The sequence below is a fragment of the Ovis canadensis genome, chromosome 12, assembly GCF_042477335.2.
Source record: "Ovis canadensis isolate MfBH-ARS-UI-01 breed Bighorn chromosome 12, ARS-UI_OviCan_v2, whole genome shotgun sequence".
Classification (NCBI taxonomy): Eukaryota; Metazoa; Chordata; class Mammalia; order Artiodactyla; family Bovidae; genus Ovis; species Ovis canadensis.
The window spans coordinates 13865240-14009418 of NC_091256.1; the positions used below are offsets into that span (position 1 = coordinate 13865240).

The following is a 144179-nucleotide window of genomic DNA, read 5'->3' on the forward strand; positions in this document are numbered from 1 at the left end:
GACTCACAGGATGTCATCTGATCCTCACAGTCATGCACTTCAAAGGTGAGGACTGCGAAGGGTCAGTTAGCTTGCTCCGTTACACAGAAAGAGGACCAACCCAGGTCTTCTGAGTAACATCCCATCTGAGGTAGAGATTGGGAGAAAGGGTGTGTGGAGATTTTAAGGTCTTTTCAAAATAAGAGCAATAGTTAAAGACTCCCTATGCATGACTGTAGGCCAGTGGTTGAGAACAACCTTTGCTATATACCAGAATTATCTAGAAAACTTCCGAAAAACAAAGATGCTTTTGAACACATGATTTATATGGACATAGGACACACAAATGGCCTAGAAGCAGTGACCTTCCAGTGGCAATAAGCACATCCAGCACCGACGCCGTGGTTTCTAAATACTACTTCCCACACTAAAAGGAACCAGAGCCCCTTGGAGATTCCGGTTTGGAGTGCATCTGATGCATCCTGCTGTCAACGTTTGACTTTGACATGCTCAAAGGGAACCACACCGAAAGGACAAAAGAGCTGGCTTGAAGGGACTCCTGGCCCAAAGTGGGAATAACTTGAACATCAAAAATATGACAACAGTAATGGGTTATATACAATACACTGAATAAAAAGGAGAATCCATTGAAATCTCAAAAGAATAAAAACAACAGCGCTGAAGAGAAAAACGCAGTGAGATACAAAAATGAATTTAAAACTCCATCATTTTGCAATCCCTAACGTGTAATAAGGCAAAGATCATGGATTCCAAAACACCTGTGAGTATTTTTTAGAAACCAGATAATCACAAGGCATCACCCCACAGATTACAAAGGAACACATATACAGGTATACCACTGCAGAGATCCGGCAATCACCACCTTAACCGAATGATCGAGCTCAGCCAACAGCGGGTCACCCTGACACTGGGCCTCCCGAGGTCATGCAGTAAGTACATACCATTTTTGTTGGGCTCTTGTCAAAAATGTTTGAGATTCATTCCTCAGGAATCGAATCACGAGGAAATAATTGTGGGACATGTATGCAAGAGGTTCAAAATACCTCTTCAATATGAATGTCATGAAAAAAAATGTAGGGATCTGTTGTAAAATAAGACTTCAGAGAAATAATCAAATATAATACCTGAACCTTCACTTGACCCTGGATCAAACTTTAAAAGTTCCAAGATTTTAGAAGTTGGGAGGAATGATGTATCCACTATACATAAGATTAGGGAATTGTTAAGTGTGATAGTCACTGTAGTTACGCAGATGAATGTCCTTACTGAGAGATACATAAATGATTAAAGGGTAAAAGGTCACTCTGTCCATGACTCACTTTCGAGTCTTTCATGTAAAGTCAGTATGTATTTAGAGAGGAAGAGAATTGGAGCAAAATGTTTGCAGTCAGTGAATCCAGTTAAAGGGTCTATGGGTGCCATCAAAACTTTCAACTTTTTTATGGGCTTGAGTTTTTTACTTAAAATAGAAGAAATAACAGAGATCCATTGGTCATAATTTAAACTGAGTTAGCATCCTCAGAATGGGACTCAGGAATCTTATTTTTCAAAAGCTTATCTGAGTGACTCAGACGTATGGCCAGAGACGATAACCACTGGTCCCAGTCTTACTGCGGCTACTTCGTCTGTACTGACAGCAAAATGAAGAGAAGAAATGCTAATTCTCTCAAACAGAATCAGCTCAGCTGGTGACCCAAGAGCCATTTCCCTGAGGGTTCCACAAGCCAAGCCAACTATCTCAGACACAGTCTGACTGACCTCTTAAGACCGGATGCCCTGTTGAGGGAGGGAGGTACTAGCCCTCCCTCAGGGGCCCTGATTGCTCTAAGAAACCAACCTGACCTCTCCAGCAACATAAACTTCAGGGCACTGAAGTTGCTAGAAGGATAGGATCAGGAAGCAAGCCAAGAAACCGTTCAGGGGAAATCTACCAGCAGAAAAATCCAACATTCCGCCAGGAATTCAATTTAGCCCTGAGCACGGAGGCTTCACCTGGGAGGTGTAAGGGCGTCAAATTAACATTCAGCGACTGTCTCTTACACACTCGAAGCTGCAGTCGTCATCACCCTCAGCTCTGCCACAAATGGGCATATGCTGCGAACAAAGCAGTTTGTTCAATGTCTGTTCTAAAAACTCTGGTGTGAGTTTAACCCAAAACCAGACTGACTATGGTCGGACAATTTTAACAACTGACAAGAAATTTTACACTAAAGAGCAGAAAAGGTTAGGTCTCCGTATAGTTATTGTGAATTATTTTATTGAAGAGGAAAAAGCTGCTTTCACTAGACAAGCTCTCATACCCTTCTATACACGATTATACTGCTCAGAAGGGGGATCACAGTAGGAGGCACCCAAGCTGTAAAGGGCAGAAAATTAACGCACCTGTGGAAGACACCACTCGTCCCAGGAGCAGGGAGATGCCTGCAGTCAGGCTTACCGGCTACCTGGTGGGCAGGGAAGGGCTGGAAGAGGTCCACCCAGGACACAGTTAGAGACTGGCCCACAGCCACCTTCATGTTGCCTGTCCCACACGCTCCGCTCAGCTCTTTGATAACGGAAGCTCCCTCTTAGCCAGCCCATAGGCTGGCAGCCAGAACACGGCCCTGAAAGCCTACTCTGGCTTCCTGAGCACCCCGCCCTTTGGCAGCAAGGCTTGTAACGTCTCGAGGCTGGCACTGCCGTGGATCACCCTCAGCCTGCCGCACAGCGCGATGCTCACCAACACACCGCCAGTCACGCCACTGGCAACTCCTATTCCCACAGCTATGGCCACCTTCTTTTTCCACGGTGGGTGCTGAGGCCTGGAGTAGTTGCCCAGACTCACTTCCAGGCCCTCGTCCACTAACTTCTGATCCTCAGTAAGGGACTGATAGAAATCCAGGTTCACCAGATTAGGAGGAAGGACCCTCAGCCCAAAATAGAGCCTCTTGACAAGTCTCAAGTTTTTCAACAGCTGCACATCGCAGCGGTAGGTCCCAGAGTCATACTCTTGAATGGACTGAAACTTTATAAAGTAGGAACTGGCTCGGAAGGGTCTGAAGACTTCATCATCAGTTGAGATGATTCCCCGAGCAAGTCTCCAGGTGAATCGGAAAGCTTCCTGCCCGATCTCCAGGATGTCTGGACTCAGACAGCTCAGCTTAAATTCCTTCCCTATGAGAAGGGTGAAATGGAGCATTCCACAGAGCCAGTTGGTCAGACATTCCAGGCGCTGAGACTTACACTTCCTTCTCACTCCATCAGGGCCCACCTCACAGACAGTCTCTTCCTTAAAGCCGAGGCCACAGGTGACAGTACAGGTCGTGGCATTGACAATAACTTTCCCCACAGCTTCTTGCAGTTTCTCAGGGATGGCCAGCGTTTTAGGTGAAGTCACCAGCAAAGGTAGACAGAAGGCCAACACCAGGCTCCCAAGGATGAAACTAGTGGCCAAAGTCTTCATGTCTTAGCAGGCATTTCACTACCCTCAGCCAACACCTGAGGTTTCCAGCTAAATCCACCACCACGTCATAACTCAATTCCTTTGACATAAGATAGCCTTCAAAGTCAAAAGATATGATGCATGCATTGTCAATAAAAACATTACAATTAAAGTCCAGTCCTTATTAACAGGTGAGGTCACGGGCAGACAAGGCACAATACTGCTGCTTTACTGTTTGCTAACGACCACCTTCCCAAAGTCTTCACTCTTTCCACATCTTTTTAATGAATTTAAATCCCTCTCTTGGGAAGACAGATGAAAAGGCTTCAGAGGCTGAAGTGAATTTCCAAATAACCTCAATGCCCACTGAGGCTATACTGTTCCTCACCCTTCCCAAATTGTGGGATCTGAATTCAAATGTTCCAAAATCCCCGTTAAATCTGACCAAATAAGAAATCAAATACTAACTCTAAAAAAGAGAGGATTAATTTGAATTAAGCTATCATCACTTTTAAATGCTCCTAAACCTTCTATTAAAAGGATTAAGGACTCTGGACTAAGATGCAAGTGACTTCCTCTTCCTGAATTTGTTTCCTCCTTTGTAAATTAAGAACTCCTTGCCTATTTCAGGAAGGTCACTTTGAGCATCATATGATAAACTGTACCTGAAAACACTCTGTAAAGTGTGAAACACTCATGTGTAAGGAATTTTAAAGAGAAATGAAAATTCATGAAGGCAAGGGCCACGAGGTCTTCTAGAATCAATGCTTAGCAAGATAGGCAATATTAAATGCAGTTTCTCACTTGTAGGTACTCTTCCTTCCCAAGGTAACGAAAGATATATTTTGGGGGAGAGGATACCTAAATCTCCCTGCCTCTCAGTCTAGTCCGTCCACCTCACAAAACACGGAAGGAGTTCATAATTCACTTGGGTCAAGGTTGCTAGGAAACAGCTGTGATGTCAAAAAGATTCTCAGTCACCTAACAAGGAAGATTCGTAAATAGACACTCAGATTTAGAGACGATTAAAATCAAAGACTTAAATATTCTTATTCTTTAGGAGACAGTTAAGTATTCAGTGGATTTCAAAGCTATTTAATTTAGGCAGAAAAAGTGCTCATGAAGAGGAATTTATCTGTAGTTACACTTTAAGAAAGATCCCTGGGAGGCAGGAGGCACCTCACAAGTGTTTCTGTAAGCTCTGGAACGTCTCCCAGCACTGCAGCCTCTGCAGTGTAGTCACACGCTTACTGAGCAAAAGAATTTGAAGAGAGGTCACTCCTAAATAATCTAACATTAATTTGCTTTGTTTATTTAATATAATATTGTCCAGAGGCAGATATCTAGACTACCAGGCCACCTCTCAGCCCTTCCAGCTCTGTATTTCCATATAGAAAAGATCAATTAATAACATTAACCAAGTAAGCTGTATTTTCTGTTGCACAGAGTGAAGAGGCTGGTGACTTTCAGAAGTGATTGGTTGTCTACAAGCAAACACCTACACCTGTTCTTTAATAAACATCCAATTTTATTTACAAAGCATTAAAGCTTCAGCAAGAAGTACCCGAGGCTAAGTCTCCTCTCATACAAAACTACAGGACATTAAAAAACACTGAGAAGACGGGCGTGGGGGTGGGGGTGACAGAAGGGAAAAAAGAATATGCATATATTGTACAAACCTAGAGAATCAAACTGAAATGGACACAAGGTTTCAGGAGCTGAAAACAATTCCAGAAGCATAAATAATTATTAGGAGCTGCTACCAGACACTCTGGCAGGGCCGACGTTGGTCTTCTCAGGAGCCAGTTTAGGAGGCGGACAGAGCCTGAACATCCGAACGCTCAGGCAGAGGACACCCAGCTACTTTGCAGAAATAAGGCAAAGGGCGCCTGTATCACACAGTTTGTATACTACTAGAGTGCACAGTAGAGACAGAAATGAAGTGGAAATAATGTCCGCAAAACAAAAAACATGCCTAGCGACCCACCTACCAATCTCAACCACTGGCCTGACATGAAATAGGAAATGGGATTCACAAAAGGAGCATCTGAGGGAAAGGCAGTGGCATCTAAAAATATAGACATCTGGCCACTGGTTCAGGGAGAGCTCTTCAACTACTAACATTTTGGTTCTAGAGACGGAATGGAAGAGACTCTTGCTGATGTGTTCTACTTTGATTTCTATGCTAAAATCCAAAAAGCAATCAACTTGTTTGGCTACCTATTGAAGCAACCACCAACCGACAGAGATTCCCCAATAAGCACAGAGTTTAACTCTCCTTTGAAAATACCGTGAAAATGATGATCCAAACTGAGCACTTCCACTCAGCTCAAGCTCTGCTCAGAGGGGCTAGAGCGCCTTCTGCACACCTGCTTTCTTCACTCTGGATTTTCGGAGAATTTCAAACACCTGGGGGACACAGCCATTCAATCTGCTACTTTTTATACAAAGAACAGCAAAAGCAAAAATTAAAAATTTTTAAAAGCTGAGCAACCTTTCACAGAAAGGAAATGACTGGAAACACATAGGAAGGAAAAGGAGCATGGATATAAAGAGGGGAAATGCAATGACTGATGGGAAGGGCAGATGTCCACAAGCAATGATAAAAAAAAAGATTCCTTGATTTTTTTATTTGAATTGTGCTGTTGCTGCCTTGATTATGGACGGTTTTATTTTAGTCCTTGCATAGATTCCCCCACCCCAGTATAAAATAAGCTTGTTCAGAGACACCCCAGTTTGTTTTTGTCTCTGGAAGCCAATACAGGTAAAGCAATATAAACTACTAATGATTCTTTGCTGGAGACAAATGAAACTAGCTATCTTCATAAACCATGATTGAATGAACCAATACTGGAGAGAAACATGCAATGAAAAGAAAACCAAGAAAAATCCTGACCCTCTTACAGCCCAGCTTCTTGAGCAAAATGTTACAGAATGTTCAAAAGAGGGGGCCTTTCTTATCTCTCTCTCAGAAAATCTGAACTCTTTCAAGCACTTTCTTTTCTGCCCATCCTTTGTAACAGATCATGGAAACATAGGAGGCATCTGGTGAGTAGGTAACTTTAAAAATGAAGGGAAGAATGTGCAAACCAAAGTTTTTTCTAGGATACAGGCAGCAAAATTTCAGGTAAAAATAAGTCCCTCAAGGACATGCACTGAGGAGTGAAGGCCAGTAGGAGATAGGAAGTGAGGAGCCGAAACGGTGCTGGGCACAGGGGAGGCAGGCGAGCAGACCAGCAGTCTCCTCCAGCAACACAACGAGCATTTAAATGCAAAGAGTCAAAACTCCTGTTTGATGTCTTCACAAATCCTCATTCCTGAGAGTCTATTTGGACTTATGCTTGAAAGGGAAGGGACATATACTCTTCTTCCATAATTCACTTCTTCATTCAAACATAAAATTCACTCCTTCCACCTCCTGGGTGGAAGACAGAGGCCTTTGTTTTACATTAAAGCCAATCTCAGATGACTGACCACAGTGTCCAGAGGCCACATGATGGCAAAGTAGGGAAGAATGAAGAACTTCAAGGGTCTTCATAACAGTTCTGAGATTGCTCCTCCTGCTAAAGAGATCAGAAATAAAAAGATTTCTTTAGTATCAACTTAGACCAGTTACTTTCAAGAACAGAAATACTGATGGATGCTAAAAGATGCATTCCAAGCAAACATAAGCTAAGAACATCCCACCCCTCCACTTTACCCTGAAACCAACTCCAACTCCCAATTACCCCTTAGCGAAGCAACAAATGATTCAAATCCCAAACCATGCCCCCAGGACTTTTCTGTGTTGACCCCAAAGGGAGAAAAAGGGCAAAATGATCAGACTTCTACACATTTCAAGCTGCTAACCATTCTCCAAGGTGTTAATAATGCTTCATATTTCAAAAAGAGAAGTAAGCAAAGGATAGGAAATTCTAGGCTAATGCATCTTTTAATCTTTCATACATTAGACTAATTTACCACTAAATGATTAACGACGAGCAAAACACCCTTTTTCGAACACCCCTGTTCCTTAAGTGATACCCTCAACTCCTCAGAATGCAGAATGTGGTGAAATGTTAATGAAAACCACTGCTGGCATTGCTGTGCACCAACAACGGATTAATAAATAAAACCCTAAATAGTGAAATGAACACTTCCCTGGCCACTCCACAGAAGCTGTTCGATCTCTGAAGGACATCCTGAAATGGGCTGCTGTGAGATACTAACCAAGAGGTGGAAAGAGAGAACAAGGTGAAGCAAAGTCCTCCCAGTGCTGTCTGGAGTGGGTAAGAACGTGCTACTTGAAGGGAAAATGGTTTAAAATGATTGCCCAAGCTAGTAAAAAAAAAAAAAAAGAGTACCCACTTATAATTTGCTTTTAACCTGATTTTTAAAGTGCAGCACAGATGAAAACTGGCAATAAAAATAAATTCCCATTTGCCTGAGAACAGACTGAAGCTCTCCTGGGTACTACATGTTAAGAATATTTCCAGGCAGGAATACTGGAGTAGGTCGCCATTTCCTTCTCCAAGGGGTCTTTCCACATCTGGGACTGAACCCATGTCTTCTGCAATGGCAAGCTGATGGTTAGCACTGAGCCACCTGGGAAGCCCCAGAGGTATATTTAAGCTTTTCAGATCTTTCAACATAAAATGTAATGATTAACCTCTTGATTTTTAAGATAATCTGAGCTAAAAGAGTCCACTCCACAGGACTTTGAATTCTTTAAGGCTGCTTTTATGATCATCCCCACAGGTACTCTGACCAATCTAATTTCAAGTTTAAAAACAAGACACAACATTGACATTTTAAGCCTGAATCGTAAGAGGAGAAAGTGGTGTGTATTTTATAATGGGCACTCAAGACGATTAATAAGCTACATTATACTGCTTATCTGAGGTCAGTTAGTGTTTTTTTCTTATTGCCCTCTTTCCTGTGAACAGACCAAAAACAAAGTTTGTTGAGGCATCAGGCAACAAACCAAAACCAGAGCAGCACATGTCGGAGGAAAACAAGACACACAGAACAGCAACAAAGCAGGTCTCCAGGTGAATTAAAATTCGCTCCGAGTGTTATTTAGCTGCAACATAACAGAAACCTCCAGTGATAAAAAATTAAGAAAAATTCAGCTCATAGTGAACAACTGCTATTGTTACCTCCCCAAAACAGCTAAGCCAGAAAACACCGGATATTAATTTTCAAGCGTTACCTTAGTCAGATAATAAGACCACAAAGAATGACAATACCCAACTAGCCATCTAAAAATCTGATCTTAGCAGGAATTCATAGACTAGTCTTTGAGAGAATGATCATGTTTTTAAAGGAAAGCGGCTGGAGGAAAGCCCCTACCAATCACTTAAAATCATCAGACTCACTAAATGAACAGGATATGGTTCAGAGGCCCAGGGCATGGGGCCAGAACCAGGAGCGCGGCAGCGTACCACAGGCAGAGGAGTCTGAGGGGGCCTGTGGGCCTCAGAGGTGACAGCGCCACTCAGCCTGGCCTAGGCCGCCCTCAGAGAGAGAGCACCATCCCGCGCCCTTCAGGCCCGCAGTCCCACAAGGCCTTCAGACCCCATGCGTGACAAACCACAGCTTCGTCACCCTTACTACTGATGGTGCTCACTGCCAAGGAGCCCTACTTCTCGGGCAACCCTTGAGTGGTCACGGGCAACAGGGACTCTGGTGGTTCTGCTCTCACCTCAAGTTTTGATCCTGAAGACTGTCCTCTGGAGAGTGTAAGGTAACTAGGGGGAATCTGGCAGATGGAACAATGCTGACACAGACTTTCTGAGAAGTCCCCAGTTCAGTTTCCCTCAGGCTTCACTGACAGGCCCTACCACAGAAAGTGTGTCGTCATGGATGTGGGTCCACTGGCCGCATCCAATACTGATGAGCTGTTTGACAGGGAACAGTTTTCGAGCCCCAGATTCCAGACGGCTAAAGTGCTTCTATTGGTGCTCTATTAGTCTTCCGAGTGTCCCCTGAAATGCAGTCTCCTGCTGCAACATGGAACAGACTACAGCAGCTTTGTCAGGACTAATTGGTGCTCACTGAACAGTTTCTTCAGTTAACTGATCAATTATTCATAGTAACAAACAGCTGGCATTTATCCAACTTGAGCGGTAGCCTACACCTATAATCCTGCCTTCAAACAATTTGGCTCTAATGCAAAACTAGGACATTTGTGGGGAAGCAAAGTCCACAAAGCACTGAATATACAAATACTGTACACCCATCAGACTGAACTGATCTTTGAGGATGGTTCAGCCTCAGCCACCATTCATTTCTTAATATCTGGTGGAAAATCCACAATGACAGCATGCTGCTGCTTCACTGAAAACCTCCACGATGTGGAAGAATGTGAGACGTGAGTTTTTATTACCTCAAAGGCCCTGGGGAGCCACGCGAAAATCAGCAGCATGTGTTAGCCAGCCTCTGGGCCCTCCAAAATGGTACGGGATGAAGCCCCACCCAAAGAAATCCACACAAAAGATGACAGGTTGTCTTGAAACGGACACCTCTGATGGCCCACTATGATACTCAGTGTCAGCACTCTCCCCCAGAGTCACAGTTTTCACAAAGACCCACACGGCAGCTAGTGGCTAAGGCCCTCTAAGGAAGGGCTGGCAATAAACCACAAAGCCCCTGTGGGGCTTTTTAACAATCCTGCTCAGCATACTCTGGGGTTTCATCTGGCCATTTCGGAGATTTCCATGTAGGAAAAGGCCAAGGAACCAAGGCAAGAGAAGATGGGAAGAAGGAAGTGCAGACCACACAGGCAAGCATGCAATGCACACAATCCTGCCGTCCTCCGGTTGCCCAGTCCTGTGCGACTCTTTACCCCCCACGGGCTGCAGCACGCCAGGCTTCCTTGTCCTTCTCTATCTCCCAGAGTTTGTTCTTGTCCATTGCGTCAATGATGCCATCCGACCATCGCATCCTGTCGTCCCCTTTTTCTCTCGCCCTCAATCGTTCCCACATCAGGTTCTTTCCGAATGAGTCGGCTCTTCACACCAGGTGGCAAAAGTATTGGAGCTTCAGCATCAGTCCTTCCAATGAATATTCAGGGCTGATTTCCTTTAGCACTGACTGGTTTGATCTCCTTGCCATCCAAGGGACTCTCAAGAGTCTTCTCCAGCACCACAGTTTGAAAGCATCAATTCTTTGGCGCTCAGCCTTCTTTATGGTTCAAATCTATATATGCCTACTGGAAAAACCATAGCTTTGACTATAGAGACCTTTGTCTGCAAAGTGATGTCTCTGCTTTTTAATACACTGCCTAGGTTTGTCACAGTTTTTCTTCCAAGGACCAAGTGTCTTTTAATTTCATGGCTGCAGTCACTGTCTGCAGTGATTCTGGAGCCCAAAAAATAAAGTCTGTCACTGTTCCCATTGTTTTCCATCTGTTTGCCATGAAGTGATAGCACCAGATGCCATGCTCTCAGTTTTTTGAATGTTGAGCTTTAAAAGCCAGTTTTCTCACTCTCAAGTGCCCACCAGAGCAAGAAGCAGCTTCCCCCCAAATCAGTCCCTCCCATCAGGAATCCTGCACAAGTCTCTTATCCTCATTCATCAGAGGGCAGACAGAAGAAATAAGAACTTTAACACATGGCCCACAGAATGAGAACCACCATCACAGGAAACTAGCCGAAATGATCACATGGACCACAGCCTTGTGTAACTCAGTGAAGCTGTGTGCCACGCCGTGCAGGGCCACCCAAGACAGGTGGGTAGGGTGCAGAGTTCTGACCAAAACTGGCCCACTGGAGAAGGGAATGGCAAACCACTTCGGCATTCTTCCCTTGAGAACCCCAGACAGTATGATCATGAAAAGCTGGTGAAATGCTTGCAGTAATTTGGGCAGTTCTTCTGTCTGTGTTCTAGGAAAGCACATCCTCACTCTGGCCTTGTTATGTACAAGTCTCCCCTAGTCCTTTTAAAGGATGAAGTCATTAAAATAGCTGCCTCTATTTAAGGTTGACCAACTGAAGTGCCTAACAACAATAATGTAGAAAAGAAAAATCCAGTCTGAAGCACCCTGCTATTTCAAGACACAAGTTTTAGCCTTTAAGGAGGTTTTAACCCTCTTTTAACCTTGTCAGCTAAATGAGTGGGAATAAACTCCTATAGGCCCTTGATGATGATAACCACTCTTGCTAAAAGGAGCTCTGAAATGCTGACATGTACAAACACTATGTATTTTACACCTACCTCAAAATTTCAATGCAGTATTTTGAGAACTTACGGGAATAAAAGAACCCGTTCATTTAGGGCTAACTTAACTTTGCAACATTCTGATTTTTAGTGTTATTTAGATGTTTTTGAAGCATAGTTGAAAAACATCACTGCTCTTATACGCTGAGCCATAAAACACAGAGTACTTCATGGGACCTCTGACAAAAGCCCAATGTGGAAAATGCCAAAAATATTTAGTTACTATTAATGGCCATAAGAAAAATCTGGTTTTTAAAAACTTTAAGTGGTTTATTTACCATATACTTAGTATTAAAAGAGCAATGGTTAATTACATACAGATTCTGAAGATGCTGGGAAACTATGTCAGAGTATTTAAATTAATTCAACATGTTTGCCAATATTTTAAATCATCCTGAAGCAATTTAGCTTTTGGGGCCAGGGAAATTGATTTAAACTTTAAACAGTTTCTTCTGTAGTAGCATCAGCTTATGCAAGAAATGGGTTATGGAAGGATCACTTTTATTTACATTAGTCAAATTACTGACCTGAAGTCTTTGTTAGCAATACCCATATAACTTGTTCTAGGGTATTTTTTAAAATATATAGACAAGGCCCTAAATGAACTGAATGTGGAGGTGATAAATCAGTGGAGTACCATAAATACTGTTACTGGGGAAAAAATGCTAGTGCTCTAGGGGTACGGTGTAGGACTATGAAACTCTAGTGAATTTGAGGGGGAATACTCAAAATGATGAGTCACTGAGTCTGTTCCAGCTTCTCTGTAGAAGAGAATTCATGTTCACAATGATAAACTGGCTTAAGGAATTCTGGTTTGCATTCTAGCGCATATCATCACATTTGGATTAACCCAATTAAAATTTTTAATATGGTGGGAAAACCCCCTCAAATACAACCACTGACACAGTTAGTCCTGCCTCTGAACTTATAGTCGTAGCCACAGAAAACTGAGACTGCCGTGTTAACTAAAGCAGCGCCTAAAAAAGTTTCCAAACCCACGTTTGAGCAGAATTAAATCCTAGATTGATCACTACTTTCCAAACAAAAGACCCTTCAGCCTAGATTCACAAGTATTTGATAGGAAACTGAAACTGTTCTCCCTCCTCCAATAAAAATCCCTCAAACCTAGAAAAGTGAGAAAAACTCCGTAAGTATCAAGAAGCTTAGGTATTAAGAAGCTACAAAGTTTGTCTTTTGGATAATCTCGTTTTGTTTTTTTTTTTTTAGATAAAACCTCATCCTCTTCCTTAATATGACAGTACTACTAATAATTCCATCATTCTTTCTAGAATACTGAAAGAGAGAAAAACACCACCTCTGGGATTTGAACAATTTGAAGAGAGAGAAAAAAGATGGTACAGTTAAACAGTCAGGGGCTGTATAAAGAAGCTCATATTTCTGGTTACCTGCCTGGATCTTTGAGACAAAACAAAACAAAAAACATAGGAGCAAATACAGATGAAAATATTAACTAAATGAGGGGTTCTTACCCTTTTTGGGGTCATGGATTCCTAAAGGAATCCTGTGAAATGTATAAGCATCTTCCCCACAAAAATATTCACACAATATTTTGCACATAAGATAAAGGGAATGGAGAGCCCCTGAAATACAGTTGCAGACCCAAGGTTAAGAGCCACTGAATTAAGCCAAATCTGATTTAGCCTGCCCTTGGCAGCAGCTTAAAAGTCAAAGATCTTCTGCCACTGGAGAAAAGGAGGGAAGATGTTTGGGAAGTAAGTTAGGCACAGTAGGACTTTGGAATATTAAGAGAGAGCTAGACCAGGCATCAACATTTAGAAATTATTCAAGTGTAGCAGGTAGTTAATGCTGTTAAAAAGAATTTTTGAGGGATTAAAAAAAAGATCAAGGGAATGCAGATCCCTGAAACCAAGTTATGGACCCAAGGTTAACAGCCACTGAATGAAGCCAAATCTGGTTGAGCTGCCCTTGGCAGCAGCTTAAAACTTGGAGAATTATCTGCCACTGGGGAAAAGGAGGGAAAGAAGGAAAAAATGTTGCAGTTAAACGGAGTCAGAGGCTGTACAAAGCAAGGCCACGAAGAAAGCCAGACAGTGCTCCCAATGTGTCCTTACCTGTCAAGGGCTGGCTGAGCTCCGCCTGCACTTTACCCTTCGCTGATCCTTCCAGAGGTAAACCTCTGTCCCCTTTGTAGAGTTTCGGTTTAAATGGAGAATCTTTCTCTTTACCTTTTGATCCTTTAGGCCGGCCTGCTTGCTTCTTCTTGGATTTGCCATCCCCCTTCACACCCAGTAGTGGATGGACTTCTGTAAAAGGACACATAGGCATGGAAAGGAATCCACACGTCACCTCAACCAAGCACAGGCATGCTGCCTACCCATGAGCAAAGAGTTTTGCTCTTGTGTCCCAAGTCCACTAACACAAGAAGAAAAGTTTGTTTTGTTTTTTAATTATAATACTACAAAACAGCCATAACATGAGAAACAGTTGCTTGGCCAAAAGGCACACATAGCCTATATGGTTCACACCAAACTACAGCAGCTCTCTTAAAGCTCAACATGCAGAAAACTAAGATCATGGCATGTGGTCCCATCACTTCATGGGAAATAGATGGGGAAACAGTGGAAACAGGGTCAGACTTTATTTTGGGGGTCTCCAAAATCACTGCAGATGGTGATTGCAGCCATGAAATTAAAGGACACTTACTCCTTGGAAGAAAAGTTATGACCAACCTAGATAGCATATTAAAAAGCAGAGATATTCCTTTGCCAACAAAGGTCCGTCTAGTCAAGGCTACGGTTTTTCCACTGGTCATGGGGATGTGAGAGTTGGACTGTGAAGAAAGCTGAGCGCCGAAGAATTGATGCTTTTGAACTATGGTGTTAGAGAAGACTCTTGAGAGTCCCCTGGACTGCAAGGAGATCCCACCAGTCCATCGTAAAGGAGACCAGTTCTGGGGGTTCATTGGAAGGACTGATGCTGAGGCTGAAACTCCAATACTTTGGCCACCTGACTCGAAGAGCTGACTCACTGGAAAAGACCCTGATGCTGGGGGGGATTGGGGGCAGGAGGAGAAGGGGACGACACAGAATGAGATGGCTGGATGGCATCACCGACTCGATGCACATAAGTCTGGGTGAACTCTGGGAGTTGGTGATGGACAGGGAGGCCTGGCATGCTGCGATTCACGGGGTCGCAAAGAGTCGGACACGACTGAGCGACTGAACTGACTGGCAGCAGCTCTAAATAGCAAAGGGAGATCAAAGACCCCCTGATACTTTATCACACAAGTCAGAACAGGAATGCACATGTACACGCTGGCACATGAAAGCAGAAAGTGAATAGGCTTTGGAACTCAGGAGACCAGGGCAAGAATCCACACTCTACTATGTGATGAAATAGGCTTCTAGAATTAAGACTGTCCAGGTCTGACCAGTATTGATACTTTACCACTTAATGAGTATTTGGAAGGAGAGGCAGAGGAAGCCTGATATTTAAACAAACCGATCCAGATGTCAGAAGACTTAAAGCATGTTATCTTAGTAAAAGTACTGAGGGCAGAATCTCCCCATTTTAAAAGAGAAGTGAAAGCAGATAAAATTGTAACAAAGCTGTAAAACACTACAAAAAAACACTCACGGAAAAATTCCTTTACGGGAATATCACCCAGAAAGGAAATTACAGGTTGTGCTGGAGAGTGGGTCTATCGTATGAGAGAGAGGAAGTGAGGCCCTTACCATCATTTGGTACTCCTTGCAGTTCAATATTGGTTGTTTTGGGTTTCTTCTTGGGTGGCTGGGACCCATCTGCTGAAGACTGCCTCTTCTTCTCTGAACTAGCCCCTTCGTCCATCAAGGAGGTTTGGACTGCATCCGGTGGGGGGCCGTAAGGATTTTCTTCTGGGTCTTCTACCTCAGGGGCAATGGGTAAATATAATAGAGCCTTTGAATCTTCCAGTTCTTCATCACTATTTGGAACAGGATCAGAAAAGGGATAGGGAAAAAGAGGAGAAAGTTGCTTAAACCATGAACCCTTCCTCTAGGGCAGAATCATCTAACCATAAGCAACAGGTACGGACCTTAAATTTCACGAAAGCCAAGGTGGATAAAAGAAAATCAGACACTATGATAAAATCAGTAGTAAAAATAAATGGCATAAAATTAATCACTTCACTTCCTTAAGACTTTCTATCAAGGGAGAATGGAAGGGACCTCCTGCACATCACAGGAGTTAACTCTTTGAGCCTGAAGGCAGACGGGACTGAGGAACAGGGGGACTGAGCAGCACCCCCAGAGACTGAAGAGGTGGCGCACCCTGAGGCCTGGCCTCCGGCTCACCTGCTGCAGAAGGCTGCGATAGGGTCCACGCTGGTGACGTCCACTTCCTCGTCCTCTGCAGCGTCAGCCCCTGCAGGGCAGGAACACAGTAGAGCTGGGAGAAGAAGTGCAAGACTGCTGCCTACGTGCAGCTTATGATTTTCATAAACTGCAGTCCAGGAGAAACAGGAGGAAAATCAGGCATTCCATCTAACTTTGCCGCCTGGCAAAAACGTGCTGAACTTCCACCATATGCTAGGCCCTGGGAATACAGCACTGCTCCAGAAAGCTGGGAACAGTTTTTTTGTGAAAGCCCCAGCAGTCTAACTGGGGAGACAGACAGAAACGGATAATTTCAGTTCCACAACATGAGTGCTACAATAAAGGCATGTGCAATGTGCTAAGGAGATGGGAAGAAGAAACAACTTTTGCAGAAGTTTGCGAAGCTTTCCATGCAACACAGTCCGATAACACCAATACAATCCAAAATATCCTATAGTCCTGACAGTCTTCCTAAGACTCCTGAGGCATACAAGTTAAGTGAGGACCGGCACCTTCAGGCTGGAGAGAACTAACTTCAACGCCAATTCCTTGATTCCTGACACCATCAAGAAGCCCAGCAGTCAGTGACAGTGCCAACAGGGCCCATTACGCATCCATACACACAAAGCCCGCCAGATGCAAAGCCCTGTGCTGTACGCTGCTGCTGCTGCTGCTAAGTGAGATATTTATTCTCAAGGGGTTTCCTATTTAGAAGCTCAGAAGCCAAGAGATGAAAATAACAACAATCACGATCCATTCGAAGAGAACATCTGAATGCTCACTATGATCCAGCTCACTATCGTGAGCCCTCTACACAAACTGTTTATTTCCCACAACCGTAAAAGGCAGTTTTTACAGATAAGGAAGCTCAAGTTTAAAGAATAAGTACTCTGCCCAAGGCAGTCTGACTCAAGTCCATGCTCTTTACCTTTGTGCTACTGACAAAGGAATGGCAATACCCAACAGCAGCTCAGCACCTAGCCTGTGTGGGTGGCTTTGCTAGGTGCTGTATGCAAATCCTCATTCGAGAGCTGTTCAAGCCCTAGTAATGCCCATATAAGCTTTGAGTCAATGCCTTACAAATAAAGATTCTAAAAGCACTATTAAAAGCGCAAGCTTAGAAAAAAAAAATTAGACTAAGTGCTGAAATGAATTTTCAGCACAAATTAAGAATGAGTACTGAGTTAAAACAATCATTTTTCCTTTGGGAAATACTATCTGCAATTGAGAAATATTACCTGTCTGTTCAGGCTCACTCTTATCTTCATCTTCAATATCAAACTCTGATTCCCTTTCTTCATATTCTACATTTTCATCCAATTCTTTGAAGTCTGGCGCAAATGCACTCCAGTTTTCCTATGCCACAAACGAAATACACTACTTAACCATAGGAGAAAGCAACAGTCTGTAATCTAGACATTAATGACATAAATGAAAGGCTTGGGCATAAGAGACTCAAAATTCTGAGATCAAATTTGGCAGGTAATAAAAATTAGGTATCTATAGGTTTTACTGTCATAAGGCATTTCCTATCTTAAACATGCCATATTATTAACTGCAATTCTTTCATGAACAACTGTCTCCTTTAACACATTTTTAAGGATTTTAAAGATGATTTCACTTCTTCATCTGGCTGTGCGGACCCTCACTGCGGCACCTGGGCTTTCTCTAGTTGTGGCAAGTGGGGGCCCCTCTTCACTGCTGTGCGTGGCCTCCGCAGCATGCTGGCTTCCCCTGCTGCGGAGCACTGGCTCTAGAGCTCGGGCTCAGCGTTGTGGCACAGCGGCTTAGCTGTCCCACAGCATGGGGGATCTTCCCGGACCAGGGATCGAATCGGTGGCCCCTGCATTAGCAGGTGGATTCTTAATCACTGGACCACCAGGGACGTCCTTAATCTTTCAAAGATGGAATTCTGAGGTAAAATGTTAAGTTTTCTTATGACTACACGGATTAAAAATATAATTAAAGTTTTCAAAATAAAACCAAATGCAAAACAGAATCTAACTGAGCTGAAAATAGAAGGCACAAGAAAGCTCTATCTCAGATAAGCAACAGAAAAATATACCAGGAAATACCCTAGACTTTCTCCCTGAAAACAGAGCTAGTAAACTGGCTTTGGACCGAGACCCTCCTAGTAAAGTAAAACTAGATGCACAGAACCATTTAATCAGGTTACAAGAATCATGTGGAAAAGAAAGTCCATTAAGTAACTTTTGTCTTACTATTTGCAAGGGTCATTGATAAAGAACGAGTATCTAGTTTCAAAGCAGTTAAACCAGAAACATACTTACTACTTGATTTTGTGCCCAGATAGATACCACTCCACTAGAAATGGACGCTATGATGGGTCGAACAGGATGCCACTAAATTTTAATGAAGCAAAGAAAAGTCAGTTCTGAGGATGAATCCAAGATTTTCCGTGCTCCGTAAGTAACAGCAGCAGCCTCTCGCCCTACTTACAGCTACATCCAGGAGGAGTTCGCCTCTGGTCCCATGGAGGATCTTCACCAGGTTGCCAATGCTCTTCTCCCAGATGTACAGGGCATGCTGCCGGGCTGACCCTGCCACTATGTACTCCCCATCCCCAGAGAAACAACATTTCTTCCATGGGGTCCTACAGACAAAGTAAGTGCCCAAGGAGAACCAGAACCGGATGCCAGGTAATGAATGAGCTCATATGCATCCAGGTTATGGCACGTACCTATTCACCAAGTCCTGCAATTTCTGCATGGGTTCAGGCTCTCCATCTCTTCCACAGGTTAAGATTTCTCTACCGTCATAAACTCTGATTATTCGATCTGCTGTGTTAATTAAAAAGCAACTACAGAAACGATAAAAATATCAACACCGGAGGTCAGAAATCCGTTCCCGTTAACATTTTCCATGACTACCAGTTACTAAGAAGAATACCACAAGACAGCTAACAAATAAGGAAGAGAATGAGTAAAAATCTAAGTAATGGACTAGCCTACTTATGTATCTACTTGTCACCTTTCAAGCTAAAATATAATCTGAAGTGGAAAATGCTTTATATCAGTACTTCCTGTGTAATCACTGAACCCTATATATACCAGTATTTGACTAAAATCCAAAACCTATACATTGAAACCAGTTTCCCAAATTTACAAGCTTACAGTTAAATATATATAAATACTTCATTTCTCTGGCTTGTTTTAGTTAAGGTACAATATATTCTTCTTAATGAGTTAATAAATATATCATTTGGATTACCCAAATTGTTAACATTAGAAGTGTTGGAAATCTGTCTAAAATACAACTTATTTTACCACTTTCTTCCAGACTTCACAAACTTTTTATGAATTCAAGAGAAATTGAACATGAATGTCTTCTAAGTGTGAACAGTGATTTCTATACAAACTAAAGTGACCATCACTTCTCTTACTGACAAATTCTCTTATTGACAACCTATTTTCTTCTTGTTTCTGTTGATATCTACTTCTAGTTAGGTAACCAAACTTATTAGAAAAACATCTGAAAGTAAGAGGATAAATAAGTTTCACGTAAGTAAACTGCGTATGCAATTATTATGTGAATTCTGTGGTATCAATTCTGATTACAACATAATAAATAGTTCATCTCTGCCCAGTGCTTACCATGCGCCAGGCATTTTGGTTCTATGCACAGACCACTCAGACGTCTTTTCTGTAAAGGATGTGAACCTTTTCTGTAAAGGATGTTTACCTGTGAACCTCCGGTAAGATGTGACTGTTGGCTCAATGCAGTAAATTTTATAAACTTAAGAACCAGACAATAACAGTTTCTATAAATATTTTTTTAAATAAACTCTAAAAAAATTTAAGTATAATATACACAAAAACTATGACTCTCAACGTATTTTTGCGCTTTGCCCACTTTTAACACTGTCTCTAAAGAGGCAGGCCCCACTCACCTCCCCTTCCGGGCAAACTCTATTGACTTAATGGCTGTGGTATTGCTTGTTCCAGTTGTTACTCTGAAGGAAGCAACAAGATCCTGAGAATCGGTTTTTAGGACCAAAATCTAAAGTTTAACGGAGAAAAAAGGTAAGTAAGTATTCTGATAATTTACAGTAATTAGATATGGCTTCTGTTTTTACAACTGGGCAAAAGACTGGGTGAAAACCTAAGTATCTCTATTCAACTTGCCTTTACCCCTTCAATTGAAGACAATGTCTTAACCTATGTTTAAAAGATGGTGTTTAACATTATCCACAAGAGACAGAAAGTGGAAGCAACCCAAGCATCCATCAACAGATAAACAGAACGTGACATATACATACAACGGAACATTACTTGGATTTGAAAAGGAAAGAAATTTTGACGACATGTGCTACGACATGAATGAATCTTCAAGGACACTATGCCAAGTGAAATAAGCAGTCACACACAAAAAATACTGGATGAGTTCCAAATTCACAGAAGTAGAAAGCAGAAAGACGGTTTCCAGGGGCTGAAAGGGAGTAAGGAATAGCAAGTCATTTAATAAGCACAAGGTAAGTGCGAGACGAAAAGAGCTCTGGAGCTAAATGATGGTGATGACTGCACAATGTCGATGTCCTTTATACTCCTGAGCTGCACGCTTAAGAACGGTTAAGACAGTCAACTGTAAGTGCATTTTACCACAAAAATACCCAAAACACTGCCACTCTCTTAAGTAGCCATACTAACCCATACGACCCAGTCAAAAAGGAAAAAAAAATAAAAATAAAAATGCAGTGGAACTCAAACTCCAAAAAGTTTGAAAAGGATCCCAAAACTTACTTAACCTTTTTTTTAACCCAACTTCTTACTACACAAAACAGATTAAAGTGGCCTAAATTATACAGTATTTTCAGACCAAGACATCAGACATCTTGTTAGCAATGTTCCAGTGATGATTTTTAAATTTTATAATTTAGTAATGGCCCTTTATTACTAGCACCCACAAAAGGCCCTCCATCCTCTTCTAGATCAAATACTCTCTGACCACTCTAATTCCAGAGAACAGAAATTATTAAGGCATGTGAGAACAGGCTGTATTTGCCACAGGCAGGAAGCACACTCAGTCCAGGGAAAAAAGAAATTTCAAAGAAAAGAGAACAAGTAAACACGAAACGAGCCAACACACAGGATGATGGATGCTTACTTATTTCACCAGCTCCTAAGCTTCCAGGCTTACCTTGCCTTTTGCATTTCCTGTATAGATATATTCTCCTCGCCTATCAAAAGATGCAACCACGTTCAGATCGGAGTCATCGTCTACAGGCAGAACGACATGTTTGGAATCTGAAAGGGTCAACATGACAGGAGCAGATTTCATGGGACACACGAGAACCTTGTTCCTGTTTAAAAACATGAATAGCACATTGGCAGTTGCTATGGTATCAGAAAGCTGACTCTCTGCCCTTTTTCCCTAATTCCTATCCACTACCCTCATCAACCTATCCAGCCCAAGGATATTTAAAATAGTTGAAGACTAAACTCTTAAATTTCTAATAATAGGGAAATGACTGAGTAAAGTTATGGGATCCTACCTTGACAAAACAAAACGTAATCATTAAAAATAAATATGAAGATGTACCAAACTGGTAAAATACGTATGAAAATGAAAAAGCAAAACATCAATTAAAACTATGCAAAAATACATATTTGTGTACACCTAACATAGACAAATGCTTTGTGAGCTAGTAAGTGCTTTGTGAACTATGAAGCACTATATAATAAGCTTTAAACTTAATGAGAACTTAACTAAAAGAGAACCTAGAGAAATGAAAAATAGCTGTATCTCAGTAACTGAATGGTGGGTAACTACATAAACAGGAGAAGGCAATGGCAACCCACTCCAGTACTCTTGCCTGGAAAATCCCATGGACGGATGGCCCTGGTAGGCTGCAGTCCATGGGGTCGCGAAGAGTCGGACACGACTGAAGCGACTTAGCAGCAGCAGCAGCAGCTAAATAAACATAGTTTTTAAAAATATTTTATTTATTTGGCTGTGCTGGGTCTTAGCTGCTGCATATGGGATCCAGCTCCCCAAACCCAGGACCCCTGGCATTGGGAGGGCACAGTACTCGCCACTGGATTTCCAGGGAAGTTTCTTAAATGTAGCTTTCATAATGAACTGTTTCTGGTACTAAAGAAACTCAAATAATTGGGAGAAAACCCTAGGTCAAGAACAGTTATTATTATACTTAGTTCTGTCTTTGCCCATTTCAAAGCTTTAATTACTACAGGCCAGGTTTTAATTGTAAACTACTACAACAGTATCTTTAAAATCTATTCAGAACCAACCGAGACAGAAAAATTCATTCGTGTAGAAGAGGTTTGGAGACGCATGCTTTTGCCTCCTGAAACCTTAAACTGAAATCACCATGAGCTTAGAGATAATTTAGACAGAATCAGACCCACCCCAGGAAAGAATAGCTCAGATTAAACATACTGATCTCGCGGATGATACTGGACTTTTAAGATGGGTGAAGGGAATCGGAACCTCTGGTCGCAGTCGCCTGAAAGGACATCCCACTGTGACACTATGTTATCAGTGGAAGCACTCACGAGCTTATGACCATCTCGACTCCAGCTGAGAAGGGAAAAAGGGTAACTTAGCACATATTCTAAGTTAAAAATACCATATCACCCTTACAGATAAAAATGCACGAGTCATACTTATTGCCCTAACTGTTTGGGTCACCAATGTTTCTTCTTCATTTTTTAAACATATACTCAAATCTGTTTAAGCTTTCCTAACACTAAGCAATAAATAAGAATGTTTTCATGACATCTTCGTATCTAGCAACAGAAGCTCTCAAGATAGCAATTCAAGTGGCTCAGTGAAAAAACAGACTCAAACATTTTGGAAGAGTGTAAAAATCAGCAGGCCCTGAAGTGCTGATTTAACAAAAACAGGTTTTCTTCCCCTTGAAGGCAGAAGAAGGAGCAGCTGAATTTTCTGAATTTGGCCCTGCAGCAGCACCATCACAGTATAAGCTAAACCATACAGATAGGTCTCTGTTATTTATAAGAATTAAGAAAGAGATCAATTCCTCCTAAGTACAGTTAAACATCCTGGACATTATACAGAAAGCTAAAAGGTGAAGAAGAGCCAGACTGGCTAGGTACTGTAGGATCTGAGGAACAACACAGCAGTGAGGTCCTCAGGTCTTCTTTTTGCCTCATATCTCCTGGACCAGGTGATGGCGATGTCAACAGCCAAGCAGCGCCAATGGGCACTCACAGTGGGCATACACCCTCCCAGAGAGCCAGAGGACAAGCAACAGGCACTGCCATAGCGCTGACACAGCTATTAGAGCCTAACAGACATTCCAACGCAGCCATCATTAAAGTGCTTCATCAAGCAATCACAAACATGCTTGGAACAAAAGGGGGAAAGAGAAATCTCAGCAAAGAAACAGAAGATGACCAAATGGGAATCTCAGAACTGAAAAATATAAAAACTGAAATTTAAAAAAAAACTCAAAAGATGGGTTCAGCAGCCAGTGGAAAAGAGGAAAGAATCAGTAAACTGGAAGACAGAATATATTGGGGAATCTGAACAAAACGGGAAAAAAATGCCATGAAAAAAATGAACAGAGCCTCTGGGACCTGTGGGACCATAACAAAAGATCTAATATCTAATATCCATGGCGTCAGAGTTCTGGAGGGAGAAAATAGAGTAAGGCTTAAAAGTATCTGAAGAAATAATGACTGAAACTTTTTCAAATTTGACAAAAGATATAAAATATACAGATTCAAGAAGCTAAGCAAACCTCAAAGAAGATGAATTCAAAGAAATCCAGAAATATTTCTGGATCAAGAAATATTTCTTGAGAAAGAAATATCTTTTCTCAAGGTCTGATGTTTGAAACAAAAATCCTAACTATCTTAGGTAGGTATCAATATACATACAGGAAATGTTTAAGACAATTATATCATAAACAAGGAAGGGAAAGAGAGGTAAAGGGAAAGTTTCCATATTTCAACTAGTGAAACATCAACGTGAGTAGACTGCGATTAGTTATGTATATATATAGCAATATCTAGCAACCATTAAAAAGCTATACAAGCTATACAAAGAAATAAACTCAGAAATAATACAGATAAGTCAAGATGAAATTCTAAAAATAGTTCAGTAACCTACAGAAAGCCAAAAAAAAAAGAAAGAAAGAAAACACAGAAACAAAAAACAGAACAAACAAACAGAAAAAGAAACCCTAAATGAGTCTTTATTCAAATTTTGCAATGAATAGGATTTGCTACTTATAGGAGGCAACACAGTTCCATGGTTAAGAACATAGGCTCAAGTCAGATTTATACTCAAGCCTAGACATTATGACCTTCTAGCTGGGCAAGTTATATAATCTTTCTGACTTTCTCATTTATAACATGGAAATAATAACAGTATCTGCAGATGAGAGAATTAAAATTAATGCACATAAAACTGTGAGTCCAGAACAGTAAGTGCTCAAAAACCACTACTTACATCAGAGACAAGATAAATATATTCCCAGACTTGATGCTCAATGCAGAGAAAGGCAGGAGGAAGCTGAGGAAGTGCGCGTGGCGGGACTGAGCTCAAGTCTGCACACAAAGGACTCAGGCGCCTCTCCCACCACCTCTACAACACTCCCAGTCAACGCGACGACCTTTCTGGGGAACGCAAACCTAAAAAGGAAGGTGCCTACAAACGCTATAACTTGAGGGTGGATAACAAAAAGGCCGGGTGAAGAGAGGGTAAGAGGGTGAGCCAAGACTCACATACACTGTAGTAAGAAGTCATGAGTAAGTTCTCGAAATTGAACCAAGAGTATGCGTAAGTACTTTAGAAATATTAAGACAAGTATCAAGAGAAACAAACCGGAAGAATGGAAGTACACGGGGAATAGGAGAAAGCTGGAAAACTGGGAAAGGGAAGAAACAAGGACCCGCCTCTGCAGCGCTTCCAGCACCTCACCACACAACAGACAATCTCACCACACAACAGAATGCTAGGATGACTCCACTTTTCCTTTAGACCCTCCGCAGTTTAGTAACTTTCTGTTTTACAGCAGGCTTGTATTTCTGTTATAATAGAGGGAATTAACAATACATTCTTCAGTTCCAAATTCCGTAAGTTCAAGAACGAGGGATTCTCATACATGCTCACATCTGACAATACTGTTTCTTTCCAAAAGACAGATAGGTCTTAGACTCTTAAATATCATTTTTTCTACCTATCCAGTGCTTGAAAGTCTTCTGCAGCGACTGTACGAAGAGACAGCAAGCCCAAGAAGGGCCAGTCCCACTGGTAAGTTCTTCCCTGGGCAGCCCACCCCATCCACAGGCACTCTGCTTTGGAGCTCTTCTCTATTCTAAGCTAACATTTGTTTCCCCATAAATTCCATTCGCTATCTACAAGTCCTGCTGCTTGCTCTTAGGTCAATTTTTCTGTGTTGCATACGTCAGTTCTTTAATAGTTGAAGACAGCTATTATACCTATCCAAAACTCCTCTTGGTGAAATTTCCTTAGTCCTTAATATGTTCAAATATTATACAACAATTAATACATAAAGCATATTCTAAATGAGACTGGATCAAAGAAAAATGCAAAATGTGTACAATTACTGACCTTAACTCTCATCTATCAATATATTTAACAAAAACCAGGGAACAGTTACGATGCACACATACCAAGTAACACTATACATATGTACACACGCACACATATATATCAGCACAGAAAATCATCTACCATACAGTAAGCGGAAGAGGAAGCTATAAAACAATGTTTCCATTAAAAAATACACATTTACTTGTGTGTGTATATTTTTATACATGTGAGAGATACAGACAGATCTTACAGCTAAAAGATACATTTCTTTCTCTAATTTGGGCTTCCCTGGGGGCTCAGATGGTAAAGAATCTGCCTGCAGTGCGGGACACCTGGGTTCGATTCCTGGGCTGGGACAACGCCCTGGAGGACAGTGTGGCAACCCACTCCAGTATTCTTGCCTGTGGAAACCTCAAGGAGTAGACAAGGGGCTTTCATTTTTTACTCTATATACTCATATATTGTTTGAATGGTTTAAAGTTCTTAATAATCAAGTTTTGTGACAAAGAATCTTCACTAAGATATCCCACTCACCAAACAAGTACCCATGCGTCTACTGTATGCCAGGCATAAAGCTAGAAGCTGGGACATGGCAGACAAGGAGCACGTATCCACACCCCTTACCACATTCCAGGGCAGACACTCATGAAATAACCATGTGCAGTACAGTGCAACAGGAGACACAGAACTCTGGCTCACTGCGTCTGCCTCAAATCCTACACTAACGCCTCCATCCCAGCAGCAAACCTAAGGGTCATCAGCTTACCTTCTCTCCTTCACTCACACCCCTCCTCTCATCAACGCCTATGCCCTCTAATTTCTACCATCTCTCACATCTGTGCCGTTCAGCTGTATTCCTGGTGCATCCATCCTCGTCCTCTCTAACCCAGACCACGGCACTCCTCTTTTCGTTTGCCATCCTCTTTGCCACATGCTGCTCTAGAGATCCTTCTAAAATGAAAAGCTCTTCGTGTCACCTTTCCTCCTACAGAGCTTTAATGGCTGCACAGTACCACCAGGATAAGACCTACGTGCTCCTCGGAGCGCAGCTCACCTTGGCAGCTGCCCTACCACATCGTCCGCAGCACAATCCAGCGATCTGAGCCACTGCGGTTCCTCCTGTTACCATGCTCGTACCGAGTGACGTGCTTTTGTCTGTGCAGAGCTGTCTGCCTGGAATACAACTGGGAAACACCCACTCATCTGACAAGTCTGAGGTTGGACATCACCTTATCTTTGAAGCCTTTTCTGACCACTATTCTTCCCCAATACAACTGATTATTTCCTCCTTTGCACTTTTGCCTCCACTAAATTTCAAACGTAGTTCTTATGTAGGACCTACAAACCTTTAGTACTTGTTTTTGTCTCCCCCAAACCCTAACTTTTACCCTAAATGCTTAAAACAATATCTGGCACATAATTCACGTTCAATGTTTGCGGAAGAAATGATTGTATGAGAGAAAGACTTCTATGTGCAAAGACACTGACTAAATACTACATAGCAGAGAAACAAAAAATGGTTAAGCAAATCATGGTTGATCTACCAGAAGATACATAGCCATTAAAAAAAGTTTTTAAAGGCTACACAAGCAGGAAAACGTCTGGTGTTAACAAGGAAAAAAGCAAAATGTAAAACATGGCACACAAACTTTGCTTTTAAAAAATATATAGTAACAAATCAAAATATTTATAGTAGTTATATCTGGGTGGTAAGACTATGGAAGATAAGTCTTTCTCCTTTGTACTGCATTTGTATTTTCTTTAATTTTCTAATTATTATTTTATAATAAAAATATGAATAATTTAAGTGGCAGCACTTTTAAAATTAGATTGTGATGATAGCTGCACAACTCTGAAAATATAAAAAAATGAAATGTACATTTTAGTTGGATGGATGTTACAGCATGTGAATTATACATATCTTAATAAAGCTGATAAAAATATACGTATCTACTTAAATCTTTATTGCAAAAGCACAATAATAAAAAAGAAATAAAATGCAAAAGAACTAGAAAGGGCTTAAGAAATTATACAGGCCAGTTCTCTCATTTTACATTTTTTTTTTTTTTTCATTTTACATTTTAGAGAAAGTTCTGGCCAAAGCTGCTAGTTCATTAGTGGCCAATCCTAGACTGGGATTCATGCCTCCTCCCAAACCAGCGCTTTACAATACCACTGCCACTTATATTTAGGCCAAAGGAAGTATGTTAGCTTAATAACTCTAGACCAGATAGGGTGTTTTTGATCCCAAGCTCATTTAAAAGAAGTGTTGCCCCAAAATAAAATTTTCGGAAAGAAATAGTCCCTGAGAATAAGAATAAAATCAAAGGGAATTTATTTAATACCAGATTTCAGCTCAATATTTTTGATAGAAAGCCTTAATAACTACAATTCAATGAAGGAACAGGCATGTTTGTGACCACTACAACTGCTGTAATTCAAGGACAGGACAAGCTGGACACCTGAACTTTCAAGCTTCCCTCCTAACCAAGATTTTCCTATTCTAAATGAAAAGGTCCGTATCACAAATAAGACCACAGCTGCAATCTGCAAATGTCTCACTTCAGTGCTGCAGTATTCTCAGACAGAGCCTGGCGCTGATCCACAGTGCAATGGATTTCTCCCCACAGAAGTGTTCAACATCAGCATGAGTTCAACCTTTCTACAAGCTATGAGAAATTATGCTACTAATGGCCAAATACTCGGAACTTTAAATATTAAAATTCATCTAATGAGACTGGCAATTACACAGTTACAATTCACCCCAATTCAATCCATATTTAATACTCAAACTTTAAACTCCTTACCATAAAGAGCAGACTGGGTGAATGTGTGCGCTGATTATCTTAGCAATGCCTCTCGTCAGGAAATCCCAGATGACGATTCGACCGTCATTACAGCCAACTGCGAGCAGGGTGCCCCACCTGTTAAAGGTGCAAGTCAGGGCCATGCTGATACAATCCAAAGTCCCATCAGCCTCCTAAAAATTAAAGCGAAGGCAAGAAACAGACAGTGATTCCCAGATATCCAAACCATTTCTTAAAAGCTTCTCCAACATCTATAATACTTCTTTTGAATTTAAACTATGATATATACCAAAATAATCTATGTGTGTTCTTTTATTTATTAAATTAACCAAAATGGAGAAATACTTATAAAAACTAAAAGAGAATTGTTAGAAACAGATGTGACCAATCCTTTATATTACTACTATGACTTTATACAAATTCTCCAGGAGGCAATTAGGCAAAATAAACCAGGATTCACTAAGAGTCATCTTACTGATCAAGCAATCAGAGTTCTTGAAATTTATTCCAAGAAAGACAATCTATTAATAAAACAAAACCCCTAGGAAAATCAAATAAATTTATAATATCAAGCCATTTAAAAAATCCAAGTATTACAAAATATTTTTACATTTTAAAAAGTAAAGCACACTTACAGTATACATATTAATATGTAAAAACACTGATCAAAACTATAAAAACACACAAAAAACACATTTTCATACAGGTGACAGGTTTGTGAAAAATGCTTTAATCAAAGTCTTTTTTAAATTTAAAGGGAAATGAACTATAAGATTTACAACATTGAGATTTCCAACCAATATGGACTGTCCACTTTCCACCCTGTTCAAAATTAAACTTTAGTTATTTTTTCAGCAAAAGATCATCACACTTAATGCTTCTATTATCAAAGAAAAAGAAGATGAAAATGTAGTCTTCACTCTACTTAAACATAAAAGCTAGCAAGTTACCATGTTTCTAAAATCACAATATTATGCTCTTACCTCTGGATAATTCTGCCCAAAGGACTCTGCAACAAAAGAAAGAAAGAGCTGATGGAACATGTGCAACGTCCAGGAACCCTACAGCTCCCCGTGTACAGAGCGGCCTGCAGAGTGCGGGTGGGGACCTGGGGCTTGTGCAGGGGCTCCCTGAGGTCACACTGATTTTCATTATCATACCAGCATGGCACTTGCCTTTTTACTCTCATTATCTCATAAGTTTACAGATAAGTTCTACTGATGCTATTCAAGCTGTGAAACACTGTGAATACAGAATCCAGACAACTTCTATCCAGGCAAACATTAAACAGGATTGTAAGAATGCAAAACAATACCTCTCTTCTCACTGAATATTTTGTTTGAAAATAGTTATTTTTCATTAAAATGTTTTTAATGTAAACATTTAATGGTGTGTTTTACAGTTACTTTTATATAACAAACTTTAAAAGCTCAAATCAGTCAAGTTATCTTAAATCTCAACTACTCTCTTAAACCCTTCACTAACAGCAGTCAACCAACAGGATTCATCTCCAGTCCAAACAATAGCACTTAGGCTATAACATAATTTGGTAGTTGGTTAAACACAAAATTCTCTATATTGATTTCTTCAGCAAATAACATTTTGATACACACATCTCTGAATGTCTTTCCTATATTAAATTTGGCATTTACACATTAGTGTATTTTTTCTAAAAACTGTTTATTACTCATGTGTAAATGGCAAAATTACATTTGCTGTGGTTTTTCCAGTAGTCATGAATGGATGTGAGAGTTGCATTAAAAAGAGAGGTGAGTGTCCAAGAACTGATGCTTTTGAACTGTGGTGCTGGAGAAGACCCTTGAGAGTCCCCTGGACTGAAACGAGATCTAACTAGTCAGTCCTAAAGGAAATCAACCCTGAATATTCACTGGAAGGACTGATGCTGAAGCTGAAACTCCAATACTTTGGACACCTGATGCGAAGAGCTGACTCATCTGAAAAGACCCTGATGCTGGGAAAGATTGAAGGTGGGAGGAGAAGGGGACGACAGAGGATGGTTGGATGGCATCACAGACTCAATGGACATAAGTCTGAGTAAACTCTGGGAGTTGGTGATGGACAGGGAGGCTTGACGTGCTGCAGTCCATGGGGTCGCAAAGAGCGGGACGCAACTGAGCGACTGAACTGAACTGAATAAACTCAACTGAATAACATTTTGAGCTACAGTACGATGATACTGCTTGTCAGAAGTTTAATGCAGCAACATCTTTATCAATATTTACTTATGTTATTACCTAAATATTTTATTACAGTGATATTTAAACTATACTCTTAGAACTATAGCTCCAAGAAAGCAGTTTACATTTAGGATATCCAAGTAAGATTCCATTAAAAAAAAAAAAAAGACTACTATTTTTAGTTTTTGACCATATGATCCAGCAATTTCACTCCTGAGTATATATTTGAAGAAAATGAAAACACTAACTCAAAAAGATTCATGCAACCTAATGTTCATAGCAGCATTATTTATAATAGTCAAGATAACAGAAGCAACCTATCTGCCCATCAACAGATGAACGTGTAAAGCAGCTACGGCAAGTGTGCATATATATGGATGTGTGTGTATGTATATACATATATATTTACATAACTGATAATATACTTCTCAGGCATAAAAAAGAATGAGATGCTGCCATTTGTTACCAGTGGAGAGAGAGAGGGACAGAGGACAGGGAGAGAGGTACAGACTATTATGCATAAAATAAACAAACTCTAAAGATATATTGTACAGCATGGGGAATATAACCAACACTTTATAATAACTTTAAATGGAGTATAATCTATAAAAACATTGAATCACTATGTCGTATACCTGAAACTAACTCATGTTTTAAATCAACTGTACTTCAATTTTTTAAAAAAGACGTCTGATTTTTAAACATCTGAAAATAAATTTTACTACATTTTATCCTTTATAAAAATTAATAGAAATCCAAACAATGAAAACATTAAAACTAGTCAAAAGAAATCAGGCCTTAAAATTAAGAAAACTAAAAGACAAGTATGAAGCTGAACAACTGCCCCCCGCCAAGAAAGGCGATCATTTTGATTTATCTAATACTTTAGTGTGATTGCATTCAAATATTAAAGACAACAATGAAATGAAAAGCTGAAACCAGATCAAGATAGGCTTTTTTTGAAAAAATCTTTTTAAAATTACTGAAGTAATACATGTAAGTAATACAAATATGTGTAATTAAAAAATGATGGTTTCCTCCTTGCAACCCCCCAATTCAATTCCTGGGTCAGGGAGATCTGCTGGAGAAGGGATAGGCTACCCACTCCAGTATTCCTGGGCTTCCCTTGTGGCTCAGCTGGCAAAGAATCCACCTGCAATGCGGGAGACATGGGTTTGATCTCTGGGTTGGGAAGATCCCCGGGAGAAGGGAATGGGTACCACTCCAGTATTCTGGCCTGGAGAATTCCATGGAGTCACAAAGAGTCGGACACGACTGAGCGACTTTCACTCCCACTCACCAAGGTAAAAGCTTCCATATATTTCTGTATGCTTATAGAAATATTAACATATTTAAGGTTTCCTAAATAAAATACTATTAGGTTGGTGCAAAAGTAACTGCAGTTTAGAATTGCTGAACCTTGCATTTGGTACTGGAATACATTCTTAAATATGGTTATGGTATACATCATTTTAATGCACACTTCTTGTTTTGTTTGTTGCTAATGACTTATCACTTGCTATTTTATATTTATTTTAAACTTGGGAAATGATGCTAGACAAAAAGTAAATTCTAGCAATTTTCTCATTCAAGTTCATAAAGCAGCAAAGACAACTCACAACATCAACAGTCCATTTGGCCCAGGAACTACTGGCGGACATACAATGCCAGCGGTGCTTTAAGAAGTTTTGCAAAGGAAGATGAGAGCCTTGAAGATGAGGAGCACAGTGGCGGGCCACTGGAAGCTGACAAGCACCGATTCAGAGGATCATCGAAGCTGAAGTTGCCAAAGAGCTTGACAATGAGTCGTCCAGCATTTGAAGTGAACAGGAAAGATAAAACGGCTTGACAAGATTCTTGCAGCCTCATAAGAGGACTGCAAATAAAATACAATCACTTTGCTGTCTTCTCTTACTCTACACAACAAACCATTTCTCGAACTGTGATGTGCAATAAAAAGTGGATTTCACAGGACGACGGGCAACGGTCAGGCTGGACTGAGAAGCAGCTCCAAAGCACTTCCCAAGGCCAACCTGCACCCAAAGAGGTCATGGCCGCTGTCTGGTTGTCTCCTGCCCCTCTGATCCACTGCAGCTTTCTGAATCCTGGGGAAGCCATCACATCTGAGAAGTGTGCTCAGCAAATCCACGAGACGCACCAGACACTCCAAGCTGGAAGCTGGCACTGGTCAACAGAAAGGACCCAATTCTTCTCCATGACAAGGCTTGATCGCACATCACACAACCAACGCTTCAAAAGCTGAATGAATTGGGCTACAAAGCTTTGCCTCATCAGTCATATTCACCAACTTCCCACCAACCCACTACCACTTCTGCAAGTATCTGAACAACTTTTTGCAGGGAAAACACTTCCACAACCAGCAGGAGGCAGAAAAAGCTTTCCAAGAGTCCATCAAATACCAAAGCATGGATTTTTACGCCACAGGAATAAACAATCTTATTTCTCATTGGCAAAACTGTGATTGTAATGGTTCCTATTTTGATTAATAAAGATGTATTTGAGCCTAGTTATAATGATTTAAACTTCACGGTCTGAAATCGCAATTACATTTGTACCAACCTAATACACATAATATATGTATTATATTAATATGCATTATGAACAAGAGAAGACTTTATACATGGACATCACCAGATGGCCAACACCGAAATCAGATTAATTATATTCTTTGCAGCCAAAGATGGAGAAGCTCTATACATTCAGTAAAAACAAGACCAGGAACTAACTGTGTCTCAGATCATGAACTCCTTATTGCCAAATTCAGGCTTAAACTGGATAAAGTGGGGAAAACCACTACACCATTCAGGTTTGACCTAAATCAAATCCCTTATGATTATACAATGGAAGTGAGAAATAGATTTAAGGGACTAGATCTGATAGAGTGCCTGATGAACTATGGACAGAGGTTCGTGACATTGTACAGGAGACAGGGATCAAGACCTTCCCCATGGAAAAGAAATGCAAAAAAGCAAAATGGCTGTCTGAGGAGGGCTTACAAATAGCTGTGAAAAGAAGAGAAGCAAAAAAACAAAGGAGAAAAGGAAACATATACCACTTTGAATGCACAGTTCCAAAGAATAGCAAGGAGAGATAAGAAAGCCTTCCTCAGCGATCAATGCGAAGAAATAGAGGAAAACAGTAGAATGGGAAAGACTAGAGATCTCTTCAAGAAAATCAGAGCTACCAAGGGAACATTTCATGCACAGATGGGCTCAATAAAGGACAGAAATGGTCTGGACCTAACAGAAGCAGAAGATATTAAGAAGAGGTAGCAAGAATACACAGAAGAACTGTACAAAAAAGATCTTCACGACTCAGATAATCACGATAGTGTCATCACTACCTAGAGCCAGACATCCTGGAATGTGAAGTCAAGTGGGCCTTAGAAAGCATCACTGCGAACAAAGCTAGTGGAGGTGATGGAATTCCAGTGGAGCTATTTCAAATCCTGGAAGATGATGCTGTGAAAGTGCTGCACTCAATAGGCCAGCAAATTTGGAAAACTCAGCAGTGGCCACAGGACTGGAAAAGGTCAGGTTTCATTCCAATCCCAAAGAAAGGCAATGCCAAAGAATGCTCAAACTACCACACAATTGCACTCATCTCACATGCTAGTAAAGTAATGCTCAAAATTCTCCAAGCCAGGCTTCAGCAATACGTGAACTATGAACTTCCAGATGTTCAAGCTGGTTTTAGAAAAGGCAGACGAACCAGAGATCAAATTGCCAACATCTGCTGGATCATGGAAAAAGCAAGAGAGTTCCAGAAAAACATCTATTTCTGCTTTATTGACTATGCCAAAGCCTTTGACTGTGTGGATCACAATAAACTGGAAAATTCTGAAAGAGATGGGAATATCAGACCACCTGACCTGCCTCCTGAAAAACCTGTATGCAGGTCAGGTAGCAACAGTTAGAACTGGACACGGAACAATAGACTGGTTCCAAATAGGAAAAGGAGTCCGTCAAGGCTGTATATTGTCACCCTGCTTATTAAACTTACATGCAGGGTACATCATGAGAAACGCTGGGCTGGAAGAAGCACAAGCTGGAATCAAGACTGCCGGGAGAAATATCAATAACCTCAGATATGCAGATGACACCACCCTTATGGCAGAAAGTGAAGAGGAACTCAAAATCCTCTTGATGAAAGCGAAACAGAGAGTGAAAAAGTGGGCTTAAAGCTCAACATTCAGAAAATGAAGATCATGGCATCCAGTCCCATCACTTCATGGGAAATAGATGGGGAAACAGTGGGAACAGTGTCAGACTTTATTTTGGGGGGCTCCAAAATCACTGCAGATGGTGATTGCAGCCATGAAATTAAAAGAACCTGACTCCTTGGAAGAAAAGTTATGACCAACCTAGATAGCATATTGAAAAGCAGAGACCTTACTTTGCCAACAAAGGTCCATCTAGTCAAGGCTATGGTTTTCCAGTGGTCATGTGTGGATGTGAGAGTTGGACTGTGAAGAAAGCTGAGCGCCGAAGAATTGATGCTTTTGAACTGTGGTGTTGGACAGGACTCTTGAGAGTCCCTTGGACTGTAAGGAGATCCAACCAGATCATCCTAAAGGTAATCAGTCCTGGGTGTCCATTGGAAGGTCTAATGTTGAAGCTGAAACTCCAATACTTTGCCCACCTCACGCGAAGAGTTGACTCACTGGAAAAGACCCTGATGCTTAGAAAGATTGAAGGCAGGAGGAGAAGGGGATGACAGAAGATAAGATGGTTGGATGGCAAAACTGACTTGATGGAAATGAGTCTGAACAAGCTCTAGGAGTTGGTGATGGACAGGGAGGCCTGGCGTGCTGCAGCTCATGGAGTTGCAAAGAATCCAACAAGACTGAGCGACTGAACTGAACCGATGAACAAAATATCCTATGTATCTTTCCAAAGCAATAATAGAGATCTATATTTACATGATTAAGAGAAAAAAGGAATAGTCATTTAAAAATTAAAAATAACACAGAAAACCACAATCTTCAAATATGAAGCCCTCAGGAAGGAGCAGAGCATAACTGGCTGTGTTCAGAGAAAGGAAAGCCATATTCAAGATTCTGAAAGGACTTCCCTTGGGGTCCCGTGATGCTGACTCAGCGCTTCCACTGCAGGGGGCATAGGTCCCTCCCCTGGTCCTGGAACTGACATCCTGAAAGCCACGCAGCGTGGTCAGAAACAACAACAAAAAAGACTCCGAGAGAATCCAGAACCCTCGGGCCATCTTAACGTATGATCATGCTTCAGATGACTCCTGATTTCCTACTTCTGTTTCATGCACCGGATGGCTTTTCCCCCCTTTTAGAATGTCTGTGCGCTAAGTCACTTCAGTCATATCCAACTCTTTGCGACTCTATGGACTGCAGCCCGCGATGCTCCTCTCATCCATGGGATTCTCCAGGCAAGAAGACTGGATCCGTCTCCAGGGGATCTTCCCAGCCCAGGGATACACTGCATTGGCAGGCAGGCTCTTCACTACTAGCGCTACCTGGGAAGCCTTTTTGAGGGTCATCCTAGTTAACAGGATGATAACGAGGCATCTAAAGGAACACAAAGAGAAAGTGACATATAAAAACACCAAGTTCATCTGGGCCATTCTGGGTGAGGAGCCTGAGCAAGAATTTGTCAAGCAGCGTTATGGCAGCACAAAGCCACTTCCCCAGAGGTTTAAGGCCATTTTTACATTCTCCATCTCCCACCATCTAACATTTAACATTCTGTTCTGATCAGATTCTTGGGCTTGGTTTTAAAAACTATGGAGCTCAGGAAAAAAGATGCCCAAATATAGCTGCCAAGGAGAAATAAACCCTAGTCGGATTTAACTTCATAATATACTTGATAATTCAGAAAACATGAATGACTCTTACAACAAAAGACATATTTCCAAAACTGATTACAGAAGAAAAATTCTTGACTGGATCAATGAGGAAAGAACACACTTAAATGTTGTTAAAGACCTGTCATTAAAATAAAAAGTTTTTCAATGTTTGATATTAAGAAAAGGACAGCAGGCCCATATGTTTAGGAGCCATATGGTTTTTTCTAATGGTTTATTCCTCCTAAATCTCAAGGCACAAATAATTATAATGTTATTCAAGCTATCTCTAAGCAGAAAAAATACAGAGTAGTGTCTTACAAAACCAACACAACTAATAACAAAATCTGATACAGACAGGTGGAAAAGAAAACAAGTTGCCGGGGGGCCAGCATGAGGAATTCCGCCCATGGCAAAGGTCATGAGGAAGGAGGCTTGGCATACGCAAAGGCGTGATCAAGCCTCAGGAAACCCCCTGTTCCCGATCATCTAACCCCAAAGCCAGAGTCTGTTTTATGCTCTCACCTACACCTCTGACTTTACGGGGGGCTCTCCCCCATAACCGTTTCTCTCGGAGAAGGAGTAGACGTGCAGCTCCAAGGCAATAAAAATTCTTGGGCGTGACAAGAGTGTTTCAGCTTACGGACTCCTCTGAAGGTTATCTAGCCCACCTGTATAGGTTTGTCCGGCCACATGTGATTGTTGAGATGTTTTAGACTTATTAAAGGCGAATTATTTTGGGGAGTTAGAAATTATTACTATAATGGGTTGGTTAGGAATTATTTGGTGAAGGGTTCTTCATTTGTTGTGTCAATAATTGCTGCTAATTCCCTGCTCTGGGTGGGACAAGGATGTCTCAGGTCAAACCTCTCTGCTGACAGACTAGCTTGTGTGACAGGATTATCCATACTGCTGCCACTAGGCACAAGATTGTTTACTACCTCTCAACTGTAAACAGCACAGAGAGTTTTGGAGTATTTTGAGAGTCTTAATTAGCATAGGACTTTTTCTTCTTGTTGAGTCAATGATTGCCGCCAGGCCTCCATATCCTTAGGCACCTGGGAATATATTAATCAATGTATTTGGAATATAGCAAAGGAAATATAGTAGTTTTTGATGTTAGCAATACTAGACTTTTTGAGTTAATGGATTTTCTCTTTTGTAATAGATCACTGTACTTTGTTATATATCACTGTGTCCTTGCTATGTAAAAATGTAACTTTATCATATCTTAAGACTAAATAGATCTTAAGAGGAGCATTGGTGAAAGGATTTTCATTTGTTGGGCTGATGTTTGCTGCTAAATCTCCATGTTCCCTACCCTTATAATGAATATAACTAGCATATAGGAAGAAATAAGTATTAACCTTTAAGCATATAGGAGAAATAAGTATTAACCTTTAAGACTAATCATGTTAACCTTGGGTTAAATAAACTCCTTTCTTGATTGTAACTCACTACACCCTCACCCTATAGGAATGTAACTTTATTTGGAGGGTGGTGCCTGGTTTAAGAACAAACACCCTTGGAAGAAATAAGTTTTTTGGTTATCAGAAAGAAAGGATCATAAAATGTCAGCAGGTCTCACTCATGGCCAGAAGATGATGTAATATCCCTAAGACCTTTTTTATACATTTATGTGAAGCACCTGATTTTGATAAAGGTCAGGACTGCTGACCCCCACGTGACTCTGTATTCATCCCTATGTGTAACAAAAGGTATATAAGCAAACCCCAAAATAAAGACATCGGATCAGTTTCCGGAAAGACTGATTCCCCCATGTCGCTTCTTTCTTGCTCCCGTTTTTCTGGCTGAATTCCCATCTGGAGCATGGATGCTATTCCACGTAATCCAAGTTATTCAGCCTCCTTTTCTCCACTAATCTTCCTACTACACTATCCATTTCTAATCTCTCTATATCTGTGATTAAATATGTATTTTTCCAAAGACGCCGACTCCTTCCCCCCACCTTCGAATCACCCTGGATCCACCGGGGCTGGACCCCGGCAACAAGTCTCTTTCACTTAAGAACATAAATGGTACAAGGTTTATGAATCACCTATAAATTCCACAGAAAAGTAATTTCTAGCAATGTAAATAACTATAATCAAATTCTAAACACAAAAAATCTGGAGTTTATTATTCTACCATATAGGAAGGCATAATGGTACACAGCAAGGGGAGCGGGGCCGGGGAGGAACAGGCCCATCAAACTCACTCCAAAGGAACAGCAGCAGCACAACGTGGTCGAATGTATGTCTTAGACATACATAATGTCTAAGTCATACAGTCCTATGAGTAGATATTGAAAAACAAATTTGCTAAAACTCAGTAGCTCATTCTAATAATAGCCAATGGAATAAGAAAATGAAACAATTGGTTTAAACATTAATATAGGAAATAACACTATTTCTCTTTTCTGGCATCACTATCTAAAAAACAGAAGAAATGTTAATTTAAAAAACCACCACCAAATTAGTAAGAAAATAAGGCAAAGTGGTTTTATATCCGGAAAACATTCAAACGTTAATAGCTTTTCTCTACATTGGCAATTAATATCCAGAAATGAAAATGAAGGGGAAAATTCCATTCACAGTGGTTACAAACATACATATTTAAGGGAAAATGTAATAAGACATACCATGTATAAAGAAGAAAACTATAAAATCTTAGTTAAGACTGTAAAATATGAATAAGTGAAAAGGCAATCTACAATGCATTCTGGGATAGAAAAGCTTTGGCTTTCTCCAAAAACTAATAAATTTTATGCAATTCCAGATGGATTAAAGACAAATGTAGAAGCAATTCTAAATGAACTGCAAGGCTGCTGGTATATGATAAAAATGACATTTCAATTTAGTGGAGAATTTATTTTATATGGATGGACAACTAACTATCCATCTGAGAGAAAAAACAGCTCCGATTCCTCTCTCATATCACATATAAAAATAAATTTCAGAAATTAAAATCAGAAATCTTAGAAAAAAATTTGAGAGATTCCATGTATAATATAGGGTGGAGAAGACCTTAACAAAATTAGAAAACCAAAAGAGAGAGAGAAATACATCTGATTATATAAAAACTGGAACGTTTTACATGGAACAAGTTTCCATAAACAAAAGATTTACAAAAACTGGCAATGTAGATGACGGACAAGAGTTGGTATCTATACTATAAAGCAAGTCTATACAACAATAAGGAAAAACAATCAGAAAAAAGGCTAAAGGATATGAATAAACAAGAAGAAATAAGAGGGCCTCTAAACAAAGGAAAACATCAAGTTCAGAGAAGTGTAAATCAAGTGAAAAATGAGGTGCCACTTTCATCCATCAGACGGGAAAATTTAGAGACAGAGCACTTGCTGGGGGCGGAAATGTGAATAAAGGAATACTTTCAGTCACCGTCTATATAAAAATGGGAATTGTTACAGCCATTTGGAAAAGGACTCTGACAGCATCTATTAAAAGCAAAAATATCCCTCATCTCAATAATCCTACAACTGGAAACCGAAACACAACAATGGTACATAAGGACAAGGGTTTTTAAAGTATTGCTCTTGATTGCAAAAAAAAAACAAACCCCAAAACCAACTCCTGCCCGCCAACTGGAAACAAGGTAAACGCCTGTTATCATTAGTGGAATGAATGAGCTGCTGTACTCAAAGACGGACTGCTGTCGCGCTGTCACTAAGTCGTGTCCAACTCTTTTGTGAACCGCCAGGCTCCTCGGTCCATGGGACTTCCCAGGGAAATATGGATAAATTACACTAATTCTCTTGAAAACTTTGATTTGTGCTACTGAAGGGAAAAAAGACACAAAGTATATATAATTCAATCTCATTTTCCTGGTAACGTGTATATACACACAACAGGCAGAGAGAAAAACATGGAAGGAGATACATGGGATTATCAACAAAGGAAGGAGGAGGCAGGGGGAAAAAAGACCACCTATAAAAAAATAAACATTTATCGTGCATTCTCTGGTGGCTCAGCAGTTAGGACTCCACACCTCACGCTTAGGACATAAACTTGATCCCTGGCCGGGAATGAAGATCCCACATGCCACGGCAAATAAAGACATGAGCAAATAAATAAGCACTTATAGTTAAAATTCTGTACCATGAGCATGTATCTAACACGAATGCATTAAAAATCATTAGCTCTGTCATCTCCTAACGTGTAGGAACAGGCTTCCCCGGGTCAGTGTTAAAGAGTCTGCCTGCAAATGCAGGGGACGTGCGTTTGATCGCTGGGTTGGAAAGATCCCCCAGAGAAGGAAATGGCAACCCCTTCCAGTATCCTGGCCTGGAGAATTCCATGGACGGAGGAGCCTGGTGGGCTACAGTCGATGGGGTCACAGAGGCAGAAATGATTTAGCGACTAAACACTACAACTGTTTGCACTGCTGTGATAAATATTTACAGTATATGTTAATTTGAAAAGCATAAAGAAATTTAATGAGTTTTCTAGACGTGAACTCATGCTGGCTTATCATTTCTTTCAAGTGCTCAAACTTGCATTTATCATTAGCAGCTACCCTTACTAAATGCTTGTGTTTGTCAAACTCTACTAAGATTTTCAGTATGCTGTCTCATTCAATCCTCTCCATTCACTATTAAGTGAGTACTATCATAATCCATTTCACAGCTAAATTAAAACTGGCAAAACTGGAACCTGGCCAAGAAACCTGGTGCACTATAATCTAGAAACTTGCCCAAATTTGACCTCAAGGTTACTAGTCTATGATTTAGAAACCTCACCTGTCCTTTATTACAAAGTCAGAATTTTGCCCATCTCCTTTATTTCTGCATGTCTTTTCTCTCCCCAAGACACAAAGATCCTCAACATTATTTCACATGCAAGTTCCTTCAAGGCCAAGGAATGTAATTCAACCAAGAGAAGTGAGCTAAGTGACCTACCGAAATCTCTCCCTGTGAAGGACTTTCCTTTGCAATGTCCAGTAATCACTTCATTTGCCCTGCTGCCCCCCATCCTCCTTGCCTTCACACTCCACATAATGAAGCCGCCTCATCTGTACAGTATTGGCCTTTGATCACATTAGCTTTCCTGAAACTTTTCTTTTTAATTATTACCTACAATTTTTCTTTTTTTGATGTGGACCATTGTTTCTGTTTGGTTTTTCGGGTCAGAGGCATGTGGACTCTCAGCTCCCTGACCAGGGATTGAACCTGTAACCCCTGCACTGGAAGGTCAAGTCTTAACCACCGGATCACCAAGGAAGTCCCTCCTGGCACGAGTCTTAAAAGCTGGTGCCAAGCAACTGTATGCCAATAATTAAGAATAAAGCTGGTGTCACCCTCATACACTCACTTCCAGCAACACACCCTTCTCTTTCTGAGAATCTGAGTTCAGACTGCTTGCAGTGTGAGCGCACCAGTCCCCCCAGGGACCGCCTCTTTTTCCCTAGTTACAATCCTTCCTCCAGACTGCCTTTTTGCTTTCTAGGTCTTTAGAGACTTCTTTCTCCCAGTCTGATGACACGGAATAATACCTACTCCCTAAACAGCTGAACAGCTTGCTCTTTAGAAAATCTGGTAGTAGGAACTCTAAAATTTCATGGTCCTTTTGCCCCACTGGAAGTATTTTTGACTTGCCACCTAATTCTTTCCTACTCTAAGTTAGGCCCAGAGTAGCAGTTTCTATTCCACTTCCTCAATCTAACAGGTGATGACAAGAGTCAGCACCATTTCTTTCTAGAGAAATGCAACTTGCAGGTGGCTAAATAACTGATACCTCGAGCTAATCTGGCGCCACGGCTGCTGTAATTACATTTCCCTGGCTCCAGTCTGGCCTCCATTATCAATCCTTAACACAGCTGCTACAGGCAGCCTGTTTTCTAAGCCCCAAATCTCACCACATCACTTACCTGCTCAAAAATCTCCCCTGCTAAAATAAACAATATACTAAAATCCTAAGCACAATTTTAGAAGGCAATAATCTGGCCCCTACCAGTATTTACCATTTTATCTGTGACTAACTCCCCATTAGCACCTGGGCAGAATATTACATAATCCACCCTAAGCACCAGCTGTAAGCTACCAGCACGTGAGTATTCACCACACGTCCATGCCTCAAGCTTGCCCCCACTGTTCTCTGCACCGGTCATCACCTTCATCATCTTTTCCCTTTGGAAAAATCCTAGTCCATCCTTACTGTGACTTAAATAACGCTTCTGCTATAAAATCATCCCAAAATTCCACTGCCGCCCCAACAACGCAGAATTAACTGCTCTTTCAGCTGGTTTCCATAATGGATTCCTACCTTTAATTGTGGTTCCTTATCATGCTGCTAACTGCTAAGTCACTTCAGTCGTGTCCGACTCTGTGTGACCCCATAGACGGCAGCCCACCAGGCTCCCCCGTCCCTGGGATTCTCCAGGCAAGAACACTGGAGTGGGTTGCCATTTCCTTCTCCAATGCATGAAAGTGAAAAGTGAAAGTGAAGTTGCTCAGTCGTGTCCGACTCTTAGCGACCCCATGGACTATAGCCCACCGGGCTCCTCCGCCCATGGGATTTTCCAGGCAAGAGCACCGGAGTGGGGGGCCACTGCCTTCTCCTTCCTTATCACGGTCATTTGTTTACATCCCTCTCCTCCTGCGTCTGCCTTAGTCGCTCAGTCGTGTCCAGCTGTTTGCGATCCTATGGCCTGCAGCCCGCCAGGCTTCTCTGTCCATGGACTTCTCCAGGCAAGAACACTGAAGTGGAGTGCCGTTCCCGTCTCCACAGAATCTCCCTAACCCAGGGACTGAACCCTGGTCTCCTGCACCACAGGCTGACTCTACACCGTGAGCTACAAGGAAGTCCTCTCCTCCCAGTTCTACGTACCTATCCAGGGCAGAAACTGTACCTTACTTCAGGGTTTATCAAACATTAGGACCCAATCCACCACAAATGGATAAATTACTCAGTGAGCCACACAAGTTCTTAGTTACATGTATATATAATGGGTTATGACAAAATATATTTCTTACTGTGAGTTGACTTAAGTTTGAAAAACTCTTACTTAAATTTTATCTCCAGCGCATACTGCCTAATACACTGTAAGGCCTCAGTGGCTAAGACTCAGTGCACCCAATGCAGGGAGGCTGGGTCTGAACCCTGCCCAGGAAACTAGATCCCACACGCTGCCACTAAGACCCAGCAGAGCCCAATAAATAAATAAATTCTTTTTAAAGAAAGAAAGTGGTTGCAGAGGTGAAAGTGTTTTGAGAGTCCGTATTAAGAACACACTATCATCCCCTTCCTTTACCTGGCCAGACATGCTCTAGTATGCTCCCTCAGTCACATCACTGCTGTTCCTTTCTCCTTTTTATCTGCAATAATTAACTTTCTCACTGTAAAAAATTCAGTCATTCCCATAGAGAATTATATCTTTTGAGTCCAGTCAGTCTTTTAAACTAACTATCCAATGCTAACGTTCCTTGCTAAGTTTTACCTGCATGAAACTTCTGTACCATACATGAAAACTCCGTCCTATGACTCTGCTCTCTTTCAAGGTATGCGCCTATTACTTCTCCTCCATCCCCAAGTTTTTAAAAACAAGAATCAACTCTGCCTCCAGTCCATCTCCCACATCTTCCTAAATTGTAATCAGTTTCTGTTCAAGTTGCTAAGGAGTCCCAAGTTGCCCAAAAAGTGAGTAGCCCTTTCTCAGCTCTGAGCCTCAATTGCTCCACAATTGCTTCTGTGGAAGATGCCACACTAACCCATATTCTTTTACCTCTAATGAATACATTTATGAAAAGCACTTGAAATGAGGCCGAGCTCACAGTAAGCAGTATGTATGTAACTGTTAGCTGATATAGTATCATTTATTCCTCCTCTTATCCTTGAGATATTGATTACCATCCAAGAATCTGTCCTCCGCAGTTTCCTTTTCTTCCCCTCCCACTTTTTCCCTGGGTCTTATCATCTACCCACAAGGTTTTGATTGGCTTATCTGTAGGAGTATTGACACCACCCTTATGGCACAAAGTGAAGAGGAACTAAAAAGGCTCTTGATGAAAGTGGAGGAGAGTGAAAAAGTTGGCTTAAAGCTCAACATTCAGAAAACGAAGATCATGGCATCTGGTCCCATCACTTCATGGGAAATAGATGGGGAAACAGTGGAAACAGTACCAGACTTTATTTTGGGGGGCTCCAAAATCACTGTGGATGGTGACTGCAGCCATGAAATTAAAAAATGCTTACTCCTTGGAAGGAAAGTTATGACCAACTTGGATAGCATATTTAAAAACAGAGACATTACTGTGCCAACAAAGGTCCGTCTAGTCAAGGCTATGGTTTTTCCTGTGGTCATGTATGGATGTACAAGTTGGACTGTGAAGAAAGCTGAGCGCCAAAGAATTGATGCTTTTGAACTTTGGTGTTGGAGAAGACTCTTGAGAGGCCCTTGGACTGCAAGGAGATCCAACCAGTCCATTCTAAAGGAGATCAGCCCTGGGTGTTCTTTGGAAGGACTGATGCTAAAGCTGAAACTCCAATACTGTGGCCACCTCATGCGAAGAGTTGACTCATTGGAAAAGACTGATGCTGGGGGGGATTGGGGGCAGGAGAAGGGGACGACCGAGAATGAGATGGCTGGATGGCATCACTGACTCGACGGATATGAGTTTGGGTGAACTCTGGGAGTTGGTGATGGACAGGGAGGCCTGGCGTGCTGCGATTCATGGAGTCGCAAAGAGTTGGACACGACTGAGCGACTGAACTGAACTGAACTGAGGAGTATTATAAATCTGTCTCATAAATACAAACCTCTCTCCTAAATCCCAGGTCAACACTTGACATACCCAATGTTAATTGTCTTTTCCAGACATTCTTAAATGTTTATGAATAGCACCACTACCGATTCCCATTATTTTTCACTTCACTCCTTCTCATCACCAGCACCACCACCAGCACCACCACCACCACGATATGCAATCAATTTTCAAGCTGTCAACTCTACATTCTCTAAGTCTTTTCTTCCCATTTTCTAGTTCAGATCTTCTATATCCCTGATCTACTCTAGCCCTCCAAGCTGGTTTCACAACTTCCAAGACTTCCACCCCATACTGTTGTCAGATAAATCCTTTGAAAAAAAAAAAAAAAATCACAGGTCTGACTAAGTTACTTAGCAGGTCAAAACTTTTTAATGCATCTGCTCTACTTTCCTTGAAAAGCAACACTTCTCAGCTGGGCATTCAAAAGCCTCCAAAGACCAGACAGCAACAACCCTGTCTCTTCACCTTTTCACGTTATTCACAGTCCCCACAACCTGGCCAAGCAGGAAAATACCTTTAGGATTCATTTCACTGACACCTTAGCTCAAACATATTCCTAAGAAGCATTCCTCCCAATATTTTCAACATTTTGCCAGTCTTAAATATCCACTCAAAACTCCAACTCCTCCACAGGTTTTGTTTTCCTTTCTGGATTACCTTTCTTGCTCTGCCCCAGAGATACTCACTCCCCTCTTTTAGATGTTCTTAGCCCTTTGCTGCTGTTGTTTAGTGGCCAGTCATGTCTGACTCTTTCATGATCCCATGGATTGGCATTTCCCAGGCAAGAATACTGAAGTGAGTTGTGATTTCCTTCTCCAGGGGATCTGCCCTACCCAGGGATGGAACCTGAGTCTTCTGCACTGCAGGCGGATTCTTTACCACTCAGCCACCAGGGAAGCCCTTAAAAGCAAAAACCATTCCTTAAAAAGTTTTACAGTCCTTAGGACTGTCAGTGTACCTTCTGAATTTAATTTTTCAAAAAACAGAAACAAACATAGCAAATCACTTAGAAGTTCCTAAAACCTGACATCCTTAGGCTATGATGCTAAACGTTACCTGATGAAAACCCAGAAAGACCTACAGTTTATAAACAGATTGAGGGAAGAAATAAATCAGAGAGTGTGACAAAAGAAAACGGACTTCCAGCTCACTGCTCAGTGTTTTACACAGCGTCCCTGGTAAGTAACATAAACAGAAAGTCAAGACAGCTGGACTTCAGTGCCAACTGTGCGACTTACTTGCTTACCGCCTTCAGGTCAGCAGCCTCTGAGAGCTTTTCATTTACTCAACGAGGCACTGCTACTGGAAGACACACAAGTTCCCCTCCTTAAGCACCTATGTTTCACCAAACCCTGGCAAGTGCTCAGAGCCTCACCTCCCTTCCCAGGTTCCCGCCCCAACGTACTCTGGTCCTGCTCTGGGCTCCTGCAGCACCTGGGATCCCTGTATTCGAAAGTAACTCGCAAACTACCTGTCCCTGTCGTTCCACCACTGAACTGCAAAGCGCGCTCGAGGAGAGCGACGCACTCCGCTCGGGCAGAAGCCCCGCTTCCCGCTCCAGTCGCCGGTCCAGACCGAGGCGCCCACAGGTCCGTCCGGAGCCGGGTCCCTGAGGCTGCAGGCGCGTCCCCTCCGCCTGGGCCCCTCCTTTCCAGGACCGAAGCTTCCCCAGGACCCAGCCACAGCCCTCCTCACCCAGCAACTCGAGGTTCATGCCTGAGGACTCCGGCCGCCCGGCCTCGGCTCAGCGACGACACCCACGCCCACGCCCGCCCGCGAAGCCCGCGTCCGAGTGGGGGGCGCCGCAGAGCGCCGGCGCAGGCCCCGGAGACTCCCTGCCTCAGAAGACCCCGCGGCTTCCGCCGCTTGCCCTCGCTTCCGCCTTTGTTTCCGGCGGGCTGTCCACGAATATGCCTAACCAAAAAGAAGACGGACCGCCCTCGGAACCACTTGACTGTGGTATTTTTTAAGGAACGAAAATGTTGTCGTCACTCGGTTTTTCCCACGTGTCAGACTTTGGGGCTGTCCCCCCGAGGCTCGAGGTGAGTTAGAGGGTTCAGGCACTGACTTAGACGACTCACCCGCCCTTGCTGTGTGCTCCGCGCGCCGTCCCGGCGGGGTGCCTCGGCCGCGGCTGAAAGGTTCCGGCTGGGCGCCGCTGAAGTAAAGGAGCCCTCGGGACAGGTCGGTTCCAGAGCTTGCTGTGGGTCTCTCGGCGGTCAGGGCGGTACTCAGTCCTTGCGCGCGCTGCTTGTCGGGTACCTGTCTCAGTCTGGGAAAGTTATTTTACGCTTGTAAAGGTATGTCGTCGATCCCACGGAAACGTCCAATGGCATTTATCCAAGGATCTACAGTGTACCCAGCGTTCTCCAGGACGCCGAAAGTGAGTGGGAATGAGAGGTGACTGCGTTCTCTGGAGCTCAACCGGGCAAGGCTGTGATGAGATACCCGAAGCAACGACAGAACAGTTGATGTAACTAGCGAAGGGGCCAATTCTATATAAACGAACTTTGACTGTGGGTGCTGTGGGCAATCATAAAAAAAAAAAAAAAAAAAGCAAAGATGGGCATAAGTTGGCAGCAAAAAAAAAAAAAAAGGACTGAAGCTAGATTTAAAACCAGTCATCCCAGCTTCACTCTTAGTACTAACTTCACCCTGTGGGCAGTATTTTGCCCTCTGTGCATCAGTCTTGTTATATGTAAAATGGGGATGGTGCTTACAGGGTTATTGTGAAGATTAAATGAGTTAACACATATGAAATACTTAGAACAGCAAATGCTTCCTAATGTTAACTATTACTACTTTCCCCTAAATTATCTTACTTCCTTGAGACCGTTAAGGTAGCTAGTAGTCCGATTTAACCAAGTGCAGTAATTGAGGCCGAGAAATTAGGCATGTTAAAGCAAAAACCATGAACCCTAAACGGCTTCACTAGAGCCGCAGATAACCAAATCTAGATCTAATACCTAACCTAAGAGCTGGCTCAGCCTTCCCCAGAAAGTCTTGATCGGCTTATCTGAAGTTTTCTGGTTAGCACCAACGAGGTTATTCTCTCCTGGGCCCTCTCCACTCCGGTCTCCACCCCAAACTCCCCCTGAAGGAGCAATCTGCATGATAAAACCCCTGCCACTTCCTTCCTCCCGGAAAGAAGGTTTCTTGGCCTAAAAATAATCCTTTCTTTTCTTCTGCTAATAGCTCCCTTACCCCACCCTTCTTCCTATAAGAAGCTTCTGAAATGGCCACCCACTCCAGTACTCTTGTCTGGAAAATCCCATTGGTGGAGGAGCCTGATGGGCTACAGTCCATGGGGTTGCAAAGAGTAGGACACGACTGAGCGACCTCCCTTTCTTTCTGTTCTGTACCTTCTTCCAGAGTGCCCTTCTGTTTACTAGAGGGGATGGTAACCCATCTAGTTTAATAATGCCAATTAGATCTTCACATTTAGTGGGGTGGATTTTGGTTTTTAACAGGCAGATTGCATTCCTCCACATATCCAAAACATTGCCAAAATGTCATCCAAAATGCTTTACTATTAACGATGACTGTAGCAGTATTTCTGCACACCCTTGTAATCATTTGTTATTAATCAATCCTCTGAAACTCTGCCAACTGGCGATAGGTGAAAAAATGTCTTGGTTACATTTATATCTTAATGAGGATGATCTTCAGTTTTTCACATGTACAAATGTGTGTTTTCCTCTTCTGTGAGGTGACCTGTGCATATCCTTCACCCATTTTTTGGATGGAGTATTCATTCTGTAGGATTTTTAGGCAAGGGATAATCTGATCAGGTTGATGTTTAAGAAAGAAAATAAGGACAGTGTGGAGTAGGGATTGATTAGAGGGGTGGAGAGTAGTCAGGAGATTACTGTAGTAATTTTGCAGAAATGAGGAAGGCTTAAACTCAGAGTCACAGTGGAGGAGAGAGAAGGCAATGCATTCAAGAGCGAGGTACCAGACAGAACAGCCAGTGAAGGTGTAGCCAAGTGGCCTGATCCATCAGTTACCTACAGTGCTGTAATTATGTAACTTAGGGATTTTCAGTGGGGATCCAAATGGAATCATCCCAGTGACTTATAATCCCTGCTGTTCTTAAAAGACCGCAGATACTGAGAACACATCGACAATCATTGTTCTGTTCAGCCCTTTCACCCTATATGTACGTTTCTAGGATCTGTCTTAAGAAATTAATGAGGATTGGTAACAAAAATACATGGGCAAAGATATTCAGTGCAGTCATACAGCTGTGTTTTGAAAATATTAAAAACAAAACCTGAGTGATTGGTAGAAAAATAGATTTCCTGATGGAATATTATATACATATTTTAAAATTATGATTTAAAATATCTTTAATAAGAAAGAAAATGCTTATTATTAAGCAAAAAAAAAAGCCCCAGAAGTACAAAATTTATGTACAGTGGGGTCTCAACTATGGTTTAAAAAAAAAATGTACACAAAGTCCTGGGTAGTGTTAAGAGAGTGGTTTTTCCCAGGGTGGTGGGCTGGTGAATAATTATACAATTATATTCTTAACACTTTTCTTTTCCTGCAGTAGGTACTGACATACAATAGCAATTACTAATTTCTTTCAAACCTCCTCACCCCCCTTCACCTTTTTTTGTTTGTTTTATTGAAGGGAGGGAGAGTGTTGATTTTGGTGTGTGGTAATGCTAAGTTTGGAGAAGGCAATGGCACCCCACTCCAGTACTCTTGCCTGGAAAATCCCATGGACAGAGGAGCCTGGTGGGCTGCAGTCCATGGGGTCGCCAAGAGTCGTACACGACTGAGCAACTTCACTTTCACTTTTCACCTTCATACATTGGAGAAGGAAATGGCACCCCACTCCAGTGTTTTTGCCTGGAGAATCCCAGGGACGAGGGAGCCTGGTGGGCTGCCGTCTATGGGGTCGCACAGAGTCGGACACGACTGAAGCGACTTAGCAGCAGCGGGCTGGTGTTGCTGTAGGAGATATATGGGTTCCAGGTTAGGCATTTACAACTGGCCTCCTGCTTACATTTCATGGGGCATGAAGAAGTGGGCTCCAGGCTGGATACTTAAAACTGTTAGCATTTCTTGAGCTGAAAGATAGGCGGGCTCCAGTTAAGGCATTTACAGTCAGCTTCCTGTTTGCCCTCCGAAATGGAAGCAACAACAGAAACAAGGTAAATAGCCAGTGTTTGTCTCTTGTAAACACCTTAAGGTAATAGTCACGGTAAGGACCCAGAGGGGCGAAACCCTGTTAGAGTAAAGAATTAAGGATCTCCACTCCCCGCTCTTTTTGGACAAGGGTCCAAAGTCAAGAGATACTGCCAGGCCATAATGAACCTTGCTCCTCTCAGAAGCCTGCACTTGGAGACCCACATTGGCTGAGGGGTGCGTGTGTACCCAGGGGAGGGTCCCGGGTAGGTCAGGGTGGGAAGAGGAACCAGATGATTGCCCAGAAGAAAGAAAAAGACCTGACAGAACTGCCCTGTGTAGAGGACTTCACCGTCTCTTTACCGTGCCCCTCCTCACCAGGGGAGACGCCCACACCCTTTCTCTCTGGGTGTGCATCTCTGCCTTGCTTCTGTCTTAACTGTCCTGGGCTGGGCTTGGGGAGGAAAAGAATTTCCAGACATGAGACAGAAGGAGAGGGAAAGTTTATCAGAGTGGGAGACGCTGTTAGAACAGCGGGCCAGCTCCAGGGAGAACCGGCGTTGAGCGGGGTCCTTAGTTGAGCAGGGTCCTCAGTCCACTTTTGCAGCCAAGGTGCAGCGAGTGGGACAGGGGTCTTGTGGGGCACTTGCTGATTGGATGAGGCTTGTATACTGGGTGGGGGTCAAGTAGGGCAGATGCCTCCTCCCTGTGGGGTTGAGGGGAGACAGGTTATATTGCTCAGGAGGACCTGAAATCCATTAATAGTCACAGTATAGGGGAGGGAAAGAGATAAGGGTCTGGTTTTTCCGTTCCTGCATTCCAAGCCCCTCCTCAGTCTCATCTGCTCCTTCGTCCTTGGGCCACCACGTTAAAACATCTCTCTGCGTGCTGTCCCACCTGTGCTATGTCTCCAATGACAAATTTGTACCTGCATTTGTACCTTACAGTTTCGGCCTCCATAATAAATGCATTTTTCACTGGTGGCTAGGATTCCTGAGCTAGCTTCACGGGCCCGCTTGCCGCTGCCTTGCCAAGATCAGTATGACTGACATGTTTCTGATTTGGCGGTTCGCTTTGCCAAAATAGAGAAGGTAGGGAAAGGAATAGCTTTGGTAACGTAGGTGAAGGGTACACCAATGCGGCCTGTTAGGCTTGAGGAGCCTGTGAAAAATTCAGATGATCCTGTAGGCGTGAAGTTCAGAGAAGTCTAAGCTAAAGGTCTGTATTTCATGAATTCTAATGTGTATACTTTCCCACATTTATATATCTCTGAAATAGAGAGATTTCTTACATTTGATTGCATCTCATCCCTGGTGGCTCAGACGGTAAAGCGTCTGTCTACAATGCGGGAGACCTGGGTTCGATCCCTGGGTCGGGAAGATTCCCTGGAGAAGGAAATGGCAACCCACTCCAGTACTCTTACCTAGAAAATCCCATGGACAGAGGAGCCTGGTGCAGGCTACTGTCCGTGGGGTCGCAAAGAGTTGGACACGACTGAGCGACTTCACTTTCACTTTAATAACTATTCAGCAGTGGGTTTGTTTCTTGACACCAAGAATAACTAAGATAGGATAATCAGGTGTATTATACTTGTAGTATCCTTGATTTGATGGAAAAGTGTTATGGATAGACTTTTGCTTTACAAAATCTTTTTTTTTTTTTCCCCCAGACAAGTTGTGCAGCATGCGAAGTCCTCATTCCCCTACCAGGAACCATGCCTCTGCCTCCCTGCAGTGCAAGTGCAGAGCCCCGACCACTAGACTGCCAGGAAAGTCCCCACAAAGTCTTACTAACACTACCAACTGCAAAGGAAGGGACCCAGATTTGTGTGTCGAAGGAGAGAAAAGGAAGTTCAACATTCTTCCTTCTCACCCTGAAGCAGCTTGTACCAGTCATTCAGATTGTATGTAAGAAAGAACTTTTTTTTTAGCTAGGCCCTCATTAAAGGCTTTGACAGATCCTCTTGAAATTAAGCCAGCAGGTATTTACCTCTTTTCCAGGTAAAAATTGGGAATTCTCTTGAGTGGAGCACCTCCTGATCATTCTGCAGCTGGCGCAAATCACAGGGAGTACGGTGAGGGTCAGGAGAGTGTTGTAACATTTCGAGGATATAACCAGTGGTTCTCAACTTCAGCCACACACTGGAATTTCTTGTGCACTGCAAAATAATGTAGGTGCCTGAGTCCCACTCCAGAGATCTTGCATTCATTACAGAATCTACCTAGAGCATTCCCAGGCATGTTATATAAAAAAACTCCTGCTGCTGCTGCTGCTAAGTTGCTTCAGTAGTGTCCGACTCTGTGCAACCCCAGAGACAGCAACCCACCAGGCTCCCCCATCCCTGGGATTCTCCAGGCAAGAACACTGGAGTGGGTTGCTATTTCTTTCTCTAATGCATGAAAGTGAAAGTGAAGTTGCTCAGTCATATCCGACTCCTAGCGACCCCACGGACTGCAGCCTACCAAGCTCCTCCGTCCATGGGATTTTCCAGGCAAGAGTACTGGAGTGGGGTGCCATTGCCTTCTCCAGGGATTTTAATGTTCAGACAAAGTTGAGAACCACTACTGTAGAACAAGGCTGGGGGTGCCACCCAAATTATTGACTGAGACAAAGAGTGAAGACTTTCTCAGAAAGTCTCAGAAAATACTCCTGATCACAATCTATACTTATTGTCAGAGATTACAGACTTAAAAGGGAGAGCTAAGAAAGAAGACATTTTATGGACAGCAACATCAGCACAGCTCCCAATTCCTAAAGAAAGGGAGGGTTGGAAGAGGAGAATGATCTGTGACAATCGCTTGAATATATACCTCTGACAATGGAAAAATACACATACACATACTATGTGTAATTGCAAAATATTGGAAACCACCTAAGTCTTCATGGGCTTCCCTGATAACGCAGATGGCAAAGAATCCACCTGCAGTACAGGAGACCTGGCTTTGATCCCTGGGTCAAGAAGATCCCCTTGGAGGAGGAAATGGCAACCCACTCCGGGGTATTCTTGCCTGGAGAATGCCATGGACAGAGGAGCCTGGTGGGCTACAGTCCATGAGTTGCAAAGAAGTGGACACGGTTGAGTCACTAAGCACATAAGTGCTCATACGTTTGTGGCATACGGTGCAGTGACATACTCAGCGGCTGCTGCTAAGTCGCTTCAGTCGTGTCCGACTCTGTGTGACCCCATAGACGGCAGCCCACCAGGCTCCCCCGTCCCTGGCATACTCCAGGCAAGAACACTGGCGTGGGATACTCAGCAGCTGCTTCTAAAAATGAGGAGGGGACTTCCTGGCGGTCCAATGGCTAAGACTCTGCACTTCCAGGGGGCACAGTTTCAATCCTTGGTTGGGGAACTAAGATTCTACATACTTGACGGTGTGGATAAAATTTTAAAAAATGAGGCTTCCCTGGTGACTCGGTGAAGAATCCACCTGCCAATACAGGAGACACGGGTCCCATCCCTGATCCGGGAAGATCCCGCATGCCGTGGAGCAGCTGAGCCTGTGCACCGCAGCTACTGAGCCCACATGCAGCGCTGAGGCCCCAGCGCCCTGGAGAGGGCACAGGGAAGCCCCCAATTGCCACACCCAGGGGAAAGCCCACACAGTCGTGAAGACCCAGCAGAGACAAAAAGAAGTAAATATCACACTTTAATTTAAAAAATGAGAACTCTGTGAATCGATATTAAAATAGTTGCCAAAATGGGCTAACCTGGTAGCTCAGCTGGTAAAGAATTTGCCTGCTATGCAGGAAACCTGGGTTGGGAAGATCCCTTGGAGGAGGGCACGGCAGCCCACTCCAGTATTCTTGCCTGGAGAATCCCCATGGACAGAGGAGCCTGGCGAGCTACAGTCCATGGGATCTCAAAGAGTCAGACACGACTGAGCAACTAACACACACACGTACACGACACAGTTGCCAGAACATACTGCTAAAAGAAAAGCACAAAGCACGAGAGATTTGCCTTCAGGATGCTGCCCTAAGAAAGAAAGGAATTCGGGAGAACATACTGCATCTGCCCATTTGTGTAAAAGAAACACAGAAAAGAGAAACCAGAATCTAAAGAGACTGGCTACCTACAGGGAGCAGGTGTGAAGAGAATGGAAGACGTTGGGGGGAGGTAAACGTGGATGGAGTAAGGGATGTGAGGAAGCAGTGATAGTGTACTTTTTGAATGAGTCCAGCCCTTAGAACCACAGTGGTACATCACATGCCCCCAAAATAAACAAACTAAAACCAACTAGGAGGTGTAGAGAACCCAAGTGGAATAGAAGTACTAACAATGGCCCTATCATAAAGCAGTAACATAGCCACATTAAAAAGGATGGGAAGAAAAGAACTAACGTGAATTCTGGGAAACAGCATCTTGACTGGATACCATAAGCCTGGAGACAAAAAGAACCATAGAACTCCCCTGGTGATCCAGTGGTGAAGAATCCACCTGCCAATGCGGGGGACATGGGTTCGATCCCTGGCCCTGGCCTGGGAAGGTCCCACGTGCCTGGGGGCAACTGGGCACAGGTACCATAACTACTGAGCGCCGGCTCCTCGACGAGAGAAGCTGCCTAAATAAGAGGCCCGAGCACCACAGCTGGAGCGAGGCCCCTGCTCGCCACACCTAGGGAAAGCCCACGAAGCAGCAGAGACCCAGTGCAGCCAATAAATAAATACAGTTTTAAAAAGAACTAAAGAAACTATCACCATTAGGTAGGCAGTGGTAGTTGGTGCAAACAAGTTCCTTTAATGAGTGATATGGGCAGAAGTTTAAGAAGAAACAGCATTTGCATACTCTCAAAAAGTCTACCAAAAGATAACTTTAACAATGAAGGAGTAATTTTACAGTGAGAAGCTCAGTAGAAATCACCTTAAGTGATAAATGTCCACATCACCAGTAATAAGCCACATAACATCAGGAGCCTGGGATATAATTCACTGAGGGTGCACATCGTACCTGTAATATTCAGTCTGCTTATGCTAAAACATCAAACTCAAATTGAGGAGCCTTTGACAAAAGAACTAACTAGTATTCTTCGAAAAAGTCAATCACGAGAAATCAGGAAAGACTAAGGAGCTTTTCCAGACTGCACAAGACTGCATAGGGAGAAAGAACCAAGTGCAGTGTGGGGTCCTGGACAGGATCCTAAAATAAGAAAAAGGCATTAGGGACAGCGTGTCATACTGAGTGAAGTGAGTCATGACGTACTTTAATATGTGGAACCTAAAAAGAAATGATACAAATGGACCTTCTTACAAAACAGAAACATGCTCACAGACTTAGAAAACAAACTCATGGTTGCAGGGTGTGTGGGGGGGTAGGGATAGTTAAGGATTGGGGGAAGGTCATGTACACACTGCTATATTTAAAGTGGATAACCTACAAAAATCTATTATATAGCACAGGGAACTCTGCTCAAAGTTAGGTTCCAGCCTGGATGGGAGGCAGGGGTTTGGGGGAGAATGGATACATGTATATGTTTGGCTGAGTCCCTTCACTGTTCATTCCCTGTTAGGTCTTTAGTTAGTAGTATTGCAACAATGTTAATTTTGGGGGTTCTGATACTTGTACTGGAGTTATGGTACAGATGGTAACATTAGGGGGAAATGGAGGAGGGATACATGGAAACTGGTGGCATCCGGTCCCATCACTTCATGGCAAATAGATGGGGAAACAGTGGAAACAGTGTCAGACTTTATTTTGGGGGGCTCAAAAATCACTGCAGATGGTGATTGCAGCCATGAAATTAAAAGACACTTACTTCTTGGAAGCAAAGTTATAACCAACCTGCTGCTGCTGCTGCTAAGTCGCTTCAGTCGTGTCCGACCCCATAGACGGCAGCCCACCAGTCTCCCCCATCCTTGAGATTCTCCAGGCAAGAACACTGGAGTGAATTGCCATTTCCTTCTCCAATGCGTGAAAGTGAAGTTGCTCAGTCGTGTCCGACTCTTAGCGACCCCATGGACTGTAACCTGCCAGGCTCCTCTGCCCATGAGATTTTCCAGGCAAGAGTACTGGAGTGGGTTGCCATTGCCTTAAGCAGAGACATTACTTTGCCGACTAAGGTCCATCTAGTCAAGGCTATGGTTTTTCCAGTGGTCATATATGGATATGAGAGTTTGACTGTGAAGAAAGCTGAGTGCCGAAGAATTGATGCTTTTGAACTGTGGTGTTGGAGAAGACTCTTGAGAGTCCCTTGGACTGCAAGGAGGTCCAACCAGTCCATCCTAAAGGAAATCAGTCCTGGGTGTTCTTTGGAAGGAATGATGCTGAAGCTCAAACTCCAGTCCTTTGGCCACCTCATGCAAAGAGTTGACTCATTGGAAAAGACTCTGATGCTGGGAGGGATTGGGGGTAGGAGGAGAAGGGGACGACAGAGGATGAGATGGCTGGATGGCATCACTGACTTGATGGATGTGAGTCTGAGTGAACTCCGGGAGTTGGTGATGGACAGGGAGGCCTGGCGTGCTGCGATTCACGGGGTCGCAAAGAGTCAGACACGACTGAGCGACTGAACTGAACTGAACTGAAGTCTATCTTTGCAACTTTTCTGTAAGTCTAAAATTAATTCAAATTAAAAAGAAAAAGGACAGGGGCTTCCCTGGTGGTTCAGTGACCGTCGTTTGTGAACAGTGATAGTTTCATATCACAACATTGTTGACTGGCTGTACATCAGTACAGAGTGGGCTTCCCTGATGGCTCAGATCTGCCTACAGTGCAGGAGATCCGGGTTCAACACCTGAGTTGGGAAGATCCCCTGCAGAAGGGAATGGTGACCCACTCCAGTATTCTTGCCTGGAGAATCCCAAGGACAGAGGAGCCTGGCAGGTTACAGTCCATGGGGTTGCATAGAGTCGGACACAATTCAGCAGGCATATTGTGCTTGTGTGTGCAATACAAAATGTTTTAGCTGTTAAAAGAATTCTTAAATGAAAAAGATATTAGTAGAAAAAACTGGTGAAATTCACATTTAGTTAGTAGTATTGCAACAATGTTAATTTTGGGGGTCCTGATAATTGTACTGGAGTTATGGTACAGATGGTAACAATAGGGGAAAATGGAAGAGAGATATATGGAAACTGGTAAGCCTACCTACCTTTGCAACTTTTCTCTTAGTCTAAAATTAATCCAAGTTAAAAAGGAAAAGGACAGGGGCTCCCCTGGTTCAGTGATCAAGAATCAGCCTTCCAGGGCAGGGGAGATGGGTTCCATCCCTGGTCCAGGAACTAAGATCCCACATGCCGTGGGGCAACTAAACCCAAGCACCACAACCGAAGAGAAGCCCATGCGCCTTAAAGAAGGTCTCATGTGCCAAAGCTAAAAACTGATGCAGCCAAGAATAAACACTCCATGCTTCTACCGCAGGGGACATGGGTTCGATCCCTGGTGGGGAAACTAAGGTCCTGCATGGGGCTCGGTGCCACCAAAAAAGAAAAAGACATTATCTTCAGCTCTTCTCATGAGAGTGGTTCATACAAATCGGTTGTGCCTAACAATAAAATGAAGGCACAAAAACTTTTAAAAATAAATGGGTGGTCCAGTGATAATTAATGTAAATAATTCAAGTAATTCCACATAAATTACTGGATCTGATAAGAAAGTCCATTAATGGTGGAAAACATGTCAATGTGAAGTTATAAATTCAAAAAGAACAGGAAACACTGGTTCCAATTCCGACACACAGAGTCTAGAAACTCCTTTTGGAGGTTCTTCATCCAGGTCCACAGAGTGAAGCAGCTTCAGGGCGTGAGACCTGTGTAGTCACATGAGACCCCACACTAAGAAGGGCCACATGTTTGGTTTAATGTTCTGCTGTTGCCATCTTGAAAGTCTTAATTTTTGAACAAGGAAGCCCTGCATTTTCATTTTGCACAGTCAGTCAGTTCAGTCGCTCAGTCGTGTCCAACTCTTTGTGACCCCATGAATCTCAGCACACCAGGCCTCCCTGTCCATCACCAACTCCGAGAGTTCACCCAAACCCAAGTCCATCGAGTCAGTGATGCCATCCAGCCATCTCATCCTCTGTCGTCCCCTTCTCCTCCCGCCTTCAATCTTTCCCAGCATCAGAGTCTTTTCCAATGAGTCAACTCTTCGCAAGAGGTGGCTGAAGTATTGGAGTTTCAGCTTTAGCATCAGTCCTTCCCAAGAACACCCAGGACTGATCTTTAGAATGGACTGGTTGGATCTCCTTGCAGTCCAAGAGTCTTCTCCAACACCAGAGTTCAAAAGCATCAGTTCTTTGGCGCTCAGCTTTCTTCACAGTCCAACTCTCACATCCATACATGACTACTGGAAAAACCATAGCCTTGACTAGACGGACCTTTGTTAGCAAAGTAACGTCTCTGCTTTTCAATATGCTATCTAGGTTGGTCATAACTTTCCTTCCAAGGAGCAAGTGTCTTTTAATTTCATGGCTGCAATCACCATCTGCAGTGATTTTGGAGCCCAAAAAATAAAGTCTGACACTGTTTCCACATCTATTTCCCATGAAGTGACGGGACCGGATGCCATGATCTTCGTTTTCTGAGTGTTGAGCTTTAAGCCAACTTTTTCACTCTCCTCTTTCACTTTCATCAAGAGGCTTTTTAGTTCCTCTTCACTTTCTGCCATAAGGGTGGTGTCATCTGCACATCTGAGGTTACTGATATTTCTCCCGGCAGTCTTGATTCCAGCTTGTGCTTCTTCCAGCCCAGCGTTTCTCATGATGTACTCTGCATAGAAGTTAAATAAGCAGGGTGACAATATACAGCCTTGACATACTCCTTTTCCTATTTGGAACCAGTCTGTTGTTCCATGTCCGGTTCTAACTGTTGCTTCCTGACCTGCCTATAGGTTTCTCAAGAGGCAGGTCAGGTGGTCTAGTATTCCCATCTCTTTCAGAATTTTGCACAGGGCCCCACAAATCACATAGCTTGTCCAGTCTGTCTCCACGTGTCGACCACAAGTGTGCAGAAAGAGGGCCTTGAGCACATGGTGCATAGTATCCCCTGCCACAGTTGATTGCTCTGTGGGTTAAGACCCTAGTTCAAGCTGTACTCAAGGAGACTTCTTACCCAAGAATTTGAAGTAGGAACTAATTGGCCTCCGGGCTTCCCTGGTGGCTCAGTGGGTTCGTCTGCCTGCCACATGGGAGACCTGGGTTTGATCCCCAGGTCGGGAAGTTCCCCTGGAGAAGGAAATGGCAACCCACTCCAGGACTCTTGCCTGGAAAATTTCATGGATGGAGGAGGCTGGTAAGCTACAGTCTATGGGATTGCAGAGTCGCACACAACTGAGCAACTTCACTTCTCACTTCTACATGTGTATATTTTTAATTCTACTTTTAGTGAAGTCGCTTAGTCGTGTCCGACTCTTTGCGACCCATAGACTGTAGCCTACAAGGCTCCTCCCTCCATGGGATTCTCCAGGCAAGAGTACTGGAGTGGGTTGCCATTTCCTTCTCCAACACTTCTCACTTCTAATTGGCCTCCATAGTCTGACGCATCTAGTGAAGAGAATAGATGTATTAGAGGGCCATTTGCTCCTAAACCATGATAGTCGGCCGCAGATTGAATAATAAAAGAGCTTCAGAAACAAGTCAAAGATGGTACTTTCTGCCCCCAATTTGTTTCCAAGAAGATACTGTTAATTTCCTGTCATTCTGGTAGATATCCTTGGACCTTTGTAAAAGATAACCTTTTGGTATTTTTTTGAGGGGGTGAGGGGCAGGCACACTGCATGGCATTCAGGATCTTATTTTCCCAACTAGGCCCCCTGCATTGGAAGGTATGAGTCTTAACCATTAAACTATCAGAGAAGCCCCAAAGACAGCCTTTTGGTTTGTGCTACCCCAAAACATTTTTATTGATTACAAGAGTCCTAACTAATTCCACTCCTCAGCAATGAAGAGTGTTCAAACCCCATGTTGTGTTGGAAAGCTTTTAAGGAAGGATCATTTCAAACTGCAGAGACTTACAAAACTGTTTCCAAAACCAAACCCAGACATTCAAAATCACTTTACTAGAGAAAATCCACAGTTGCTCCTCTTCAAAGACAGGAAAACATTGCATAAAGGAAAAAGCAACACATGAAACCTTGGTTGGTTTCCCCTCAGCTCTCTGACTCCCCAGTTCACTGTGATTATTTCCGTCATCTTTTGTGGACTGGATGCTAGTATACTTGAAGTTCAAATTAAAGCCCTTCAAGAACATTAGACAAAACCTGATGGGATTTTCAATTTTTCCCCCATTTTGGGGGGAAAATTTGAGGGAAAAATTTCCCTCAATTTTGCAGTTTTTCCCCCATTTACCTTTGTACCCCTTAGTCTACTAGGGCCTTTTTTTTTTTTTCAAGGAAAGTTATATAACTTGTTATAGAAATCAGAGTTCAAGCTATGGGTGCTCCAAAAAAATAGAAAAAATTGCTCTGTTTGGCAATAAATCTTTATAGAAGGAAAAAGAAACTTATTTTCCAGTATCTTTGCCCTCATTTCTCTGTAAATGGAATCAAGTCCACCTCATGCCAGAACCTAGTCTCTTTCTAAGTTAGAAGTGAATATCTTTATTAATTTTTAATACACTTTTTAAAAAGCAGTTTTACGTTCACAGCAATACTGAACAAAAGGTTCAGCAACTTCCCATATACCTCTTGCCCCCAAGCATACATCGCCTCCCCCATTATCAGCATCCCTACCAGAGTGATAATTTTTTTACAACTGGTAGACACACAATGATACATCATTATCACTCAAAGTCCGTAGTTTACCTAGGGTTTACTCCTAGATTATATATCCTGTGGGTTTTGACAAATCTATAATGTCATATACCCGTCATTATAATATCGGAGTAGTTTCACTGCTTTAAAAATCCTATGTGCGCCCTTCATCTTGCCTTCCCCTCAGCTCCTGGCAAACACTGATCTTTGAACTGTCTCTATAGCTGTGCCTTTTCCAGAATGTCATAGAGTTGAAATTGTACAGTGCTTTTCACACTGGCTTCTTTTATTTAGAGGTATGTGTTTAGGTTCCTTCCATGTCTTTTTATGGCTTGACAGCTGATTTCATTTTAGCACTGAATAGTGTTCCATTGTCTGAATGTATCAGACAGTGTTTATTTGTCCACTTACCTGCTGAAGGACCTCTTGGTTGCTTTCAAGTTTTGGCAGTTATCAGTGAGTCATCTATAAAATCTGTGTGCAGGTTTCTGTGTGAACATAAGTTCTCAGTTCCTTTGGATAAAAACTAAGGGCATGTTACTGGTCTGTATGTAAGAATATGTTTAGTTTTGTAAGAAACCGCCAGACTGCTTTCCCAAGTGACTGTACCGTTTTTCATTCCCACAAGCAATGAATAAGAGTTCTTGTTGCTCCATAGCCTCATTAGCATTTAGCATCGTCAGTCTCCTGGTGTGCAGTGGAATCTCATTGTTCTAATTTGCACTTCCCTGATGACATGTGATGTGGTGTGTCATTTCATACGCTTATTTGCTATCTGTATATCTTCTTCAGTGAGGTCTGTTCAGAACTTTGCCCATTTTTAAAGCAGATTGAGTTTTAAGAGTTCTTTTCCGTTTTTCTTTTGGTATTATATCTAAAAGCCGTCACCATACACAAAGTCATCTAAATTTTTCGCTGCCGTTATTTAGTCACTAAGTCGTGTCTGACTCTTTGTGACCCCATGGACTGAAGTACTCCAGGCTCCCCTGTCCTTCACTATCTCCCGGAGTTTGCTCAGATACATGTCCATTGAGTCAGTGATACTATCCAACCATCTCATCCTCTGTCACCCCCTTCTCCTTTGGCCTTCAGTCTTTCCCAGCATCAAGGTCTTTTCCAACGAGTTGGCTCTTCACATCATATGGCCAAAGTACTGGGGTTGCAGCTTCAGCATCAGTCCTTCCAATGAATATTCAGAACAGATTTCCTTTAGGATGGACTGGTTGGGTCTCCTGGGTTGATGATTTCCTTTAGGATTGACTGGTTTGATCTCCTTGCTGTCCAAGGAACTCTCAAGAGTGATCTCCAGCACCACAATTCAAAAACATCAATTCTTCAGTCCCAGCCTTCTTTATGGTCCAACTCTCACATCCATACATGACTACTGGAAAAAACATAGCTTTGACTATAACCTTTGTTGGCAAAGTGATGTCTTTGCTTTTTAATATGCTGTCTAGGTTTGTCACAGCTTTCCTTCCAAGTAGCAAGCATCTTTTAATTTCATGGCTGCAGTCACCATCCACAGTGATTTTGGAGCCCAAGGAAATAAAATCTGTCACTGCTTCTACTTTTCCCCTTTTTATTTGCCATGAAGTGATGGGATTGGAAGCCGTGATCTTAGGTTTTTGAATGTTGAGTTTTAAGCCAGCTTTTTCTCCTAGGGAATTGTTATATTCCAGGAATTTTATAATTCTGCATTTTACAGTTTAGTTCTGTGATCCATTTTGAGTTAAATGTTATGAAGGTATAATGTCCGAATCTAAGTTCATTTCTTTGCATGTGGATATCTAGCTGTTCCAGTACCATTTGTTGAAAAGACTATCTTTTCTCCATTGCATTGCCTTTACTCCGTTTCAAAGATCAGGTGACTATATTCATATGGTTCTATTTATCTATTCTTTCACTAATATTGAAACGGAGCAGGATCCTATGGTCCTTGCCCTGCTGTGTCTGTGGAAAACCGTTAGCCAAAGAATAAATTTAATCAGAGAAGTGAGCAAATGCAGAAACAAAGGAGAAGTCAAGTGAGACCAAGTGATGATAATGTACACATTAAGCGTAGTCAGGAACCTTAATTCCTTCTCAAGGGTTATAGATAATATTCTGAGCCATGTCCTGTGAGTTGTCTCATAGATACTGAAACGCCCACCAGGTAGAAGTTAACTACCGATGACTAGACTGTACCCATGACTTAAGCTGCCACAATTCCGAGAATTGGCCTCAAAGCAATGGAAACAAACTGCCCCTGGAACTGAAGAGTAACTGTATTTAAAGTAACCAAGATGACGCTGGTCAGACCCCTGATGCCCAATCTGAGGATGACTGTCAGAGCTGACTATATTGTTTCTGCGTGTAGCCCTCTCCCCTCATCTATAAAAGCTCTTATCCCCTGATTGTCAGCAGGGGGAGTCAGCCTTTGACAGACGTCCACTTCTATCCGTCTCCCTTGCCGACCCCCACCCCAACCCCTAGCATTGCTGGCATCCAAAATAATGCAGACTTTCCTTTCCATCAACCTGGACTCTTTAATGACTTTGAGCAATGAGCAGCTGGACCCCACTTTGGGTAACAGTATCACACTGTCTTGATTAGTCTACCCTTACAGTATGTCTTGAAATCAGTTAGTGTCAGTCCTCTGACTTGGATCTTTTCCTTCAGTATTGTGTTGGCTGTTCTGGGCGTTTGCTTCTCTATATAAACTTTAGAATCAGTTGGTCCATATCCACAAAATACGTTGCTGGGATTTTAACTGGACATGCACTGACTTTGAGAAATTATGTTGGGAAGAACTGACATCTTGATAGTATTGAGTCTTCCTACTGGGCTTCCCTGCTGGCTCAGACGGTAAAGAATCCGCCTGCAAAGCAGAAGACCTGGGTCCGATCCCTGGGTCGGGAAGATCCCCTGGAGGAGGGCATGGCAACCCACTCCAGTGTTCTTGCCTGGAGAATCCTCGTAGACAGAGGGGCCTGGCGGGCTACAGTCCATGGGGTCGCAGAGAGTCTGACATGACTGAGCAGCTAAGCATAGCACTGCACCCAACAATATGGAGTATCTTTCCATTTATTTAGTTCTGCTTTGATTTCTTTCATCAGAGTTTCGTAGTTTCTCTCATATAGAATTGATACATATTTTGTTAGATATATATATTTCATTTTCCACTTGTTCATTGCCAATGTTTAGGAAAGCATTTGATTTTTGTGTATTAACCTTGTAGCCTGCAGCCTTGCTACAATCACTTACCAGTTCCAGGAGGTCTTTGGAAACAGGTTTACTTCTTCCTTCCCATTCTTCTCTTACTGCATTAGCTAGGACTTCCAGTATGACGTTGCAAAGGAATGGCGAGATGGCGCTTCCTTGCCTTGCTCCTGATCTTAATGAGAAATCTTCTATTTTATCGCCACTAAGAATGACGTTGAATGTAGGATTTTTGTCGATATTCTGTATCAAGTTGAGCAAGTTCCTCTCTATTTTCAGTCTCAGAGTTTTCATCAGAAATGGATGTTGGGTTTTGTCAAATGTTTTTCCTATATCTGTTGATATGATCATGTGATTTTTCTTCATTAGCCTGTTGATGTGATAGACTGCAGTTGACCCCTGAACAACCTGGGTTCAAATTGCCTGGGTCCACTTGTACGCAGATTTTTTTTTCAATAAATATGTAGTTGGCCCTTCATATCTGTGGGTTCTGCATTTGAGGCAGATCGAAAACTTAATACAACCATGTGTGGTTGATGGATTCCATAGATGCGAGCCTGTGGATACAGAGGGTTGACTGTGGGACTTGAGAAACCAAGGGTTCTTGTGCCAGTGGAGGTCCTGGGACCAGTACCTGATGGATTCCAAGGGATGACTGTACAGTAACTGATTTTTGAATGTTGAACCAGCCTTGAATATCTGGGATGTGCTGTGTGCTCAGTCGTGCCTGACTCTCCAATCCCACGGACCGTAGCCCACCAGTCTCCACTGTCCATGAAATTCTCCAAGGCAAGAATACTGGAGGAATGTCTGGGATAAATCCCACTAAATCATGGTATAATTCTATAATTCTTCATAGACATTGTTGGTGCTAATATTTCATTGACAATTTTTTGCGTCTTTGTTCATGAGAAATACTGATCTGTGCTCTTATTCTCTTGTATCATCCTTGTCTGGTTTTGGTATCAGGGAAATGCCCTGGTAGAATGAGTTGAGAAGCACTCCGTCTGCTTCTGTCTCTTGGAAAAGATGGTAGAGAACTGATGCAATATCTTCCTTACATGTTTAGCAGAATTCATCAGGGAATGCTGTGAATGGCAGCATCACGGACCCGTTACCGAAGCCAAAAGCTGGGAATCCTTCTCAGTGCTCCCTTCCTCAGCAGATCCATATCCGAATTACAAGCAACCTGTGTTAGCCCAGTCTCGGCACTCCAGCCAGAGCGCATTCGTCCTGCTCCACCTCTGTTATGTCGCTGCCATCCTCCAGTACACCCCTCTGCTTCTCCCGTGGCTTCTCTGTTACCCGCTGTCTGCCCAGCAGACACGGCCTCAGTGTCTCCTCACTGCACTAACGGTCTACAGTCCTAACCCTGGCCGTCACAGCAGATCACGAATTAGTCCTAACTGCCTCTCCTAAATAACCCCAACCTCTCTCGCTCGCTTTCTGGGCCTCTCCCACCTCGGCTGTCTTATTTCATAGACACACCAAGTTTGTCACCATTCGGAGGTTTTCTGCTCCTACTGCCCAGGACATCCAATCCCCCTCGCCTTCCCTCTAGCCCTCCAACATTGTATGCAGCCTACCAATCTGTATGATTCATTTTTCTTCTCAAATGTCCCTGAGTCATTCTTCATAGAGTTACTTCCTGACCACCTGATTTAAAATGCCGCCTCTCGTTGATTGCCTTCCGTCTTGTTTTTCATGCACTGACCTCTTTCTGGCATGAACTTATGCTCTTATGTTCTCATATGTTATTTTACATCAAGTGCCATTGGAAAATCAGTTCCAAGAGAGACTGTCTTATTCACCATTGTATCCCCCAGCATAAAGAACAGGGCCTGACAGTAGCAGCAACTCACTGATATAGGAGAAAAGAAGGAGAAAGGAAGGAAGGAAAGAAGAGAGGTGGGGTGGGATGGGGAGAGGGAGAGAAAGAGGGAGGGGAGGAAGGAAAGGGGAGGGAGCAGAGGTCACAGTAAGACTTCAACTGTGAAGATGCTATAGAAACCTGGAAATCTGTTAATATGGTGATACGAAGAAAACAAAAGCCACAAGACATAAATAAAATAAATGAAAAAGAATCCAAATTACAAATGAGCCCAGTGTGGGCACAAATACTGAGAGCTGCCCCAGATATACTTTTTTTTGGTGCCTTTTCTCTTTTCCCTGTGCTATGTAGTTGTTGTTTAGTCACTAAGTTGTGTCCAACTCTTGTGGCCCCCTGGACTGCAGCCCGCCAGGCTCCTCTGTCCATGGGATTTCCCAGGAAAGGACACTGGAGTGGGTTGCCATTTCCTTCCTCAGGGACTCTGCCCCAGCCAGGGATCGATCCCACGCCTCCTGCACTGGCAGGAGGATTCTTTACCACTGGGCCACCAGGGAAGCCCTGTGCTGTACAGTAAGTTCTCACTAGTTAGCTGTCGGGAGCCGCGTTAGGCATTACTGACAAGATAGAGGCACGGCCCTAAACCCCCGCCCTTTGTTCCGTAGGCACGGACCCGGAATGAAGGAGTTAGGCTTTGTGATTCTGACTTGTTTTCTCCTTTCCTCGGCTGAGTTGACTGAAGAGAATATTCAGGTGCTTATTGTTTTTGAGAGAAGGATGAGAAGGCATAAAGCCTTCTGCAGCTGTGCTCAAAAAATAATTCATAAAGTTAATCACTGACCTTTGTTCAAGGACTTTTACAAAAACGTGTTCCAGGGTGAGCACGCAGGCCGCAGCTTGAGGCCGTGGGAGGGATTGCTATCCGAAGTCCATTTGTGAGAAAAGTGTTTATGGCAAAGGAGTTTGCTAAATTTAGGACTTAGGAATAATTAAAATAGTTAGAAGCTAAAGATTTAAGGATTGCTGTAATGTTACAATATTCTACTACAGCTTATAGAAATTAGGGACTTTAGAGATATTATTAGCTAGAAGCCCTTTCTAAGAAATAGTGAGCTTAGGATACTAGGGGCAAACAGGACTCAGAAAAATAAGAAATAAACTGAGGAATGTGGTATGCAGCCCAGACATCAGCATGAGTTAGTGTATTCACAAGGACACATGAGAAAAAGTAGATAAGAGAATCGCTGAGGAAGGAACTCCTTTTGAGGGGCAACAATGATTTTTGGAAAAAAATAAATCTGGGTCAGTGGGAACTAAAAATATCAAACCTCTGACCTAATGCTTTTGTAAAAGTATAAAAGAGAATCATAAGCTTGAAATAAGCAGGCAGTCCAGAAAAACTGAGAGGCTGCCTCAGTTTCTCGCCGACACCGCTCACCCCTTCAGGTTGACTCCCTGCCTGCTGGAGCTGGACTCCGGCAGCTACCTGTTGTATATGGTAGTGTATCTATATCAGTCCCAGTCTCCCAGTGCATCCCAGCCCCGCTTCCCTCTTGGCGTCTTTACATTTGTCCTCTACATCTGTGTCTCTGTTTCTGCTTTGCAAATAGGTTCATCAGTACCATTTTTCTAGATTCCACATGTGTCAACATGCAATGTTTGTCTTTCTCTTTCTGGCTCATCTCTACCATGCCTGACAGTTTCTAGCCCACCCATGCCTCTGCAGATGGCACAGTGCTGAGCAGTAGCCCACTGTGTATGAACCGCATCTTCCTTATCCGTTCACCCGTCAGTGGACATCTAGGTTGCTTCCATGTCCTGCCTATTGTATATACTGCCACAGTGAACACTGGGCTACATGTATTTTTTGGAGTGACGGTTTTCTCTGGGTATATGTCCAAGAGTAGGATTGCTGGATTATATAGAGTTCTATTTTTAGTTTTTTAAGGAATCTCCATACTGTTTTCCAAAGTGGCTGTACCAATTTACATTCCCTCCAACAATGTAAGAGGGTTCTCTTTTTTCCATAACCTCTCTAGCACTTATTGTTTGTGGATTTTTTGATGGTGGCCATTCTGACTGGTGTGAGGTAGTACCTTATTGTAGTTTTGATTTGCATTTCTCTAATAATTAGCGATGTTGAGCATCTTTTCATGTGCCTCCTGGCCATCTGTATGTCTTCTTTGAAGAAATGTCTATTTAGATCTTCTGCCCACTTTTTGATTGGGTTGCTTTTTTTTTGAGCTACATGAACTGTTTGTATATTGTGGAGATTGCAGGTATGCTTTGGAACAAAGCTTCTAGCTGTCAGTGTTCCAACCCATGTCCAGCGCAGTCTCCAGCCATTGTCTTTGAGCTGCAGCAGCTGCTGTAGCCTGCAGGCCTTTCCCAACAGTCCCTGCAGCTCTGGCTCCTCTTCAGCTCTGTTGAAGTAGGAAGATTTGCTCCAGGGCTGCACACAGGACTGAGGGAGTGGCCTGTTAACAGGGGGTGCCTGTTAACACCCCTCCGGCACACACTGCCTTTAGCTCCCTCCTCCCATCTCTTCAGCTGCCCTCACTGGTTTCCTCCAGCCCTGCTCCCTGTTTTTAAACACTCATGGTCTCTGTGAAGCAAACTTCTGATGGGAGGAAGGCAGAGCTGAGGAGGAGGCTCCTTTTCTTCCTCATGGGGACTTCTCTTTAGCCCAAAGAACTCACCGATGTCCCCAGCCTCAGGGTGAGGGACAGAGACCTCCCCAGGAAACCTGCCACCCCTCAACAGATATAGTCCTCAAATCTACCTGAATGGGGCCTGACAAAGATTCTTTGCTTGACCAAACAATAGTCAGGCTCCTGAACCTTTTCCTGGGCTCATCTGTACACTTCCTTGTAAAATCTAGTTTTAACAAGAACCCTGCTGAGTTAGTTGAACCAGAATCCCCATTCTTGATATCTGACCACCCTTGATATCTGATCAGATTCCTCACCCCCCAGGTGATATCTGATCACGTTGGCCTTGTCTTCAGAAAGAACCGTGTTAGGTCAGTTTAGCCAGGATTCCTCTTACCTCCTCGTTTCCTGTTGGTAATTTTCCGCCCACTTTGTTCCCTGGCTGTGCTCCTACTTGGCCATGCTGTATCTGGAGCTGAACCTGACCTCTCTCCCCTGCTGTAAAGATTCCACTGCGGGTGTTCCTGGGCCTATCACAGTGGTCCTGAATAAGATCTTTAACAAGTGTCACTGAATAGTTTTTTCTGTAACAGGCCCATTTTCATCCCAGTGGCTTCTGCTCCTTGGAGCCAACCACTGCTTGACTGTAGTCATCAAAATGCAGCAGGTTGTCAGTCTAGATCACCTTTCTTTCTCCTGGTGATTTTTCTTTTCCTACTTTGGCTTCTTGAAGGATCACTTGAAGTAGAAGGAGAGAAGAGAAAAGAGTGAAGAAAGAAAAGATGAGGCGGGTAAAAGAAGATGAGCAGGGCCAGCTACAGGTTTGCTTGATCTCTCTCTGGCTTTTTCTCTATCAGTTCAGTTCAGTTCACTTCAGTCGCTCAGTCGTGTCCGACTCTTTTTGACCCCATGAATCGCAGCACGCCAGGCCTCCCTGTCCATCACCAACTCCCGGAGTTCACTCAGACTCAGGTCCATCAAGTCAGTGATGCCATCCAGCCATCTCATCCTCTGTCGTCCCCTTCTCCTCCGGCCCCCAATCCCTCCCAGCATCAGAGTCTTTTCCAATGAGTCAACTCTTCGCATGAGGTGGCCAAAGTATTGGAGTTTCAGCTTTAGCATCAGTCCTTCCAAAGAAATCCCAGGGCTGATCTCCTTCTGAATGGACTGGTTGGATCTCCTGGCAGTCCAAGGGACTCTCAAGAGTCTTCTCCAACACCACAGTTCAAAAGCATCAATTCTTTGGTGCTCAGCTTTCTTCACAGTCCAACTCTCACATCCATACATAACCACTGGAAAAACCATAGCCTTGACTAGATGGACCTTTGTTGGCAAAGTAATGTCTCTGCTTTTTAATGTGCTGTCTAGGTTGGTCATAACTTTTCTTCCAAGGAGTAAGTGTCTTTTAATTTCATGGCTGCAATCACCATCTGCAGTGATTTGGGAGCCCAAAAAATAAAGTCTGACACTGTTTCCACTCTTTCCCCATCTATTTCCCATGAAGTGATGGGACCAGATGCCATGATCTTCGTTTTCTGAATGTTGAGCTTTAAGCCAACTTTTTCACTCTCCTCTTTCACTTTCATCAAGAGGCTTTTGAGTTCCTCTTCACTTTCTGCCATAAGGGTGGTGTTATCTGCATATCTGAGGTTATTGATATTTCTCCCAGCAATCTTGATTCCAGTTTGTGCTTCTTCCAGCCCAGCGTTTCTCATGATGTACTCTGCATAGAAGTTAAATAAGCAGGGTGACAATATACAGCCTTGACGTACTCCTTTTCCTATTTGGAACCAGTCTGTTGTTCCATGTCCAGTTCTAACTGTTGCTTCCTGACCTGCATACAGGTTTCTCAAGAGGCAGGTCAGGTGGTCTGATATTCCCTTCTCTTTCAGAATTTTCCACAGTTTATTGTGATCCACACAGTCAAAGGCTTTGGCATAGTCAATAAAGCAGAAATAGATGTTTTTCTGGAACTCTCTTGCTTTTTCCATGATTCAGCAGATGTTGGCAATTTGATCTCTGGTTCCTCTGCCTTTTCTAAAACCAGCTTGAACATCAAGACGTTCACAGTTCATGTATTGCTGAAGCCTGGCTTGGAGAATGTTGAGCATTACTTTACTAGCATGTGAGATGAGTGCAATTGTGCGGTAGTTTGAACATTCTTTGGCATTGCCTTTCTTTGGGATTGGAATGAAAACTGACCTTTTCCAGTCCTGTGGCCACTGCTGAGTTTTCCAAATTTGCTGGCCTATTGAGTGCAGCACTTTCACAGCATCATCTTCCAGGATTTGAAATAGCTCAACTGGAATTCCATCACCTCTACTAGCTTTGTTTGTAGTGATGCTTCCTAAGGCCCATTTGATTGCACATTCCAGGATGTCTGGCTCTAGCTGAGTGATCACACCATCATGATTATCTGGGTCATGAAGTTCTTTTTTGTACAGTTCTTCTGTGTATTCTTGCCACTTCTTCTTAATATCTTCTGCTTCTGTTAGGTCCAGACCATTTCTGTCCTTTATTGAGCCCATCTTTGTGTGAAATGTTCCCTTGGTATCTCTAATTTTCTTGAAGAAATCTCTAGTCTTTCCCATTCTATTGTTTTTCTCTATTTCTTTGCATTGATTGCTGAGGAAGGCTTTCTTATCTCTTCTTGCTGTTCTTTGGAACTCTGCATTCAGATGCTTGTATCTTTCCTTTTCTCCTTTGCTTTTCACTTCTCTTCTTTTCATAGCTATTTGTAAGGCCTCCCCAGACAGCCATTTTGCTTTTTTGCATTTCTTTTCCATGGGGATGGTCTTGATCCCTGTATCCTGTACAATGTCACGAACCTCCATCCATAGTTCATCAGGCACTCTATCTATCAGATCTAGGCCCTTAAATCTATTTCTCACTTCCAGTGTATAATCATAAGGGATTTGATTTAGGTCATACCTGAATGGTCTAGTGGTTTTCCCTTCTTTCTTCAATTTAAGTCTGAATTTGGCAATAAAGTGTTCATGATCTGAGCCACAGTCATCTCCTGGTCTTGTTTTTGCTGACTGTATAGAACTTTTCCATCTTTTGCTGCAGAGAATATAATCAATCTGATTTCAGTGTTGACTATCTGGTGATGTCCATGTGTAGAATCTTTCTCTTGTGTTGTTGGAAGAGGGTGTTTGCTATGACTGGTGCATTATCTTGGCAAAACTACTAGTCTTTGCCCTGCTTCATTCCATATTCCTAGCCCAAATTTGCCTGTTACTCCAGGTGTTTCTTGACTTCGTACTTTTGCATTCCAGTCTCCTATACTGAAACGGACATCTTTTTTGGGTGTTAGTTCTAAAAGGTCTTGTATGTCTTCATAGAACCGTTCAGCTTCAGCTTCTTCAGCATTACTGGTTGGGGCATAGACTTGGATAACTGTGATATTGAATGGTTTGCCTTGGAAACTAACAGAGATCATTCTGTCATTTTTGAGACTGCATCCAAGTACTGCATTTCGGACTCCTTTGTTGACCACGATGGCTACTCCATTTCTTCTGAGGGATTCCTGCCCGCAGTAGTAGATATAATGGTCATCTGAGTTAAATTCACCCATTCCAGTCCATTTTAGTTTGCTGATTCCTAGAATGTCGACGTTCACCCTTGCCATCTCTTGTTTGACCACTTCCAATTTGCCTTGATTCATGGACCTGACATTCCAGGTTCCTATGCAATATTGCTCTTTACAGCATCGGACCTTGCTTCTATCACCAGTCACATCCACAGCTGGGTATTGTTTTTGCTTTGGCTTCATCCCTTCATTCTTTCTGGAGTTATTTCTCCCCTGATCTCCAGTAGCATATTGGGCACCTAATGACCTGGGGAGTTCCTCTTTCAGTATCCTATCATTTTGCCTTTTCATACTGTTCATGGGGTTCCCAAGGCAAGAATACTGAAGTGGTTTGCCATTCCCTTCTCCAGTGGACCACATTGTGTCAGACCTGTCCACCATGACCCGTCCGTCTTGGGTGGCCCCACAGGCATGGCTTAGTTTCATTGAGTTAGACAAGGCAGTGGTCCTAGTGTGATTAGATTGACCAGTTTTCTGTGAGTATGGTTTCAGTCTGTCTGCCCTCTGATGCCCTCTTGCAACACCTACTATTTTACTTGGGTTTCTCTTACCTTGGACATGTGGTATCTCTTCATGGCTTTTTCTCTATATATTTATATAAATATATTTTACACACACGCACTAAGCAACTCTTCATATATTGTATCAACAGTCCTCACAACTTTACAATAACTCTGCCAACATGATGAAAATAACTGACATCACTGTTTTCACATGAGCTGCTAAGGCTCTAAGAAGAGAAATGACCAGATACATGGACTGGCTAAGGAGCAGAGTCTGAATTTGGCATGTCCAGCCCCAAGGCCATGCTCTTCCTGTAAACTAGAGACTAATAGGGGCTGCAGCTGACTCCACTGTGCCCCCAGCACTGTGGCGATACTGGGCCTCTTTCAGCACTTCACCCTGAGACGGGTGCGTGCATGCATACTAAGTCGCTTCAGTCATGTCCGACTCCGTGCGGCACTATGGACTGCAGCCTGCCAGGCTCCTCTGTCCATGGGATTCTCCAGGCAAGAATATGGAGTGGGTTGCCATGCCCACCTCCAGGGGACCTTCCCAATGCAGGGATCAAACCCGTGTCTCTTATGTCTTCTGCATTGGCAGGCAGGTTCTTTACCTCTAGTGCCACCTGGGAAGCCCCAGGGAGATGGGTGCTGCTGCTGCTAAGTCGCTTCAGTCGTGTCCGACTCTGTGAAACCCCATAGACGGCCTCCTACCAGGCTCCCCCGTCCCTGGGATTCTCCAGGCAAGAACACTGGAGTGGGTTGCCATTTCCTTCTCCAATGCATGAAAGTGAAAAGTGAAAGTGAAGTCGCTCAGTTGTGTCTGACTCTTAGCAACCTCATGGACTGCAGCCCACCAGGCTTCTCTATCCATGGGATTTTCCAGGCAAGAGTACTGGAGTGGGGTGCCATTGCCTTCTCCAAGGAGATGGGTATGTCCTCCCAATTCTAGGATGTGGGTGGACAGCTGGGGGCTCCTCACCAGGAAGTACACGTTTTCTGGACAGTAAGATACTTGAGGACACGCTGGGGCATGTGGGCCACTTGGCCTGGGCCTGTGGAGAGTGTAGTCCTCTTGCTCGAGTTCCTTGTTGTGTGTGCCCAGGGAGGGTGAGACACGGGGCTGAACATCTCTCAGAAAGCCTGCGCCTTACCATCCACTGAGCCTGCTGAGAGTGAGTGGCTTGAGCTCCCTGCCCATCTGCCCACCCCTGCCCTGCAGTGTCAGAGCTCGGTCACCCATGCTCTCATTTTCCCGTGGTGTTGGTGGTCTGCCCTTTCTGCCTACCAGCTTCACAGTCTAGGGAAGGGAAGGAGGTAGTGACCACTCAGACTTTCCGCTTAATTACAGCGCTACACCAGTCACCCCCCTCCTCCCACCTTGTCCTTGCGCATGAGGATCAGGCTCCTGTTTTCAAAGGACATACTGGTAGGTTTCACGGTCAGGCCCTGCAAGTCTGGACATAGTACAGGTTCACGAGGGAGGGAAGGCAGTCACGGGCTTGACGAGTAGGTGCACAGCTATCCCACTCTCTTTCCCCCCAGGGTTCCAGCACCAGGGACAGCATCCACCTAGCCTCTGCCCACACTTTTCCTCTGTCCGGAAACTGCCAAGAAAATCTTTGTCCCTCTCATCCAGCAGCTTGGCCCATGGAACGGGTCTATGACTGACAGGTCCTTTTCCATTACTCAGAAACATCTGTTAGGATGACACACACCAAGACGGCACACAGAGCTCTCCTGAATATAATAAGCTCAAGAAGTCCAAGACCTGGAGCCAACAGCTGACAATTGAAAGCAACGAATGGCAAAAATCTTCCAGCTCCTTGGGTCAGCTTTACCTTCTGAGATGGTCTCCAACCTTGCTTAGCTCACCGGGCCCACCGAAGACAAATGGATACCTTCTCCAGCTGCCCTTCTCTGCTGTGCCAGGCCCTTCTCTTCCTGCTGTAGTTGGCTCTTCTGGATCTAGCTTGCAGTGTTGTCCAGCCAAAGATCCTCCTCCCCTGTCTGGGGAGGGGAGAAGTTACCTCTCGGGGAAACGCTGGCCCAGCTGGTGCCCCACTCCCCAACCCACAGTTCGTGAGCGCTGGATGACATCCTCAGGCTGCCTCCATCCTTACCTGCCCTGGCCTGTACCCTTCATCTCAGCGTCTGGTTCAGCAAGCTCTTTTTCTTAAGTTGTTCTCACATCCCAGCATCCCAGGCCCATGGGGTTGATGATATCACATACCACAGACACCTGCTTAGTACCAGGCATTGGATGGGGGTCCCATACGTGGGGTTATGCCAGACCGCATGGCTGAAAGAGATGAAGGAGCCCATCTCCCAGCCTCCTTTCAGCTCAGAGGGCCATTGGGAATAATTAAGAAAGGAAAACTGGCCTGGGGGTCAGGGACATGGGTGTTAGTCTTGTACTGGTCTCTAACTAGCTATGTGGCACCCTTTCCTCTTGGGATTGCAGCATCCTCTGCTGTAAGAGAGGGGCTTAAATGGGGTGCTTTAGAAAGTCTTTCCAACTCCAAGTCTGTCTCTGAAAGCCTCCTGGGCTACTGCCCAGGGATTACCTCTCTTAGGAAAGAAAAGAGGAGACAGCAGAGATCTTTTTCCCAGCTTCTCATTACCCTTTCTAGGTCTTCATGATGCTAAATGATGAAGCATGACCAGATCTGGTTCTGGCACCAGAAGCTGAAGGAGAAAAAGGTGTAACTCTGTGCTGAGAACACAGGCCCCAAGGTCTGCCAGCTCACGGCTCCAGCCTCCCGAGTGCTGTGACATTTAAAGTGGCAGAGGCTGTGGGCTTCTGCCCTGCACTCTCCAGGTAGACACTTCTGAAGTATTCTAAGGCCCACAGCTCCCATGGATAGGCTGGGGCTGCCTTTGCAGCTTCACTGAACTTACATTCTCCTCTGCTTGCTCTTACTTCCTTTGCGTCTTTAAGGTATTGATCCTAAGGGGTCTAGAGATCTCCTCAGTAGCTTCCTATACATAAACATTGACCCCAGAGGTCTCAGGGAACTAGACCTATAGGAACATAACTCATGGCCTAGAGGGTCCTTTGTGATCTGGTCTCTGTCAATCTTTCTAGTCTTATTTCCTTCCAGTGGCCCCCTTGCACTCTATTCTTCAGCCTCATTGAACTCTCAGTTCCCCCAAACCAAGTTCTTTCTCTCTTGCATTGTGCAAATTTGTGCATGTTTTCACATAATTTATTCAACAAATATTCATTATGCTACTAATCAGTCATGATGCCATCAGGAAAGAGATGGCATACTCAAAAGGGGGAACTGAAGTTTAATGAAGAGGCTATTTAAAAGATGTAAGCAGGATTTGGGGAAATTAGCAAAGCATCCTAAGATTAACAGCAGTGGGAAGCTCCTAGCGGGATGGGGAAACGGGAAGCATGGCTAGTGGAAGCTACACTGCCAGAGCTGTAGCTCCAGACTAGAGCCCTCAGACAGGAGCTGTGACTTTCGGGAAGTGGACAGCCTTTGCCAACCCAGCCCAGTTCGAAGTGAGCTATGGTGAAAAATCCCCCAATCTGTCTCCTGCCACCCTCCAAACTCCCACTGGTACAGCTGAACCCAGTGGGAAACCCCAGAGAAAAAGGCGTGGCCCACAGAGCGGGGTGGAGGTAAGAGTGGGTGTGGAGGGGCAAGGAAGCACTCAATGCAACCCCTGCTGTGTGCCCGACATGGAGACAGAGCTGCAGTGCCCGCGGGCTGCTCACAGGCTCAGAGGGGAACGGCCTCCCTCAGTGGGTCAATAAACAGCAACAAAAATACCAACCACTTTCGTGCTCACGACAAACACTTATTAAAAATTCACCATGAGCTAGTCATAAAGTAAGTTCCCACAACTTTTTAAAAACTGGCATCATATGGACCATGCTCTCTGCCCACAATGTAATTGCTATAAATCATTAACAAAGAAGGAATTTATCCTCATAGTCAGGATTTTAAAAACATGCCTCTGTAAAACTTGGGGCAAAGAAGAAATCACAATGGCAATTAGAAGATAGTTAAAACTGAATGATGACAAAAATGTTACAGATTAAAATTTATGGGATACAGCAATAGTTTGTATTTAAAGGGAGATTCTGAACATAAATGCTTACATTAGAAAAGAAGAAAGGTTGAAAATTCATAAGCTAAGCATCCAACTTAAGGAGATGGGGGATGGATAATAGAAAAACCCTAAAAAGGAGAACAAAAAAGACAATTAAGACAAGCAGAAATTAATGAAACAGAAAACAGAGGTACAATGGGGAAACAACCAAACCAAAAGCTGGCTCTCTGAGAAAAAGTAAGTAGCTCAGCTGCAGTACACGTGCACGTCAGAATGGTACACGGCAGTAAAAACGGAGGTACTACAGTGCCAATAGATTAGCTCTGATAAAATCAGAGGTTTGTGAGTGAGAATAAAAAGCTACAGAAGCTTAAGGTTAAGGCATCATCGACTCAGTGGACGTGGGTTTGGGTGGACTCCAGGAGTTGGTGGTGGACAGGGAAGCCTGGCGTGCTGTGGCTCATGGGGTCGCAAAGAGCTGGACACAACTGAGCGACTGAACTGAACTGAAAACTATTTTTTACTTATTCATTTATTTGGCTGTGCTGGTCTTACTGGTGGGACAGGATTTTGTCTTTGCTGTGGTGTGCAGGGTATTTAGTTTCAGGATGCGGGATCTGAGCTCCCTGATCAGCAATCAAACCCGGGCCGCGTGAATAGGGAACATGGAGTCTTCACCACTGGACCACCAGTGAAGTCACCTATATCCAGTCTCTTTTAATAAACTATAATGGAAAAGAATATAAAAAAGAATATGCGTATGTGTAACTGAAATACTTCTGAACACCAGAAACTAATGCAACATTGTAAATCAACTACACTTCAATTTTTTAAAGGCCTCTGGTATAGCACATTGCTGGATGCTTGAGTGTTTTTATGGTTAATCTCATTGAGAAGCCTTGGTAAGAAAACAAGGAAATGGGAAGAAAGGAAATAAAAACCAAGGTCTTCTTATAATGAAAGCAAGCCCAGAGGTTGAAAAATGAACTTCCCAGAAACCTGGCTGTTTCCCCTCCATGCACAGGCTCCAATCTATAAACCTCCTTCCGTGACCTTGCCACCCAGGAGTGCCAGAAGGGTGGATGTAAACATTAAGCAGCCCAAGAGGTGACCTACGGCAGGCACTTGTCACCTGGAGCCTGTCCTGAGTCTGTGTTCCTTTTCTAGCAGTTCTTTGATTACCTTTCAGGAATCACGTCTTCTCCACTGAATGTGGTTTTGGTGAGCAGGCAGATTGAGGCGCCGGGCTCCCACCGTGGGATCTGGAGGAGAGAGCCTTCCAACCCAGAGCCAGTACAGAGAGGACATGGGCCTGGGGCTGTGCTGGGCCAGCTGAGAACACCCTCCCTGGCAGCACACGCGTCAGGATGGAGACCGTTCTTCACAGCCACCATGAAAATTTGCTCCGGTTCCGACTGGCTGATTAGATGAGTCTGAATTTACAGTTTCCTATTGATTCTGTGAGCCTCTGATGTCTTTCCAATACATATTTCCTTTCTCCTAAATTGGCCATTTCATTCATTTTCTAAAACTACAATAAAAATAGATGTTCATAGTAGATGAACAACAGAAATTCAATCCGCTAGAAGTTGGACATTCTCTCCCTAGGAAAGCCACTGTTATCATTTGATATATATCCTTACAAACTTTTCTCTGTGTACATATAGAGATGGACTAGATCTCTAGATAATTTGGAGTTATGGGAGAATGGAAGAGGTTTTACCAAAAAAAAGAGGTCACACTAAATATATTCTTATATATGTATATTTTTTATAGGATGATACAGTATAAACATCTTCCCTCGTCAGTACAGAGAAATTTACACCATTCCTTTTAGTGGCTGCAGAGCAATCCATGGTGTAAGAACCAGAATTTAATCATCCCCTGTTGTCATACGTTAACACTGCCTCCAACTTTTTAGTATTACAAATAGTGATGAAATAAATACTTACACTTACACACCCCTTCATGGGTCACAGCCTTGTCATGGCAAAGAGGCTTACATAATTCATGCTATGCAAGGCTACCCCACATGGATGGGTCATAGTGAAGAGTTCTGACAAAATGTGATCCACTGGAGAAGGAAATGGCAACCCACTCCAGTATTCTTGCCACGAGAACCCCACAGAGAGACAAAAAGATGTGACACTAGATGAGCTTCCCCCACCCCCGCATCGGTTGGAATGTGTCCAGTGTGTAACTGGCGAAGTAGGTGCTGGTGGTTTAGTTGCTAAGTCATGTCCAACTCTTGGGATCCCGTGCACTGTAGTCAGCTAGGCTCTGCTGTCCATGGATTTCCTAGGCAAGGATACTAGAGTGGGTTGCCGTTTCCTTCTCCAGAGGCTCTTCTTGACCCAGGGATCAAGCCCAGTCTCCTGCACTATCGCAGATTCTTTACCAACTGAGCCACCGGGGAAGCCCCTACTCGGGAAGAGCAGAGGGCAAACACTAGTAGCTCCAGAAAGAATGGCGCGTTTGGGCAAAGCAGAAACAACACTCAGCTGGGGATGTGTCTGGCGGCGAAAGGAAAATCGGATGCTGTCAAGAACAATATTGCATAGGAACCTGTACCTTTGGGTCCATGAACTGGATGTGGTTAAACAGGAGAAGGCAAGATTGAACACTGACATCTTAGGAATCAGGGAACTAAAACGGACAGGATGGTCAGACTTAATTCAGATGACCATCGTATCTACTACTGTGGGCAAGAACCCCTCAGAAGAAATGAAGCAGCCTTCACAGTTAACAAGAGTGCAAAATACAGTGCTTGGGTGCACCTTCAAAATAACAGGATGACCTCATTTCTAAGGCAAACCATTCACCACCACAGTGATCCAAGTCTATGCCCCAACCAGTCACGCCAGAAGAGCTGAAGCTGACCAGTTCTATGAAGACCTATATGAACTTGTAGAACACCAAAAAGAAGATGTCCTTTTCATTATATGGGATTGGAATGCAAAAGTAGGAAGTCAAGAGATACCCAGAATAACAGGCAAGTTTGATGCTGGAGTACAGAAAAATGAAGCAGAGCAAAGGCTAACAGAGTTTTGTTAAGAAAACGTGCTGGTCATAGCAAATACCCTTTTCCAACAACTTAAGAGATGACTTTACACATGGACATCACCAGATGGTCAATTTGAAATCACTTTGATTACGTTTTTTGCAGCTGAAGATGGAGAAACTCTATAAATCAGCAAAAACAAGACCTGGAGCTGACTGTGGCTCAGATCGTGAGCTCCTTATTGAAAAATTCAAGCTTAAATTGAAGAAAGTAAGGAAAACCATTAGGCCATTGAGGTATGACCTAAATCAAATTCCTTATGATTATACAGTGGAGATGATGAATAGATTCAAGGGATTAGATCTGGTAGACAGAGTGCCTGAAGAACTATGGACAGAGGTTCATAACATTGTACAGGAGGCAATGTTATGGTCCAGAACCATCCCCTAGAAAAAGAAATGCAAAAAGGCAAAGTGGTTGTCGGAGAAAGGGAAAGATATACCCTACTGAATGCAGAGCTCCAGAGAAGAGCAAGGAGAGATAAGAAGGTTTTCCTAAATGAGCAATGCAAAGAAACAGAGGAAAACAATGGAATGGGAAAGACTAGAGATCTCTCCAAGCAAACTGGGAGATAGTAAAGGAACATTTCATGTAAGGATGAGCATGATAAAGGAAAGAAACAGTAAGGACCTAATAGAAGCAGAAGAGATTAAGAAAAGGTGGCAAGAATACACAGAACTGTACAAAAAAGGTCTAGGTCATTCACCTAGAGTTGGGTGTCCTGGAGCATGAGGTCAAGTGGGCCTTAGGAAGCATCACTACAAAGCTACTGAAGGTGTCAGAATGCCAGGTGAGCTATTTAAAATCCTCAAAGACAATGCTGTTACAGTGTTACGCTCAATTGTCAGCAATTTGGAAAGCTCAGCAGTGGCCACAGGATTGGAAAAGGTCAGTTTTCATTCCAATCCCAAAGAAGAGCAATGCCAAAGAATGTTCAAAGTATTGTACAATTGTGTTCATTTCACATGCTAGTAAAGTTATGCTCAAAATCCTTCAAGCTAGGCTTCAGCAGTACGTAAATCAAGAAATTCCAGATGTACAAGCTGGGTTTCGAAGAGGCAGAAGAACCAGAGATCAAATTGCCAACATTTGCTGGATCATGGAAAAAGAAGGGAATTCCCAAAAAACATCTGCTTCAGCATCCCTGACTATGCTAAAGCCTTTGACTGTGTGGATCACAACAAACTGTGGAATATTTAGAGAGATGGGAATACCAGACCACCCTACCATCTCCTGAGAAATCTGTATGCAGGTCAAGAAGCAACAGTTAGAACCAGACATGGTGCAACTGACTAATTAAAAACTGGGAAAGGAGTATGACAAGGCTGTATTATTGTGACCCTGCTTATTTAACTTATATGTGGAGTACATCATTCAAAATGCCAGGCTGGATAAATCACAAGTTAGAATCAAGATTGCTGGGAGAAATAACAACAACCTCAGATATGCAGATAACACTCTAATGGCAGAAAGTGAAGAACTAAAGAGCCTCCTGATAAGGGTCAAAGAGGGGAGTAAAAAAGCTGATTTAAAACTCAACATTCAAAAAACTAAGATCATGACATCTGGTCCCATCACTTCATGGCAAATAGATGGGGAAACAATGGAAACAGTGACAGACTTTATTTTCTTGGGCTCCAAAATCACTGCAGATGGTGACTGCAGCCATGAAATTAAGACGCTTGCTCCTGGGAAGTAAAGCTGTGACAAACCTAGGCAGTGTATTAAAAAGCAGAGACATCACCTTGCCAATAAAGGTCTGTAGAGTCAAAGCTATGGTTTTTCCAGTAGTCATGTATGAATATAAGAGTTGGATCTAAAGAAGGCTGAGTGCCGAAGAATTGATGTTTTTGAATTGTGATGCTGGAGAAGACTCTTCAGAGTCCCATGGACAGCAAGGAGAACAAACCAGTCAATCCTAAAGGAAATCAACCCTGAATATTTATCGGAAGGAGTGATGCTGAAGCTGAAGCTGCAATACTTTGGCCAGGTGATGCGAAAAGCCAACTCGCTGGAAAAGAACCTGATGCTGGGAAAGATTGAAGGAAAAGGAAAAGGGGGCAGCAGAGGGTGAGATAGCATCACCAACTCAAGGGACATGAATTTGAGCAAACCCCAGGAGACAGTGGGGACAGAGACTGGTGTGCTGCAGTTCTTGGGGTTGCAAAGAGTTGGACATCACTTAGTGACTGAACAACAACAAATCACAAGCAGTTACAGCAAAAAGTGAAGCAGCTATGGAGTCTAATGTAATCCAAAACAAAGCACAACACACACCTGCCCCTGGGAGAAGGCATGCTCCATGCTGACAGCCCCTGGTGGTTACAGATATTGCTGCTTGCTGGTAGGGGCCTACGACGGTGTCCATTGGGCACCGCCAAGGAAGCAAATCTGAAGAGCAGCTTGAGCCTAAAAAGTTCAAATATTCCAAATGCAGAGAGGCCCATATTTGTGTTCCACGCCCCAGATGTCTCAGAGTGTAATGAAGAGCAGCCAGGCTTGTGCACGAATTTAGAATGTTGCAAGTCCCTTCTGAAGAGAGGCTGGTGCAAAGGGTGTGAGCCCAGGAGAGGCTCCGGAAAATAAACTGCTGTCACTGCGCTTTTCCCCCTTCCCCTCTGCTGTCCTACCTCGCCTTCCTGGGCCCCACCCTCTGGTCATGTCAAGTGCCCAGGGACTGGGAGTGAACCATGGGGAAGAGTAACATGTTCGGTCAATCTTTAAGGCAAACTGAAAGACCTCTAGGAGCCCAGTGGAAATGGAATGGAATAGGGAGCATCTGGTAGACATAGCGAGGGAAGGGAAAACAAAAGCCAAACAGATGTAAACCTAAAATGTTAATGTGATCTTTATTATACAGCACATCTGGTGTGTGTGCATCCCAGAAGCACACTCTATAAAACCAAGTCCAGCCATTCAGAATTACACTAAGTGAAGACTTAACCCATAGTTGCATGGCTTAAAAATATACACAATTAACACTGTCCTGCTGTAACAATATCAGGGATAGAGACCGGGAGCACAAGAGGGGAGAGAGTGTAAGAACTGGAGTTTGTGCCCGACTAATTTTCTCTTGTTATTGCACTTTTATTCTACATATTTAGTATATTACACTTTTATTTAACACTGTAATAATAAACATTAGTCCTTTAAAACAAACACACAAAAACATTACGTAAAGACAAAAGACAACAAGCTATCCAGACCGGTTTCCAATGTCAGGTGTTCACACATAGTCTGTTTTCCATCAGCTCAGTTGGACTGGATGTTAACAAAGCAGATAAAGTTAAAAATAAAACCGTTTTAAGAACAGTAGTGCTATTTAAAATCCCCAAGGGAGTTTGCCATACAAGTTTCTCAAGGTTACTCCCACCTAACCCACTTAAGCACCCACTAGCCCTAACCCACCCCACCCTCATATTTAGAAGGATAAACCCTCTTTTTTTCTTTTAAAGAAAAAGTGGGTTATTTGATCCAGCAAATCCAAAAATCAAGCTTTGAAAACTCAAAGAAAGCAACTACTCTCTTGGCAATGGACTCTTGGAGGGCCATTTATCCCATTCTGATGCAGTATGAACTTCCTGACTAGTCAGATGAATACCACGCATGCCTTCTCTCCAAAGCAAGGCCAGGGGGAGTCTATTCCCCAAAGTGCTATTACAATCACCAACCCCCTTGGCTTCTCAGTGCTAAATAATAAGCCAAAAAATAAAGTGTCGTTCAGTGCAGTTATCACTTTGCAGCCCTGCTACCCCAAACCACTTCTCCGATCAGGGAAAAACTTTCTTGATGCCTCTTTGGCAGCTCAAGCAAAAATGCAAAAAAAAAAAAAAAAAATGCAATGGAGAGCTGACAGGTAGGAGCTGAGAGTTGTACAGTCCCACGTTTCTATCTGTGGCAGTAACATAGCCTTCCCTTTCACTCTTTTTAGTGTTAAAAATTAGGAGAAGCTGCTGCCTAGGTTCTGTCCCTTTAAAACTGATGGGAGTCACAAATGACTTCTTTGGTCTGGGAAGAACCAGCATAGCCCTCCTTTCCAGAGAAGGGAAAGGCTTTTGCTCAATGAGCCCCTCTCTGCAGAGGATCCAGGGAACTAGGGCATGTCTAGGGAAATCCACCCCAACGTGCATCCCTCAGTCTGCCCAGACCAACCTGGCTGCCAGCTCCCTCGGCCACAGCAGCTACTCTGGAGCCCCAGGCCCCGCTGTGTCTCCTGACTGCTCGGCAGGAAGGTTCCTCAGCCAGTTCTGAAGCAACAGAAGGGACCAGACTTCAAGCGCATTGAAAGTGGCCAGGTGGTCAGTTTTAGGCTGAGGTGAATTTCCCTAATTCAGGTGCTAAGGAGGAGGGAACATAGTAAGGATAATTCTTCTCTCCACCCTTCCTCCTACCCCAGCCACAATCTCACCTCATCACGTGGGAACACAGACAACCAAAGCTAGGAGGTAAAATCTTCAAGACTTTGGTCTTGTGGAGCCCTCTACAGCCCAAGTACTGCCAGACTTCTTTGACTATCTAGTGTCTTTCCAAGTAATATACAATACAGTACATTTCATGGCATTCCATCACTTAAATAATGGTGCCAAGGAATAAAGAACCCAAAATTAGTGGACATTGTTATTAAACAAAAGCAAAGTATAAACACATGTTATACATATGTATTCCTGTACTCAGCCTGCTGAGTGTTTAAATAACACTTCCAAATATCTACATCTGGACTATGGCTAGCATGGAGACTTTCAGGAATATTTTGCACCTTTTCTTGGAATACTTTTTAAAAAATGAACTGTAACCACCCATCTCCTTACTAAGCATTAGCCCCTCCCTTGCTTCTTCCTACTCAGGCAAAAGATATGGGGCATCTGCTAGCAATCTAATGTCTGAGAGCAAACTAGGCCACAGGGGATAAACTGAAAAGTGGCTCTGGGTAGAGAAAAACCTAACCTCCCATGTGTAAATAGGAGTATGAACTACTAAGGCTTCAAAGAATGTTGGGAATGTGGGCTCCACAATGGAAGCACAGAGTCCTGATTACAGCTGGAGCTAAAAGACCGTCTGGAAAAGGGAACTGTGGATGACTTTTCTTGAAATTTCATTCAGAAGAGATTTATGCTGATTTTTTTTTTGGCTAAAGAAATAGCTTGGGTACAGGGGACTGCTGGATATGCCAACTCTTCACTATCTGGGAGTCATCTCTGCCTGGGAGCGTCTCAAGTTTCCCAGTAAGCATCAGTCCCCTTGGGAACTCTCTGTAATGAATAAATGTCAAATTCTTCCCATAGCCAAAAGGTGAGGGGAAGGAAAAAAAAGAGTGAAAGAGAAAGGTCTCTGCTGTCAAGTAGAATCATCGAGTCCTCTGTCTGGCCTCTCAGAATGTGACTTGCATAGCCGGTCCATGATGCCCTGGAGCATAGGCTGGACAATGCCCAAGAGAGGTCTCTGAGAGGGGTCACCATCCCAACAGGCTTCCATCAGCTGCCAGCACTCCTCATCAAACACAGGAAGGCGTTCTGGACGGGCCCCTAGAGAACGGAGCATCGAAATAAGACCAGAGGCAGCGAGAAGGGACCGACACAACGAAGAGGGATGATCGGCTCTGATCAATTACCCAGTTGGGACTCGGGATGTTACACGATGCAATAAGCTTTGGCTTCAGCTGCAGTTATCTAGGTTAGAACTTAGTAATAACAGTGATGAGAAACTGGAATATACCTGCATAGGAAGTTGAAGAATTAGACATGTTAAATAAAAAAAGCCTTTCTGAGAATTCAGAACCATGCTGCCTGGAAGGAAAGGTTGGACTTAAATGTCTTTTCTGGATTCCACGATGATTTAAACGTGTATGAGGTCACGCTGTGGAGTGGCCAGAGCAGGGGATGGGAGGTGCTGCGGGAGCGGGGGCTTTTAGCGTGCTCCTGCCAGGGGAGTCGGTGAAGCAGGGCTCGTGGCTCTCACCTCTCCGCACATTGTTCCAGAGATGGTCTTTGCTGGCACACCTCTCAAATGCCTCAGGGAGCTTGACAGAGCCTGAGCAGATATACCAGAAGAGAATGCCAAAAGCGTAGACATCCACGGAATTATCATACTTCCCTGCAGCAAGAAAGGGTGACAAGTAGTGAGCAGGGAGGGAGTCAACAGCATCACACTCATGTGCATCAGTGGAGGCCTTTTCACACTTTTTTCAAAAGCCTTTGCTATCCATTATCTCTTACCACAACCCTGTTAGAAAGGACACGTTTACAATGCCCATTTTATACTATGAACAATTATGGCACTGGGAGGGTCAAAGATTAAGAGAATCAAGACTGGAACTTGACAAAGAAGAAGGAAAACAGGCCTTTAATTTTAATGGGACTGTCAAAAAGATTAATCCTGAAAGGTCATATTAGGGAAATAAAATTGGAAAATACAGGTGGGTAAATAGGTTGGAACCAGAACATAAAGATATTTAAAATCAGATAGTCTGGATTCGGTGGGGAGAAGGGGTCATTTATGCTTTAGAGCAGGAGGTAACATGAAGAAAATACTTTAGAAAGATTACTGTTACAACAGTAGGATGAACTGCAGTAGAAACGATCAAAGGAGTTTAAATATGAAGTAGCCAAGATCAAATACTAGAAGTGGGAAGAGCAATTCTTTTAAAGTCAGGGAAAGAAAAATGATGACTGTCTACTTCTTTTCGATGTGTGTATAAAACTACAGTTAGTACACTGTAGTTAGTGTGTCCAACTAACTCCTGCTCCTAATGCTGTCGCTCAGCCTTGGCTGACTCTTTGCGACCCCATGGACTGTAACACGTCAGGCTCCATGCGATTCTCCAGGCAAGAATACTGGAGTGGGTTGCCATTTCCTTCTTCAGGGCATCTCCCTGACCAGGGCGCAAACTCGACTCTTCTGCACTGGGAGGCGGATTCCTCACCACTGAGCCATCGGGAAGCCCGGGCAGCTTCCTACTAGCCATCTATTTCACACATGGTGGTGTATGTATGTCAGTGAAACTCTTAATTCATCCCACCCTCTCCTTCCCCTGCTGTGTCCACAAGTCCATGCCCTTCATCTGCATCTCTATTCCTGCCCTTCAAATAGGTTCATCAGTATCATTTTTCCAGATTCTGTAATATATGTGTTAATATACGATATCTTTCTATTTCTGACTTTGTCAATGCTTCTGATTAAATAACTGACTGACTATGGCAATTATGGCACTAACAGCCTAGAGAGACAGCCAGAAGATAGCTGGGGATTCCCATTTATAACTGCCTTTCTTGCTCCTTTACCTCTTCCCTTTTCTCCCTACTTGTCTTGGGTTTCTCCTCTTCTGGTTTCTCCCCTGCCTGTACCAGAACTGCCAGCAGTACTTGTGGGTATCACCTAGTCCGAAGGGTAGCACTTGGTTAAAATACAGAGCTCTACCCAAACCCACTCCCCACCCTCTGGCTTACCTGTGAAAAGCTCAGGGGCCATATGGATTGGCGTCCCCACAATGCTGCCTGACATCATGGCCTCTGGCTTGCAGAATCCTAAGTCCGTGATCTTGGCACGGTTCTGCTTGTCCAACTGCCGACAAAGCAGGATGACAGTCACCCTATGCCTGGGTCCTGCACACAGTGCTCAACTGCATACCCAAGCTCAAAAGTAGGCATCTACCTCAGAGCAGCACTTCATCAGCTCTGCCTCCAGCCTCCCCACCTCCAGATCCACTCTCATTCCTTCTTCTCCCTAGACCATAAGCAACCTGGCGCAAGGACTGTCTTTTTCATCTTTGTGTCCCCAGCATATAGCATAGTGCCTGGCACACATTAGGAGCTTAGCAAATCTTGGAAGAATGAGTAAGAGAAGGACATAAGGAGTGTTTCAGTTCCTGATTATTCTCCTCTGACCTCCAGACCCAGGGCAGAAAGTTGGTATGTAAGAAGGTTGAGGTCCTTTGGTCAGCTGAGCGCTTCTTTGACACCCTCAAGTTTCCTTTCCTAAGGAAATCTATGTCTCAGAGGAATAAAGAAGCAACTGTATGTATATATAATGGAATATAACTCAGCCATAAAAGAGAATGGAATGATGCCATTTGCAGCACCATGGATGGACCTAGAGATTACCAAAAGGAGAGAAGTCGGCCAGACAGAGAAAGACAAGCATATGATGCCACTGCTGTGTGGAATCTAACACACGACACAGATGAACTCACTTACAAAACAGAAGAAGATTCACAGACTTGGAAAGCAAACTTGTGGCTACCAAAGGGGAATGGGGTGGCAGAGTGATAAATTAGGAGTTTGGGATTAGCACATACAAACTATACATATAAAACAGATAATCAACAATGTTTATAGCACAGGGAACTATATTCAGTATCTTGTAAAGGCATAAAATTGGTAAGAACATGATGAAAGAATACAGATATGTAGAATGGAATCGTTTTAATACCAGAAACTAACACAGTGTCATAAAGTCTCTGTGTAACTGTAACTGCACTGTGCTCAGCTCAGCCGCTCAGTCGTGTCCGGCTCCCTGCGACCCCACGAACCGCAGCACGCCAGGCCTCCCTGTCCATCACCAACTCCCGCAGTGCACTCAGACTCACGGCCATCGAGTCGGTCATGCCATCCAGCCATCTCATCCTCGGTCGTCCCCTTCTCCTCCGGCCCCCAATCCCTCCCAGCACCAGAGTCTTTTCCAATGAGTCAACTCTTCGCGTGAGGTGGCCAGAGTACTGGAGTTTCGGCTTCAGCATCATTCCTTCCAAAAAACACCCAGGGTTGATCTCCTTCAGAATGGACTGGTTGGATCTCCTTGCTGTCCAAGGGATTCTCAAGAGTCTTCTCCAACACCACAGTTCAAAAGCAGCAATTCTTTGGTGCTCAGCCTTCTTCACAGTCCAACTCTCACATCCATACATGACCACAGGAAAAACCATAGCCTTGACTAGACGGACCTTTGTTGGCAAAGTAAGGTCTCTGCTTTTGAATATGCTATCTAGGTTGGTCATAACTTTTCTTCCAAGGAGCAAGCGTCTTTTAATTTCATGCTGCAGTCACCATCTGCAGTGATTCTGGAGCCCCCCCAAATAAAGTCTGACACTGTTTTCACGTTTCCCCATCTATTTGCCATGAAATGATGGGACCAGATGCCATGATCTTCATATTCTGAATGTTGATTTCTTTTTTTATAGTTTAATGTATTTTAATAGCAAACTTATAGGAACAGCACAGAAGACAGACAACATTAAAAACATGTGCTTGCATGTAGGACAAGTCAGTTAGAAAAGTATAGTGAATGGATGGAATCTACTGCATGATAAAAATGCTCCAAACACCATTTAGTTGTAGTCAATAAGAAATTTACTTGTTTTAAAAAAATCCAAATGCTGGCACTGTCCAGAAAAATTTAACAGATTTATAATTGTTATAAAGTTGAACTGCTGAAATTTGTTCACTGAAACATTTTTACTTTCATTAATGCTTTATGTCCTCGCATTTATATTAAAAATTCACACAAACAAAAATGGAAAAACTGCCAATACCTGGTTTCTGTCCCCTATTTTCCACTTGCAATCATATACTTAGGTACCTTTTAACCCCATGGGAAAAAAATATCTAACATTCAGAACTACCAATAACAGGAAAAAGAGAATTCTTTTTTTAAGAATGAAACGTTTCCCATCATAGTGGATTCTTAAGCACGTTCTCCACATATGCGGCTTGCTAGCTGGATGTTTTTTGGCATAATTGTTACACGTTTGGCATGGACAGCACACAGGTTGGTGTCTTCAAAAAGGCCAACCAGATAGGCCTCACTTGCCTCCTACAAAGCACCAAGAGCTGCACTCTGGAAGCACAGATCTGTTTTGAAGTCCTGAGCAATTTCCCGCACCAGACGCTGGAAGGGAAGTTTGTGAATCAGAAGTTCAGTGGACTTCTGATAATGTCTAATTTCACGGAGTGCCACAGTACCAGGCCTGTAACGATGAGGTTTCTTCACCCCTCCAGTAGAGGGCGCACTCTTGAGAGAGGCTTTTGTAGCGAGTTGCTTCCTTGGTGCTTTACCACCAGTCGATTTGCAGGCAGTCTGCTTTGTACGAGCCATGGTATAGAGACCTCCTTACTTACCCCCTTTCTCCTTGGGCTGGAGCTCGGCAAGCTAGAGGCGGCGCTGGCACTGGAGAGCAACGGCGGCGCGGCGGTGGCTGCGAACACAATTCTGAATGTTGAGCTTTAAGCCAGCTTTTTCACTCTCCTCCTTCACTTTCATCAAGAGGCTTTTCAGTTCCTCTTCACTTTCTGCCATAAGGGTGGTGTCATCTGCATATCTGAGGTTATTGATATTTCTCCTGGCAATCTTGATTCCAGCTTGTGCTTCTTCCAGCCCAGCGTTTCTCATGATGTACTCTGACTATCAGTCCTGTCCAACTCTTTATGACCCCATGGACTGAAGCCTGCCAGCCTCCTCTGTCCATGGAATTTCCCAGGCAAGAATACTGGAGTGGGTTTCCATTTCCTCCTCCAGGGGATCTTCCCAACTCAGGGACCAAATCCACTCCTCCTGTGTCTCCTGCACTGGCAGGTGGATTCTTTACCACTGAGCCATCAAGGAAGCCCCGATAATGGTATTTTAATTATGTGGAAGAATGTCTTTTCCTTAAGAGATACAAGCTGAAGTATTTGGGAGCAAAGTTTATTTTAAATCAGTTTAGCTGCTCCCAGCCTTGGCTGCAGCACTTGGGAGCTTCAATCTTTGTTGTGGCATGCAGGGTCTTTAGTTGCAACATGAGAACTCTTAGTTGCAATTATGTGAATCCAGTTCCCTGACCAGGGATCGAACCTGGGCCTCCTGCATTGGTAGCACAGAGTCTTAGCCATGGATCACGAGGGAATTCCCTAGAAGAAGACCTTCATCTGCAACTTACTCTCATATAGTTTAGTAAAAAAATGTGTGTGCATATGCAGGTGGAGAGAGAGACAGAGACAAAGACAGCCACACCAGGAGAGAGACTATGAATCTGAACGAGCAGCATGTGGGTCTTCATCATACCACTTTTTTAGCTTCTCTGTAAGCTTAAATTTTCTCACCAGGGTTAGGAGAAAAAACCTTAAGCAATATAAGCTAGACCTATGCCGCAATTCTTCCCTAAGCTGCAAGTCCAAGATACCATCCATCCATTCTGCTGTGAATTGTTCGACTCTCACCCCAGTCTTTTCCTGTGAACAAATTAATATTTATGTGTGAAAGTATTAGTCACTCAGTCGTGTCCGACTCTTTGAGACCCTATGGAGAGTAGCTAGCCAGGCTCCTCTGTCCGTGGAATTCTCCAGGCAAGAATACTGGAGTGAATAACCGTTCCCTTCTCTAGGGGGTCTTCCCAACCTAGGACTTGTCTTCTAGACATGAGTCTCCTCCGCTGCAGGCAGATTCTTTATTATCTGAGCCGCTAGGGAAGCCCTGATGTATGTATACCTCCTTCCAAAGGTCACTTACACGCAGAGACAGGGAGTTACCCTGGGGAAACAGCTCTTACTTACCAGCACATTTTTCAGTTTGACATCACGGTGGACAAGCCCCTGGCTGTGCAGGAAGCGGATTCCCTCCACAACATCTAGGGCTATCTGCAAACGGGTCTCCAAGGCCAGCCCAGCCTTGGGGAGACAAAAGGGTTTACATGTCACCAAGAGGACGACTCCTCAACCCAACTCGCTTATACCAACCAGGAGTTCCTCTGTGAGGTACTGAGAAGACTGTGCACACTAGGGCACGCCAGCAGAGAGGTGGATAAAAACAAGGGAAGAGGAAGGCAGCCAGGAGAGGGAAACAAAGGGGAGCAAGGAGAGGCAAGCTGCAAGGGCCAGAGCGAGCCTCCCGGAGGCAGCACTGAGGCAGCTGGGTGAGCCCCACAGGTGAGCAGGAGAGCCACAACCAGACACCTGAAGGCATGGGCTCATCTCTAACCTGAATAAACTCTAGAACTGCCAGAGACGCAGAGCAAGTATTTCCAGGACTCTCAGGCAGGTTTCCTCCTGTTGCTTTGTAGGCCTGGTTAGTCCAGGTTTGGTTTTATGGATTCAAATGCCAGAGTCATTCATGTTACGTCCAGCAAGGTTCCAAGTTAGGGTCTTCTGAATTCTGGAGAGTGTTATATCACTTATCCAGAAGCCCATACATGGTTCTCTAACCCACTTATGGAAAAGCACCTCAAGGTGCTGACCCTAACTCCCCTGAAATGAAGAAGGGAAGCCACTTGGAGAGTCCTTTTCTTCATTTGGTTGGTTTCTCATGGCTCCTGCAAGCATTTCTGAAGATTCTTCAGTCTTACTTCTGAAAGCTTCCATATAAACTGGGAAAAGAGGCACCTGTCAGAAGAAACCTACCAGACACTCTGGGGTTAGCTTTTCTAGCTCCAGTGTAGAGGACAAACAAAAGAAACCTCCCTATTTCCCTGCTGGGGGCTGTTTTAGATGAGGGGAACTCAGCACTCAACTGAGAACATTTTTACCTTCGTTCGAAATCTTTTGCTTCTCACTGTCTACAAGGGAATTTGAATTTTATGGAATTCTTAACAGTTTTGGTCTTCTATAATCTGTTCCCAGCACTTCTTTGCATATCGTTTCCCCTCTATTCCCCAAATGAACCACCTGCTCCAACACAGTCATAGTGTCCTTCACATATCCTGGGCACCAGCCTATTTCTTCCCTTGGTATAACTTCTTCTTTCCAGCAGCATCTGCCCAAATTTTACCCACCAGGGTATTATCAAACCCAAACGCCACCTATTCATGAAATGATCACTGACTACAATTTTTTTTTAAGTCCTGGCCAAAATATATATATATATATTTTTTCAAATTATATGTTTTTTGATATCCTCTTATGTTGCTTAATACAAGGCCTTGTACAAAGTAACCACTAATAAATATTTGTTGACAAAAAAACTGGTTTAATTCACAGAGAACAAAAAAAAGAAAGAATAGTAGAGTTATATGAAGCTTTTCTGCTTCTCTGTATAGTCTAGATTTTTACTATAGGTAAAAACAGTGTATTGCAATATTCTAGATATAAAATGGGGCCAAAAATCAACTTCTGAGACATTTTTTAGGGTTTTGGAACTGAAGGTAATAAAGTTTGATTACTCTAAAAATGTCTTATGAGAGCTAGAGGCTCTGAATCAGGAAGAAGGGAGGAAAGGCCAGAAAGGAGCCCGTGAACCTGGCTGCCAGCTGGCCACCCCTGTTGGCCCTCACCTTCAGTCCCGTGTAGAGGTCCCGGTGCAGCCGCTCCATGATGAGCAGCACGGCGATGCTGGAGCCACCGCCGTAGCTGTAGTCAATGACGGAGCCGTGCAGATCCACCAAGCGCTCGTGCTTTGGCAGAGACCTGGTGAGGAGCAGAGAGGCCTGGGCTAGAGCACTTAGTTAATACCCTCGAGTAGCACGTCACCACGGGGGACCATGCTTAGTCCAGGCCCAGAGTAATGGCCCTCAGGACAGAGAGGGCAAAGAGAATGGCCTCTCTAACAAGGACAGAGAATTATAGAATCTGAGAATTGAGGACTAAGGAAGAAAGGCAAATATAAGGATGTGTCTAAGAATTAGGATTGGGGGAAAGGGCAGGGAAAGGAGTAGAGGCCTTGAAGAGAGCACGTTTCTGGACCTGACACCGAAATACTGGCCTACAACATTGTGAGACATGGAATGGAGAGACAGGGCACACTGTATCTCTTGGTACAACATTTATATGAGGTTTCTAGGCTCTTCTCTAGAAGAGCTGTTCCCCACAAAGCTGACTGAGACCAGAACTTACCTCATGTAGTGGAACTCCAAAGCTAGGTCATTCCAGTGCTTCTCATCTGGAGGGACAACCGACTTGAGGGCACAGGGGAAGTGCCCCCCCCAGTTGTCACACAGGTACACCACGCCGTACTGGCCCCGGCCCAGCTCCTGCCCCAATTTGGGTTTACCTGTAAGGGACAGAGATAAGGCAGGAAGGATGTGAATTTGCTGGGCAACTGACTCTTAAGATTCTCAGACACGGACCTGCTTAGAAGCAGGAAGTCATAACTATGCCAGGGGGAGAAATGGGGATGTTTTGTAAACCAGTAGCAACCTAACTACTTTAATTTAAATAAACTGTGGTTGTGTTATCTGAACTATATAAACAGCAGGACCAAGCAGACTTCATCAGAAACTCAAAAATAGTAGATGTTTAGATAGCTTTGCAAGCTTTAGACAGTGGGATTCTTCGAGGTTGGGCCTGAGGATGTTAGGTATTCAGAAGCCTCCTCCCATTTCCTAGGGAAAAAGTAAGGACTCACGATGCAGTAAGACATCCTGTAAAGAACGGCTTTCCAGCGAAAGGCGTGCCAGGCGGGGAGCATGATCTTTCCGAACCTTCAGCCATAGATCTTCAGTTTTCTCCAACCGGCCTGAGTGGCCAGCTTCCAGCTGGGACAGAAAAAGAAGAAAGAAATATGGCTTATCAGGCCCCCAGCTTTGGCTTCCTTGCCTATTATAGAGATAACAATATCTACCTCATGAGGGTAACTGTGAGAATTAAGTAAGATGCATGTAACGCAACTCAGGGGTTGGCAGGTAGTGAGCACTCATTAAGTAATAACATTTTCCTCCTGGATGTATAATCACATCTACCCACCCTCCCCTCCACAAACATGTACACACATGCACCTGCACACACCCACACACACCCTGAAGGTGCAGCAAATGCCACATAATTGCAAACTACTATGAAACCCGGGGGCTTCCCGGGTGGCTCAGACAGTGAAGAATCTGCCTGTGGTGCAGGAGACCTGGGTTTGATCCCCGGGTTGGGAAGATCCTCTGAAGGAGGGCATGGCAACCCACTCCAGTGTTCTTGCCTGGAGAATCCCCATGGAGCCTGGCAAGCTGCAGTCCACGGGGCTGCAAAGAGTCGGACGTGACTGAGTGACTAAGCACACACATGGAAGCTGGAATGCCATCCCTTTTTGTCCCTCATTCCTAAAATACTATATAAACTCATATAAAATTCCTATCCCTTGATTTTCATTCCTCATTCAGTGAAGTGAGGAGAAATTAACTGCATTTTCTCCATTCTCTCTAGAGTTAGAAGAACATCCACACGAAACGTTTATCGATGAAACACCCTGTAACTGAGTATTATCCTCTAACACAACAGAAAGAAAATGTACTGACGATTTTTAAACAATTACAGAGGGCAGTAGATAAAGCACTCCACAGCAGATGAGGCGCCTCTCTGCTTGATCCGGCTGCATCGCCCTTCCTAAGACTCACCTGCCGCAAGGAAGCTGCAAAGGCCTCGTGAGAACTGTTGAGCCGAGTCCTGAACTGGCTGCAAATGCTTTTGGCCAGCTTGGAGGCACTGAGGCTCTCGATGGCCTCCTGGGCCACCTTCCTCTTCCACTCCAGCGTGATGGCAGGCGGGCTCACCCAAGTGATGCGCTGGATGATCTGCCAGGACGGGGTAGTGAGAACACCGAGGGGTGGAGACAGGGACCATTAGAACCCCTTCCTCGCTGGATTACCCATTCAGCAGGCCGGGATCTTAAGACAAGGGCTGTATGAGGTTCAACACCCCTCTCCAATTTCACCTACCACAAAATTGGGGCTCAGTCCAATGGAAAGCATCAAAGAACATTAGGCTTGGAATGCATGTTCATGAATCCTCAATACATTCACAATGTACTGGGGGTGCCTGATAAATCCCTTTCTAAAGTCACCAAATAATTCAATATAAGAACCAGACTGAATACCAGAAAATACATCATACTCATGGTCTTTGGTAACAAAGCCTGGTTCTGAGAAAACACTTAGGCTGGGGAAAAGAAACATCAAAAAGCTAGAGAAGTAGAGTTTTATGGCTCCATAAAATATCATTTAGATACATCACTTTTAAGAGCTAAAGGGGACACTGTTAGTAATTATTTCAGAACAGGCATAAATCAGAACTTCCCCAGGCAGGAAAATCAGGACAAATGGCCACCTATACTGACAGATACCAGTTTGTCTAGGACAGATATCCTAGACACTAGTTCCTGCTGGAGCGACAAAACTCTTTCCCTAAAAATCCTCTACCTGTTTGATTTGCTCCCATAGCATCCTTGTAACTGAGGACCCTGAGTGAAATGTGACTTCAACATGATAGGCAGCATTTAAGACCTGAAAAAGAAGACACAATAAGAAAGTCAATATATATATGCCCTGAATAAAGTGGCCAATTAAAAATGCAACAAATGATATTTATTTCAAGAACATGGTCCAGTTTCAAGGTTCCCAAATCTACCCCTCAGTGTATGTGCAGTCAAGACAGGGTGGTCATCTGTTTTGTGGCCAATGGGACCCCTCTACTTCATCTTCATCATCTTGCTCATTGGCTGAACTGCAACCTGACAGTTCACAAGCACCTCCCACAGACAGTGGTCATGAGACAGGAAAACAAAATTCAAACTGGACTGGCAAAAAGATTGAAAGGGAAATTCTTGGCTAACTTGACGCTGGGCTCCTGGGTGGATTCTGTTTCATGTGTTATCTGTGGCCAGCTCTTAACTACCCTCTGAGTACCTGTTTGAGATAATTACTGGTGATGTGAACTGAGACATCCTGAGACTTCTCCAGGCTCTGCAGACACCGTTCCAGGGTTCCAACGAAGCTCTCACGTAGGTAATCCACGGAGCTGATCAGCTTGTTAGCCACTGCTTGATTAAGCCGGGAAATGATGAGCTCCTGGATCTGTCGGATGCAGCATTTGATCTCTCTGGTGCCCACTGGTTCTCCATTCTCAGGGACAATGACATCTATGGAGGCACAGCAAAAAGCTAGTTGGTTGTGAGGGGAATGGGCAGGTACACTGAATAAAGTTGGACCCAAGGAGCTAGCATGCTGACGGCTACAAAGCACACATGGCTGACTACCTCTGACTCTCAGCATGAGGGGCCACGCAACCCTCAGCCCTCTGAGGTGTCTATGAGTCCTGAAGGAGCACCTGTGCACAGAACGAACCTGCTGATCTGCCAGCTCTTGCATCACATTTACAGAAGGGGAGGAAGTGTTTTACGTATCTGATCTAATTTAACCCTAACAACAACGTCAAAAGGGTATCACTGGTTACATTTGATAAGTCAGGAAAAAGCCTCAAAAAGAGAATAAACTGGGCACTGGGAGGGGATGGTAGAGTTAGGGAATAATATACCTAGCGTTTGAACGCAAAGCTGATGAATTCCAAAGCCTCTAATCTTTGTAATATTTCACACTTCCTAGCATATTAATGAGATAAATACAAGAGTCAAGAATTCAATTCTAATCAATTACTAGAGAAATAAAAAGTAAAACTGGAACACTGTTATTGCCTCAAGGATACACAATGTGTGTCCTTGCATTGGAAGTGCAGAGTCTGAACCTCTGGACCGCCAGGGAAATCCTCATGCTGAGGTTCTGAAGCTGGTTCCCAGGAAGATGGTAACATCAATAACAGGGAATAGATAAAGCAGCAGTAAGTGTGGAAATTATGAGTATGAGCTCAGGAATCAGACCATCTAGATTCAAGTTCTGCCTCTGCTACTTAGTATCTGTGTGACCTTGAGCAAATTCCTGAAGCTATCTGAGTCTTAATTCCCTTGTCTAGAAAATGGCAATAAGCGGAACCCACCTATGGAGGCTGTTCTACTATGTTAAGAACTATGGATGGAAGTTTGTGACATTGTACAGAAGGCAGTGATCAAGCCCATCCCCAAGAAAAAGAAATGCAAAAAGGCAAAATGGTTGTCTGAGGAGGCCTTACAAATAGCTGAGAAGAGAAGAGAAGCAAAAGGCAAAGGAGAAAAGGAAAGATATACCCATCTGAATGCAGAGTTCCAAAAACAGCAGGAGAGATAAGAAAGCCTTCCTCAGTGATCAATGAAAAGAAATGAGGAAAACAACAGAATGGGAAAGACTAGAGATTTCTTCAAGAAAATCAGAGCTACCAAGGGAACCTTTCATACAAAGATGGGCACAATAAAGGACAGAAATGGTATGGACCTAACAGAAGCAGGAGATATTAAGAAGACGTGGCAGGAATACACAGAAGAACTATTCAAAAAAGATCTTCATGACCCAGATAACCATAATGGTGTGATCACTCACCTAGAGCCAGACATCCTGGAGTGTGAAGTCAAGTGGGCCTTAGGAAGCATCACTACAAACAAAGCTAGAGGAGCTGATGGAATTCCAGTTAGCTCTTTCAACTCTTTAAAGATGATGCTGTGAAAGTGCTGCACTCAATAGGCCAGCAAATTTGGAAAACTCAGCAGTGGCCACAGGACTGGAAAAGGTCAGGTTTCATTCCAACTCCAAAGAAAGGCAATGCCAAAGAATGCTCAAACTACTGCACCACTGCACTCATCTCACACCTAGCAAAGCAATGCTCAAAATTCTGTAAGCCAGGCTTCAACAGTACATGAACTGAGAACTTCCAGATGTTCAAGCTGGATTTAAAAAGGCAGAGGAACCAGAGATCTAATTGCCAACATCCTTTGGATCATAGAGAAGGCAAGACAATTCCAGAAAAACAGCTACTTCTGCTTTATTAATTATGCCAAAGCCTTTGACTGTGTGGATCACAACAAACTGTGGAAAATTCTTCAAGAGATGGGAATACCAGACCACCTTACCGGCTCCTGAGAAATCTGTATACAGGTCAAGAAGCAACAGTTAGAATTGGACATGAAACAATGGACTGGTTTCAAATTGGGGAAGGAGTACATCAAGGCTGTATATTGTTACCCTATTTATTTAACTTATATGCAGAGTACATAATGAGAAATACCAGGCTGGATGAAGCACAAGCTGGAATCAAGACTGCCAGGAAAAATATCAATAACCTCAGATATGCAGATGACATCACCCTTATGACAGAAAGTAAAGAGGAACTAAAGAGCCTCTTGATGAAAGTGAAAGAGGAGAGTGAAAAAGTTGTCTTAAAGCTCAACATTCAAAAAACTAAGATGATGACATCCAGTCCCATCACTTCATGGCAAATAGATGGGGAAACAATGGAAACAGTGACAGACTTTATTTTCTTGTGCTCCAAAATCACTGCAGATGGTGACTGCAGCCATGAAATTAAAAGACGCTTACTCCTTGGAAAAAAGTTATGACCAACCTAGATAGTATATTCAAAAGCAAAGACATTACTTTGTCGGCAAGGCCTGTCTAGTCAAAGCTATGTTTTTTTTTCAGTAGTCATGTATGGATGTGAGAGCTGGACTATAAAGAAAGCTTAGCATCAAAGAATTGATGCTTTTGAACTGTGGTACTAGAGAAGATTCTTGAGAGTCCCTTGGACTGCAAGGAGATCCAACCAGTCAATCCTAAAGGAAATCAGTCCTGAATATTCATTGGAAGGACTGATGCTGAAGCTGAAACTCCAATACTTTGACCACTTGATGTGAAGAGCTGACTCACTGGAAATGACCCTGATGCTGGGAAAGACTGAAGGCAGGAGGAGAAGGGGATGACAGAGGATGAGATGGTTGGATGGTATCACTGACTCAATGGACATGAGTTTGAGAAAACTCCAGGAGTTGGTGCTGGACAGGGAGGCCTGGTGTGCTGTAGTCCACGGGGTCAAAAAGAGTTGGACATGACTGAGCAACTGAACTGAACTGAGAGCTAATGTTCACGCAGGAGTCCCTACACAGTCAGTAGCACCCAGACCTCAGATACCAAACGACATGACTAAGCAATTGGCCCAGTTTTGTTAACAGTTATTCATGAAGGATAAGAATGCCGGAAAAGTGAAAACTGCTCCTTTGGGAAATCCTTCCGAGTCAGGTCTCAGGAGCACCCTGAAAAGAAAACGAGACCATGACACACACAAGAGACCCAGCAAAGCAGCAAGGGCCGTGACAAAGGAGTCAGGGTGAGAGCGCGGCTCAGCGACATCCTTCAAGCAGCTCTCCTCCAATCTTAAGAAGGCAAGGGGATACAAATGAGAACTGGAGACCAAAGAGCAGTATTGGGATGAGTTTATCAAATAGGAAGGAACGACGGCAGATTTTTCCAAGAAGGCCTCTCAGAACAAGAGAGGCCAATCTCACTCAATGATTTCAGGTAGGCTGCTGCTAATGGGCCCCATCGGGGTAGGTTCCTTTGGGCTTCAGAACGGATGTACTCTATGCCAGCTGGAAAGGGTTCGAGGATGCCCCAGTTCCTGCATCCTACCAAGCTCTCTCTAGGACCCACCTTTGAACTCCATGTTGGCGGCATCATCCAGAAGTTCCTCCTTCATGGTGTTAAGAGTCTCAACAATCATGTCCTTCATCTCCTCTTGCTTCCGGTTGGCAATATTCATCAGCGATTCGTACAGCTCGTTCTCCTTTCTCCGAGTGTACTCCAGACGTTTGGGCGTGATCTGCAGGTCCCGCTGCATGTCAAAAGCCTGGTTAATGAAGATGTCGAGGCAGCGGCAGTGCACCAGGTTCAGGGCCTTGGCTGCGTCCACCAGGCGAGTCTGCAGCACCTGGTGAGAAAACGCGTTCAAGAGTCTCAGCTTCTCGCTGTGCTCCACCAACATGCTCTGAGCTCTGGCATCCTGGCCGGGGGCCCCACAGTTACAGTGGCCGCTGCTCAGATAGCCCAGGTCAGTCAGCTGGCGATGAAGCGGCGACCTTTCACTCTCCATTTTTTCAGTGGAGGAGTCGATTATCTCCGAGCCCAGCTTCGGCACTTTGAAAAAGAATATGGGAAAGGAGAAATACTTTCGGATTTCCTGAAGCTCTTGCTCATCCCTCTCAGAGAGTTCATCTTTGTGGAGTGCATAGGTTATCACAGGCAAGAAATCATTCACCAAGTCACCCAGAACATCCACTGTGGGCCGGAGGCCTTGGCACGGTGCTACCACAATGTCCACTTCCTGGAAGGGGAACGGGGTCATATCAGCACTTCAGGCTCAGAACCAGTCCTTGCCTCCCCAGAGTCCCACACTGAGACCAAAATGCAGATCTATGATCGGGCAACTGGGCTTCAGTATATGCCCCAATCACTTGTCCCCCTCCTTCCTCGGTTACCAACACTCCCTCGTGCCACCTAAGCAGGCAGGCACTCATCAAGAGACAGTGAAAAAACAAGTAAGTAGAAAGGATGGCAGTCCTTTCAGCCATTTTAGATAAAAAAAGAACCTGGAGTCCCTTTTGTTGCTTTGGAAACTCCCGCTGATTCCCTCTGATGAAGAAAGAACTCTTAGACTGGGAGTGGATCTGCCTGGAACATTCCTCCCCCTCTTTCTAAACTGACTCATCCTCAACCTTCTAACTCCCATGCATCCTTTAAATCTCAGTGTATACAGTGTCATACCCTTCTGGAGTCTTTCCTAATAAGAAATCCCTATTAGGGGAGTACTCTCTACTTCTCCTTCTCTTAATAGTCAATACACTTATATACTTATAATTTATTTATTTAAAAACAAGTTTTGTTTTTTTTTTCCCAATTAGCCTATAAACTCTTCCGAGAGAGGGAACATGTCTATCTTTTTGACTCCTGTAATTTCAGTGCCTGGTATAGAGTAAGTCCTTAACACTGCTGAATCAATCAGTCAAGCAGCAAACTAAAGGTTAGATCTGTCAAACATTACCATCCTACCTTAAGAGTTGGCAAACATCCCAAGGTCTCAGCCATCTAGGTCTCAGGAACACCTTTATGCTCATGATCACTTGGTCTGGCAGAGACTCCGGTCTGCCTACTCAGTATCTAACTTATGCATCATCGGGAAGGCAATGTCTTTTATGGAGGGGCAGCCAATAGTAGGTAGGACAAAAGACACTCTGCAAGCGAGCGCACGCTCTGGCCCTGCCCTTCCTGCCTGGAGCGCAGGTCTGAGGACAGAGCAGCAGTGGCCCTCCTACAGCCCTGGGCAGTCCTGAGAGGGGAAGCCAGCCCTGAGGACGAGGAAGCAAAACGAGACTGGGAGCTTGGATCTCTGATGACTACAGAGCTGCCACACCAGCTTTCAACTGCCTAGCTCTGGACTTATGTAAGGGAAAAATATATTAACCTCTGTCTTGCTTAAGCACCAAACCCCTATTTTTCTGACTGTTACCTATGTTTGAACCCAATCATCTCTGATACACCCAACTCCTAAACAGGTCATTTCCCTAGCTAGTGGTTTCTGCTTATCATTCTACTTCTTCACTAAGGATCTCGACTCACTTAAGAGCATACATTTCCATCCATATGGGAATATGGAGGGAAATAAATTTTGCTCCTCTAAACCTCTGAAATTGCCCACTTTGCCTGGCACTCCAGACCTAAGCATTGATCTGGAGACTCATGCCTACATTACCCCTGCAGGCACACCAACTCTGAAGTCTGCAGACTCAAAATCAATCCTTTGCAGAATTCTAAAATGTTTTAAAGAGTTTTCCTTTTTGAGCTCCTTCTCTAGACAATGGAGAAGGGCTGGGAAATGCCAGCTTATTGTTTCTTGTACTGTGTGTAAGTGTGTGTGTGTGCGCGCGCGCGCCTGTACTAAAGGACAGAGAGTGAGAGACAGCAAGCTCTATTTCCACTAAAGTACAAAGGCCTCACCTTTTTCCTCAACAAAGAATTCATAAATTTTATTCTCAGGTAGGCCACAGAACTCTCATTTGGCTGGCCACTTTGAACTCCCTAAAAGTGCTTTTAGCATCTCATCATTTGTAATTTGAGCAAACACTGTATAAATCTACTTGCTTTCTAGCCAAGCCTAGGCCAAGAAGAAATCTGCTATTCGCCTGTGCCTCAAACTGCATGGAATGTTTTCTGATTGGAAGACTAATCTGACACTCACTCTGCTATTCGGAACAAGCCCCCTTTCACTGCCCTGAGTCACAGTGCTGGAGTATGAATTGCTTCACGAGGCACGCTCAAAAGAGAGGGTACGTAAGGACATTTAAGGTCCAAAGTATAGCATGTAATCACTTAAATGCCAACATTCTAATTACATTTAGTAATTACAGACTAGAAGAGAATTTCAAGAAATGAAGTTATAACAAGATAATTATAGGTGACAGTGGCTTTTAAAAATTTTGTTAAATGGCTTCTGTCTTAAATATATCTTTTTAAAGATATAAATCAATCAAACTTATTAGAGAACTATTAAGAGAAAAAAGTCTAAATATTCAAACCAAAGTAAGTATTGTTTAGAAAGTTTTCAGGAAGAATTTTGCTGCTTGTTTATTTGATGGATTTTCTTAAAATTTTAAAGTAAATTTCCAGGTTTTTCTCAAAGGACCATGTTATGTGTGCAACAGAACTTGGCAGCCAAAGCTGCCAAGTCCACCTGTAGAACCAATATCCTTTGTAAAGGAGAGCTGACTTTTATTTGCTCACAAATGCAAATCCATTTTTGAAAAAAAAAAAAAAGAATTCAGTGGATTCAGTGGATAGAGAAGATGTGGTGTATATATGTATACACACACACACACACACACACACACACACACACACACACACACACACACACACACACACACACACACACACACACACACACACACACACACACACACACACACACACACACACACACACACACACACACACCCCTACACCTCCATGGTGGTTCAGATGGTAAAAAAATCTGTCTGCAATGTAGGAGGACCTGGGTTCAATCCATGGGACCAGCAGATCCCCTGGAGAAGGGAATGGCTACCCACTCCAGTATTCTTGCCTGGATAATTACATGGACAGAGGAATCTGGTGGGCTACAGCTTACGGGGTTACAGAGTTGGATGACTGAGCAACTAATACTTTCACTATAAAACACACACACACACACACACACAATAGACTATTACTCAGCCATAAAAATAATGTAATGTGCCCATTTGCACACAGATGGACCTGGAGGGCACTGTGCCAAGGGAAACGGACACAGAAAGACACACACTGCATGATCTCACGCACAAGTGGCATCCAAGAAATAAAACAAGCTGGTGATTATAACAAAAAGGAAACAGACACAAAGGCACAGACAAAAAAACTAGTGGTTACCAGTGCGGACAAGGAAGGAGAGATGGGAAAGATTGGGGTCGGGGATTATGAGGTACAAACTTCTGGGTATAAAATAAATAAGCTCCAGGGAATATAGCCCATATTTTATAATAACTATAAATGGAATACAACCTTTAAAAATTGTGAACCACTACGTTTTCTACCTGTAACTTATATAATACTATACGTCAGCTATACATCAAGCTTTAAAAATTCCCCTAAAATGAACTCTGATGGTAGACACTGCCTGGTGCATTGGCACCTAGAAAGAAGGTATCTACTCCTAAATGTATCTTGTACAAACAAAAACGGATAGAAAACAAGTACCGTGCTCTCTCTCCTCCATTCCCCAGTTAATTAATTTGTTTAGTCGGTCTCATTGTTCTGACTATCTTGACTGTTGAAAGACAGGCAAAAAGAGCTGCTGGCTGAGACCCTGGCGGCAGTACAAACTAGACTGGAATGTGATACATGATTCTGCAACACTCACGGCAGAGGGATGACTCATGCCTGACGGTTATAAACAAAAAGGGAAGCCGCACTGTCTCCTGGAGACAGGGAGTGAAAAAAAATTCACAGAGAGGATGAGCCCTGTTCTTGGCCCATGTATTACGGCCACCTGAGAGGGAAGACTGACCTCAGACTATTTCATGGAAGGCTGTACTCCTTCCTGGCACTTAGAACAGTGTCTGCACTTACTGAACGTTCAATAAATAAATGTGCAATTACTGGATGAATGAATGATGCCTTTACTATTTGCTCAAAACCATTTTCAATCATCATATGTAAAACTGTTTATTTTTTAACCCATATCTCACACATTTATCTGGAACTGCTGTTTGCGTCTACTCCAAGAATGAAGCAGTGAGGAAGCTCTGAAATCAGTCAAGGAAGAAGAATCCAGGGAATCAGAAGAGTATGCCATAATTCCCATCTTAAGTCACAGAAAATTCCTAATGAGATATCTCTTTTATAATATCGCTGCACAAATCTGTGGAATCTACAGACGCTGACATATTACCATCAATTCTCTTGGCAAGATTAAGAGAATGTAATAAAAAAGCAAACTGCTACTCTGCAAACACCCGGATTTTCCTCTTTGGTTGTTTTTTTTAAATATAAAATGACACTATCGTAAGTGCCAAGAAGAAATGGTTCAGTCACTGAAGCCTGACCACTTCCTAAGAATGCTGGCTCTGACTGGTGAGGACTCTTTCCCTATGGCTCACAGCACACTACACCCTCGGCGAGAGCTACGGACCGTCACCTTAACCAGCAGTTCAAGCAGAAGACAACCACACACTCAGATCGGTCATGAATGTCTTTGTTTTGTCTACAGTTCTGCAACCTCATTCCATCACACAGAACAGCAGCGCATAACTATATGGTCCTACCCCGCGCTAACAACTGACACATCCCGGACTCCAGGCCCTGTCTCCATGTTCCATCGACCATCACCATCAAGTCTCCTCCCATGCCCACTCTCACAGAACAATAGGAAGTTTTCCCCATTTTACACGGGGCTGATTCTTCCTCATTTGTGTACAGTTCTCTGAAATCACTATCACTCTTAAACGCCAATTATATAGCAAGGCAAATACATCCCTCCGCGGTGCTGCAGAGTCAGACACCACTGAGCACACACAGTCCATGCATGCCCCCTCTTCCTGTTACACTGTAGAAAACACCCTGACTCTTGAACACTCTCCAGTGGGGAGCTGTGGCTGAGCTGCTTTCTAGAATATAACAGGCCACAAGCAGCTGTGCCAACCCAGGGCTTCACCCCAGCAGTCAGCATAAAATGGATACTAGCTCATATCCTTAGCCAGTAAAAGTAGGGAGTGGTAACTCACAGACCAGAACAAGACTTGAGGAAACCCATAATCCCAACCAAAGCCCTCAACTAGCCACAGGAACATGAGGCCATCGTGCTAAAAGCGGAAGTGTGGTACGACCCCACACACATCAAAGCAGAGGCGTTAGGTCTGCATCTCAGCTCACAAGCACGGAGCCTGAAGGATCAAAACCATCTGATTTCACATTGTGATGAACCAGACACCACACAAGTTGACAGGGAGGTACTGGATAGCCTCCATGCATTCTACTGTGCGGATATTCAAACATCCAGGGACCCACAGATACAAAATTGGGAGTGTGAATTCTCTGACCATTTATTAGACTCTCACCATTCACTAGACTCATCAAGAAAGCCAACAGAAGAATGGAGAAGAAAGAAAGAAGCGTCTGAACAAAGGTAAAAGTTACCTTTTAACTTTATAACTTGAACTTCTGTATTTTATAACACCTCTCTCTTCTTTAATTTTATGACAACAGCACTTCATAATAATTATGAAGAACTTTGCTCCTAAATGGAGCACAATAACAAGTCCAACTAAGCAGGAACCAGAAGGGCTGAAGTTTCACAGTGGAAGGAGTTCCAGTATGGATGGCTGTCAGGGAACAGATGGGTGTCTGAGAGAGGAGGAAATCCTCCTCTCAGTCCATTCAAAGGGAGGCTTAGTAAGGGCCAGACACTGTGCTAGCTGCTTTACACCTAGCCTCTCATGGAAGCCTCACACCAGCCCTAAAACACATGGATTACTACTTCTGTTTTACAAATGGGGGGTGCCCTAGCACCGCAGTCACACAGTTAAGTAGCCAAGCCGGGCTGTAAATCCAGGCTCCTCTGACTACAAAGCCTCAGTTGCTGTGTATGAACAGCGACTGAGGCCCACTGTGCCAGGAATTGTCTGGCTTGGTGTTAGGGAAGTTCTGAGAGAAGAATGAAGGATGGACAAGACGATTTCAGGGACTCTAACAGTCCTAGCTTTCTGTGTTAAAAGTATATCTTGGCTGCAAGTAAAAACCCCTGCTCTGCTCAAAAAAGGAAGATTAAGACCATAATCTCTGCCAGATTTTCTCCCAAAGAGTTAAACTTGGAAGGCCAAAAGCGAACAAGTGGTGGTGAATTGAGAAAATAGCCCTTTAAGCTAGTCTTTTTAGGAGGGATCAAGGCTCCTAGAGCAAGCATAGGGATTTTAAAAAGAATCGTGCCTTTAAAGCATACATATCCTTAATAGGTAAATTAACCTACAGTAAGTATTACCAGGTTTGTTAGCAAAGAGCAATGTATTGGTTATATTTCAGTATGTAAGAGTGTGTTAGAGGAAAGGCAGAGAGATGTTGAATTCAAAGAACACAGAATTACTGCCTAGAAGGAACTTATATGCAGCATTTGCCTGAACTTCCCATATCCTTTTTTAACACATTACTTTTAGTTCCCCTTTCTTTTTGCCCCATAAAATAATGGTTTCTTTATCTTAATGTATATTTTTAGAATAGTATTCTTTATTTCTCTTACACATATTACTCCAACTTTGTTCTTTTTCCCTTGGAAATGGCCATCTTTGACCTAATTCACATACTCTCTTTTCCAAAACTATCTGCTTACCGTCAGATAAAAGACTGTCACCCAAACTTCTTTCATATGTTTACCTTTCAATCGAGATACGTTCCAGAGAAGACATGGTATCTAACTTAAAAGTAAGCAACACTTAACAAATTTAGTTTCATAAGGCACCAAAACAAATGCCAAAAATTAAACAAAAATTGAAAGAGGACAGTTTTCTAGCAACAATGTTTAATAAATTTGAGGGTTTACATTTTGCATAAACTTGTCATTTTTACTTTGATTTGGGGTTGTGAACGTATTAACTGCTGAGAAATTAAGAAAAAAAACAAAAAAGTGTCTGTATGGATCAATGGGACAGAACAGAGAGCTTAGAAACAGACCCACACACCTATGGTCAATTAATCTCCAACAAAGGAAGCAAGATATACAATGGAGAAAGACTGTCTCTTCAGCAAAGTAGTGTCCGGAAAGCTCATGAGTCAGTATCCCAAGGCAATAGAAATAAAAGCAAAAATAAACAAATGGGACCTAATCAAACCTATAAGCTTTTCCACAGCAAAATGAAAATCATCATCAATATGAATAATCAATAATCAAAATGAAAAGACAATATACAGACTGAGAGAAAATATTTGCAAATGATGTGACTGACAAGGGTTTAATTTCCAAAATACACATATAGCTCACATAACTCAATAACCAAAAAAACAAATGACCCAATCAAAAAATGAGAGGACCTAAATACAGGTTTCTCCAAAGAAGACATACAGATGGCCAGCAGACACATGAAAAGATGCTCAACGTCACTAATTATTAGAGAAGTGCAAATCACCACTAGAAGGAGGTGACAGAGGAACGGATAAAGAAGATGTGGCCCACACACACAACGGACCATCACTCAGCCATGAGAAAGAGCGACATGATGCCGTCTGCAGCAACATGGGCGGACCCAGAGACTGTCGCACTGAGTGAGGTCAGGCAGGCGGGGAGAGACGAATCCCACATATACTGCTTATGCGTGGAATCCAAACAAAAATGGTACAAATAAACGTATTCACAGAACAGAAATGGAGTCACAGATGTAGAAACCAAATTCAGGATTGTCAGAGAGGAGAAGAGGGGGAGGGATGAACTGAGAGGCTGTGACCGACACACACACACTGCTACACGTAAGGGAGGCGGCTAATGAGGACCTGCTGCTGCAGGGCAGGAGCTCGGCCCGACACTCTGCAAGGCCCTATATGGGGAAAGAATCCGACAAAGAATGGCTATAAGTCTGACTGATTCACTCTGCTGTACTCCAAAACTCACACCTGATACGTCACCTATGTGCCAATAAAATGTTTTTAAAAAACAGATCACAACAGCAGAATAAAACTACAGAGAGGTACCATCACACACCAGTCAGAAGGGCCATCATTAAAAACTCTACAAATTAACAAATGGTGAACAGGGTGTGGAGAAGCCTCCCACACTGTTGGTAAGAATGTAAATTAATATAGCCACTATGGAGAACAGTATGGAAGTTCCTTAAAAAACCAAAAATAGAGCTGCCCTATGATTCAGCAGTCCCACTGCTGGGCATATGTCCAGAGAAAGCTATGATTTGAGAAGACACAGGCACCCAGGCACCCTAATGTTTCAGCAGCACTATTCACAACAGCCAGGACACGGGAGGCGCCCACGCGCCCGTCCACAGAGGAACGGGCGAGGAAGGCGGGGCGCACACACACAACGCACTGCTCCTCGGCCTGGAAGAGCGCGGGACAGCGCCGCCTGCAGCGGCCTGGACGGAGCCAGGGAGCGTCGCACCAAGTGAAATGAGCGAGGAAGAGAGACGCCCTATGGTGTCACTTATATGCAGAATCTAAGACATGATACAGATGAACTTGTTTATGAAACATAAGCAGACTCACAGACAAAGGAAACAAACTTCTGGTCACCAAAGAGGAAAGTGGGTGAGGAGGAATAAACTAAGTAAGAGCCTGGGATTAGCAGATGCAAACTACTACATATAAAACAGAGAAACAAGAGGCTTCTACTATATAGCACCGAGAACTACACTCCACATCCTGCAGAAAACCATAATGGAAAAGAGTTTGAAAAAGAATATATATACAGACGTACACACACATACATACATATATATAAGACTGAATCACTCTGCTGTACAACACTGTAAATCAACTAAAAAATTATATACCAAATAAAACAACTTTTAATTTTTAAAGATTAAAAAGTAAAAATATCAATGTCACCATGAAATGACAAATAGATTACTTCCATTGATGGCTACTGAGGGTTATAAAGAGAAAGTTTAACTATTTCAACTCATTAGAGTTCAAAGCAGCAAAGAAAAAAATAAGTTTACTTGCAAGTCATTAGGCCTTTCTTGGAAACATCAGTGTACTTAAGTCCCCGGAAATAGCCCTTCCCAGACATCGCCAGGAGCCGGTCACCATGACGGTGTGACAGCCCCGCGGCCATGGGACACGCGGGTTTGTCCGCAGGGCCAGAAAACACCTGGGAGGGGTAAACAGGCTAAGAGCAGAGCGCTGACGGCTGCGAAACAGCCATCGAAGATGAAATCCACCGTCAGGCTGCAGGAATCCCATCTCAGGCTGAGGAAGGTTAACCACCTCCATTTCTTTTTATTCCTTTTCTTATAGGTGTTCACAGGGGAAAACACATCTAGACTCACATGCATCAGACTGAGGCGATCCTAAGGCAGACGACCCTGTGCCACGGGACTTGTGAATGGAACAAAAAAGAAAAGCAGGTGAGGTATACACCAGAAAGGGGGTGAAGGCTAGGGTGGGGAAGCGTGTACATGAAGACAAAGCTAGCGGACATGCAGAATGGTGAAAGGTACTGCCAGCTGGAAAATGACCATGTTTTAACACTGAATGAGGTTTCGGGAACTCATGGCTTGACAGTATTTCTCTATTGTTGAATTATGAACTGAGAATCTCGGGGGACCCAGAGCTAAAAAACTGGGAATACTGCAGTATTCCATGTGGGTGCCACGTGGTATGGGGTCCATGTGAGTTGCCTTACTCTGGAACAAACTGAAAACGGCTAATTTATGAGGACTTTCAAGTAACATATTAGAAGAATGACCATTGTGTAAGAGGGTGAGGGAAATTCTGCTTTAGTAATTTGACAGTTAAAAATGAACATCAGATTTCCCCTAATTCAATCTTGGTTTCCTTTAGCTAAATGTTTCCTTTCTTTACAACCCCTTTTAGGAACCAAATTGAAGGGCTGTTTAGAGCTAATTCTCTGGTTCTAAATATAACTGGAGCTAAAAAAAAGATATTTCTCACTGTCAAGAAAAATCCTCAAGGTAGCTTAGGAAATGCTCCCAGCAGTAAGCCAATGGAGACAGGAGTCTGACGACAGAGGCAGGGCAGAGCCTGAGCGCCACAGAGGCTGAGGCCCCTCTGAGGCTCACCATCAAGGGAGTCTAAAGTTAGAAATGTGGGGGTCCGTGGCTGTTTCCACATCAAAATCTGCCGTATAAAGCAGATCCAAAGAAACATTACTATAGAAGCCTCACAAACCACATGAAACAGAACATGGGAGGCTAGAAAATTCTTCAAGAAAAGAGGATATTTCTCATGAAAGAGAATCTACACATATTTCAACCGTGCAGAGAGAAAACTGATTAGGTATCTTAACTTCCCTCCCAGCCAAGCAGCCTTCTTAATTGTTAACTCAGCTTGAGTGCTTACTATATATACACGGGGGTTTCCCTGGTGGCTCAGTGGTAAAGAATCTGCCAGCCAATGCAGGAGATGGGGCTTCAATCTCTGGGTCGGGAAGATCCCCTGGAGAAGGAAATGGGAGCTCACTCCAGTATTCTTGCCTGGGAGATTCCACGGACAGAGGAGCCTCGCGGGCTATAGTCCACGGGGTCCCAGAGTCGGACACAACTGAACGACTAAGCAACAATGTATTCCTTGAGCGTTGCTGGGAACTCTCACCAGTAAGACGTGCTCATGGCTTCCCTGGTGGCTCAGATGGTAAAAGATCTGCCTGCAGTGCAGGAGACCAGGGTTCGATCCCTGGGTTGGGAAGATCCCCTGGAGAAGGAAATGGCAGCCCACTCCAGTATTCTTGCCTCGAGAACCTCAGGGGCAGAGGAGCCTTGCAGGCTACAATCTATGGGGTGGCAAAGAGTCAGACATGACTGAGCGACAAACACACGCGCGCACACACACTACTTGGGAAATAGCTCCCACTTTCTTTTCTGTGACTTTATCAGCTCAGCTCATGGGACAAAAGTAAATGAGCATTAAAAATCAAAACCAACAAAATGAAGGGACACAGAGAAATCAATCAAATAACGCAACTGTCCTACAGATGGCTTTGTTCACATTCCAAGACTGTTTTTAAAATGCAAGAACAGGAAAAATCACTACCCAACCAAGAGCAGTCATTTCAGCTATTTAACAGTGTTTTTTAAGCTGTAGGTCAGAATACATTGTCAGATCATCAATTTAGTGGGTTGCTATCATTTTTCCAAAAAATGAAGTCAAATAGAATAGAGAAGAAAATATCAGTTGTTTTGCAAGAAGTACTGTTTCATGAAACTTTATTCCAAATGCACACACGTATATATGTTATGGGTCCTAATAATAAATTGCTATTTCTGAGCATGAATTAAAATCTAAAAAAGTTGGAAAACCACTGAGCTCTTGGAAACTGAAGTAACTAGACCAGAACAGAATACTATAGAGAGACTGTGCTTGGATCATACACCTACAAAGCTTATGAGTCAACTGAGCAGGCTCAGTCAATCAACAAGGATCAGTCAGAGTCATCCGAGAACTCTCGCATTGTCCTGGAGCTAAGAAGTGCAGGCTCTCAGTCTGAACACAGAGGAAAGCCACCAGTGAAACTGAGCTGAGAGAAAATGCTGGCTTGTATACTAAATCCCTCTAGCATTTACTGAGATAAAAGATAACTGGACTCTGGAAAGAAACGAGACGACAGTTTCTACTTCCAGAGAGTCATAAGCCAAAGCCACAAAGGCCTCACTCACTCACTGAGAGACTCAGCCTTCCAGAGCAGGAGCAGGTGAAGCGAAGAGGAGACTGCTCTCCAAGTCCTGCCAAGCGAGCCCCTCCCTCCTGGCACAGCTAATCAAGGTGACGAACTCTCTGCTCTGAGCGTGTCTGCTTCTTCTACTCCTGCCAGCTCCTGATCCCTGACACAGGCGCCTTCTCTGCCCAGCCCCAATCTCCTGACACGTTCACATGCTGTGCCTATCACCTTTTGGTCTAGTAACATAGTCTAGTCCTAGCTATACAGTAGCAAAGGAAGCCTTGCACAAGAGACAGGTCCTTCCTAGGTTGAGATATAACACCAGGCAGATAAAATTATCTTTTAGGAAATGCCACAAGACCTGGGTCCTCTTTGGGAGTTTACTTCAAGAGAGAAACAGACATATTCTTCAGGTTATAGGATCTCCATACCTCTTTATTTGAGCCAGATCTGTCCTCGTGTTCTGAAGTCCCTTAGAAAGTAGGAGACATGACCTGTCTCACTTAGCAAATGATGGCAGATCTAAGGAAAAACTCAGAAGTTGTTCACTTGTTCTCAGCTCTGTAAGAACATCAATCATACGATTGTTCCTTTTAGAAAGGGATGGCTAGAGATAATTCTAGCCATGCCTTCCTGTAAGAAATGAAAAAGGATTGCTAACCCTGATCCTCTTTCTGTAAAGGCAGGCTGAGATATAAGTATCACATTCTTCAGTTTTAGGAAGGGATTAGACAAGCTGCCCAGGGTTTTGCAGCACAGTAGAGGCAGGGATGGACACTGCTACAGCCTTGTCTGGTTTTCAACTTCCTAGATCACGTTCCTTTGACTCTATCTGCTGATGCTCCGAGCCCACAGTACACACTGCCAAACTACTTTCTGAGAAAGCTCAGGTACAATGAAAGCTGGTGCCTACGAGTGCACCCGTGTAAGGACGAGACCGGTACCTGCAAGAGAGCGTGGCGCATCGTCACCTCCAGTTCGGCCAGAACGCGGGCAGCGTCCTCACTGTCCTCCCGGGCCTCCAGGTCCTCCTCAGGGACGGTCTCCCAGTCGCCCTGGTGAGCAGCCAGCGTGTGCACTAGCTCATACTGGTCAGGGAGCGCCAGGCTGACCCGAGTCTGAGTCCCATAGGTGAAGCGGAGGCGCCGAAGCTTACAGTTCTCACCGCCCAGCTTGTTGGTGGGAAGCACCTGCACCCCCAAGAGCAGGTTCAACAGCTGGCACTTGACATTACAGTCCTGGCCGAGGATCAAGATGCAGGGCAGGCAGTCCACCATCTGCTGGAGGCGCTTCTCTTCCTTGGGTGGGAAGGAAATGCAGCTCAGCGGGCCTGGGCGGGGATGGGGGTAGAAGGAGAAAGGAGTAGAGAGGAGTGAGGAGGGGCAGACAGAGACTAACACAGAGATCCCATTAGATGTCAGCCTCCTAGAAAAGAAACTTCTAGGGAGCTCCTGGTGGAAGGAGACACCAGAAAAACACCCAGTCAGGAAAAGTCTCTCAAATATCACACAGGAGTCCCCTCTCTAGCTCGCCCCCAGAGCAGCTCTTTCTTTCCGGAAAGGTGGCAGTGGCCTAATCTCCCCTTCCTGACCCGGTTTCAATCAGCGGAGGGACAGCCTAAGGAGTTCACAAAGACTCAATCAAAAGACATTAGCTTGACAAGACCAGACAAGACCATGCTGCTGGGACATGAGTCCAAGGGCTGAACGCGCGCATTAATGCTCCGACGCGCACGACTCTTTGTGACATCGTGGACTGCAGCTTGTCAGGCTCCTCATCCATGGAATTTTCCAGGCAAGAATACCAGAGTGGGTCGCCATTTCCTACTCCAGGAGATCTTTCCAACCCAGGGATAGAACCCTCATCTCCTGTGTCTCTTGCATTGAGAGGGTGATTCTTTACCACCGCGCTACCTCGGAAGCCTGCAAGGACTGAACACAAATCAAAATAAAAACCTTCCTTGTGGCACAAAACCTAATACTTGAACACAGAAAGGTTCTTTAAAATGACTACCACATGCAGTTTTAGTTTATTTTCCTTACCTATATACTAAACGTGTGCAGTCTTTTAACACACATACACTGAAATAAAATGTTATTCGAGTATGCATAAGCATAGAATCTTTTCTGGTTCATCTCTCTGATAGCTGGTAACAGCATCCCAGCTGCCAAGTCATTTGTTTTCTTTAAACACTGAATGCTTAATTAAGATCAATACCTCTAAACAAATCATATTCTTTCAGTTTATGGAAGACAAGACCCCGAGTAAGACAAAGGGAAAAGACTAGCTGTTAGGATAAATCCAAGCAAATCAAGGAAGATTTGATCTATCTCAGAAATATCCTTTCAGGATACACTCACCTATACTGCAAGCTTCCACAAAACAGATCAAATAACACTCAAGAGAAAACAAAAGGCTTTCTAAAGTATGAGAACTTCTATTTGGGAAAAGGAAGCAGAAATCCGTTGACTGGAACTCTCCGATTCCGAACTCCATCACTCCCCAAGTTGGCCAGTGACAGTGTCTGCCCAAGTCTAAGATTCAGGCAACCTCGTGTTTGCTCAGAAAGGCACAGACACACAGTCCTTAGGCCGTTAAAAAGCCCATCTGTATTTGAAGCCAAATACATACGTCTTCATTAAAATTTAGGGCGGCACCAACTGAAACAGTATTTGCTTTAGTCATTTAGCCATGAGCTGCATTAAACCGTTCATAAGCTATTTATTCTGTTTATGCAATTGAAGCGAGAGAGGCCAGACTCATTTAAAAGGCTGTCCTGCTTCTGCCTGCCTCTACCTGCATGCGTCCCTTCAGTCGTGTCCAACTCTGTACAACCCTGTGGACTGCAGCCCACCAGGCTCCTCTGTCCACGGGATTCTCCAGGCAAGAACACTAGAGGGGGCTGCCATGCCCTCATCCAGGGGATCTTCCCAACCCAGGCATCGAACCCAGGTCTCCCACATTGCAGGAAGATTCTTTACCATCTGAGTCACCAGGGAAGCCCCAGAATACTGGAGTGGGTGGCCTACTCCTTCTCCAGGGGATCTTCCCAACCCTGGGATCAAACCCAGGTTTCCCGCACTGCAAGTGGTCTCTCTATCAACTGAGCCACCAGGGAAGCCCTCAGCTCTACCCATCCTGCTGCAAACTCACTATTTAAAATCTTCCCTCCAACAAATGGCAGCACAAGGTTTAAACAAGCTGGCTTTCACTCAGACCCCTCTATGTGTTTCATTAAGCTCTTCCTTTCATGTCTGCCTGTTAAGTACATCACCTGGTCAGCAGAAGCACACCAGCAATACCAGACAGTGAAACACGGAAATCTATTCTCCTGGGAAAGAGATGAGAAAGCAAAACGTTAACTGAGGGCCCAGCTCTATGCAAGGCATTTATTAAGCACGAGGGAAAAACACCAGACAACTGGTCTAATTTCTGACTTACAAACTAAAAGCAAGGGGACACAGCCCCTTGCGTGTGTGATCACTCAGCAAGTAGGGAGTCCTGAGTCCCTCCATACGTCACTGACAACTAAACAGCATTTACTACAGTTGTCAGGGAGGAAAAACAATTTTCCTCTACCCTTTTAGTTTCCTCTGGCTGGGGCTAAGAATTAAATTGACATGAGAAAGATTAACAGTAGAAAATGAAATTTAATTACATACACATGAGGAATCTGAACATGAGAGATTCGAAAGACAGGTTAAATGAGACACATATGTTATCCTGGAACAAAAAGAGGGGGCAGGGGGCTGGGTCTTCAAAGGGAAACAAGGCAATTCACAGAAGAGTAAATGTTTGGTAAACAAATGTTTGCTGGGCCATCCAGAAACAACTGGACATAGAGAAGATTTTGACCCTCAACTATTACACCGAGTTCATACTACACTGTAGCTAGCTCTGGTGACAGGCCCTCTATATAAATTCATTTAGGCAGTTAAGGTAAGGAAGATAAAAACTCTTGCTGAGCTTTTTGTTTCTTTAAAACAACCAAGCCTAAACTAATTCTCATACCAAAGAGACACATTTTGGGATGGCAAATCTTGCTCACCTCTTCAGACTATTCTAGTCATATGTTTATAATTACCAAAGGCAGGAAGAACCATCATATTTCTCTCAGTATCCCCAACACCCAACACAACGACTAAAAAATAGCGAGCGTTATTTGTTTGCTTGCTCACTGAGAACTGTCTAAAGAAAGCCGTAAGTGGCTCTACTAAGTACTCAGAAAAATCCAGTAATATGATGAACAGTCCAGTACCATGAATAGTTTAGGAGCAACCGTCATTCCTAAAAATGCCCTTCATCCCAACATGGAGAGCAGAGGTGGACGGCAGAACAGGACTTCCCCATTCAGCTGCAGGATTTACCCACCAGACTCTGCCTGAGCAGAAGGGCTCCTGCTGGAGCCGCTCTCACCTGCACTTCCCATCTTTCTCTCCTTCCCAGTCCTCCTCAGAGCTCAGGCGGCTGTCTAAGTAAGCTCATACCAACACCCTTCATAGGGCCCATAACAAAAGCCGGTCCATATTAGCAACAGCTGAGTCTAAATGAGTTGTGACTACTGCTGCTGCCCCGAGAGTGGGTAACAGAGAACGGAAACTAACCAGCCATTTTTCAGGACCAAAAGGAGCAATCTCAACACCTCTGAGACTATAGGAAAACCAGTAAACCATGTGGCACTGGCCAAAACCACAGCAGACACACCCATTATCCATCTGACCCAAAGTCTCACACCCCCATCTCTGCAGCGACAGAAGCAGTCACTGTCAACTCGCTGGAGTCAAACAGCCACAGGCCAGTGCGATGGGAGAGGGGCTGCCAGTGAGTCCAGTCCGAATTTTCGTTTCCAGGCGCTTGGCTAGGGTTGTGTGTGCAACTTACTAGACAGAGAAAAGGTCTTCAATATGGATGTCTCCATCTGGTTTTCAATATGTCATTGTCCAAGCTCTTTGCTTCTCCCACTAATCTTTAGTTTTTTCCACTGCTCTTCAATGTGTCTACAAGATTTGAACGAGAGCATGGAGAAAAATGAAGCTGAAACTAGAGGGTTCCACTCCTCGCTCCCCTTGGCAAATGGTGTGGTGAGGGTGGAGCACAGCAGGGAGTGGGCAGGACACCGGCCAGGGCGGCGCTCTGACCCGGGGCCTCCCCGCTGACTGGCCCTGTGACTCTGGCAACCCACTTGTTTCTCGCAGCCTCAGATTTCTCATCTGTGAACTAGGGAGCTGGATTAGATCATCTTTAACATCCTTTCCAGTTCTAAAATTCCAGGATTCCATCAGGTTTTAACTGTTGAAAGAAAAATGAAGGGGCTAGGCAGTTGTCTGGTTGTTTTTCAACTAGACGTGAAATTAATTAGGAGCGCTCCCCTGGACTGCTACAGCTGCAGATCAAAAGGCGACGGAGCAAGCCAGGGGCTCCGAGGGCCTCCTGGGCAGTCTCAGCAGTTCTCTAAAGGAGATGAAAAACGGGACAATGACAGGAGGAAGGAGGAAGAAAACCTGCTTCAGAGCTAAAGCAGCTGCTTCACTGACAGTTACGGACTTTCGAGTTAATCAGGGTTTCTACTGTAATTAATATAACGGCATCTGCACATGGGACTGCCAGAAGGTAACAGCACGGCCTCTCAGCTGGAACACATTAACCCTGCCAGCTCTGACTGCAGGAAAATTCAAAACAAACTGTCTTAAAAGCCAAAACATTTTTTTTTTCTTTATGATTCTTAAATACAGATTATCTTGGTTTGGGTTGCTTCTAAACAAATGTTTCAAATACAAGAAGGAGCAGCTAAGCAGCAATGCATTTTGTTTATCTGTTTCAGATAATGAAGGGGAACAAAATATATCATCCCAAAATATGCCTCTTTGACATACTGACTATTTTGAGGTTATTTTTAAGAACCAGCAGACACAGGTGAAGCTCCGAAAAGTGAGAAGTTACTTTTCCTAAGAGACATTTATACTTAAAAGGGAAATCTCCCATTTGTAGGGGTATATTCCTCCAATTTCAGGAATAGGAGGAAGACTCGAAATGTCTAGAAACTCTTATCAATGCAGAAGGCAACCGCTTTAAACTGCCTAACAACCTCACCCTTGTTTAGTGTGCTTTTCCTGATAACCACCCATAACTGACTCCCCCCACCTCACCCCACCGCAGTGTGTTCCATCTTTAGCTAGAGACAGTATTTAAGGTATCGGCTTGCACCATTTCGGAGTTACTCCATTTTTCCTGGGTAGCTCCCATGTGTACACATCTGTCGTTTTTCCCTCATTAGTCTGTCTTTTTATAAAAGACAAAAAGCTAGAAGGGTAGAGGGAAAATTATTTTTCCTCCCCCACAATAATATTTACTGAGCCCTTTCTAAGTACATCGTTTTATTTGCCTCAGCTCATTTAATACTCACAATCCTACCAGACACAAACTATTACTATCCTCATTTACAGAAGAGGAAGCAGTAACTTAAAAGGCAAAACAGAACAAAAAAGAAGCCATGTTTCTCTCTCTTTTTTTAGGGCGGAGCAGGAGCTGTTTTTAGGTCTCAGGGGGCCAGGTGAATACCTCATGGTAAACAATGTCTGCGAAGGGTGGCAGAATATACCATCCCCCAAAAGGCCTCTTTGGCATAAGGATGATATTGCGCTAAAGGCACTGAACAAACAGCAGGTATGAGAAGGGCACTCTGACCTCCCTTTTATCTTCCTGAAAGCAAAAAACAAAATCCTCACTGGGACGATGTCCTCCCTATAACAGAGGAAAGCAACATTCTTATTACCGGAGGCGAGGTCAAGAAAAATCTGCACAAATAAGCCTTGTTAAACTAACCAGAATCTTTCTAGTCGCTTTCCCACCATTAACCGCCCTGCCAGCCCCTCTCTGGTCCCCTCTCTTTGTCCAGTTCAGTGTATAAAAGCACAACTCTGTTTCTTTGGGTCTTCATTCTTTTCTGGGGACTCCCACGTACAGATAAGATTTAACAGTGTACTTATGCTCTTCCCCTGCTTATCTCTTTAATGTCAGTTTAATTCTTAGGCCCAGGTGGAGATAAGAGGGTAGAGGAGAAATTCTTCCTCCCCTACACCACACTTTCTCCCAATGTGGGGCCAAACACAACTTAGTAGTCGCAGGACCCCAATTAAAAACTGATTGAGAAATTCCTTATGAAAACTGCCCAAGACCATGAAGAATAAAGCCTGGAGGAAAAAGACAGTATTACCACTCGTGGTGAACGCTTTTTTAAAATGTTGTTATTCTACCTAAGAGCTCTTAGAGTCCCTTTTCTTAAAAAAAAAAAAAAGTAAGTACTTTTCAGAGAAACTTTCATGATTCCTCTCATCAGTTAGTCTGTATTACGCTTTGGGTTGAAGTTAAGGTAGAGAGGGCTGATGTATCTAGTGATCCATTAGCGGAGATACTTTGTTTAAACTGTTTTTGGAGTACAGCAAATCCCCTACATACAAATCTTCAAGTTGCAAACTGTCAAAGATAACATGTATTCACAGGTCCAGCTCTACCTGAGGACGCACTGTCAGGTTTGAGGCATGGGAACCAAACACATTGGTACAGAAGACTGCAGCAGCCCTTCAGAATGCAAACCACCGCTACTGTGCCAACTACGATGAGAAAGAGAGAAGAGCTACTGTCCCGACGTCACCAGGTCGTTTTTTCAAGAGGGTACACAGAATAGAATCCAGCCAGAAACCAGAACCTGTGCCACAATCGTCAGGCATGAGCGAAACTGCAGTCTGTTCTGTCTCCTGTCGCTGACGACCCTTCAGCTCTACCCTCTCCCCCCTCCTCTCCCTCCTCCAGTCAGCAACTCTTTTCGCCTCTTCACTCGATGCCAGCCCCTGTACGCCAGCTGTTGTACCATACTTTTCAATATACTGTACTATAACATTAAAAATGACTTTTCTACTTGTGATTAATGTACATCCATGCTTACTAAATGATTAGCCTCCATTTTGTAAATCACAGAAATCATAACCGTCATTAAGTCACATGCTTCTGAGAGCCTGTAATCGCATTTTAATCAACACAATGAACTGTAAAAGATTTTGTTTCGACTATATGTGAAATGAATATATATTAATAAAACTGAATGGCTTTTAATGGTCAAAAACGACTTTTTTGTGTTTGTTTTTTCTGTGTTGTGTGAAAAGTATTATACAGATGTATTAAAGTACTATATAGCCAACTGTGTTAGTTGGGTACCTAGGCTACCTTTGCTGGACTTAGGAACGCACTGTCAGAGCAGCATCTGTGGGGGGGACTTATGTGGTGGGTTTAGAGCAGCACACTCTTCTTCGTGCCTGTTTTCTACCCCAATCAATGATATGAGTGAAGGCCAGAGTGAGGCACAGTCCACGGCCAAAGCGGGGAGGCGCCGTATGGAGCGAATGAAGGGGAACTCGATCCTTGCTTCCTATGCTTGCAGCTCCTAAAGCTGCCAGGGTTTCAGCGTCAGTTCAGGTCTCAGCAGAGTTACTACTGCAATGCTCGTTCCTGATATCCAAGGACTGCCCTCCTTTGGTAAAATTTTCTTACATCACCTTTAACACTGAACTTGAAGTCCTCTCTGTAAGTGACTAAAATACAAAGGATTTTATAAGTCACTGAAGTAATCAGTGACACAAATTTGCATTTCCACAAGTAAGTAGTAAGTTTTATTTCTTATTAACTACATGCGCGAAGAGTAAAGGACAAATCCTAAGTTGAGAAATCAATCAGTCCTTCTACTGCAGTTAATTCTACTACAAGCTTCAAAGTACAACCCCAGGAGTTGAGAGAGAAATAATTCTGCCAAGAAACATTTATCATTTCCAAACAAGCTCTCTGACCTTCAGCTAAATTTAAAGGATTCTGAATTATAGAGGAGGTATTCCCATTTAAGGAAAACATATGCTTAGGTAGTCTGGGTTTCAGAATTGTCAGAATCAAGTAATACATGGCATTTTGCTTGAAAGGGATGGTTTCTACGGATGGGCGACAGAAACGTGCTCAAGCAGCCAAAGCTCTTGGCAGCTGAGAGTCAAGCAGGCAGAAGTGCCATCAAGTCATCCTACCTGGTGGCCATGTGGAGATCCTGAACAGTGTTGGAGAAGCAGACCCGACCGAACCTGGAAAGAGGGGCGTAACACCCCCCACTGCCCGGCCAAAGACGGGGATCTCCTGGGAGCTACGTGGAGCCCACAGAGCGCACTCAGCAGCCTGCTAACAAGCTCCTCAGGGGAAACTGCTCCTGAGGCTGGCCACGCTGCAGAGGGAGCAGAAAGGCAGCTGCAGCTGGGATTCATGGGATGCAGAGGCAGAAGCAGCTCCTCAGGGAGCCAACCCCATGCTTCACTGAGGGAAGGCAGCATCTTTCAGCTACGAACCATTAAGAATGATCCAATGGTGGGAATGTGTTACAGAGACACACACAGGGCTTACTGACCAGACTGGGGACAATTTAAGCATAAAAAAAATCTGTTAAATAATAATAAGAAATTAAAGTCCATTGAAAAACTTCAGAAGTCCACACTGGTATAAACAATAAAAAACAGTGGCAAAGGAAAGCTCTTCCATCCCAAACACTAAGACACATAGACGAAACACAAGCCTGAAAAACCACCGCTGAGGCAGGTGTAGGGCCTGGGCTCAGTCGTGTCCGACTCTTTGCAACCCCACAGACTGGAGCCCAACAGGCTCCTCTGTCCATGGAACTTTCCAGGCAAGAGTACTGGCGTGCACTGCCATTTCCTTCAACTGAGGCAGGTGAGTGTTGCCAATGGACACTAGATCCAGTGGGAGGAGGCATCTTCAGGAGCAAGATGATCACTGAAATCTTAGAACACCTTCCCACAAAAGACTAAACAACTGGAAAAGGAAGAATAGTGACTTGAAGGTAAAGAAATGTAAAGGGCACTGACATGACCAGATATCAAATTTGACATCTAAAAACGGTGGATGATAGACATCATGTACCCCTGGTCATGACTGTACATCACATCATTTCTGTGCCTGATCCTGCCGAGAGCTCATGACCTGAGTTTACTCATGAGGAAACAGCTCAATCCAGGCTAAGGGTCATCCCATAGAATGTAAAGCCTGCTCTTTAAACCTGTCAAAGATATAAATGCCAGGGAAAGGCCGAAAGACTGTCCACAGTGAGTGAGTCTGAAGAGACATTAACAACTAAATGCAACGTGCTCCTCAACAGGATCCTGGATAAAAAAGAAAGAGATTATCGGAAAAGCTGGCAAAACTTAAATGAGGTCTGTACACTGACTGGTAGTACTGACTCATTGTTGATTTCCTGATTTAGGGAGGTACACGCTGAAATGTAAGGTTATGCTCAAAATCCTTCAAGTCAGGCTTCAGCAGCACACGAACCAAAAACTTCCAGGCATATACGCTGGATTTAGAAAAGGCAGAGGAACCAGAGATCAAATTGCCAACACTCATTGATCACAGTGAAAGCCTCTGACTATGTGGATCACAACAAATTGTGGAAAATTCTTGAAGAGATGGGAATACCAGACCACCTTATTTGTTTCCTGAGAAACCAGTATGCAGGTGAGGAACCAATAGTTAGAGTAGGACATGGAAGGAAGGACTCGTTCAAAGGAAAGGAAAGGCTGTGTATTGTCACCCTGCTTATTTAACCTATATGCAGAGTACATCATGCAAAACGCCAGGTTCGATGAATCACAAACTGGAATCAAGATAAGCTGGGAGAAATATCAACAACCTCTAATATGCAGATGATACCACTCTAATGGCAGAAAGTGAAGAGGAACTAAAGACCTCTTGATGAAGGTGAAAGAGGACAGTGAAAAAGCTGGCTTAAAACTCAACATTCAAAAAGCAAAAATCATGGCATCTGGTTCCATCACTTCATAGCAAATAGATGGGGAAAAAAATGGAAGCAGTGACAGATTTTTTCATGGGCTCCAAAATCACTGCAGATGGTAACTGCAGCCATGAAATTAAAGGACATTTGCTTCTTGGAAGGAAAGCCATGACAAACCTAGAGAGAGTATTAAAGAGCAGAGATATCACTTTGCTGACAAAGGTCCATATAGTCAAAGCTATGGTTTTTCCAGTAGTCATGTACAGATGTGAGAGTTGGACCATAAAGAAGGCTGAGTGTTGAAGAACTGATGCTTTTGAACTGCGCTGGAGAAGACTCTTGAGAGTCCCTTGGACAGCAAGGAGATCAAACCCAGTCAATCCTAAAGGAAATCAATCCTGAATATTCATTGGAAGGACTGATGCTGAAGCTGAAGCTCCAATACTTTGGCCACCTGATGCGAAAAGCCCACTCACTGGAAAAGACCGATGCTGGGAAAGATTGAGGGCAGGAGAAGAGGGTGAGAGAAGATGAGATGGTTGGATAGCTTCATCGACTCAATGAACGTGAGTCTGAGCAAACTCTGGGAAATACTGGACAGGGAAGCTTGGAGTGCTTCAGTCCATGGGGTCGCAAAGAGTGGGACACAACCAAGCAGCTGAACAACAGCAAATGCTAACATGTAAAAGCATGTCCTTGTTTGGGAGAGATGTACACTGGAAGTGTTCAGAGGAGATAAGAGCTATCTACCTATCAAGAGCTCATTTTCACAAGGTTCACAAAAATATATACATATAATAGAAACAGAGAGAGACTGGGTGAGAGGGCAAATACAGTAAAATCTTAACAACTGGGGAGCCTGCATGGCATGGGTATGCGAGCTCTTTGTAGTAGTTCTGGTGACATTTACATAAACTTGAAATTATTCCAAAATAATTTTTAAAATAAGCCAAAAGGATAACCAGCAAAATATATCCAGGTCTGGATCTCAGAGAAAAGAGATTAAGAGACAGAATTCTGCTCATCAAAAAAAAAAAAAAACCAGCAGGGAGAAAGTCTATAATATACAAAAACAGTAGACTTTAAACAAGAAGTGTCTTTGCTGTCCCGACTTCTGCCTTGTACATTACTTCCTGTCTCCTCAATCTCCCAGGGATGGTTTACTGATGCCAGTTCTGAGCCTGGGAAGTCCAAGGCACTCATCTAAGTAAGTATCTAAGTTCAGGATCAGATTTAGAACCCAAATCAGGGGTAGACAAACTACCCACTCTAGGACAGGATACTTTGATGAACTACTGAAGTTGCTCAGTCGTGTCCAGCTCTTTGCAACTCCATGGACTGTAGCCTACCAGGCTCCTCCATCCATGGAATTTTCCAGGCAAGAATACTGGAGTGGGTTGCCATTTCCTTCTCCAGGGGATCTTCCTGACCTGGGGATCGAGGCCAGGTCTCCCGCTCTGCAGGCAGATACTCTACCGTCTGAACCAGGGAAGCCCACTTTGATGAAAGTAACCTATAACCACCCAGTTCATTGAACAAGAAGCCTCCAGAAGCAGCTCGAGCTTGCACTGCCTGCAGTGGCCTTCTGATTACTCAGCAGTAGGGAACACACCTCCACTGCAGCCCAGGCCTCCTCGGTATCATAGGCCAAGACTACTTTTATCCTATACTAACAAGCCACGTTTCCAAGTTGCAGTAGCAGAATTTCTCCACTTCTCTTCATGGATTAAGAGCCAGCAGAGGAGCGCAATTCTTCAATCAGGAGAAACTGAAATAGGTCTTCCCAGGGGGGTGCTTACATGCCAAAAGAATGACTTCTCTCCTACTAGCTGTTTCCCTGCATGTTCTTTCTTCCTTCCTTGCCCCTACATATCTCCATAATACTAAAAGTTACGTATGTGTTAGCCACTCAGTCATGTCTGACGCTGCAACCCCATGGACTGTAGCCCACCAGGCTCCTCTGTTCATGGAATTCTCCAGGCGAGAATTCTGCAGAGGGTAGTCATTCTCTTCTCCAGATGATCTCTCCAACCCAGGGATCAAACCCGGGTCTCTTGCATTGCAGACAAATTCTCTACCATTTTGAGCCACAAGGGAAGCCCCCATTAAAAGTTATTGGTAGAGTATATCATATAGAATATTCCTAAAAAGTAAACTCAATATTGGTTCAGTTACTCTTCCTCTAACTTGAATAAACACAAAGCTTTTACTCAAATTAGTCTCATTACCTAGTTGCTTTTATGATATGGTCTTACTTAAGTCTCTCTAGTTTGGAAAATTTGGCTTCACCAAACCAATCCTGGGAAATGTAATTCTCTTCCATTATATGACCCAGAAAGGGTAAAAACTGTCTGGCATAAATAACACACTCAAGTTTTAATCTGATGAAGCTAAAATTAGACCTCTTTTTATATCTGAGTAAAAAAAAGTAATAAAAGCATTTTTAAAAGTGTTTTTTTTTTAACAATCAAAGGCTTTTATGAATACATAAGCTTCATTATTCTTCGGGCTAGTTTTGATGCCTTATATAAAACAAGTGAAAAGCAAAACAATCCCTCAAGTTCTACTTCCCATCTTCCTGCCCAGAGAACACCACCCCAGGGAACAGAAATACACTATAAAACCCAACTTCAAAGGCTTGTGGTCAAAAGGTTCCCACAGCCACATGGCACCCCCAGGCTGGGGATACATCCAAACCACTCACATTGCCTACTAAACACCACAGAAGAAGGTACCGCACATCACGCGCAATTCAACCAGGGGCCCACGGGGAATTCGGAATCCCCATGCTTTGACCAACTTTCCTTCATAGAGTTTTCGTGTGGCTTTTGGAGGAATATTCAGTGCAGTCCAGTCGCTCAGTCGTGTCCAACTCTTTGCGACCCTATGGACTGCAGCACACCAGGTTTCCCTGCCCATCATCAACTCCTGGAGCTTTCTAACTCATGTCTGTCGAGTTGGTGATGATATCCAAACATCTCATCCTCTGTCGTCCCCTTTTCCTCCTGCCTTCAATCTTTTGGAGGAATATTAGGAGGAGACTTTCTCAGAGAGGCTGATTTAAACAAGGGAGCACATATCTCAATCACCGCTACATCTGTCCTGTTAAAGTATCAAGTTCCAGGATCCCTAAGATTACCAGACTTCCCACTTGGCAAAGAATGCAGTCAATTTTCAAGCATGGGGTGGCCTACGCTTAGACTAAAAATCCTACAGGAGACTCCAGACATCTGAGAGTGATGAAAGAAAAGCTGTATCTTTCACAAGGACTCTACATTCTTGTTATTAATATGAATGACGCCTTTCAAATTCCCTGGACCATCCCTGGAGGTGACCTTTACTTCCTACAAGAAGTAAACAGCAAGTTCACCTCAGATCTTAAAACTGTTAGAGAAAAAACCACATCCACCCACACACCTCACACTCTTCACATTGGCTCCCCTGTGAGTAAGCTCTGATGAAGATGAAAGACACTCTAACCACAACCTTCATGAATGCATTCTTCTTTCGAACCATGCCAACAAGACAATTATAGTTATTCCATCAAAGATACACTGGGGCTAATTCTCCTGTACTGTCAGAAAGTTAGTGAAGCATCTCAGCTCCTCTTTTTGTCAATACCATTTAATCTTAGAACTTCTCATATATGTTATCCTTATGCCCTCAAAGACTAATGGTTAAGCGGGAAACCCCAATGTGTAAGAAATCCTTCAGAGGGTACACAATGAAACGCTAACCCTTCTTTCTTTCAATATAACTTCAACTTAAAAATAAAAATATCAATTAATTGGACAGTGCTTCACCATTGAGTGTCCTGAACCCAGCAGAGTTAGGCATTAATAAAGATTTGCTGAGTGAATATTAAGGATTTATTTCCTATATCATGATGAAGCTCTGATATTGGATGCAACTAATTATTTGGGACATGAAACTCATTCTTTGGGATACTGGCAGCTCTAGCCTAACTAGTCATCTATCAAATGCTTATTATTGCTCTTTTTTAGGGACACAGACAGGAAAATGTGGGCAAATATATAAAATAGTATATCTTTCATGGAGGAAAAACGTCCTTCTGAAGTGGAAAAACACATCATTCCAATCATCTACCAGACATGGAAACGATTTAACAGATACTAATTTGTCTGTTATGTACTACGGCAGGCACTGCAGGGATACAAAGATGAATAAAACACATCTCTACCATTAAGAATTCATGATCTAGCAAGTGAGATAAGACAAATATAGTTATTACACAAATAAATAAATACAAGCATGATCTATATGTCTACAGCCTACAGGAACTGAGCAATAGGTTTAAGGTGAAATTTACTTCAATACATATTTTTGAGGCTTTATTTTCCAAAGATTGCTTTTGAGAAGTGCATTTATTGCAGGAAGATTCTTTGCTGCCTTAACCTAGTAAGACAGAGAGGCATGGGCAAATAAATGCTGATGCTGGAAAGTGGACAGAGCAAAACAAAATTTAAAAACCAGAACTGATTTTCATTTTAAATCCATGCTTTCTTTAAATGCTACTCACAAGGCCGAAGAACTAACCATACTGAAATCAGAAATTACCTTTAAGACTAAACTAAGCATGTTGCAAATGATCACCATCTTAAAGGTAATAATGTCTTTTCTTTCAAGAGCAGGCAGAATTATCCAAGCCTTTTTATGATGGGCTACCCCATTCCATGGAAAACAGATTATCCTAGCAAAGGAAGATTAGGAAGGGGAAAAGAAGGGACTGGAAACTGGAATAAGAAGCTTGAGTAGGTAATGTCACACTATACTCACTCAATCAGATAAAATCTCCCACTGAAGTAAAATACTGTTTCATGGCAAGCTACAGAGCCTGGGTTATGACTCACTTGTAACAAAATCTCTCCAATGCAAGGGTGCATTTTACAGTCTCATGGGCAGAGCAGGAAAGAACAAGGGAAAAGCTGCAGAAATGAACTGGGAGCTTAGAGCCTGGGCCTAAATGCGGCTTCAGCTCAAAATTGTTCTGTCCTTCATTCCATCCTTCTGTTCCTCTTATTCTTCCTCAATCCCCATGTGCCAACCTCCTAATCTAATGTTCACCAAGAACATACACATAAACACACACACACACTCAAACATCACATGTGTTTAGTACTAAGTACATGCCTGTGCTGTGTGCTTTACATGATCTCTAAATGTCACAACTTTGTGAGGCAGACATCATCATTCCCATTCTGTTTAGATAAAACTTATATACCATAAAATTCACCCTGTTAAACCATACAATTAGCTGGTTTCTAGCACATTCACAAAGTTGAACAATCATGACCACTCTCTAATTCCAAAACATTTTTATTCCCTAGGAAGTAATCCCATACCCATTAGCAGTTACTCCTCATCCCCTGGCAAAATCATTAATCTACTTTCTGTCTTAACAAATTTTCTTGTTCTGGATGTTTCAAATAGCTGTGGCATTCTGTATCACTCCCATTTGACATACAAAGAAACCAAGAATCCAACAGGTTAAGTGCTATGCTTAGTCACTCAGTCACGTCCCACTCTTTTCGACCCCACGGACTGTAGAGCCCACCAGGCTCCTCTGTCCATAGGGATTCTCTAGGCAAGGATACTGGAGTGGGTTGCCATTTTCTTCTCCAGGGGATCTCCCCGACCCAGGAACCCAGGTCCTCCGCATTTCAGACAGATTCTTTACTGTCTGAGACACCAGGGAAGCCCGTTAATAGGTTAAGCAATTTGCCCTAAGTCCCACAGTTAATAAAAGGCTGAACTAGAAGAGGAACTCAGATCTAATTCAAATGCCTGTGCTTGCTTTTGACTACTTTTTTTTTTTTTGGTGCTGCCACATGGCATATGGGATCTTAGTTCCCAACCAGGGATCTAACCCCTACCCCCTGCAATGAAATAAAGGGAACCCAACCACTGGGCCACCAGGGAAGTCCCAATTGACTACTCTTCCCTCCCCCCCCATTTGTTAAACCAAAAAACAACAGTGGTTGAAACTTTTGACTACTATTTATTGCCTCCATGCCAGAAGAAAACAAAGAAAGTGAAAGTTTTAGATATACTTGGGGAAATGGGGTTTTGTTCATTTAAGGTAATAAAAGTAATACAACTAAGAATCACATTTACAGCACCACCTCTGCTAAGCTTATGTTGAAATGCTGAGGCAGCTCTTCCAAATAGATCAATACAAATTACTAGAAACAACTTATTTTCTTAAACCAATAGGTACACCAGACTTTTCTTCTGTTTCAATTCTGGCAGCCAGTTTACACCAGATGTGACCAAAGGAGGGTGAAGGATGCTGGAGAAACAAAGCTGTTCACGAACCAAAGGCAAAAATCTATAACAGCCTAAGAATTGTAACTCACTTAAAAGGTTTATAATCTAACTTCAGCTTTCTGCTATTTTTCTACTTGATATGTTGCACATGTGTATGCTTGAGATAAGATTATACCTTTCTAGAGGGACAAGTTCAGATTTTCTTAGTCCTTTTTGTCCTCATTCAACATAAACAAACAGGTGCACAGCATTGATAATTATAATTTTTATCTTTCTTAACAGAAAACTATAGAATGGGAAGACTGATCTCCACTAATCGAAGGCCAAGGCCAATGTTTTTATTTGACTCTTTATCCCCCATGCTAGTACTCAAATGTTTATCAGTTCACTTCAGTTGCTCAGTCGTATCTGACTCTGTGATCCCATGGATTGCACCATGCCAGGTTTCCCTGTCTAGCACCAACTCCTGGAGCTTGCTCAAACACATGTCCATTGAGTCACTGATGCCATCCAACCATCTCATCCTCTGTCATCCCTTTCTCCTCCTGCCTTCCATCTTTCCCAGCATCAGGGTCTTTTCCAGTGAGTCAGTTCTTTGCATCAGGTGGCCAAAGTACTAGAGTTTCAGCTTCAGCATCAGTCCTTTCAACGAACAGTCAGGCCTGATTTCCTTTAGGACTGACTGGTTGGATCTCCTTTCAGTCCAAGGGACTCTCAAGAGTCTTCTCCAGCACCATAATTCAAAAGCATCAATTCTTCAGTGCTAAGCCTTTATGGTCCACCTTTCACGTCTGTACATTACTACCGGAAAAACCATAGCTTTGACTAGATGGACCTTTGTTGGCAAAGTAATGACTCTGCTTTTTAATATGCTCTCTAGGTTGGTCATTGCTTTTCTTCCAAGGAGCAAGTATCTTTTAATTTCCTGGCTGCAGTCACCATCTGCAGTGATTCTGGAGCACAAGAAAATAAAGTCTGTCACTGTTTCTACTGTTTCCCCATCTATTTTCCATGGAGTGATGGGACCGGATGCCATGATCTTAGTTTTCTGAATGTTGAGTTTTAAGCCAGTTTTTTCCCTCTCCTCTTTCACTTTTATCAAGAGGCTTTTTAGTTTCTCTTCACTTTCTGCCGTAAGGGTGGTGTCATCTGCGTATCTGAAGTTATTAATATTTCTCCCGGCAATCTTGATTCCAGCTTGTGCTTCCTCCAGCCCAGTGTTTCTCATGATGTACTCTGCATATAAGTTAAATATGGGGAACAATATACAGCCTGGACATACTTATTTCCCAATTTGGAACTAGTCTGGTATTTCATGTCCAGTTCTAACTGTTGCTTCTTGATCTGCATATAGATTTCTTAGGAGGCAGGTATTCCCCTCTCTTTAACAATTTTCCACAGTTTGTTGTGAACTGCAGAGTCGAAGGTTTTGGCGTAACCAATAAAGCAGATATTTTTCTGGAACTCTTTTGCTTTTTCTATGATCCAAAGAATATTGGCAATTTGATCTCTGGTTCCTCTGCCTTTTCTAAATCCAGCTTAAACATTTGGAAGTTCAGTTTACGTACTGTCGAAGCCTGGCTTGGAGGATTTTAAGCATTACTTTGCTAGCGTGTGAGATGAGTACAATTGTGTGGTGGTTTAAACATTCTTTGGCACTGCCTTTCTTTGGGATTGGAATGAAAACTGACCTTTTCCAGTCCTTTGGCCACTGCTGAGTTTTCCAAATTTGCTGGCATATTGAGTGCAGCACTTTCACAGCATCATCTTTAAGGATTTGAAAGAGCTCAACTGGAATTCCATCACCTCTACTAGCTTTGTTCGTAGTGATGCTTCCTAAGGCCCACTTGACTTTGCACTCCAGGATGTCTGGCTCTAGGTGAGTGATCACACCATCATGGTTATCTGGGTCATGAAGATCTTTTTTGAATAGTTCTGTGTATCCTTGCCACCTCTTCTTAGTATCTTCTGCTTCTGTTAGGTCCATACCATTTCTCTCCCTCATTATGCCCATCTTTAATAGCTAATACTTACACAGCACCTTACCAAGCACTGTTCTAAGCACATATATTAACTCCCAACAACCCCAGAGCAACTACTATTATTATAATCCCCATGTTCAGATGAGGAAACTGGCAAATCACAGTAATGTCACTCAGTAAGGACCAGAACCAGGAGGAAAGGATATAGCACAGCCTAGAGCATTCCAGCTAAATATATTTGAGTCATTGCAACTTCTCAAAACCCAGAGGTCTATGACACACTGCAACAGCTTGGAACTCTACTGGACCAGAAAATAAGAAAAATGCTTCTCCCTCTGCGACTCTGAAATACTCCACTCTGCCTATCTTCAGAAGTGCTCAGAGCCTTTATTTCACTACCGCTGAACCCCCTGTGACAGAGGTAAATCAACAGACAGGCTCTCAGCCCCCACAGTTAAGTGAAAAGAAGGCCAGCGATTTGGGAAGAAAAGAGGAGCTGGGACTACCTGTCGGTCCAGTGGTTAAGAGTCCACCTGCCAATGCTAGGGCTCGATTCCTGGTCTGGAAAGACTCCACATGCCATGGGACAGCTAAGCCCGTGCATCACAACTGAGCCCACGTGCTGCAACCACTGACGTCCGAGTGCCCTAGAGCCAGTGCGCCACAACACAAGAAGCCGCCGCCAACGAGAAGTCCAGGCATCACAATGAAGACCCAGTGCAGTCAAAAATGAATAAAAAATAAAGCTTTTTTTTTTTTAATGGAGGAACTGAATCAAAGCAATTTATAATTCAGTTTTTCCTGTACAGGCTAAGCAACTCTGATTTCAGAGTTTTATTCCACCTGCTTTTTAACTTCTAAAACATCAAGTACATATACATTATATGCTCTTTACACTGCCCCAGTGAATTAAAAGCTGTCAAAATTAAGAAGGAAGCATTATTTGGGGGGTTCTCCCCATCTCTTTTGTGGTTAAAAGTGAAATAATGAAAATTTAGTTAGTCTCTGATCTTCAATTGCTCAAATGCCATACTATATTCCAACCAAGAAGACACTTCCATTCAGAAACAATGATTAAAACCTTCAGAAGGTATATGAGGTTAAGCAAGGAGTGTTCCTTTCCTTGACATTTCAAGTTCCTATTAATCAGAAACCAATATTCACAGAAGAAAGTTAAGAATCTTTGAACGAACTTGACCTTGTAAAGAGATGGTCTGTAAAGGGAGAGAACAAGAACCAGTTGTCCTTTAAGGAGTCATTTCTACTTTCTAACACGATCGTTTAAACAGCTGGGAAAATCGGATCCCCCAAAATATACACAGTAGGTGCCACTTCTCTCATTTCTCCTTTTCACCTCCAAAGATAAAACTCTCCACTCTAAGCTAATGGAAGCACTTTATGGAACAAAGCCAAAAGGCTCCCAGTCCTGTCATCTGTACCCTCCCCTACTTTTTACTTTGGATGAACAGACTCCAGAGGGCGTAAAGAGTTAAATGCGCAAAGATGAGTTCTTGATGCAGTCAACTAGAAAAGCCAATGAGGCAAAATACAAAGGTGTATTTGCATTTCTTAAGTTGGCCTTTAAAGAATAAAAACAAGAGCCAACCAATGTGCCTGGAAAACCTCCATCTCTCTCAGGCGAATCTACTCTTTTTTTTCAATAGCAATTCTACAATAAACAGCTGCTGTAAAATTACAGCAACACAGGGTTTTTTAAGATAAAAGAAAACCTGAGCAGGGAAAGCTGCTGGAAAGCACTGCTGAGGAAGAGGGTGAAAGTACACATTCTGGGGCTCATCTCCGAAAACAGCCGCCCTTCTCACACAAACCAGTTTTTTAATCGCTTCACAGAAATCAAGCCCCTCCATGGGTCCATTTTACAACAGCAAATCTCTGGGCAGATGTCAAAACCACAACTTCAGAAAAGCTAGTCATCCTTCTCCTCCCACGTATCCTATCAGATAAATAAAAGTTTTTATTTACATCCAGGCCAACCTAGATAGCATATTCAAAAGCAGAGACATTACTTTGCCTACTAAGGTCCGTCTAGTCAAGGCTATGGTTTTTCCAGTGGTCATGTATGGATGTGAGAGTTAGACTGTGAAGAAGGCTGAGCGCCAAAGAATTGATGCTTTTGAACTGTGGTGTTGGAGAAGACTCTTGAGAGTCCCTCAGTCCATTCTGAAGGATATCAGCCCTGGGATTTCTTTGGAAGGAACGATGCTAAAGCTGAAACTCCAGTACTTTGGCCACCTCATGCGAAGAGTTGACTCATTGGAAAAGACTCTGATGCTGGGAGGGATTAGGGGCAGGAGGAGAAGGGGCCGACAGAGGATGAGATGGCTGGATGGCATCACTGACTCGATGGACGTGAGTCTGAGTGAACTCCGGGAGTTGGTGATGGACAGGGAGGCCTGGCATGCTGCAATTCATGGGGTCGCAAAGAGTCTGACACGACTGAGCGACTGAACTGAACTAAGGCCAATTAAGTAAAATATCATTAATCAGAATCTTATTTTTATCACCATTTTTGGAGTCTCAGACAAATTTAGGACGTTAAACCTGCAAATCTGGAAACACAGGGCCTGACACAGAAACTCTGAAGAGTTTAAGAATTCAACGCATTCTACACCTGATGCTCAAATTTGCTGTCAGCCTCTAAGTCAGTGTTTCTGAAAGTGTTTGTGGCCCACCTGCATCAGAATCCCTTTGGGATGGCTTGCATTTAGATTCTTAGGACCCACCCACTAGACCTACTCAATCAATCTGTGGGACAGATGTTTTATACTTTAGTTTTAGGACACATTTTCGTTGGAGAATCACTGAATAAAATCCCCTGACTCTTTGCTGTGTTATCCCAAGGTATCTAACTACATGGAACGCCTGTCCTTTCTCCCATCCAACCTGTTATTTCCTAATTAGACCAAGTGGTTAACAAACCCTCCTGTTCCCACCAACAGCAGTCTAAGAGGAAGCAAGAAATTAGGCAAGATCAAAGACGCTGCACGATTTTAAGTGCTTTAAGGTCTCTAACACATGCCAGGGAGAATCAAGTCAAGTTTCAAGACAAAAAAAAAAAAAGAGAGAGAGAGAGAGATCCTTCCCCTGTCTAACTTTACCATAAGCGCAAGCCGCCATCTCTGGAAATACCGTGGCAGACATAAGATAGCCTTTCCTTTAGCGATTCCAGCCCCATTTAGAGTTATATTCCTTACTTCTTCAGAGTTGCCTCATGATTGATGTATATTTCACACACAAAATCAAGCATGCACGCACACACAGCGGACACACACAACCTCCACTAGAGTCCCCTGGCCTCCTGAGGGTCCCTGCCTACCTCCCATCCTGCACCTCCCCCCCCCCCCCATCCCTGAACTGGGACTCTAAGCACAACTGCTCACCTCCGAACTTAGAGTAACTTTCCTAGGCGCCACCTCTGCAGCCTCCAAACGGGGGCCCCGGCTCCCGCCCCCGCCGCCGGTCCCTGCGAGCCCGCTCCTGAAGCCCCCGCCTCGGGCGCCCCTCGCCCCCGGCCCCGCCGGCCCGGCCCCGGCGCCCCCTCCCCCACCCGAGACGCCCTCCCACGGCACCTCAGAGAGCCGGTCGGCAGGGCCCCGGCCCGGCCACGCCGCCCTCCTCCCACTTGCCGCCTCTCCCCGGGCCTGTTTCTCTGGGGCAGGGGCGCGGCCCGCCCCCCGGGCTCGCCTCTCCGGCCCCGTCTCCGTCACCGCTCGCCCTCCTTACCCGCCGGCAGCCCGGTCGCGGCGACGTCGCCGGCAGGGCCGCGCGCGGCCTCGCCGCCCTCCGCAGGGGAGGAGGGACAGCCGCGGGGCTGCGAGCCCCTGAGGTCGCGGAAGAACTTCTGCGTGTCGCGCAGGTTCTGCCGCAGCCGCCCCAGGTAGCGGCGGTAGCGACCAAAGCCCCGGCACAGCTCGCGGATCACTCCGCCGCCTCCCGGGCCGGGACCCGACTCCGGCTCGCTGCCCGACGGCACCCCGTCGCCCTCCATCGCCTCAGCCTGTTCTGTCTCCGCCGCTGGGTCCCTGGTCCTCAGGCCCGGCTCCCCTCCTCCCGCGCCCCCGTGCTTAAGACGGCAGGAATCCGCCTCCTGACGCCCCCGCCTGCAGTCGGCCGGGCTCCCAGCCTCCGTCACCGCCGTTCAAAACAAACCAACCCGCAGCGAGCCCTGAACGGAACCTTTATCTCAACTGTCTGGAAGAGTGAGGGGAAGGTTCGGCGGCGCACCGGGTCACTGCGAGGGCTTCTGGGAAGTGTAGTCTGAGCCAGGGCAGGAGACTGGAGACTGTGGAGGCGACCCCCCCACCACACACACACACACCCGCACACACCCGGTATACCTCTGCCCCAGTCTCACCCAGAGTTCTCACGCTCTCCCTGGTTTAAAAACATGTTCCTCCTTCCTACAAAAGTGTCTCTAGAGTGAGACAGCTTCTTCAGAACCCGGACTCCTGCACAAGGGGAGTGCCTTACTGAAATCAGAGCAAAAGATTTTAATAGCAAAGGAAAGAAAGGAAACAAGACTGAGGCTAGTACTGTGCCCTAAATGGCTCTCGCTTTCCGGTACAGTAGATACTGGCGAACCGGCTGAAAATTTCATGGAAATAGGAAAACTCTTATATTTGCATTGCATTCTCCCTTTGACTTTCCTTTTCCAGGTGTAGAAAGCTGGGGTGGGTGGGTGGGTGGTGTGTGTGCGTATGGGTCGTTAAAGAGCCATAAGCTGAAGTTCACTTGGTCTCTTGAAGTAGAGAGATGGAGCTGGATAAGGGGAAGTTGAGGTTGGTAGCCTTCCAACCCAGTTTTGATTATCTTAACTTGGCTTCTGCTAATACGGACCCAGTTCTGATTATCTTAACTTCCCTGCTGCTAATATGGAAGCCTTCTAATGACACAGACTGTCATGGAGCTCAGGACGCAATTAGGAAGAACACAGAACTTGACAGCCACCTCTTTTTCTCTTCTTGCTTTCTTTCTCCTCTTCTCCAGACACGGATCCCTCCTATCTTTCTTGCGAGTATAAAGCCCCAATATTCTATCCAAGCCAGCTATCTTTTCGGACAGGCTGGATAGTGTAGGTCCTCAACTAAATTTAAGAGGTGACTTGAGACTGAGTCTGAACTTCCTTGATGCCTTACCTTGAGATCAATGAAGTGAGAATCTGGGCTAGTCGATCTTTATGCCCTCTAAAATTTCTTGAGTTTTGCTTCAAAAATGTTAGCTTTTGTCTCCCAACCTCTCATTCCTTGTATAAGTGCTCTTAGCACTTGTAACTAAGTGATGTGATAATTGGATGAATTCCATGTGAAATGGGAAGGCTTTACCGAAACCAGGAGTTTTGAGGCTGCCCTGATAGCTCAGTTAGTAGAGTATCTGCCTGCAATGCAGGAGATCCTGGTTCAATTCCTGGGTCAGGAAGATCCCCCGGAGAAGCGATAGGCTACCCATTCCATGGACTGTATAGTTCATGGGGCCACAAAGAGTTGACACAACTGAGCGAGTTTCACTTTTCAATCAGGGGGTCTTCAGTTCAGTTCAGTCACTCAGTCGTTTCTGACTCTTTGTAACCCCATGAATTGCAGCACACCAGGCCTCCCTGTCCATCATCAACTCCCGGAGTTCACCCAAACTCTTGTCCGTCGAGTTGGTGATGCCATCCAGCCATCTCATCCTCTGTTGTCCCCTTCTCCTCCTGCCCCCAATCCCTCCCAGCATCAGAGTCTCTTCCAATGAGTCAACTCTTCGCATGTGGTGGCCAAAGTATTGGAGTTTCAGCTTTAGCATCATTCCTTCCAAAGAACACCCAGGACTGATTTCCTTTAGAATGGATTGGTTGGATCTCCTTGTAGTCCAAGGGACTCTCAAGAGTCTTCTCCAACACCACAGTTCAAAAGCATCAATTCTTTGGTGCTCAGCTTTCTTCACAGTCCAACTCTCACATCCACACATGACCACTGGAAAAACATAGCCTTGACTAGACGGACCTTTGTTGGCAAAGTAATGTCTCTACTTTTCAATATGCTATCTAGGTTGGTCATAACTTTTCTTCCAAGGAGTAAGCGTCTTCTAATTTCATGGCTACAATCACCATCTGCAGTGATTTTGGAGCCCTCAAAATAAAGTCAGCCACAGTTTCCACTGTTTCCCCATCTATTTACCATGAAGTGATAGGACCAGATGCCATGATCTTCGTTTTCTGAATGTTGAGCTTTAAGCCAACTTTTTCACTCTCCTCTTTCACTTTCATCAAGAGGCTTTTGAGTTCCTCTTCACTTTCTGCCATAAGGGTGGTGTTATCTGCATATCTGAGGTTATTGATATTTCTCCTGTCAATCTTGATTGCAGCTTGTGTTTCTTCCAGTCCAGCGTTTCTCATGATGTACTCTGCATAGAAGTTAAATAAGCAGAGTGACAATATACAGCCTTGATGTACTCCTTTTCCTATTTGGAACCGGTCTGTTGTTCCATGTCCAGTTCTAACTGTTGCTTCCTGACCTGCATACAGATTTCTCAAGAGGCAGGTCAGGTGGTCTGGTATTCCCATCTCTTTCAGAATTTTCCACAGTTTATTGTGATCCACACAGTCAAAGGCTTTGGCATAGTCAATAAAGCAGAAATAGATGTTTTTCTGGAACTCTCTTGCTTTTTCCATGATCCAGCAGATGTTGGCAATTTGATCTGGTTCGTCTGCCTTTTCTATAACCAGCGTGAACATCTGGAAGTTCATGGCTCACGTATTGCTGAAGCCTGGCTTGGAGAATGTTGAGCATTACTTTACTAGCATGTGAGATGAGTGCAATTGTGCGGTAGTTTGAGCATTCTTTGGCATTGCCTTTCTTTGGGATTGGAATGAAAACTGACCTTTTCCAGTTCTGTGGCCACTGCTGAGTTTTCCAAATTTGCTGGCCTATTGAGTGCAGCACTTTCACAGCATCATCTTCCAGGATTTGAAATAGCTCAACTGGAATTCCATCACCTCCACTAGCTTTGTTCATAGTGATGCTTTCTAAGGCCCACTTGACTTCACATTCCAGGATGTCTGGCTCTAGGTGAGTGATCACACCATCGTGATTATCTGGGTCGTGAAGTTCTTTTTTGTACAGTTCTTCTGTGTATTCTTGCCACCTCTTCTTAATATCTTCTGCTTCTGTTAGGTCCATACCACTTCTGTCCTTTATCAAGCCCATCTTTGTGTGAAATGTTCCCTTGGTATCTCTAATTTTCTTGAAGAGATCTCTAGTCTTTCCCATTCTATTGTTTTCCTCTATTTCTTTGCATTGATTGCCGAGGAAGACTTTTCTTATCTCTCTTTGCTATTCTTTGGAACTCTGCATTCAGATGCTTATATCTTTCCTTTTCTCCTTTGCTTTTCACTTCTCTTCTTTTCACAGCTATTTGTAAGGCTTCCCCAGACAACCATTTTGCTTTTTTGCATTTCTTTTCCATGGGGATGGTCTTGATCCCTGTCTCCTGTACAATGTCACGAACCTCCATCCATAGTTCATCAGGCACTCTATCTATCAGATCTAGTCCCTTAAATCTATTTCTCACTTTCACTGTATAATCATAAGGAATTTGATTTAGGTCATACCTGAATGGTCTAGTGGTTTTCCCTACTTTCTTCAATTTAAGTCTGAATTTGGCAATAAGGAGTTCATGATCTGAGCCACAGTCAGCTCCCGGTCTTGTTTTTGCTGACTGTATAAAGCTTCTCCATCTTTGGCTGCAAAGAATATAATCAATCTGATTTCGGTGTTGACCATCTGGTGATGTCCATGTGTAGAGTCTTCTCTTGTGTTGTTGGAAGAGGGTGTTTGCTATGACCAGTGCATTTCCCTGGCAAAACTCTATTAGCCTTTGCCCTGCTTCATTCCATACTCCAAGGCCAAATTTGCCTGTTACTCCAGGTGTTTCTTGACTTCCTACTTTTGCATTCCAGTCCCCTATACTGAAAAGGACATCTTTTTTGGGTGTTAGTTCTAGGAGGTCTTGTAGGTCTTCATAGTACTGTTCAACATCAGGTTCTTCAGCATTGCTGGTTGGGGCATAGACTTGGATTGCTGTGATATTGAGTGGTTTGCCTTGGAGATGAACAGAGATCATTCTGTCGTTTTTGAGACTGCATCCAAGTCCTGCATTTCAGACTCTTGTTGACCATGATGGCTACTCCATCAGGGGCTCTCAGCATTGTATGAAAAGGGGTCACTGCTTCACATGAATCTCTACTTGGCAAATGCATGTGAAGTCTGCCCCTAAGGAGGATATTCCCATTCCTTCTCATGTTCTCCCTCCCTTTTACTTGCTCACGTATTCTCCACTGGTCATTCTTAATCTTTGAAATCCCCATGCAACCCCTAAAAGGCTCAGTGAAACAGAAATGAAAATACAAAATGAAAAGTTTAATATAAAATGGCCGATACTACTTAGAAGAAGTGCTGTAACAAAGCAATGTGTGGCAATTTGCCGCATAGAATAATTTCTAGCAAAGGAGATCCTATGAGAGAGTAGCTGAGCTGGAGCTGTCCAAAAAGGGAATTGGGAATTAGCATCTTGAAGAAAGAGTGAAATGTGGCTAGAAAGAAGTAATCAAGGAGGTGCAGGTCATAGAGCATATCCTTTTAAAAACTATTCATTAGTTCTTTATTTATTTCTAAAGTAAGTAGTATAGGACTGTGGTGCAAAATTCAAATAGTGCAAAAGGTATGAAAGGGAAAACGAAGTCTTCTTTCTACTGCCTTTCTCCCAGTCACTTAGCTCCTCTCCTGAGAGGTAAGCACTGTTGCAAATGTCAATACTATATAAATATATTTTAAAACTCCAACTATAGCATACTATACTCACTCTCTGGACTCCCCTGGTGGTTCAGATGGTAAAGAATCTGCCTGCAATGCAGAAGACCTAGGTTTGATCCCTGGGTTGGGAAGATCCCCTAGAGAAGGGAATGACTACCTATTTCAGTATTCTTGCCTGGATAATTCCATGGACAGAGGAGCCTGAGGGGCTACAGTCCTTGGGGTTTCAAAGAGCCAGACAGGACTGAGCAGCTAACACTTTCACTTTCACATACTTACTCTATTCTGCCCTTACAGACTTTTCCACACCAGAAAGTAAAGATCTGCCTTGGGCTTCCCTGGTGGTCTAGTGGTTAAGAATTCTCCTTGCAATGCAAGAGGTAGTGGTTCGATCCCTGGTCTGGGAAGATCTCATGTGCCTCGGGGTAGTTGAGCCCACAGGCACAAGTACGGAAGGCCATACGCCCTAGACCCTGTGCTGTGCAACAGAGAGGCTGTCACAGCAAGTCCGCACACCGCGACCAGAGCAAGCCCGTGAGCAGCAGCGAAAACCTAGCACAGCCAAGAAAATCTTAAGAAAAACAAGCTACAGGAATATTTTGTACAGCACAGAGAATATAACCAATATTGAAAAAAAAAAAAGATATGGATTAGGATGTTTTATTTAACGAGTCCTCTGTCGATGAACCTCTAGGCTTTGTGCAGTCTTTTGATATTATGAGCAATGCAGCCGTAACTAATCTTTTAGATACCTAATTTTTAATATCTATATTCTCATCTCCAATTTGATCTGCTGGGGAGAATGAGCAGTTGTTTCCGGCTGTTTATTTATCTGTTTTCGGCAGCGCTGGGTCTTCTTTGCTTCGCAGGCTTTTCTCTCGTTGCAGCGAGGGGCTACTCTCTAGTCGTGGTATGCGGGCTTCTCACTGCGGTGGTTTCTCTTGGCACAGAGCACAGGCTCTAGGGTGCTCGGGCTTTCAGCACTTCCAGCACATGGTCTCAGCGGTTGCAGCTCCTGGGCTCCAGAGCACAAGCTCAGCACTTGTGGTGCCCTGGCTGAGTTGTTCCACGGCGTGTAGGATCTTCTGTAATCAGGGACTGAACCTGTGTCTCCCGCATTGGCAGACAGATTCTTTACCACTGAGCCACCAGGGAAGCTCTGTTTCCTGCTATTTAAAACTTTAAAGGATGTAAATGACAGTGAACTCTTTCTAAATTACAATCATCTACAAGTAAAAAAAATTCTTTTCAAACATCTAAGGACAAATGGGAGAGAATAACGGTTGAATGATAACAAGAGAGGATTTATGTTAGTATAGGACAGTGTTTCCTGAAAGTTATGAGTGTTAAACACTTCATGAAAATAAATACACAGATCTACTGTTGTTCCCTCCTAGAACACAACTAAAATGATAGTAATGAAATTTTTTCAAATCATAAGCCTGCAATAATGAGAGGAGCCAGTAGCAAAACCAGAAAACAAAGTAGAAGCTGAAAAGCAAATGGACAAGTGTTAACAAAGTTACTAGCCTGGAAAAACCTGAATCCGAAACCCGAAGTGGGAAAAGCTGAGACCCAACCTGATCTGTACTGCAGAATACCTCAAGTCTCAGGAGTTGTAACAGTAGGTCTCCCCACCTCCACTAGCTACTGTGGGGGTATAGGACAATAGGGCTGCCATGTACAGGTTGTACACTGGGCAGGGATTTTAAAAAGGAGTCTGGAAGCTGTCTAAGAGCAGTCAGATCTCCAAGTCACCTTCCCTTTGTTCAACTGTCCCCCTGACTCCACTCCTCAGAAGACTGAAGTACTTACTCTCCAGAGAGGGCTGATTCAGAGATCTCTGCTTAAAAATGGAGATTAAATGAACTAATGGATGTTGGATGTGAAGATTCCCAACTCTCCTCCTCTGTTTAATTCCTGGATCTCTGGATATGTTTATTCTTCAGAGAGGAAACATGCAGTGTCTTCTTCAAGGAATCTGAGCAGCCCAAGAGGAAAGGCCCAAAAATACTGATATCAGGACCAAGATTCTGGTTTTTATTAAGGTATAATTGACATACAACATTATGTTAGTTTCACAGTACGTGAATTGAGAACTTCCAGATGTTCAAGCTGGATTTAGAAAAGGCAGAGGAACCAGAGTTCAAATTGCCAACATCCACTGGATCATAGACAAAACAAGAGAATTCCAGGAAAACATCTGCTTCATTGACTACACTAAAGCTTTTGACTGTGTGGATCACAACAAGCTGTGGAAAATTCTGAAGGAGATGGGGATACCAGACCACCTTAGCTGCCTCCTGAGAAAACTGTATGCAGGTCAAGAAACAACAGTTAGAACTGGACATGGAACAACAGACTGGTTCCAAATTGAGAAAGGAGTATGTCAAGGCTGTATATTGTCACCCTGCTTATTTAACTTCAATGCAGAGTACATCATGAGAAATACCAGGCTGGGTGAAGCACAAGCTGGAATCAAGATTTCAGGGAGAAATATCAATGACTTCAGATATGCAGATGACACCACCCTGATGGCAGAAAGCGAAGAGGGACTAAACAGCCTCTTGATGAAAGTGAAAGAGGAGAGTGAAAAAGCTGGTTTAACACTCAACATTCAGAAAACGAAGATCATGGCATCTGGTCCCATCACTTCATGGCAAATAGATGGGGAAACAATGGAAATAGTGACAGACTTTATATTTTGGGCTCCAAAATCACTGCAGAGGGTGACGACAGCCATGAAATTAAAAGACGCTTACTCCTTGGAAGAAAAGCTATGACCAACTTACACAGCATATAAAAAGCAGAGACATTACTTTGCTGACAAAGGTGCATATGGTCAAAGCTGTGGTTTTTCCAGTAGTCATGTATCAGATGTGAGAGTTGGACCATAAAGAAGGCTGAGTGCTGAAGAATTGATGCTTTTTGAACTGTGGTGTTGGAGAAGACTCTTGAGAGTCCCTTGGACATCAAGGAGATCGAACCAGTCAATCCTAAAGGAAATCAACCCTGAATATTCATTGGAGGGACTGATGCTGAGGCTGAAGCTCCAATACTTTAGTCACCTAACGGGAAGAACAGACTCATTGGAAAAGACCCTGATGCTGACAAAGACTGAAGGCAGGAGTAGACGGGGATGACAGAGGATGAGATGGTTGGATGGCATCACCGACTCAATGGACATGAGTTTGAGCAAGCTGTGGGAGATGGTGAAGGATAGGGAAGCCTGACGTGCTGCAGTCCATGGGGTCTGAAAGAGTTGGACACAACTGAGCGACTGAACAACAATTACATTAGTTTCGGGTATACAACAGAATGATTTGATATGTGTGTATATCGCAAAATGATCACCACAATAAGTCAACATCCATACCATACATAATGGTTTTTTCTTGTAATGAGAACTTTTAAGATTCACTCTCTTAGCAACTTTCAAATATGCAGTTACAGTATCACTAACTCTCGTTGACATGCTGTACATTACATGCCCATGACTTATTTATTTTATAACTGGAAGTTTATGCCATCCTCATCCTCACCTCAGCTTTGGACAACCACCAATCCAGAAGAGAGATTTTTGTCTGGCTTGCTTATTGCTGTATCCCAGCACCTAAAACAGTGCCTGTCACTTAGTAAATGTCCATTAGATATTTGCTGGATGTTCACTGTAGATATTTTTGAATATCCAGAAAAACTCAAAAGAGAACATGTTTTAAAACCTTGCATATTTCTATCTGGAAAGAACCAGTAGCTTATGTTTGTATCTATTAATATTGATCCTCTTGGGAAGAAGAGGGATAGATAAGAAATGTTGGGCTTCCCTGGTGGCTCAGTTGGTAAAGAGTCTGCCTGCAGTGCAGGAGACCTTGGTTTGACCCCTGACTTGGGACGATTCCCTGGATGAGGGCATGGCAACCCACTCCAGTATTC

General features: G+C 43.6%; 3 protein-coding genes, 1 long non-coding RNA gene and 1 pseudogene across 11 annotated transcripts; 1 reads left to right on the forward strand and 4 right to left on the reverse strand.

Annotated features, from left to right (window-relative positions):
• Positions 1–284: 284 nt before the first annotated feature.
• On the reverse strand, positions 285–3442 carry TMEM81 (transmembrane protein 81). The gene has a single exon (XM_069544507.1). The coding sequence runs from the start codon at positions 3440–3442 to the stop codon at positions 2612–2614; it is 831 nt and encodes a 276-aa protein (XP_069400608.1). The 3' UTR covers positions 285–2611.
• Positions 3443–4928: 1486 nt separating this feature from the next.
• On the reverse strand, positions 4929–47038 carry RBBP5 (RB binding protein 5, histone lysine methyltransferase complex subunit). Of its 6 annotated transcripts, none has more exons than XM_069544501.1 (14): positions 46860–47038; positions 29312–29337; positions 28329–28501; positions 22375–22515; positions 21115–21277; positions 19868–19977; positions 18659–18778; positions 18418–18571; positions 18249–18320; positions 17196–17313; positions 15937–16006; positions 15337–15566; positions 13714–13905; positions 4929–6984 (listed from the first exon to the last, which is right to left on the reverse strand). In XM_069544501.1, exons 3-14 carry the CDS (start codon positions 28469–28471, stop codon positions 6956–6958), a joined length of 1542 nt encoding a protein of 513 aa, XP_069400602.1. In that variant the 5' UTR covers positions 28472–28501; positions 29312–29337; positions 46860–47038; the 3' UTR covers positions 4929–6955. The 6 variants fall into 6 exon arrangements, with proteins under 6 accessions (XP_069400602.1, XP_069400605.1, XP_069400601.1 ...); XM_069544504.1 differs by having other exon boundaries at positions 13828–13905; positions 46839–47038; XM_069544500.1 differs by having other exon boundaries at positions 46839–47038.
• A 374-nt stretch (positions 47039–47412) lies between these two features.
• Positions 47413–53942, forward strand: LOC138415957 (uncharacterized). The gene is made up of 2 exons (XR_011247463.1): positions 47413–47526; positions 51949–53942. It is a non-coding gene; the product is annotated as an uncharacterized lncRNA (long non-coding RNA).
• Positions 53943–82691: 28749 nt separating this feature from the next.
• On the reverse strand, positions 82692–135624 carry DSTYK (dual serine/threonine and tyrosine protein kinase). 3 transcript variants are annotated; one of them, XR_011247464.1, is made up of 14 exons: positions 135181–135624; positions 113280–113665; positions 100089–100758; positions 96429–96661; positions 95943–96026; positions 95142–95318; positions 94166–94295; positions 93655–93811; positions 93096–93228; positions 91384–91497; positions 87310–87424; positions 85823–85957; positions 84020–85389; positions 82692–83128 (listed from the first exon to the last, which is right to left on the reverse strand). XR_011247464.1 is itself a non-coding variant. In XM_069544508.1 (13 exons), exons 1-13 carry the CDS (start codon positions 135443–135445, stop codon positions 85202–85204), a joined length of 2787 nt encoding a protein of 928 aa, XP_069400609.1. In that variant the 5' UTR covers positions 135446–135624; the 3' UTR covers positions 82692–85201. The 3 variants fall into 3 exon arrangements, 2 of the variants coding, with proteins under 2 accessions (XP_069400609.1, XP_069400610.1); XM_069544508.1 differs by having other exon boundaries at positions 82692–85389; XM_069544509.1 differs by having other exon boundaries at positions 82692–85389; positions 100089–100365; positions 135181–135617.
• Positions 89460–90034, reverse strand: LOC138415959 (histone H3.3A-like; annotated as a pseudogene).
• Positions 135625–144179: the final 8555 nt, after the last annotated feature.

What these genes read in the sequence shown, in the direction of transcription:
- DSTYK (XM_069544508.1), bottom strand. Translation starts at nt 135,445, where the DNA reads ATGGAGGGCGACGGGGTGCCGTCGGGCAGCGAGCCGGAGTCGGGTCCC. An exon ending in TTGGAGTTCCACTACATGAG is followed by an intron (nt 93,229 to 93,654) that starts GTAAGTTCTGGT and finishes GCTCCTCACCAG; the next exon opens with GTCTCTGCCAAAGCACGAGC. An exon ending in TCAAACTGAAAAATGTGCTG is followed by an intron (nt 87,425 to 91,383) that starts GTAAGTAAGAGC and finishes CTTTGTCGGCAG; the next exon opens with TTGGACAAGCAGAACCGTGC.
- TMEM81 (XM_069544507.1), bottom strand. Translation starts at nt 3,442, where the DNA reads ATGAAGACTTTGGCCACTAGTTTCATCCTTGGGAGCCTGGTGTTGGCC.
- RBBP5 (XM_069544500.1), bottom strand. An exon ending in CACCCAGTCTGCTCTTTATG is followed by an intron (nt 22,516 to 28,328) that starts GTAAGGAGTTTA and finishes TTCCCTTCTCAG; the next exon opens with CTGGAGTCGAGATGGTCATA. An exon ending in AACTCCTCCTGGATGTAGCT is followed by an intron (nt 18,321 to 18,417) that starts GTAAGTAGGGCG and finishes ATTAAAATTTAG; the next exon opens with TGGCATCCTGTTCGACCCAT.